The sequence below is a fragment of the Budorcas taxicolor genome, chromosome 23 (genome assembly GCF_023091745.1).
Source record: "Budorcas taxicolor isolate Tak-1 chromosome 23, Takin1.1, whole genome shotgun sequence".
Classification (NCBI taxonomy): domain Eukaryota; kingdom Metazoa; phylum Chordata; class Mammalia; order Artiodactyla; family Bovidae; genus Budorcas; species Budorcas taxicolor.
The window spans coordinates 41,722,159-41,864,471 of NC_068932.1; the positions used below are offsets into that span (position 1 = coordinate 41,722,159).

The 142,313-nt window shown below is 47.5% G+C and overlaps 5 protein-coding genes and 1 non-coding gene across 6 annotated transcripts; 4 read left to right on the forward strand and 2 right to left on the reverse strand.

Moving 5' to 3' along the window:
- Positions 1-6,117: 6,117 nt before the first annotated feature.
- On the forward strand, positions 6,118-58,595 carry DMBT1 (deleted in malignant brain tumors 1). The gene is given in 31 exon segments (XM_052660824.1): positions 6,118-6,151; positions 11,367-11,690; positions 12,460-12,489; positions 13,088-13,114; positions 16,733-17,056; positions 17,471-17,497; positions 23,444-23,767; positions 24,551-24,570; positions 25,239-25,262; positions 26,258-26,606; positions 29,111-29,434; positions 30,202-30,231; positions 31,790-31,819; positions 32,458-32,528; positions 33,487-33,847; positions 34,614-34,643; positions 36,449-36,462; positions 37,903-38,251; positions 38,662-38,688; positions 39,285-39,321; positions 40,760-40,900; positions 41,200-41,402; positions 41,801-42,121; positions 42,620-42,646; positions 45,658-45,687; positions 45,924-46,074; positions 47,693-47,901; positions 48,989-49,173; positions 55,317-55,705; positions 56,297-56,565; positions 58,340-58,595. Coding segments are annotated over 31 exon segments (4,848 nt in total). The 3' UTR covers positions 58,507-58,595.
- Positions 58,596-70,801: 12,206 nt separating this feature from the next.
- Positions 70,802-78,640, forward strand: LOC128067767 (major seminal plasma glycoprotein PSP-II-like). The gene is made up of 5 exons (XM_052660825.1): positions 70,802-70,844; positions 74,152-74,184; positions 75,224-75,359; positions 77,142-77,329; positions 78,537-78,640. Exons 1-5 carry the CDS (start codon positions 70,802-70,804, stop codon positions 78,638-78,640), a joined length of 504 nt encoding a protein of 167 aa, XP_052516785.1.
- A 6,198-nt stretch (positions 78,641-84,838) lies between these two features.
- On the forward strand, positions 84,839-90,294 carry LOC128067913 (spermadhesin Z13-like). Its single transcript, XM_052661034.1, has 4 exons — positions 84,839-84,884; positions 87,230-87,259; positions 88,127-88,268; positions 90,108-90,294. Exons 1-4 carry the CDS (start codon positions 84,839-84,841, stop codon positions 90,292-90,294), a joined length of 405 nt encoding a protein of 134 aa, XP_052516994.1.
- Positions 90,295-114,471: 24,177 nt separating this feature from the next.
- TRNAA-AGC (transfer RNA alanine (anticodon AGC)) lies at positions 114,472-114,543 on the reverse strand. The gene has a single exon. It is a non-coding gene; the product is annotated as a tRNA-Ala (tRNA).
- Positions 114,544-115,685: 1,142 nt separating this feature from the next.
- LOC128067768 (spermadhesin-1) lies at positions 115,686-121,617 on the forward strand. The gene is made up of 5 exons (XM_052660826.1): positions 115,686-115,731; positions 118,018-118,047; positions 119,167-119,302; positions 121,214-121,401; positions 121,595-121,617. Exons 1-5 carry the CDS (start codon positions 115,686-115,688, stop codon positions 121,615-121,617), a joined length of 423 nt encoding a protein of 140 aa, XP_052516786.1.
- A 4,761-nt stretch (positions 121,618-126,378) lies between these two features.
- C23H10orf120 (chromosome 23 C10orf120 homolog) lies at positions 126,379-129,435 on the reverse strand. The gene is made up of 3 exons (XM_052661033.1): positions 129,245-129,435; positions 128,960-129,035; positions 126,379-127,134 (listed from the first exon to the last, which is right to left on the reverse strand). The coding sequence occupies exons 1-3, from the start codon at positions 129,433-129,435 to the stop codon at positions 126,379-126,381; spliced, it is 1,023 nt and encodes a 340-aa protein (XP_052516993.1).
- Positions 129,436-142,313: the final 12,878 nt, after the last annotated feature.

Here is a 142,313-nt window from a genome sequence, read left to right on the forward strand (position 1 = left end):
TCTCAAGAGTCTTCTCCAGCACCACAATTCAAAAGCATCAGTTCTTCAGTGCTCAGTCTTCTTTATGATTCAACTGTTACATCTGTACACAACTACTGGAGAAACCATAGCTTTGACTCTACGGACCTTTGTCTGCAAAGTGATGTCACTGCTTTTTAACCTGCTGCCCAGGTTTGCCTTTCCTTCCAAGGAGCAAATGTCTTTCAGTTTCACGGCTGCAGTCACCATCTGCAGTGATTTTGGAGCCCAGGAAAATAAAATCTGTCTCTGCTTCCACTTTTGCCCCTTCTATTTGCCATGAAGTGATGGGACTGGATGCCTTGATCTTAGTTTTTTTAATGCAGAGTTTTTCAAGCCAGCTGTTTTACTCTTCTCTTTCACCCTCATCAACAGCCCATTGTTCCTCTTCACTTTCTGCAAGCAGCGTGATTGTTGAATACATTATTCCCTACCACTCTGTCAAAACACTTTTGCTGCAGGCTGTAGACAGTGGTTTTCAAACCTTAATGTGTGTCAGAATCACCTGGAATGGATACATATTGTTGGACATCACATCAAGGGTAAATTCTTAAGTCTGGGGGAGGCCTAAGAATTTGCATTTTTTTTTAAAACAAATTCCCAGGTGCTGGTTGGTGCTGAAGATGCATGGAACCATTTTAAGAACCATTGTTTTAAAAGAACCCTTTTCTAATGTAACTGGGTCAGGCAGTTGTTTTTTTCCTGCAAAAATATTGTTTAAAATCACAAAATATGATAGATACACATTTAAAATGTTTCCTTTTATCTTAAAACATATAAACACACTTTGACTCGCCAATCTGTTGCTGTAGGCTTCTCTCCCAGCAGAGGTCTTCAGCAGTTCTGCAGCACCTTTCTTGTATAAATTGCTCCCATTTGGCATATCTTTAACTTTTAACTTTTAGTCTCTTCAGAGTGTGAAATGAAAGACCTTTGCAAAGCAGCCTCCTAGGTGGCTCAGTGGTAGAGAATCTGCCTGGCAACATAGGAGTTGAGAGTTCCATCCCTGGCTCAGCAAGATCCCCTGGAGTAGGAAATGTCAACCCACTCCAGTATTCTTGCCTGGGAAATCCCACGGGCACAGGAGCTTGGCAAGGTACAGTCCATGAGGTCACAAAAGTGTGGGATATGACTGAGTGACTGAATGAACAAAGAGGGTATAAGTTCAATTGCTTTAAATATATATCTCCTTTTTGCTGCCTAACCCACTCAATTTCTTTTTAGCACCTTAATTTTATTTCCAAAGCATTCAGCCTTATTTTTTTGAAAGACATCTTTCTATTTATACCATATTTGATCAATTTACTTAATATTTATTTTAGTGTCAAGTACAATCAACATAAACAGGTTCAGGACTCATATCTGTCATTCACTGATCACACAACTCAGTTGGAATGCAAGTTGCTACGTGTACTAGAAATTAGCCCACCAGCGCTAGTGATCAGTAGGTTTAAAGAAAGGATGGAGAGCTCAGTGGATCTGGCTCGGGGGTTAGTTACCTAAAGGACAGTTAAGACAACTTTTTGTCTACTGCCCCTGCTGGAATGCCTTCCGTCTAGTGAGTGCTAAGTCACTTCAGTTATATCTGACTCTTCGGGATCTCCCATGGACCATAGCCCGCCAGGCTCGTCTGCCCATGGGATTTCCCTGGCAAGAATACTGGAGAGTAGCTAGATATCGTAAATAAAAATATAACACATCCAGTTAAAGTCAAATTTTAGATAAAAGTTTTAAGTATACATATATTCCAGGTACTATTTTGAACATACTTACATTAAAGAAGAATTCACTGTTTATCTGAAATTGAAATTTTACTGGGCATTCTGAGTTTCATCTGGCAACTCAACAACTTTCACCCTGTTCTTTCTTGACATATATCTATGCCTTCTTCTAAGCCTTGTTGAAAGATCCTGTCCTCTCTGGATTCCTCCTGCCCTTCTTCCAAGCTCAGGAATTGCTTCTTTTGAGATTTCCATTTCCCCTCCACTGTGTTCCTCATTTGCCAAAATGGAGAATTATACTGGTTAGCAAGTCTGGCTGCCAGGGGCTTCCCAGGTGGCTCGGTGGTAAAGAACCTGTCTACGTATGCAGGAGATGCAGGAGACACGTATGCAGGAGATGCAGGAGACACGGATTCAGTCCCTGGGTGGGGAAGATCCCCTGGAGGAGGGCATGGAAACCCACTCCAAGATTCTTTCCTGGGAAATCCCATGGACGGAGGAACCTGGTAGGCTGCAGTCCATGGGGTCGCTGAGGGTCGGACACGACTGAGTGACTTCACTTTCACTTTTCACTTGCATGCATTGGAGAAGGAAATGGCAACCCACTCCAGTGTTCTTGCCTGGAGAATCCCAGGGCCGGGGGAGCCTGGTGGGCTGCCGTCTATGGGGTCGCACAAAGTCGGACACGACTGAAGCGACTTAGCAGCAGCAGCAGCAGAGCGACTGAGCATGCGCACGAAGTCTGGCTGCCATTGGCCTCTGGGCTCCCGAGGACTACATCCTACCTACATCTCCCTCTCCTCTGTGCCCCTCGTGCGGTCAGAGACAGGTCCATATTGCCTGAGTGAATCAGTGAATTAATGAACGATGGGTCCAGCTACCCTCCGCAGCAAAGAGCAATGGCAACCCCGTCTGCTGCTCGAATTAGCTGATGGGAGGGAGTGTGGGTCTGGCTTTAACGCTTGTGTTTGGAAGAGCTCTCATCTGGCTGTTTTTCTTTGTATTTCCAGCAACATCAACAACGGGAGACACCACAGACACTCCTTTCTGGGAGTTACTCAGCTCTGGTAAGTCCATCTGAACTCCAGATAGGCGGGGCGGCTGTGGTGCCCAAGGCCACCCCCAAGGGCTCAGGAGGGACTGCCACAGAGAATTCTGCTGGGTTTTAGATGTGGGACAGGAAGGGTTTCCTCTGATGGGGTCCACCTAGACCCTTAGCTCCTTCCTTGTGAGGTTCCATACTGACCATGAGCTCGGCCCCCAGGCTCCATACCAGTGTCTGTCCAGTCACACTCCTTCTCTAAGGTCTCTGGCCCCCAGGCGGCCCCACTGGGTGTCCAGCAGGGTGGCAGGGGCAGTGGACAGCAGGGGGAGTGGGCGGCAGGGGCAGTGGGCGGCGGGGGCAGTGGGGGGTCAACATGTCTAGCTGAGCCTCTCCGGTGAGAATCACATTCCTCTTCTTCTCTAGAACTGCTAACAAGTCTTGGGGAAATAAGGAGCACCCTGGCCTCAGTCAGTGCTTTAAATGCTAACTGCTATGCGCCCTAATTCCTCTTTTATGGCAGTCCTGTGTGTGCATGAGCATACCTGCTTGTGCAAAAGCACAGACTATGATTTGAGCCAAATACAAATAATACAAATGGTAAATATATATGCACTGGAAGGTAGAACAGTGAAATGGTTAAGAGCAACCATCTGAGTATAGGTCCGGCTGTCACTTACTGGTCAGTTGATCTGGGTCACCTACTCAAGCCAGCTCCCCTATATGGGGTTGTATGAGGATAAGCTGAGACGACACTTGTAAAATTCTTGAGTATGATGTAGAACTCTGGAGCATGACCGCAGGTTCTCAGGCTAGAAAATGTTCAAAATCATCTGCCATGATTAAGCTTTTAAAAATGGGCCTGCTTGGGTGTGTGCAAGGAAGAAGAGATGGCATAAGTGCAGACTTCCTTTTTTAAAACAACAACAACAAAAAAAAACAAAAAACAAGTCTTTGTGGACTTTCACCCTGCAGGCATTTTGGAAGCAAGCTTAGATCTCTCATTGCACTAGATCTTTAATTCAGAGCCAACTATAAGAAAAGCAATGGCTCAAAGGTGGATTTCTTGGTTAGGGTCCTTATGCATGAAACATGCACATGTCTGATTTTTCTTTTATTCTTTTATAGTTTCTGAGTCAGATCCTCCCACAACACATGGTTAGTGTTTTGAAACGGTATGGTGTATTTGGTTTAAAGTTTATCATTCTATACAGCTATTTATATCTGAAGAATAAACACAGCCTCTCTGGAATTTAGTGAATGGTAATGAGGGTTGGGTAATAATGTGATTTGTGTCCTTTATGGAAATACAAAGGCAATAGAAACTTCTTTCAGCTACAGCACAAATGGACTGTGGTTATACAGTTAGTTTTTTCTTTGATTTTGTTTTGCCTTTGCCTCAAACTTCAGTGCACATCAGAATCAACTAGGGTATTTGGTTGAATGCAGATCCTTACAATTCACCTCCCCACCCCAGACACTTGGATTTGGGTGGTCTGGGGTGGGACTTAGGAATCTGAATTTTTATGTAACCGAAAATAAAGATGGTCTGCAGACCCCATTTTGAGCAAGCATGCTACATGGCCCAGGACTGAATTAAGCTTTCATGTTTGCAATGTGCTTACAAGATTTGACTAAGAATTTCCAAAGCAAGTGACAGAAGATCTAAGCATATATTTTAAGTGCTACCTTTTTAAACTTATTTTTTCTTAATGTCTACGTTTTGCTTAATGTCAAGTGAATGCGGCTTTTAAACATTTTCCCAAATGGTTATTGGCTACATCATAAGTCTGGCTTGTTGATGTAAAGACTTTTCCATAAGAGAGTTGCTAACATTGAACTTTCACACATCTTTCACAATGGGCTCAACATCTATGCCACCTCATCTGTCAAGAGCTAGTCCTACCAGGATCCTTCTAAACCGGACAGGCCCCTGTAGCGACTTAGGGTTTTATGGAAAGATATACAGTAATCTCTGAACACACAGTTACAAGTACAGCTATGATGGGTGCTGAGGAGAGATATCCCTGGCAAGAGGCATGTGCTCAAGCCATCAGAGAAAGCCACCCCGTGGAAGTCGCAGGTAAACAGAGGTATAGGGCTGGTGTAAGAGTTGGCCAGACAGAGGAGAAAGGAAGAGCATTTTTCTGTTATTCCTGGCACTGATGCTAGGAACTTGAGGGAACAGATATAGACTTCGGCTGACTTAGTCACCCTACCCTCACCCCCACCCTAATATTTTATCTAAGCATCATAGTGCCCTGATGGGGGCTTATCTCTAAGTTCCATTTCCCAAACTGTGCCTTTGACGTATTTTCTGAAGCTCTAGGGGAAAAAAAAGGACTTCCGATCAATGGAGTTCAGAAGTGTCAGCTGCCATTGGCAGCAGAACAGCATTTGTCTTTGGGGGCAAACGAGTGAAGAGCAGGCAGGTGGGTGGCTGCCACTCAAACGCAGTCCTTGTTTGCCTTCTAAGTCCTTGTCTAAATCTGCATGGAGGCGAATCCAGAAGAGGATCCATGAGCACATTTCCAGGATGCTAATCCTTGGTCACGTCTTGAATTGTTGTTACACCAAGCAACGAGCAGTCTGGCACAGGCTCCATTTTGTGCCATCCTGTCCCTCTCTAAGTCACTTCAGTCATGTCCGACTCTGTGTGACCCCATAGATGGCAGCCCAACAGGCCCCCCCGTCCCTGGGATTCTCCAGGCAAGAACACTGGAGTGGGTTGCCATTACCATCCCCTTAGGCTGGACATCCTCCACTTAGTCCATGGAGAGGGCTCAGACAAGGTTCCCATCCACAAAATCCTCAGACTTGGAGATCGATGCAGTCTGCTCAGCAGAAAAGATAGTATTCAGGAGAATGAAATAAGCTGGGTGATTTCTGAGCATAGATCGCACGGGACTGTTGACTAGTGTTAGGGGGCCTGGTAAACAGACATGTACTTTATTACGTCTAAAACTACTGAACGCCCCATAGCCAACCCATTTGTTTTGAAGTTCTATTACAAAACCCCAAATGCTTTTAGCAAGAATGCTGCAGGCTCACAAGCCCAAGACTGAATCACAGCGCCCCCTGGCGTGATTGTAAGGTGAACCTCAAGCCCTTTGCTGTGACCGTGTGTCATTTACAAGCAGCAGAACCGACTAAGATGAATCTGTATTTCTTTCTAGATCAGGAGAATTTCCAGACTATAAATGATGGTAAAACATTTTTTCTTTACTTGCCTTCCCCGGGGCTTTGCTCGCTGGCTGGGTCGGCCAGGGATGCGGTGAACTGAGGTTGAGTGCAGCCTTGGCCGCAGGACAAGGGCCTGCCCTTTAGAATGCAAGGATGGAGCAGGAGTCCAGGGGTGCCAAGACCCTTGGTGCGTCCTAGACACACACCCAACAAGTCCCCTGTGTCCTTCTTCTCCCTTCATCTCTCTCAGTCAGTCAGTCAGTCAGTCAGTTCAGTCACTTAGTTGTGTCTGACGCTTTGCAACCCCATGGACTGCAGCACGCCAGGCCTCCCTGTCCATCACCAACTCCCAGAATTTACTCAAACTCATGTCCGTGAGTCGGTGATGCCATCCAATCATCTTATCCTCTGTTGTCCCCTTCTCCTCCTGCCTTCTATCTTTCCCAGAATCAGGGTCTTTTCAAATGAGTCAGCTCTCTGCCTCAGGTGGCCAAAGTATTGGAGTTTCAGCTTCAGCATCAGTTCTTCCAATGAATATTCAGGACTGATTTTCTTTAGGATGGACTGGTTGGATTTCCTTGCAGTTCAAGGGGCTCTCAAGAGTCTTCTCCAACACCACAGTTCAAAAGCATCAATTCTTCGGCACTTAGCTTTCTTCTCTCTGCTGCTGCTGCTAAGTCGCTTCAGTCGTATCCGACCCTGTGTGACCTGATAGACGGTAGCCCACCTGGCTCCCCTGTCCCTGGGATTCTCCAGGCAAGAACACTAGAGTGGGTTGCCATTTCCTTCTCCAATGCATGAAAGTAAAAAGTGAAAGTGAAGTTGCTCAGTTGTGTTGGACTCTTAGCGACCCCATGGACTGCAGCCCACCAGGCTCCTCTGTCCATGGGATTTTCCAGGCAAGAGTACTGGAGTGGGGTGCCATTGCTTCTTCTCTCTACCTGTCAGTTATTCATTGCATGAGATTAGCTTCAGCTTGGAGTCAGGAGGTGGTGGGAAGGGGGTAGGATCAGTGCCTCTTCTTGCCATGAATGCCAGTTCTATCGAGCACAGTTAACATCTCCCAAGGACTTGCTTTGTACCCTGCACAAAATTATTTTCTTACAAAGAATGAGTTAAGATATATATATATTTAAAAAGCATTTGAAAGACTGGCTGGCACAGAATAAGTGCTCAACTAGTGCCGGGGTCCAGCCCCGGTGGATCCAGGGTAATTTGAAGCAGAGACGGAGTCGGTGTCTGGGAAAGGACTACTTAATTAGAAATATAAGATTAGGAAAGAATAGTATAGTAGGAAAATTAGTGTAGAAAAGATGGTGAATAACTTGGTTTACGTGGAAAGCTAATAAAGTCTCAAGACAAGAAACTTGCGCCACCTATGTAGGCCACTGGTGCCCGCTTGAATAGCAGAGGGTGCCCCACCTTGGGCTCCCTCTCTCGTGGGTCTTAGAAGCCAGGGCAAGTAAGTAGACATGGTGAGCCTCCACGCCCTAGATGGGAATTCAGCCAGAAAAGAAGAGAAGGAGAAAGACCACACAGGGGAAACCAGTCGTTCCAGTGACTGGCCCATCCTTTATTGTTCAGGAAAGTCTTTTATACTTTTGGTCATACATAGAGATCAATGGATAATAGAAAGTTATGCAGCGTCAGCAGCCCTGACTCTTATCAAGACCAGGCTTTCTCTCTGCATACCTAGCTGTATACACAAGTCTTAGGTGATTTACATCATCTTCTGGCCAAAAGGCCTATTAGCATTTTAGGGCCCTTTTCTGATAAGGGTCTGTCAACCAGAAAACTTATTTGCCTTAATAGTGTTGTTTTTTTCCAAAATCTGGTACCACTCTCAGAAAGCACTAATTAAGGTTACATTCTTACATAGCAAGAACACAACAATTTATAACAAAGAAACAGGAGTACAGTGATTTATAACAAAGAGAAAATTAATTAAGTCAAAAGTCTGGTGTTGCTAACATCAAAAACTCCTATATTCCTTTTTCTATATCCCAATTACATTGATTAATATCCTCCAGGTGCCTAAAAGATAAAGAATATGGAGGCCTGGCAGCAGTCATTGACTCAACAGTGAAACCCATCACCAATATAATTTTTAGCTTTTTAGAAAAGGCTCTATATCTTTAAGATGCTTTAAGCTTCATGCCTCTCGCTGTTGGGGGGCCGTAAACAATCACATGTATAGTTGTAAAAATCCAGACAGACCAGTCAGGTAAGTTAGAAAGCTATCAGAGGGGTTTAAGCCGAGGCATTCTTTTTATATGCAGGAGACTTATTGACTGGAGCTCTAAGTTAATTCCTTTTAGAGGAAGGTGGTGGGGGACAGCCCCCCTGTAATGTCAGAAGAATAGGTGGAAAGCATAATGCAGTAAGGCAGGCAGACTCTGGTTTTGGGGGTAGATGCTCGAGAAAATTCAGCGAGGCTCCCTTAAGGCCTGACTCGCCTTTGCCTGTCGGACCCCTTAACCTCATGACCTATGCCACGGGCGGGACTCCTGGTGCTGGCTCCCAGCAAACTAGTGCACACAGAAAGTGCTACTGCCATGAAATCTCCCCAACAGCACTTTGAGGTGAGCAGGATAATTAACTTGGTGCAGATGGGGGAACCAGGGCATCGTTGGGTAACTTGTCAAGTTCTGTGTCTCAGGTCACGTGGTGGGCCAGTGGCTGGGCAGGGATTTGAACCCAGAACAGGTCCCTTTGGCTCTGTCCACGATTCTTTCTAAATGGATCCTCTCTCATCCTTCTCCCCAGTGAGCATATACACCCTTTGTGCCAACTTTGGTACATTAGCATCTTTCATGCACTCACTTAGGGCAGCTGAGCCTGCTATTGGGTCCTGGCTGTGTTGAGGCCAATCCCTGCCCTTTCAGAGCATGCTCTGAGGGTCCAGGAATGGCCTGGGAGGGACTTGAGGAGCAGGTTTCTGGTGATTGACCTCCAGGAGAAAGGCACAGGTGAAAGCTGGATTTCTGCAGGGACCATTCACAGAAATGATCAGAAGGGGGCAGTGGCTGGAGCTAAAAATACCCCCAGAACGCACCTTGGGAAAAGCCTACAGGCCATCCAATTGGCTACTCCTGCTTCCCAGGTGGCACAGTGATAAAGAATCTGTCTGCTAATGCAGGAGACACGGGTTTGATCTCTAGGTTGGGAAGATCCCCTGGAGTAGGAAATGGTGACCCACTCCAGTATTCTTGCCTGGAAGATTCCATGGACAGAGGAGCCTGGTGGGCTACAGTCCATGGGGTTGCAAAGAGTCAGACACGACTGAGCACACACACACTCAGAGCAACCTCTGGCATTTACTGTGTGGGCTTCTGTGTGTACATACATGTCACTAAGCATAGGATGTGGCTGTGAAATCCAGTCATCACCTGAGAATGTGTCCCCCAGGAGAGCATTTCTGTCTAAGCAGTCATGTTGCAGCAGGTATCTTGGCTTTGGAGATGCATCTTGGGAACATTTTTCCTCCTAGTTGGGGCCACCCTTGGGAATATATCAGTGACAGTAGATGTCGTCATCTTGGAGTATGTTTGCACCATAGAAATAGGCAGCTGGTATTTGAAGTTTGCGTGCGTGTTGGGTTGCTTCAGTTGTATCTGACTCTTTGTGAGCCCAAGGACTGTAGCACGCCAGGCTCCTCTGTCCATGGGATTCTCCAGGCAAGAATACTGGAGTGAGTTGCCATGCCCTCCTCCAGGGAATCTTTGTGACCCAGGGATTAAACCCAGGTCTCCTGCATCTCCTGCATTGCAGGCACACTCTTTACTGCTGAGCCACCAGGGAAGCCCATTTCAAGTCTGGTCTTGTGAATAGATTTGGGCCATTCATTGATGGGGTGATTTTTTTGAATGGAGATTATGCTTTCACAATTGGTGAGGATAACATGGTGGGCATGGAGCACGAGGAACAGGACTTCCTTAGAGACAGAAAACCAAGCTCTACTGGATCTCCTTAGAGATGTCTCTGCAGGTTGATCCCTCCCCTATCTCAGAGTCAAGGTCCATGGAAGAGACACCCATTCAGAGAGGCCTTGTTCAGAAGCCCTCCCCTTTGAGAGCTGAGGTGGTAACAGGAACCAAGAATGTCCCTGGTGGCTTCCAACATTGAATGAGGGCTGGCAGAGAGACAGATTTGCCTTCTGCTTCAGCAGGAACACAGCCTTGGGGCAGTGGGCAGGGCTTCTGTATCTTTGCCTCCAGCCCCATTTCCGAGCCAAGCTTGAGGGCCAGTCCTCCCTGGAGGAGAGCCACAACCCAATGACCTTTCCTTCTCTCCACTCTGCAGTTATATTTGCCACGTAGGAACTCTCAACAGTGAGTGCAACAGAAGGTGATGTTTGTTATGTGGGATCCTTGTGGGCTGATTCCCCTGCTGCACCCAGAGGTCTATATCTGGTCCAGAAGAGGTGCAGAAGGCATAAGGGATGGGGGTGCTCAGCTCTCTAAGGGGAGGGCTTCTGAACAAGGCCTCTCTGAATGGGTGTCTCTTCCATGGACCTTGACCCTGAGATAGGGGAGGGATCAACCTGAAGAGACATCTCTAAGGAGATCCAGTGGAGCTTGGTTTTCTGTCTCTAAGGAAGTCCTGTTCCTCGTGCTCCATGCCCACCATGTTATCCTCACCAATGCATGCTGACCTCGGGTCAGGCTAGGATTCAAGGTCACTGGCTGCAGAGCCTGGAGAGGCAATTGAAATCTGTTGAGGGGGCCAGCTTGTCTGGGCTCTACCTGAGTCCATATGAGGCCTCATTGATTTTTGTTCACTCTACAGGAACCATGGTCCTTTAGCCTGGGGTGCAGAGGTCCTGTAACCCACCCTGGAGGCCCCTCCAGTAAGAGAGCTGAGAGTTACAGCCAGGAGAGCCTGAAGTCCTGGCAGCCTGGGCTGGGGGAAGAAAGTCTCTGTTTATTTCCCTGTGATGAAGGTTAACTCACAGCCATATTCAAAGGTGACCCCCAGCCCAGGGAACTGTGGCCACTTATTGCTGTTTAGTCACTTTGTTGTGTCTGACTCTTTGCAACCCAATGGACAGCAGCAAGCCAGGCTTCCCTGTCCTTCACCATCTCCCAGAGCTTGCTCAAACTCATGGTCATTGAGTTGGTGATGTCATCAAACCATCTCATCCTCGGTTGACCCCTTCTCGTCCCCTCCTCAATCTTTCCCAGCATCAGGGTCTTTTTCAATGAGGCAGCTCTTTCCATTAGGTGGCCAAAGTACTGGAGTTGCAGCTTCAGCATTTGTCCTTTCAGTCAATATTCAGGGTTGATTTCCTTTAGGATGGACTACTTCGCTCTAAAGCCATTAGAAGTCCCCTGAATCTGGAACCTGCCTTAGGCCTGTGACCTCAAGAGAAACATGAAGTGGTTCCCTGTGCTGCCCTCTAGGGATTGAATTGGGTTTGGCCCTGAGGCTGGTGAACGGAGAACACAGGTGTCAGGGCCGGGTGGAGGTCCTGTACTGAAGCTCCTGGGGCACCGTGTGTGATGACAGCTGGGACACCAACAACGCCAACATGGTCTGCAGGCAGCTGGGCTGTGGCTGGGCCATTTCAGCCCCAGGAGATGCCCGGTTCGGTCAGGGCTCTGGGCCCATTGTCCTGGACGAAGTGGGCTGCTCAGGGCATGAGACCTACCTGTGGAACTGCCCCCATAGCCCCTGGAACACACACAACTGTGGAAACAGCGAGGACGCCAGCATCATCTGCTCAGGCGGGTGTCAATAAGCTGGGTGTGCTTCTCTGGAGGTGGTTTCATGCTTACAATCTGATCCCCTCGAGAAGCAGTCTCTACATTTCCCTTTTCCTTGAAATCCTCCTAGTGCTTCGCTTATTTAGTATATTAGCTTTTGTCTGGCCTCTGGGTATGTAGATGGGAATTAGAACAAAAAAAGAAAAAGAAAGAAAAAAAAAAAGGAAAGTGATATTTCACTCCATGCCCTAGTGCAAACCAGAGGCAAAAGAGTGCAGGTCTGCCAGGAGGTCTCTGAGCAGAGATCGTGGGCTGGGGCTGCAGGTGGCCCCTGTTCTGCCTCCTGAGTCCTGGACCTTAAGAACTGGGAAGTATGGTTCTGCTGTGAGCAGGGCAGTGGCCCCTGTGTGACCGGCCAGGCACCGCCTTGTCTCCCTTAAAGTCAAGTCTGGCAGATCACACATGGGACTTGACCTGGAGCTGGAGCCCTGTCTCACTGCCTCAGTGGATCCATAAAAGCTGTGAGCCTGGCAATTGACTCTGGATCTACTGTGTCATCAAGACATAGAGTGAATTACCTCAATATTGCAAATAAGAGATGCTGGTCTGTTGGAACTTCTCAGGAGGAGCCTCTTGGGAGGGTTGAGGATGACAGAGGGCGCCCCATCCATCCCTGGCAGAGCAGATGCATGGACTGACACCTCAGCGGCTCTGCAACTTAGCATCACCCCTTTGCCCACGTGAAGCCCCTTCTGTGCACTGTTTCTGACCTGCGTTCTCTGTCCCCCAGGTGCGGAGACCCCGTCCACGGTTGTGCCAGGTGAGTCCTGCTGCCTCTTGACTCCAGGATGTCCCCTCCCCCACAGTCACCCCCAGAGCCCCCATCCAGTAGCCCCAGGAGGCGACTGTGGAGGTTTTCCACCTCTCCATACCTGCCCTGGTCACTCTGGACCACAAAGACAGTTCTGGATGAGCCGTAACACAGGCATCCTCTGGACTGGCTCAGTGATTTCAGGAGACTTCGTGGCTACACAGAGTCTCCCCAGAGCTTTGGGTGACAGGGTGGTCTGTCCTGGGGGTCATTTCTGCTTGAACATATTTTCTGGACCAAGAGCTATGTCTACGGAGAGGACAGAGCTTTTTCCTGTCTTCCACCCCAGATGGAGTCTAGGCGATGCTCTTACCAAGAAGTACCCAGTCAGCAGGGCATGCTGATGGCTCTGTGGGCTGTGCTGCCTCCTTAGATGAGTGTGTGCCTTTGATGACACGATCTGGGCTCACAGCAAACTCTCAGAAAAGGCTTCTTATCCTCGGACGGTAGAGCCCCTCAGATCCCACTGTCCTGTTCCCGGTCATAGGAAAAGACCAACCTTGATTCTCCTGACCTTCTTTGTAATCCTGCTCTGTTTCCCCTGCAGATTGGTGGAATCCAACAACTGGCTATGGTAAGTGTCATTCAGATCCTGCTAAAATACCATTCAATATCATGGTAATCCAAGTCTATGGCCCAGCCAGTAACGCTGAAGAAGCTGAAGTTGAATGGTTCTATGAAGACCTACAAGACCTTTTAGAACTAACACCCCAAAAAGATGTCCTTTTCATTATAGGGGACTGGAATGCAAAAGTAGGATGTCAAGAAACACCTGGAGTAACAGGCAAATTTGGCCTTGGAATGCAGAATGAAGCAGGGCAAAGACTAATAGAGTTTTGCCAAGAAAATGCACTGGTCATAGCAAACACCCTCTTCCAACAACACAAGAGAAGACTCTACACATGGACATCACCAGATGGTCAACACCGAAATCAGATTGATTATATTCTTTGCAGCCAAAGATGGAGAAGCTCTATATAGTCAACAAAAACAAGACTGGGAGCTGACTGTGGCTCAGATCATGAACTCCTTATTGCCGAATTCAGACTTAAATTGAAGAAAGTAGGGAAAACCGCTAGACCATTCAGGTATGACCTAAATCAAATCCCTTATGATTATACAGTGGAAGTGAGAAATAGATTTAAGGGTCTAGATCTGATAGATAGAGTGCCTGATGAACTATGGAATGAGGTTCGTGACATTGTACAGGAGACAGGGATCAAGACCATCCCCATGGAAAACAAATGCAAAAAAGCAAAATGGCTGTCTGGGGAGGCCTTACAAATAGCTGTGAAAAGAAGAGAAGTGAAAAGCAAAGGAGAAAAGAAAAGATACAAGCATCTGAATGCAGAGTCCCAAAGAATAGCAAGAAGAGATAGGAAGCCTTCTTCAGCGATCAAAGCAAAGAAATAGAGGGAAACAACAGAATGGGAAAGCCTAGAGATCTCTTCGAGAAAATTAGAGATACCAAGAAATATTTCATGCAAAGATGGGCTCGATAAGGTATGGACCTAACAGAAGCAGAAGATATTAAGACGAGGTGGCAAGAATACACAGAAGAACTGTACAGAAAAGATCTTCATGACCCAGATAATCACGATGGTGTGATCACTCATCTAGAGCCAGACATCCTGGAATGTGAAGTCAAGTGGGCCTTAGAAAGCATCACTATGAACAAAGCTAGTGGAGGTGATGGCATTCCAGTGAGCTATTTCAAATCCTGAAAGGTGATGCTATGAAAGTGCTGCACTCAATATGCCAGCAAATTTGGAAAACTCAGCAGTGGCCACAGGACTGGAAAAGATCGGTTTCATTCCAATCCCAAAGAAAGGCAATGCCAAACAATGCTCAAACTACCACACAATTGCACTCATCTCACATGTTAGTAAAGTAATGCTCAAAATTCTCCAAGCCAGGCTTCAACAATACGTGAACCGTGAACTCCCTGATGTTCAAGCTGGTTTTAGAAAAGGCAGAGGAACCAGAGATCAAATTGCCAACATCCGCTGGATCATGGAAAAAGCAAGAGAGTTCCAGAAAAACATCGATTTCTGCTTTATTGACTATGCCAAAGCATTTGACTGTGTGGATCACAAGAAACTGTGGAAAATTCTGAAAGAGATGGGAATACCAGACCACCTAACCTGCCTCTTGAGAAATCTGTATGCAGGTCAGAAAGCAACAGTTAGAACTGGACAAGGAACAACAGACTGGTTCCAAATAGGAAAAGGAGTACGTCAAAGCTGCATATTGTCACCCTGCTTATTTAACTTATATGAAGAGTACATCATGAGAAACGCTGGTCTGGAAGAAACACAAGCTGAAATCAAGATTGCCGAGAGAAATATCAATAACCTCAGATATGCAGATGAAACCACCCTTATGGCAGAAAGTGAAGAGGAACTAAAAAGCCTCTTGATGAAAGTGAAAGAGGAGAGTGAAAAAGTTGGCTTAAAGCTGAACATTCAGAAAGCGAAGATCATGGCATCCAGTCCCATCACTTCATGGGAAATAGATGGGGAAACAGTGGAAACAGTGTCAGACTTTATTTTTTTGGGCTCCAAAATCACTGCAGATGGTGATTGCAGCCATGAAATTAAAAGATGGTTACTCCTTAGAAGAAAAGTTATGACCAACGTAGATAGCATATTCAAAAGCAGAGACATTACTTTGCCAACTAAGGTCCGTCTAGTCAAGGCTATGGTTTTTCCTGTGGTCATGTATGGATGTGAGAGTGGGACTGTGAAGAAGGCTGAGCGCTGAAGAATTCATGCTTTTGAACTGTGGTGTTGGAGAAGACTCTTGAGAGTCCCTTGGACCGCAAGGAGATCCACCCAGTCCATTCTAAAGGAGACCAGCCCTGGGATTTCTTTGGAAGGAATGATGCTAAAGCTGAAGCTCCAGTACTTTGGCCACCTCATGTGAAGAGTTGACTCATTGGAAAAGACTCTGATGCTGGGAGGGATTGGGGGCAGGAGGAGAAGGGGACGACCCAGGATGAGATGGCTGGATGGCATCTTGACTCGATGGACGTGAGTCTGAATGAACTCCGTGAGTTGGTGATGGACAGGGAGGCCTGGCGTGCTGTGATTCATGGGGTCGCAAAGAGTCGGACACGACTGATTGACTGAACTGAACTGAAACTCCCAGCATGCCAAATTCCAGTCCACAGACATGGGTGCAATTCCTGCCTCGTGGTTCCAGGGTATGAGGACACCACCTCATCTACTCTGGATGGTTGCATTCGCTTGCCAGAGTTATGGATAAGCTTTACTACGAGTTGTGCCATATGTTACTCAGAATGCTTTGTTTGCAAGTATTAGGATGGCCACTCACACTCTCTTAATTGGGGCTGGTGCCACGGCCTACATATCGAGGGTATTGAGCCGTAGGGCCAATTTCAGGTGCAGCTTGATCCAAAGTTCCACTACTATTTTTCACCACGCACTTTTCTGACCTCTGCTTGGATTGTTCATGAGCTTCAGTGTCAGGTTGCTTCCTGCCCGGGGGCACTTGTCAGCCATAAGTTTCCTGCCACAGGAGGACAGAGTCTTGTTCTCGATGTTGAGCAGAAAGTCGTGGACGGATTGTGAAGAGTCTGCTGGTAATAGGAGCCTTCTCCCCAGTCATCTCCAAGTCCTCCAGTGATATCCAACAATTCCAAGGTTGTTTCAGGGTTCAAGCTTAAAAAAAAGATTCAAACTATACTTTTTGTGTGAAAGTACCTGAATACATACTGAGTGGAAAAGTGTTCCGAATAACCTTGGGCTGATGGAGTGGGTTCCCACGTAGGGTGAATGGCCAACTTGGTCCCTTGGTAGGAACTGGGAAGCTGTGTCAGTGGTCTTCTGTGGCAGAGGGTCATTCTACCCCAGAGGTCTGGGATGTAGGTTGCCCACACAGGCTGTGGGCTTCCCCTCCTCCCAGCTGCATCCTGAGACAGGATTCAGTCCCTGAATTGCTGAATGTGGGGAGGCCATCAGAGAACCTGCAGAGATAGTCCACAGTCCACAGTCAAGCTTTCTATCACACAGTCATCGGAGATAAACAGTGATGCACTCGCTCAGTCAAGTCCGTATGGACTCACTACCTAGACCTCAGCAGCCTTTCCCTGGAAGAATTCTGAATCTCAGTCCTCAGTGCCTTTTCCTTCAGGGGAAACAGGAGGGTGACTTTTCCTGTCTCCTTCCAGGAACTGAATCGGGTTTGGCCCTGAGGCTGGTGAATGGAGGTGACAGGTGTCAGGGCCGGGTGGAGGTCCTGTACCAAGGCTCCTGGGGCACCGTGTGTGATGACAGCTGGGACACCAACGACGCCAACGTGGTCTGCAGGCAGCTGGGCTGTGGCTGGGCCATTTCAGCCCCAAGAGATGCCCGGTTCGGTCAGGGCTCTGGGCCCATTGTCCTGGACGAAGTGGGCTGCTCAGGGCATGAGACCTACCTGTGGAGCTGCTCCCACAACCCCTGGAACACACACAACTGCAGACACAGCGAGGACGCCAGCGTCATCTGCTCAGGTTGGTTTCCATGACCTCCGTTTTAGTGAGTGATTTTCTCCCAACAAGAGCTCTTCTTTGCACTGGGCTCCAATCACACTGATCTGTCATGGAAGATGGGTGGTTTCACAGATTCCATCGTTGGTAGATATTGGTCCTGGATTTCATGGATCCACTGCAGCCCCTTCTGTATTGACCCCCAGAGCAGGGGGGTGATTATAGGTTGGAAGAGCAAATTCCCCTCAGTCTTTTTTATATTGTGAAGCCTGATGTCTGAGCTTGATGTTTCATATTCAGTTATCCTGAACAAAACCCAGGCCACCCTTTTCAGGCCATGGAGTGACCGGGCATCAGCATCTCTCTCTCAGGGACCTGATGGGTTTCTTGCATTGCAACCTGGGTGCTCAGCCTGATCATGCTTCCTCTTTCTTGCAGCTGCACAGATCACCTCCTCCTCTCCAGGTGAGTCCCTGCAGCCCCACCCAGCCACACCCTTCTCTGAGATTCCACCTTTCAGTTTTCCAGAAGGAGAAGAGCAGTTACCTGGGTAGTCATTTCCTTCTGAGGAATCTGGAGGCTGTCTTTCAGGGAATGTTTAACAGTAGGATTCCCGTTTCCTATCTCCCTTGCTGTTTCCTATCTCCCTTGAGCCCTCTGTTCCTTATCAGTTCCTGTCAGCAGCCAGAGGAGTGGTAAACCACTCCCAGGACTGAGATCATAGAGTTGGGATGCTTGCCTAGGATTTCCTTCATTAGCTTTTCTGTATGGTGAAAGGAATTATCTATGACCCTCTTTTGATATGGATTGCCTTTTGGCCTTATGGCCTCTATTGCTCCTTGTTTCCTTGGTAAATTGGAATGTCTGGAGTTTTTATCTTTATTTGAAGAAGCTACCTTGTAATACAGTATATAGACTCACACAGAATTCAATAAAGCACCCTTGTTCCACCAGAGACTTGGGTCCCCATGTCCTTCCTTCTCTCTCCCTCTCTCTCTCTATTTCTGACTGATTCCCTGGAGCACGAAGGCCGGCTGCATAACCCAGGGAATATTAGCCTCTTTCCTTCTGTCACTTTCTTATCATCGACTCGGACCACCAGGTTCCAGTCCATTAAAGGACCCCAACAAGTGGTGCCCCAAACAGGGGCCTGATATACGCGGCACTTCAGACAGAGTGACTCAGGGCCTATTGAGGGCCAAAAAGCTGGAAAGCCCCTTCACTTTTCTACTTTACTGCATCATTTATATAAAGTTCAGAGACTTTCAGTTCGCGCCAATGAGGAGACACTCGTCTTCAAACAATAGTTGAACAAAATCCCTGGTTCCTTATGAAGACAGTTTTGATTTAGAAATTTGGTACTGGGTAAAAGAGAATGTTGAATGAGCCGCCAGATGAGGAAAAATATTCCAATTGATTTCTGGCCCCTGTGGGCTCTCATTAAAACTTTAATTCTGCCATTTCAAGGCAATTCTAGCCTTCTTGATATTCGACAACAGACAGAACACTTATTACATAAATATGAATTAGATGATGAAACTTTACAAAAGGCCCAGTTAGAACAACATAAAATATTTCAGAATTTTCCTACAAGCTCTGCCCAGGCTACTCCAAATGCTCCTCCTCTGCCAACAGGCGCAAATCCAAAAGTCTCTCCTTTGCTGGAACCTAATGATTCTGATGACTCTTCTGAGACACTTTTTGACACCAAAACAGGCAATACTTTTCTGGATAATAATGATAAGGCCTTAGCACAAACTCATATTTGCAAAAAATTGCTACCTATTCACTCTCCTTTGCGACAGAGGCTCTCTGAATCGCTGTCTTTACAATCACAAGTCTCTGAAGCTGATGGTTTTTCCACCTTCCAAGTTTTAAGAAATGCTAATGCTCAAGGGCAAATAATACCTCAATATGAAGGTATTAACTTTTTTCACATGCAACAAATGAAAAAGGCTGTAACTATATATGGCCCACATTCGTCTTTTACTAGAGAAATTCTAAATGCTATGGTGTCTTCTATTGCAACATTTATTCCCTATAATTGGTGAACTTTAATAAAAGCTCTCCTTAAACCAGGAGAATATCTTCAATGGACAATGTGGTTTCAAGCTATAGCCAGAGATCATGCTATCAAAAACGCTCGAACTGGTGCTTCCCAAAATCAAATTACTTTTGAAATGTTAACTGGCACCGGACAGTTTGACGCTATAGAAGCTCAAATACAATGCCCTCCTTTGTTGCATGAACAATTAAAAACAGTGGTCCTTGAAGCTTGAGATAGAATTACTCCTCAAGGGGAGCCTACAGGTAGCTACACTAAAATATTGCAAGGACCTAATGAAACTTATGCTGATTTTTTAGCTAGATTAGAAACTACTATTTCCCATACTGTAATCGGAGAAGAAGCCAAAAGGCAACTAGAGAAATTACTTGCTTATGAAAATGCAAATCAGGAATGTCAAAAGGCTATAGCCCCAATTCGTGAGACAGGGACTATTATTGATTATTTGAAGGCATGTCGCAATCTAGGATCAAAAACTCAAAAAATGCAAATGCCAGCTGAAACAATGGTTGCTTCCTTTAAAAAGGGAAATGAGGGATATTTTATATGCGGGGATAAGAACCATTTAAAAAGGGATTGCCCTAAGAAAGCTGATAAACAACCTCCAAAAGTCTGCCCCCACAAACCTTCGGTCTTTTACTTGGCTGGTCTAGTTTGACTTCTAAAGGAATTACTGTTCACCCTGGAGTAATCGATTCAAGTTATTGTTATGCCCAAGTCGCGAAATCTCCCAATGACCAACAGGGAGCCGATATCCGATGCAAAAGCAAGAGAGTTTTTATTACCAAGCTCTAGCTGGGGCTCCCACCATTACCGACGCAGCGGCTATAGGGAGGAGCCCCGGGTTTTGGGTTACATTGCTTATATAGGGAGTGTTCATGAAAAAAAGAATTTCTAGGTAGGGGGACATCTGATTGGTCACTTTCTTTCAAAGGGTTGTGTGTTGATTTTTGATTGGTCCCTATTACCTAGGTAGACCACAAGTTCCTGAACATTAAGTCAGGAGATTCTGGTCTGGGGTCCGATTGGCTCATGGGTGGTGGGTTGAGGTCAGGGGATTTCCAAAGGCTCTTTTCCCAGAACCTTACAAAATGGAGTTTTTCTGTTAACAAAATGGAGTAGTTTAGATTCTTCAGTTATAAAGGAGAAATTCAAATTATGATGTCATCGAAGATTTTATGGCAATTCAAAAGGGGGGACAAAATTGCTCAATTACTTCTTTTACCCTATATTTCTATTAATTCCTCTAATGATGTGTGGACAGGCGGATTCGGCAGTACAGATAAAAAATACAATCATATTTCATACAAGCTTGTATTCCCCTTCCTTTTGTTTTAGCCATTGGAAACTTATAATTCAATAAGACTTTACATTCTGTAACTTGTGTAAATTGCAAATTGTATACCTGTCTTAACTCTTCTGTTTCCTTAAGAAGTGAATCCCTTTTGATTCTTCTATCTCAACGTAATTTGTGATTACCAGTAAATCTCCAATGGCCCTGGGAAGAAGGTCCCATGGCCGGGCTTGCTCCCCAGTTACAGACTAAATTACTCTGATGATCTAAATGATTCGTTGGATGGCTGATTCTTGGCATTTGGGGATTAATAGCTATTTGCACCATTGTTGCCATTGCTGGTGTTGCTTTACAAACCTCAATTCAAACACATAATTTTATCCAAGATTGGACTAAAGATGCTCATACTATGTGGGCCTCTCAGGCTCAGATAGATGAGGATATTCAGAATGAAATACAGGAACTAAAAACAGTCATCAGATGGGTTGGAGATCAATTAATAGATGTACAAAAACAAGTGATAAAATGTGATTGGAATTCTACTCAATTTTGTGCTACTCCTGTTCAATTCAATCATAGTACCTATAACTAGGAGCAAATCAAATTTCACTTACAAAATATACATGATAATGCCTCTCTGAATGTACAATTGTTGCCAAAAGAAATCTTTGAAACCTTCTCTAAAAGTCTGCCCTCATCCACCACTGGGAATTTTATCTGGGCTAGACCCACGAGGATGGTTCCAAAGCATCACCCACGGCATTGGGTCTGGAACTGTAACTCTGGCGATTGTCTTGGCAATTATATTTATTGTTTACCATTGCCTTTCTGAAAAAATTGCTAAAACTAAACAAACTCAAATGGTCAGGACCTTTTTTACAAATATAATAAAATAGGGGGAATTGTCAGGGAATGTTTAACAGTAGGGTTCTGTGTGCTGTTTCCTAGCTCGCTTGAGCCCTCTGTTCCTTATCAGTTCCTGTCAGGAGCCAGAGGAGGGGCAAGCCACTCCCAGGACTTAGATCATGGAGTTGGGATGCTTGCCTAGGATTTCTTTCATTAGCTTTTGCATGTGGTAAAAGGGATTATCTATGACCCTCTTCTGATACGGATTGCCTTTTGGCTTTATGGTCTCAGTTGCTCCTTGTTTCCTTGATAACTTGTAATGTCAGGTCTTTTGATCTTTATCTGAAGAAGTATTACCTTGTAATACAGTATATATACTCACACAGAATTCAATAAAGCACCCTTGTTCCACCAGAGACTTGGATCCCCATGTCCTTCTTTCTCTCTCTCTCTTTCTCTCTATTTCTGGCTGATTCCCTGAAGCACAAGGCCAGCTGCATAACCCAGGGAATTTTAGCTTTTTTCCTTTTTTCACTTTCTTATCATTGACTCCAGACCACCAGGTTCCAGTCAATTAAAGGACCCCAACAGCTGTCCAGTGACCAGTAGAATCCCCAGGACCAGGGTTGTCACTCAGCTGCCCCTGGAGGGACCTCTGGTCCCCTACCACCTCCTGCTGCCTGTGCCTCTTCAGAGCTGCTATGAGGGGAGACAGGATTAGGTCCTCTGATCATTTCTATGAAAATCAGTGTCCCAGTCATGCCATGCAGAGCTGTGACCATGTTAGAAGCATGACCGAGTAGCAGACTCACAAATGTCTGCCTATTAAAAAAATTCCTTCATGTTGAGAGCAATTCCCAAAATGATCCTTTGGCCTCAGTGATAATATCTGATGCTGAATAAGATGGGAACTTCTATGTACTGATTCCATATGGCCAGTTACACTGTTGGTGGGAATAGTCAAGGTTCTGAGATGACCTTATTAGGACAAGGATTAACTTTCTCCACCAAAGTGAGGACCTTGGAATTTAAAAATTTTTAGCAGCATCCTAAAATCACTTGTTTTCTCTTCTAGATTGGTGGACCCCAGAAACTACAACCACTCAGAGTAAGTAACACATTTTTCCACCTGACCTACAGGCCTTGGTATTCACTCCAGTCCACAGACATGGGTGCAGTTCCTGCCTCTTGGGTCCAGGTTCTGAGCTCACCTCCTCATCTACTCTGGACGGTTGCCTTCACTTTCCAGAGTTATGGATAAGCTTTGCCTACGAGTTGTGCCATAAGTTACCCAGAAAGCTTTTGTTTACAATTATTAGGATGGCCACTCACACTCTCTTAATTGGGGCTGGTGCCACGGCCTACATATCGAGGGTATTGAGCCGTAGGGCAAACTTCAGGTACAGCTGGATCCAGAAGCTGCAGTACTCTTTGTCTCCAGGCACTTTTCTGACCTCTGCTTGGTTTGTTTATGAGCTTCAGTGTCAGGTTGCTTCCTCCCCGGGGGCCCTTGTCAGCCACAAGTCTCCTGCCACAGGAGGAAAGAGTCTTGTTCTCGATGTTGAGCAGAAAGTCCTGGAGGGATTGTGAAGAGCCTGCTGGTAATAGGTGCCTTCTCCCCAGTCATCTCCAAGTCCTCCAGTGATATCCAACAATTCCAAGGTTGTTTCAGGGTTCAAGCTTAAAAAAAAAAAAAAAAAAAAAAAAGATTCAAGCTAGACTTTGTGTGTGAAAGTACTTGAATATATACTGAGTGGAAAAGTGTTCCGAATAACATTGGGCTGACGGAGTGGGTTCCCACATGGGGTGAATGGGCAAACTCGGCACCTTGGTGGGAACTGGGAAGCTGTGTCAGCGGTCTCCTGCTGCAGAAGGTCATTCTATCCCAGAGGTCTGGGATGTAGGTTGCCCACTCAGGCTGTGGGCTTCCCCTCCTCCCACCTGCATCCTGAGACAGGATTCAGTCTCTGAATTGCTGAATTTGGGGAGGATATCAGAGAACCCGCAGAGCGAGTCCACAGTCCACAGTCAAGCTTTCTATCACACAGTCATCGGAGATAGAGAGTGATGAACATGCTCAGTCACGTCCTTATGGACTCACTACCTAGACCTCAGCAGCCTTTCCCTGGAAGAATTCTGAATCTCAGTCCTCAGTGCCTTTTCCTTCAGGGGAAACAGGAGGGTGACTTTTCCTGTCTCCTTCCAGGAACCGAATCGGGTTTGGCCCTGAGGCTGGTGAACGGAGAACACAGGTGTCAGGGCCGGGTGGAGGTCCTGTACCAAGGCTCCTGGGGCACCGTGTGTGACGACAGCTGGGACACCAACGACGCCAACGTGGTCTGCAGGCAGCTGGGCTGTGGCTGGGCCATTTCAGCCCCAGGAAGTGCCCGGTTCGGTCAGGGCTCTGGGCCCATTGTCCTGGACAACGTGGGCTGTTCAGGGCATGAAACCTACCTGTGGAACTGCTCCCACAACCCCTGGAACACACACAACTGTGGACACAGTGAGGACGCCAGTGTCATCTGCTCAGGTGGGTGTCAAATAAGCTGGGTGTGCTTCTCTGGAGGTGCTTTCTTGCTCACATTTGGATCCTCTCGCAAAGCACTCTCTACATTTCCCTTTCCTTTGAAATCCTCCGAGTGTTTTTCTTATTTAGTATATTAGCTTTTATCTGGCCTCTGGATATGTAGTTTGAGAATTACAAAAAACAAAACAAAACAAAACGAAACAGAAAGTGCCGTTTCGCTCCATGCCCCAGTGCAAACCAGCGACAAAAGAGCGCAGGTCTGCCAGGAGGTCTCTGAGCAGAGGGCATGGGCTGGGGCTGCCAGTGGCCCCGGTTCTGCCTCCTGAGTCCTGGACCATGGCCCTGCCAAGGAACCGGGAAGCACGGTCTGGGCACCAGGACTGCTGTGAACAGGGCAGTGGCCCCTGTATGACCTGCCAGGCACCGCCTTGTCACCCCCTAAGGTCGAGCCTGACAGATCACACACGGTACATGACCTGGAGCTGGAGCCCTGTCTCACTGCCTCAGTGGATCCATAAAACGTGTGAGCCTGGCGATTGACTGGATGCACTGTGTCAGCAAGACACAAAGTCAATCACCTTGATTTTGGATATAAGGGGTGCTAGTCTGCCGGGATATCTCAGAAGGAGTATCTCTGAGGGTCGAGAACAGCAGAGGCCCCGCCCTCCATGGCAGAGCAGCTGCACGGACTGACCCCTCACCTGGTCTGCATCTTAGCATCACCCCCGTTATACCCTTGGAGCCCGTTCTGTACTATGTGTCTGACGTGCCTTCTCTCTCCCCCAGCTGCTCAGACCCAGTCCACAGTTGTGCCAGGTGAGTCCTGCTGCCTTTTGACCCCAGGATGTCCTCTCCCCAGCAGTCAGCCCCTTGGCCCCCAACCAGTAGCCCCAGGAGGGGACTGAGGAGGTTTTTCACGTCTCAGTACTGGCCCTGGGCACTCTAGAGCATGTAAATGGTTCCAGATGATCCATAACACAGGCGTCCTCTGGACTGGCTCAGTGATTTCAGGACTTCGTGGCTACACAGTGTCTCCCCAGAGCTTTGGGTGACAGGGTGGTCTGTCCTGGGGTCACTTCTGCTTGAATGTATTCTCTGGACCAACATTTATGTGTATGGAGAGGACAGAGCTTTTTCCTGTCCTCCACCCCAGATGGAGACTAGCCAATGATCTTACCAAGAAGTACCCAGTCAGCAGGACATGCTGATGGCTCGTGGGCTGTGCTGCCTCCTTAGATGAGTGTGTAACTTTGATGACAGGATCTGGGCTCACAGCAAACTCTCAGAAAAGGCCTCTTCTCCCCAGACGGTGGAGCCCCTGAGACCCCACTGTCCTGTTCCCGGTCATAGGTACAAGACCAGCCTTGATTCTCCCGACCTTCTTTGTAATCCTGCTCTGTTTCCCCTGCAGATTGGTGGTATCCGACAACTGACTATGGTGAGTGTCATTGAGATCCTGCTAAAGTCCCAGCAGCCACACTCCAGTCCACAGACATGGGTGCAGTTCCTGCCTCCTGGGTCCGGGTCTGAGGTCACCACCGGATCTAATCTGGATGGTTGCTTTTGCTTGCCAGAGTTATGGATAAGCTTTAATATAAGTTGAGCTATATGCTACTCAGAATGCTTTATTTTGCAAGTATTGGGATGGCCACTCACACTCTCTTAATTGGGGCTGGTGCCACGGCCTACATATCGAGGGTATTGAGCCGTAGGGCAAATGTCAGGTACACCTGGATCCAGAAGTTCCAATACTCTTTGTCCCCACGCACTTTTCTGAACTCTGCCTGGTTTGTTTATGAGCTTCAGTGTCAGGTTGCTTCCTGCCCGGGGGCATTTGTCAGCCACAAGTCTCCTGCCACAGGAGGACAGAGTCTTGTTCTCGATGTTGAGCAGAAAGTCCTGCAAGGATTGTGAAGAGCCTGCTGGTAATAGGTGCCTTCTCCCCAGTCATCTCCAAGTCCTCCAGTGATATCCAACAATTCCAAGGTTGTTTCAGGGTTCAAGCTTAAAAAAAAAGAAGATTCAAGCTAGACTTTGTGTGTGAAAGTACCTGAATATGTACTGAGTGGAAAAGAGTTTCAAATAACCCTGGGCTGATGGAGTGGGTTCCCACGTGGGGTGCATGACCGAACTCGGTCCCTTGGTGGGAACTGGGAAGCTGTGTCAGCGGTCTTCTGTGGCAGAGGCTCATTCTACCCCAGAGGTCTGGGATGTAGGTTGCCCACTCAGGCTGTGGGCTTCCCCTCCTTCCACCCGCATCCTGAGACAGGATTCAGGCTCTGAATTACTGAATGTGGGGAGGCCATCAGAGAACCTGCAGAGATAGTCCACAGTCCACAGGCCAGGATTCTATGACACAGCCATCGGAGATAAAGAGTGATGCACACGCTCGGTCACGTCCGTGTGCACTCACTACCTAGACCTCAGCAGCCTTTCCCTGGAAGAATTCTGAATCTCAGTCCTCAGTGCCTTTTCCTTCAGGGGAAATAGGAGGGTGACTTTTCCTGTCTCCTTCCAGGAACCGAATCGGGTTTGGCCCTGAGGCTGGTGAACGGGGGTGACAGGTGTCAGGGCCGGGTGGAGGTCCTGTATCGAGGCTCCTGGGGCACCGTGTGTGACGACAGCTGGGACACCAATGACGCCAACGTGGTCTGCAGGCAGCTGGGCTGTGGCTGGGCCATTTCAGCCCTAGGAAGTGCCCGTTTCGGTCAGGGCTCAGGGCCCATTGTCCTGGACGACGTGGGCTGTTCAGGGCATGAGACCTACCTGTGGAGCTGCTCCCACAACCCCTGGAACACACACAACTGCGGACACAGCGAGGACGCCAGCGTCATCTGCTCAGGTGGGTCTCAATAAGCTGGGTGTGCTTCTCTGGAGGTGCTTCTTGCTCACATTCTGATCCCCTCACGAAGCACTCTCTACATTTCCCTTTTCCTTGAAATCCTTCCAGTGCTTTGTTATTGAGCATATTAGGTTTCGTCTGGCCTCTGGGTATGTAGATGGGAATTAGAACAAAAACAGAAACTGAAAGTGACATTTCGCTCCATGCCCCAGTGTAAACCAGAGGCAAAAGAGTGCAGGTCTGCCAGGAGGTCTCTGAGCAGAGGGCATGGGCTGGGGCTGCCAGTGGCCCCAGTTCTGCCTCCTGAGTCCTGGACCGAGGCCCCAGCAAGGAACTGGGAAGCACAGTCTGTGCACCAGGATTGCTGTGAGCAAGGCAGTGGCCTCTGTGTGACCTGCCAGGCACCGCCTTGTCAATCCCTAAGGTTGAGCCTAACAGATCACACACGGGACTTGACCTGGAGCTGGAGCCCTGTCTCTGCCTCAGTGGATGTGTGAAAGCTGTGAGGCTGATGATTGGCTCCGGGTCCACTCTGTCATCAAGACATAGAGTCCATTACCTTGATACTGGAAATAATAGATCTTAGTCTGCTGGAACTTCTCAGGAGGAGCCTCTTGGGAGGGTAGAGGATGGCAGAGGGCGCCCCATCCCTCCCTGGCAGAGCAGATGCATGGACTGACACCTCAGAGGCTCTGCAACTTAGCATCACCCCTTTGCCCACGTGAAGCCCCTTATGTGCACTGTTTCTGACCTGCATTCTCTGTCCCCCAGCTACCCAGACCCTGACCACGGCTGTGCCAGGTGAGTCCTGCTGGCTCTTGACTCCGGGATGTCCCCTCCCCCACAGTCACCCCCAGAGCCCCCATCCAGTAGCCCCTGGAGGCGACTGTGGAGGTTTTCCACCTCTCAGTACCTGCCCTGGTCACTCTGGACCACAGAGACAGTTCCACATGATTCATAACACAGGCATCCTCTGGACTGGCTCAGTGATTTCAGGACTTTGTGGCTACACAGTGTCTCCCCAGAGCTTTGGGTGACAGGGTGGGGTGTCACTGGGGTCATTTCCTTTTGAACATATTCTCTCGACCAAGAGTTATGTGTATGGAGAGGACAGAGCTTTTCCCTGTCCTCCAGCCCAGATGGAGACTAGGCGATGCTCTTACCAAGAAATACCCAGTCAGCAGGACATGCTGATGGCTCTGTGGGCTCTGCCTCCTCCTTAGATGAGTGTGTACTTTTGATGACACAATCTGGGCTCACAGCAAACTCCCAGAAAAGGCTTCTTCTCCCCAGATGGTGGTACCCCTCTGACCCCACTGTCCTGTTCCCGGTGACAGGAAAGAGACCAGCCTTGATTCTCCCGACCTTCTTTGTAATCCTGCTCTGTTTCCCATACAGATTGGTGGAATCCGACAACTGACTATGGTGAGTGTCATTCAGGTCCTGCTAAAGTCCCAGCAGCCACACTCCAGTCCACAGACATGGTGCCGTTCCTGCCTCTTGGGTCCAGGTGCTGAGGTCACCACCGCATCTACTCTGGACGGTTGCCTTCACTTTCCAGAGTTGTACCTCAGCTTTACCTACATGTTGTGCCATATGTTACTCACAATGCTTTTGTTTGCAAGTATTACGATGGCCACTCACAATCTCTTAATTGGGATTGATGCCACGGCCTAGATATCGAGGGTATTGAGCCGTAGGGCAAATGTCAGGTACACCTGAATCCAGAAGTTCCAATACTCTTTGTCCCCACGCACTTTTCTGAACCCTGCCTGGTTTGTTTATGAGCTTCAGTGTCAGGTTGTATCCTGCCCGGGGGCCCTTGTCAGCCACAAGTCTCCTGCCACAGGAGGACAGAGTCTTGTTCTCGATGTTGAGCAGAAAGTCCTGCAAGGATTGTGAAGAGCCTGCTGGTAATAGGTGCCTTCTCCCCAGTCATCTCCAAGTCCTCCAGTGATATCCAGCAATTCCAAGGTAGTTTCAGTTTTCAAGCTTAAAAAAAAGAAGATTCAAGCTAGACTTTGTGTGTGAAAGTACCTGAATATGTACTGAGTGGAAAAGTGTTCCGAATAACCTTGGGCTGACGGAGTGGGTTCCCACGTGGGGTGCATGGCTGAACTCGGCACCTTGGTGGGAACTGGGAAGCTGTGTCAGCGGTCTTCTGTGGCAGAGGCTCATTCTACCCCAGAGGTCTGGGATGTAGGTTGCCCACTCAGGCTGTGGGCTTCCCCTCCTCCCACCCGCATCCTGAGACAGGATTCAGTCTCTGAATTGCTGAATGTGGGGAGGCCATCAGAGAACCTGCAGAGATAGTCCACAGTCCACAGGCCAGGATTCTATGACACGGCCATCGGAGATAAAGAGTGATGCACACGCTCGGTCACGTCCGTGTGCACTCACTACCTAGACCTCAGCAGCCTTTCCCAGAAGAATTCTGAGTCTCAGTCCTCAGTGCGTTTTCCTTCAGGGGAAACAGGAGGGTGACTTTTCCTGTCTCCTTTCAGGAACCGAATCGGGTTTGTCCCTGAGGCTGGTGAACGGGGGTGACAGGTGTCAGGGCCGGGTGGAGGTCCTGTATCGAGGCTCCTGGGGCACCGTGTGTGACGACAGCTGGGACACCAACGACGCCAACGTGGTCTGCAGGCAGCTGGGCTGTGGCTGGGCCATTTCAGCCCCAGGAAGTGCCCGTTTCGGTCAGGGCTCAGGGCCTATTGTCCTGGACGACGTGGGCTGTTCAGGGTATGAGACCTACCTGTGGAGCTGCTCCCACAACCCCTGGAACACACACAACTGCGGACACAGCGAGGACGCCAGCGTCATCTGCTCAGGTGGGTCTCAATAAGCTGGGTGTGCTTCTCTGGAGGTGCTTCTTGCTCACATTCTGATCCTCTCGAGAAGCACTCTCTACATTTCCCTTTTCCTTGAAATCCTTCCAGTGATTTGCTTATTTAGTATATTAGGTTTTGTCTGGCCTCTGGGTATGTAGATGGGAATTAGAACAAAAACAGAAACTGAAAGTGACATTTCGCTCCATGCCCCAGTGTAAACCAGAGGCAAAAGAGTGCAGGTCTGCCAGGAGGTCTCTGAGCAGAGGGTGTGGGCTGGGGCTGTTGGTGGCCCCAGTTCTGCCTCCTGAGTCCTGGACCGAGGCGCCGGCAAGGAACTGGGAAGCACGGTCTGTGCACCAGGATTGCTGTGAGCAAGGCAGTGGCCTCTGTGTGACCTGCCAGGCACCGCCTTGTCAACCCCTAAGGTTGAGCCTGACAGATTACACATGGGACGTGACCTGGAGCTGGAGCCCTGTCTCACTGCCTCAGTGGATCCATAAAACCTGTGAGGCTGACGATTGTCTCTGGGTCCACTCTGTCATCAAGAGACAGAATCAATCACCTTAACTTTGGAAATAATTGATGCTGGTCTGCCGGGACCTCTCAGGGGGAGCATTGGAGGGTTGAGGATGGCAGAGGCCCTGCCCTCCATGGCAGAGCAGGTGCACGGAAGGACCCCTCACCTGGTCTGCATCTTAGCATCACCCCTTTGCCCCCGTGGAGCCCATTCTGCACAATGTGTCTGACCTGCCTTCTTTCTCCCCTAGCTGCCCAGACCCAGTCCACGGCTGTGCCAGGTGAGTCCTTCTGCCTCTTCACTCTGGGTTGTCCCCTCCCCCCAGTAATGTCCTGGGCCCCCAACCAGTAGCCCCAGGAGGCGACTGTGGAGGTTTTCCACCTCTCAGTACCTGCCCTGGTCACTCTGGACCACAAAGACAGGTCCAAATGAGCCATAACACAGGCATCCTCTGGACTGGCTCAGTGATTTCAGGACTTTGTGGCTACACCGTGTCTCGCCAGAGCTTTGGGTGACAGGGTGGTCTGTCCTGGGGTCACTACTGCTTGAACATATTCTCTGGACCAAAAGCTATGTGTATGGAAAAGACAGAGCTCTTTCCTGTGCTCCACCCCAGGTGGAGTCTAGGCGATGCTCTTACCAAGAAGTACCCAGTCAGCAGGGCATGCTGATGGCTCTGTGGGCTGTGCCGCCTCCTTAGATGAGTGTGTGCCTTTGATGACAGGATCTGGGCTCACAGCAAACTCTCAGCAAAGGCTCTTCTCCGGAGAGTGTGAAGCCCCTTAGGTCCCACTGTCCTGTTCCCGGTCATAGGAACGAGACCAACCTTGATTCTACTGGCGTTCTTTGTAATCCTGCTCTGTCTCCCCTCCTGACTGGTGGGATCCGACAGCTGACTATGAGGAGCATCACTTGATGCTGCCGCACTATCAGGGTTCAATGTCTAAGTCTTGGCTTAAAGCTCTGTGTTCACCACCTCATTCAATGTCAGGGATTCCGTCTACTCATCTGAACTGTGGATAACCACGACCTATCCGTTAGAGAATGTATTCGTTAGGCTGTTTCAGTTTCCATGTGGCAGAATTTCAACTGACACTCAAGCTGGGCTAGGACCTAGCAACTTTCATGTCCAAGACATGTAGTCATAGTTCTGTCTTCAGGTAGAGCTGGGTCCAGAGGTTCGGGACCACCTGTCTTAACCACTTTTTATACCCCTGATTTTTATGTTTGGGCTTCATTCTAACTTTACTTCCTGTCATGGGGGCAGGGGTCAGCTCCAAGTCTCCATCCCAACGGGAAGAAAGATGGTCTTTGTTCTAGACCTTCAGCTGACAAGTTCTGGAGAGACTGGCTGGCTCAGGGTCTGCCTCCTGAGTCCTGGACCGTGACACGTCCAAGGGACGTAGAAGCACGGTCTAGGTACCAGGTCTGCTGTGAACAGGGCAGTGGCCCCTGTGTGACCTGCCAGGCACCAGCTCGTCACTGGCTAAGGTCGAGCCTGACAGATCACACACGGGACTTGACCTGGAGCTGGAGCCCTGTCTCTGCCTCAGTGGATGTGTAAAAGCTGTGAGGCTGACGATTGGCTCCGGGTCCACTCTGTCATCAAGACATAGAGTCCATTACCTTGATATTGGAAATAATAGGTCATAGTCTGCTGGAACTTCTCAGGAGGAGCCTCTTGGGAGGGTTGAGGATGGCAGAGGGTGGCCCATCCATCCCTGGCAGAGCAGATAAATGGACTGATACCTCAGCGGCTCTGCAACTTAGCATCACCCCTTTGCCCACGTGAAGCCCCTTCTGTGCACTGTTTCTGACCTGCATTTTCTGTCCGCCAGCTACCCAGACCCTGACCACGGCTGTGCCAGGTGAGTCCTGCTGGCTCTTGACTCCGGGATGTCCCCTCCCCCCAGTAACGTCCTGGGCCCCCATCCAGTAGCCCCAGGAAGCGACTGTGGAGGTTTTCCACCTCTCAGTACCTGCCCTGGTCACTCTGGACCACAGAGACAGTTGCAGATGATCCATAACACAGGCATCCTCTGGACTGGCTCAGTGATTTCAGGACTTTGTGGCTACACAGTGTCTCCCCAGAGCTTTGGGTGACAGGGTGGGTTGTCACTGGGGTCATTTCTGTTTGAACATATTCTCTGGACCAAGAGTTATGTGTATGGAGAGGACAGAGCTTTTCCCTGTCCTCCACCCCAGATGGAGACTAGGCGATGCTCTTACCAAGAAATACCCAGTCAGCAGGACATGCTGATGGCTCTGTGGGCTCTGCCGCCTCCTTAGATGAGTGTGTACTTTTGATGACACAATCTGGGCTCACAGCAAACTCCCAGAAAAGGCTTCTTCTCCCCAGATGGTGGAGCCCCTCCGACCCCACTGTCCTGTTCCTGGTGATAGGAAAGAGACCAGCCTTGATTCTCCCGCCCTTCTTTGTAATCCTGCTCTGTTTCCCATACAGATTGGTGGAATCCGACAACTGACTATGGTAAGTGTCTTTCAGGTCCTGCTAAAGTCCCAGCAGCCACACTCCAGTCCACAGACATGGGTGCGGTTCCTACCTCTTGGGTCCAGGTGCTGAGGTCACCACCGCATCTGCTCTGGACGGTTGCCTTCACTTTCCAGAGTTATACATCAGCTTTACCTACATGTTGTGCCATATGTTACTCACATGCTTTTGTTTGCAAGTATTAGGATGGCCACTCACACTCTCTTAATTGGGGCTGATGTTGCAGCCTACATATTGAGGGTATTGAGCCGCAGGGTAAATGTCAGGTACACCTGGATCCAGAAGTTGCAATACTCTATGTTCCCACGCACTTTTCTGACCTCTACTTGGTTCTGTTTATGAGCTTCAGTGTCAGGTTGCTTCCTGCCCGGGGGCGCTTGTCAGCCACAAGTCTCCTGCCACAGGAGGACAGAGTCTTGTTCTCGATGTTGAGCAGAAAGTCCTGCAAGGATTGTGAAGAGCCTGCTGGTAATAGGTGCCTTCTCCCCAGTCATCTCCAAGTCCTCCAGTGATATCCAACAATTCCAAGGTTGTTTCAGGGTTCAAGCTTAAAAAAAAAGAAGATTCATGCTAGACTTTGTGTGTGAAAGTACCTGAATACGTACTGAGTGGAAAAGTGTTCCGAATAACCTTGGGCTGACGGAGTCGGTTCCCACGAGTGGTGAATGGCGGAACTCGGCACCTTGGTGGGAACTGGGAAGCTGTGTCAGCGGTCTTCTGTGGCAGAGGCTCATTCTACCCCAGAGGTCTGGGATGTAGGTTGCCCACTCAGGCTGTGGGCTTCCCCTCCTCCCACCCGCATCCTGAGACAGGATTCAGTCTCTGAATTGCTGAATGTGGGGAGGCCATCAGAGAACCTGCAGAGATAGTCCACAGTCCACAGGCCAGGATTCTATGACACGGCCATCGGAGATAAAGAGTGATGCACTCGCTCAGTCACGTCCGTGTGCACTCACTACCTAGACCTCAGCAGCCTTTCCCAGAAGAATTCTGAATCTCAGTCCTCAGTGCCTTTTCCTTCAGGGGAAACAGGAGGGTGACTTAACCTCTCTCCTTCCAGGAACCGAATCGGGTTTGGCCCTGAGGCTGGTGAACGGGGGTGACAGGTGTCAGGGCCGGGTGGAGATCCTGTATCGAGGCTCCTGGGGCACCGTGTGTGACGACAGCTGGGACACCAACGACGCCAACGTGGTCTGCAGGCAGCTGGGCTGTGGCTGGGCCATTTCAGCCCCAGGAAGTGCCCATTTTGGTCAGGGCTCAGGGCCTATTGTCCTGGACGACGTGGGCTGTTCAGGGCATGAGACCTACCTGTGGAGCTGCTCCCACAACCCCTGGAACACACACAACTGCGGACACAGCGAGGACGCCAGCGTCATCTGCTCAGGTGGGTCTCAATAAGCTGGGTGTGCTTCTCTGGAGGTGCTTCTTGCTCACATTCTGATCCCCTCGAGAAGCACTCTCTACATTTCCCTTTTCCTTGAAATCCTTCCAGTGCTTTGTTATTGAGCATATTAGGTTTCGTCTGGCCTCTGGGTATGTAGATGGGAATTAGAACAAAAACAGAAACCGAAAGTGTCATTTTGCTCCATGCCCCAGTGTAAACCAGAGGCAAAAGAGTGCAGGTCTGCCAGGAGGTCTCTGAGCAGAGGGCATGGGCTGGGGCTGTTGGTGGCCCCAGTTCTGCCTCCTGAGTCCTGGACCGAGGCGCCGGCAAGGAACTGGGAAGCACGGTCTGTGCACCAGGATTGCTGTGAGCAAGGCAGTGGCCTCTGTGTGACCTGCCAGGCACCGCCTTGTCAACCCCTAAGGTCGAGCCTGACAGATCACACACGGGACGTGACCTGGTGCTGGAGCCCTGTCTCACTGCCTCAGTGGATCCATAAAAGCTGTGAGGCTGACGATTGTCTCTGGGTCCACTTTGTCATCAAGAGACAGAATCAATCACCTTAACTTTGGAAATAATAGATGCTGGTCTGCCGGGACCTCTCAGGAGGAGCATTGGAGGGTTGAGGATGGCAGAGGCCCTGCCCTCCATGGCAGAGCAGGTGCACGGATTGACCCCTCACCTGGTCTGCATCTTAGCATCACCCCTTTGCCCCCGTGGAGCCCATTCTGCACAATGTGTCTGACCTGCCTTCTTTCTCTCCTAGCTGCCCAGACCCAGTCCACGGCTGTGCCAGGTGAGTCCTGCTGCCTCTTCACTCTGGGTTGTCCCCTCCCCCCAGTAATGTCCTGGGCCCCCAACCAGTAGCCCCAGGAGAGGACTGTGGAGGTTTTCCACCTCTCAGTACCTGCCCTGGTCACTCTGGACCACAAAGACAGGTCCAAATGAGCCATAACACAGGCATCCTCTGGACTGGCTCAGTGATTTCAGGACTTTGTGGCTACACCGTGTCTCGCCAGAGCTTTGGGTGACAGGGTGGTCTGTCCTGGGGTCACTACTGCTTGAACATATTCTCTGGACCAAAAGCTATGTGTATGGAAAAGACAGAGCTCTTTCCTGTGCTCCACCCCAGGTGGAGTCTAGGCGATGCTCTTACCAAGAAGTACCCAGTCAGCAGGGCATGCTGATGGCTCTGTGGGCTGTGCCGCCTCCTTAGATGAGTGTGTGTCTTTGATAATAGGATCTGGGCTCACAGCAAACTCTCAGCAAAGGCTCTTCTCCGGAGAGTGTGAAGCCCCTTAGGTCCCACTGTCCTGTTCCCGGTCATAGGAACGAGACCAACCTTGATTCTACCGGCCTTCTTTGTAATCCTGCTCTGTCTCCCCTCCTGACTGGTGGGATCCGACAGCTGACTATGAGGAGCATCACTTGATGCTGCCGCACTATCAGGGTTCAATGTCTAAGTCTTGGCTTAAAGCTCTGTGTTCACCACCTCATTCAATGTCAGGGATTCCGTCTACTCATCTGAACTGTGGATAACCACGACCTATCCGTTAGAGAATGTATTCGTTAGGCTGTTTCAGTTTCCATGTGGCAGAATTTCAACTGACACTCAAGCTGGGCTAGGACCTAGCAACCTTCATGTCCAAGACATGTAGTCATAGTTCTGTCTTCAGGTAGAGCTGGGTCCAGAGGTTCGGGACCACCTGTCTTAACCACTTTTTATACCCCTGATTTTTATGTTTGGGCTTCATTCTAACTTTACTTCCTGTCATGGGGGCAGGGGTCAGCTCCAAGTCTCCATCCCAGTGGGGAGAAAGATGCTCTTTGTTCTAGACCTTCAGCTGACAAGTCCTGGAGAGACTGTCAGACTCAGGTTCTGCCTTCTGAGTCCTGGACCGTGGCCCATCCAAGGAGCCTGGAAGCACGGTCTAGGTACCAGGTGTGCAGTGAGCAGGGCAGTGGCCCCTGTGTGAACTGCCAGGCACCAGCTTGTCACTGGCTAATGTCGAGCCTGCAGATCACACACGGGACTGGAGTTGGAGCCCTGTCTCTGCCTCAGTGGATGTATAAAAGCTGTGAAGCTGACTATTGGCTCCAGGTCCACTCTGTCATCAAGACATAGAGTCCATTACCTTGATATTGGAAATAATAGATCTTAGTCTGCTGGAACTTCTCAGGAGGAGCCTCTTGGGAGGGTTGAGGATGACAGAGGGTGGCCCATCCATCCCTGGCAGAGCAGATGAATGGACTGACACCTCAGCGGCTCTGCAACTTAGCATCACCCCTTTGCCCACGTGAAGCCCCTTCTGTGCACTGTTTCTGACCTGCATTCTCTGTCCCCCAGCTACCCAGACCCTGTCCACGGCTGTGCCAGGTGAGTCCTGCTGCCTCTTGACTCTGGGATATCCCCTCCCCCACAGTCACCCCCAGAGCCCCCATCCAGTAGCCCCAGGAGGCGACTGTGGAGGTTTTCCATCTCTCAGTACCTGCCCTGGTCACTCTGGACCACAAAGACAGGTCCAAATGAGCCATAACACAGGCATCCTCTGGACTGGCTCAGTGATTTCAGGACTTTGTGGCTACACAGTGTCTCCCCAGAGCTTTGGGTGACAGCGTTGGGTGTCACTGGGGTCATTTCCTTTTGAACATATTCTCTGGACCAAGAGTTATGTGTACGGAGAGGACAGAGCTGTTTCCTGTCCTCCACCCCAGTTGGAGACTAGGCAATGCTCTTACCAAGAAATACCCAGTCAGCAGGGCATGCTGATGGCTCTGTGGGCTCTGCCGCCTCCTTAGATGAGTGTGTACTTTTGATGACACAATCTGGGCTCACAGCAAACTCCCAGAAAAGGCCTCTTCTCCCCAGGCGGTGGAGCCCCTCAGATCCCACTGTCCTGTTCCTGGTCATAGGTATGAGTCCAGCCTTGATTCTCCCGACCTTCTTTGTAATCCTGCTCTGTTTCCCCTGCAGATTGGTGGTATCCGACAACTGACTATGGTGAGTGTCATTCAGGTCCTGCTAAAGTCCCAGCAGCCACACTCCAGTCCACAGACATGGGTGTGTTCCTGCCTGTTGGGTCCAGGTGCTGAGGTCACCACCGCATCTACTCTGGACGGTTGCCTTCACTTTCCAGAGTTGTACCTCAGCTTTACCTACATGTTGTGCCATATGTTACTCACAGTGCTTTTGTTTGCAAGTATTAGGATGGCCACTCCCACCCTCTTAATTGGGGCTGGTGCCACGGCCTACATATTGAGGGTATTGAGCCGTAGGGTAAATGTCAGGTACACCTGGATCCAGAAGTTCCAATACTCTTTGTCCCCACGCACTTTTTGACCTCTGCTTGGTTTGTTTATGAGCTTCAGTGTCAGGTTGCTTCCTGCCCTGGGGCGCTTGTCAGCCATAAGTCTCCCGCCAAAGGAGGACAGAGTCTTGTTCTCGATGTTGAGCAGAAAGTCCTAGAAGGATTGTGAAGAGCCTGCTGGTAATAGGTGCCTTCTCCCCAGTCATCTCCAAGTCCTCCAGTGATATCCAGCAATTCCAAGGTAGTTTCAGTTTTCAAGCTTAAAAAAAAGAAGATTCAAGCTAGACTTTGTGTGTGAAAGTACCTGAATATGTACTGAGTGGAAAAGTGTTCCGAATAACCTTGGGCTGACGGAGTGGGTTCCCACGTGGGGTGCATGGCTGAACTCGGCACCTTGGTGGGAACTGGGAAGCTGTGTCAGCGGTCTTCTGTGGCAGAGGCTCATTCTACCCCAGAGGTCTGGGATGTAGGTTGCCCACTCAGGCTGTGGGCTTCCCCTCCTCCCACCTGCATCCTGAGACAGGATTCAGGCTCTGAATTGCTGAATGTGGGGGTGCCATCAGAGAACCTGCAGAGATAGTCCACAGTCCACAGGCCAGGATTCTATGACACGGCCATCGGAGATAAAGAGTGATGCACACGCTCGGTCACGTCCGTGTGCACTCACTACCTAGACCTCAGCAGCCTTTCCCTGGAAGAATTCTGAATCTCAGTCCTCAGTGCCTTTTCCTTCAGGGGAAACAGGAGGGTGACTTTTCCTGTCTCCTTCCAGGAACCGAATCGGGTTGGTCCCTGAGGCTGGTGAACGGGGGTGACAGGTGTCAAGGCCGGGTGGAGGTCCTGTACCGAGGCTCCTGGGGCACCGTGTGTGATGACTACTGGGACGTGAATGATGCCAACGTGGTCTGCAGGCAGCTGGGCTGTGGCTCGGCCATTTCAGCCCCAAGAAGTGCCTGGTTCGGTCAGGGCTCAGGGCCTATTGTCCTGGATGACGTGGGCTGCTCAGGGTATGAGACCTACCTGTGGAGCTGCTCCCACAACCCCTGGAACACACACAACTGCGGACACAGCGAGGACGCCAGCGTCATCTGCTCAGGTTGGTTTACATGACCTCCATTTTAGTCAGTGATTTTCTCCCAAGAAGAACTCTTCTTTGCATGGGCTCCCATCACACTGAGCTTCCATGGAAGATGGGCTATTTTCCTTCCTCCATCATTGATAGATCTCAGTCCTGGATTTCATGTATCCACTGCAGCCCCTTCTGTATTGGACCCCCAGAGCAGGGGTGTGATTACAGGTTGTAAGAGCAGATTCCTCTCAGACTTTTTCATTTGTGGAGATGATGTCTGAGCTTGATGTTTCATATTCAGTTCTCCTGGACAAATCCCAGGCTGCCCTTTTCAGGCCTTGGAGGGACTGGGCATTCAGCATCTCTATCTCAGGGACCTGATGGGTTTCTTGTATTGAGCCTGCATGATTAGGTTCATCATGCTTCCTTTCTTGCAGCTGCACAGATCAACTCCTCAACTCCAGGTGAGTTCCAGCAGCCCCACACAGTGAGGCTCCTCTCTGGGATTCCACTATTCATATTTATAGAAGAAGAACACCCTCTTCCTAGGGATTCATTTACCTCCGAGGACTCTGGAGGCTGTACAGAGACCAGTGGAATCCCCAGGACCAGGGATGTCACTCAGCTGTCCCTGGAGGGACCTCTGGCCCCCCGCCACCTCCTGCTGCCAGTGCCTGCTCACAGCTACTATGAGGGGAGACAGGATTAGGTTCTCTGATCATTTCTTTCAAAATAAGTGTTCCAGTCATGCCATGAAGACTGTGACCACTTAGAACCATGACCAAGTAGCAGACTCGCAAATATCTATCAGTTAAAAAATGTCTTCAGGTTGAAAGCAATTCCCCAAATGATCTTTTCCCACAGTGATAATATCTACTCCTGAATCAGGTGGGAACTTCTATGCACTTAACCCACGTGGCCAGTAACACTGTAGGTAGGAATAGTCAAGGTTCCGAGTCATCCTTATTAGGACAAGGATTTCCTTTCTCCACCAAAATGATGATGATGGAATTTAAAAATTTCCAGCAGCATCCTAAAGTCACTTTTTTTTTCACTCTAGGTTGGTGGCCCCCACATACCACAACCACTCAGAGTAAGTAACACATTTTCCCACCTGACCCACAGACCTTGGGTTTCCTCTCCCCAGGCTTGGCTGCTGGTCTCCAGGCTGCAGTCAGGGTGCTCATTCTCCAATGAGTCAACCTCTCCTGACTTTATGCCACGTGATGTCCCCCAGCTGATGTCCCAACCCCAGGAGTGCTGGGCCTCTCTCCAGGCTCTTCTTCGTCATTTACTAGTCTGACCAGGATGAGATTCCTACGTCTAGTCAGTCTCTAGATGATGCTGACCACCTGTTTATGTCCAACTCCTCGCCTGGGACACTAGTCAGGGGTCAGTACAAACTGGATGGACCTTGCTTCACTGCTGAGTTTGGTGTGTCACCAGCAAAGGCTCCCAACAGCCTGCTTCTGAGTTGCCACTGAATCACCCTTCACTACCCCACCCTGCTTCCAGATCTTTCTGCTGCATCCTCACCCTTCCCTCCTCACCACTGGGCTCCCTATAGCAGCAGCAGCTTCAGGCTGCCCCCTCCCCATGATCCATTCTCTCAGTGATGGTCGTCTTCAGCCAATGGCAAGGTCAATCCCTTACATTGAGGAGGGGATATCAAGTTTGTAAGAGTGAAATTGCCCAAATATTTGCTGTTGTTTGTGAAGAATGATGTGTGAGATGGATGTTTCCTATGCAGCTCCCTGGTGCAACTCCTAGGCCTCCCTTCTCTGGCCACAGAGGGGCTGGGCACTCAGCATCTCTCTCAGGAAACTGATGGGATCATTGCAGCCCATCGTGGATGCTGAGGCTGATCATGCTTCCTCTTTTCTTGCAGGACCAGGAATCAACTTCTCCACTCCAGGTAAGCCCCGGCAGCCCCACCCAGCCAGGTATGTCTCTGGGATTCCACCCTCTCAGGTTTCCAGAAGGAGAAGAGCAGACTCTACCTGGGGAGTCATTTCTCTCTGAGGACTCAAATCTGTTCAGTGACCAGCTGAGTCCCCAGGACCAGGACTGTCACTCAGCTGTCGCTGGAGAGACCTCTGGTCCCCTGCCACTTCCTGCTGCCTGTGCCTGTTCAGTGAGAGAGAAAGGATTAGGTCCTCTGATCATTTCTATGAAAATAAGTGTCCCACTCATGCCATGCAGAACTGTGACCATTTTCGAAACAGATGGAGTGGCAGCCTTACAGGGCTTTCTCTGTTAAATGCTCCTTCACATTGAGAGTGATCCCCAAATGATCTTTAGGGCCCCTTGAAAACATCTGGTGCCAAAAATGGAAAGGTGTGCTGCTGTGTACGCCAGTCCTTTGGACCAGTCTCCAAGTAGGTGGGAATGGTCAAGGCACTGAGAAGTCCTGCTGGAGGGAAAAGGACTTCCTGAGGACACTCACCCAGAAGATGACCGCTGGTCACAACACCCCCAGAGACCTGCCACAATGGGGGTGTTTCTCTCTCTCTGCTTTGCAGGTTCCTTTCCAAGTTGTGGCGGCTTCTTATTCAGTGCCAGTGGGAACTTTTCCAGCCCATTCTACCCAGGATACTACCCCAACAATGCCGACTGTGTCTGGGAAATACAAGTGAAACCCGGCTACCTCATAAACCTGGGCTTCGACAGTCTGCAGTAAGTAACCCCCAGGCCACCTGGAAAAGGAGGCGTCTTCTGTGGACTACCTTGTCATTTGGGTTGGGTTCTGGGCTGGGAGGCTTTCCCACCTCGGGTGCCATGGACTACATTTCAGGTTTCTCTGATTCCCTACCAGGAAGTATCAGTCTCAATATTGGGCAGTACATTGATCTGATTAAGGAAGAGCAAGAAGAAGATCTTAGACTCAAGGACATTTCTCATAAAGTCCAAAATATCTACAAAGTTTATGAGCAGCAGACATCCTGATGTTGACCTGAATCCCGTTTTCCATACAGGTTGGAGAAACACAGTAGCTGCAATTTTGACTATGTTGAAATCCTTAATGGCCCACTGAGTAGCAATGCTTCAGCGAGGAGAATCTGTCATTACACCAGGGAAATATTCACTTCTTATTCCAACCGATTGACTGTTCGATTTCGGAGTGATGGCAGTGTCCAAAACGCTGGTTTTTCTGCTTGGTATAACTCCTTTCCAAGAAGTGAGTACAAGACATAGAGAAAAGATCTGTGGTTACCAAGGGGATGGGGTTTTGGGGAAGGGATGGCTGCGGATTTGGGGATTAGCAGAAGCAAACTACTACATTCAAATGGATAAACATCAAGGTCCCACTGTAGAGAACAGGGAGCTATATTCTGTAACCTGTGATAAACCGTGTGGAAAGAATATGGAAGCGTATACAGAAAAGAATGTATCTAGAAGATGAGGGATCTGAACTCTGTGATGTCAAGGGCCCCTTCCAGGTGGATCATGTAGCTGATTATTCACTGATCAGTGTCATTGGGTGACTTTGGGGATGGGGAAAGAACCAGGGGTTAATTGGCTTTGGGTATTTGCTGGGGGATGGGGTCATCACCACTTACGGCGTGTGTCTTTCAGACGTCAGCTTGAGATTGGTGAATTGGAACTCCTCCCATCCCACATGTGCTGGGCGTGTGGAAATCTACCATGGTGGCCAGTGGGGAACAGTGTGCGATGACAGCTGGGACATTCAAGATGCCCAGGTGGTGTGCAGACAGCTGGGCTGTGGATATGCAGTCTCAGCCCCAGGAAATGCCTACTTTGGCTCTGGCTCTGGCCCCATCACCTTGGATGACGTGGTGTGCTCAGGGGCGGAGTCTAATCTCTGGCAGTGCCGGAACCGAGGCTGGTTCTTCCACAATTGTGGCCACCATGAAGATGCTGGAGTCATTTGCTCAGGTATTGGGTGATGTCATTTGCGGAAGGCCCCTTTCACCTCTGAGTTGCTGGAAACTGGAGTGGTGGAAACTGGAGGCCAGTGACTGATGGTGTCTGTGGCTAGTTCAGGGTGTGGGGGTGGGCAGGAGCTTGTCAGAGTACCCCTTGACTTGTGCACTCCAGGAGACCTTGCAGAGGCCTCTTCATCTCTGGTCCTTGTGCTGAACGCTCAGCTGCTATCCAGCTTACCATTACTCTCCCATTTGCTTTATGGGCTTACCCTGTGGCTTGGAGGGTAAAGAATTCACCTAAAAACAGAAGATGCTGGTTCGATCCCTGGTTTGGGAGGATCCCCTGGAGAAGGAAATGCAACCCACTCCAGTATTCTTGCCTGGAGAATCCCATGGTCAGAGAAGCCTGGCAGGCTACAGTTCATGGGGTCCTTAAAGTGCCCGAGAGGAGTTAGCAACTAAGTAACAACTTGGAGCTGAGGCTGATCACGCTTCCTCTTTCTTGCAGTTGCACCGACCAATTCCTCCACTCCGGGTGAGTCCCTGCAGTCCCACCCAACCAAATCCTCTCCGGGATTCCACCTCTCAGGTTTCCAATAGGAGAGCAGCCTCCTCCTGGGGAGTCATTTCCCTCCGTGTCAGGGTCCAGACCTAGTGGATCCAGGGAATTTGAAGTGGGGACGGAGTCAGCATCCTAGGAATTAATTGTTTAAGATATGGAGGGAGATTAGAAAGAAATAGTGTAGTAGGAAAATACTAGTGGAGAAAAAGAGGCTGAATAACTTGGTTTACGTGGAATACCAATAAAACTCCAAGACAAGGAATTTGCACCATCTACGTAGGCCACCGGTGCCCTCTTGAATAGCGGAGGGTGCCCCACCTTGGGCTCCCTCTCGCGTGGGTCTTAGAAGCCAGGGCAAGTAAGTAGACATGGCGAGCATCCACACTCCAGATGGGAATTCAGCCAGAAGGGGAAAGAAAGAACGACACGGGGAAATCAGTCTTTCCAGAAACTGATCCGTTTTATTTATTTTCAGGTTTGCTTATATACCTTTTGTTACACATAGAGACAAATGGAAATTTTAAAGTCACAAGGGGGTCAATAGTCCTGACCTTTATCAAAATCAGGTGCTTCATATAAATGTATACAGAAAGGTCTTAGGGGTTTTACATCATTTTCTGGCCAGGGGGCCTGCTAACATTTTATGATCCGTTCTTTTCTGATAACGGTCAGTCAACCAGAAACTTATTTTCCAGGGGTGATTTTTCTTAAACCAGGCACCACCCTCTGAAGGTACCAGATAAAGTTGCATTCCTATAAGGTGAGGGTGTAGTGTGTTACAATTAAGAAAGGAATTTACTTAGCCTAAGGTTAACATGATTAATCTTAAAGGTTAATACTTATTTCTCCTATATGCTAGTTATATTCATTATAAGGGCAGGGAATATGGAGATTTAGCAGCGAACATTGGCCCAATAAATGAAAAACTCTTCACCAACATGATTTTTATGTTTAGAAAAACCCAATGCTAAGACTTTCAAAATACTCCAAACTCTCTGTGCTATTTATGATTGAGAGGTTGTAAACAATCATGTACATAGTAGCAAGAGTGTGGATAATCCTGTCACACAAGCTAGTCTGCCACCAGAGAGGTTTGACCTGAGACACCCCTGTCACGCCCAGGAATTTTTATTAACTGGAGCTGTAGGTTAACTCCTTCTCCGATAGAGGTGGTGGGGGATAGCTCCCTGTAAAGTCAGAGGTATAGGTGGGAGCTTAAAGCAGTAAAGTAGGCAGACTCTGGTTTTGGGGGTAGATACTCGGGAACAGGGGATTTCCTGAGGCTCGGTCCCGCCTTTGCGTATGCCGAAGCCTCCTTCCTCATGACCTTTGCCACGGGCAGAGTTCCTCACGCTGGCTCCCGGCACCTCTGAGGACTCTGGAGGCTGTTCAGTGACCCACTGAGTCCCCAGGACCAGAGCTGTCACTCAGCTGTCCCTGGAGGAACCTCTGGTCCCCCGCCACCTCCTGCTGCCTGCGCCTGTTCAGAGCCGCTGTCAGGTGGAGAGGATTAGGTCCTCTGATCATTTCTATGAAAATAAGGGTCCCAGTCTTGCCATGCAGTACTGTCACCATCTTAGAACCATGACTGAATAGCAGCCCTACAGAGGTTTATCTCTTAAATAATCCTTCATGTTGAGAGCAATTCCCCAAATGATGTTTATGACACAAGGATAATGTCTGGTGCAAGTATGTTTGGATGTGGTGTGTTCTCTAACCCTTTTTGGCTGGTCATAGTGTAAATTGGTATAATCAAGTCTCTGAGAAGTCCTGAAGTAAGGAGAACAATTTACTTTCTCCATCAAACTCTTGAGTATGGAATTAAAACATGATCCAGCAATATCCTAAAATCACTTGGTTTGCTTTCTAGATTGGCTGCCCTCAACAACTACAACCACTCCGAGTAAGTATCACATTTTCCCACCTGGCCCGCAGGCCTTGGGTTTCCTCTCCCCAGGCTTGGCTGCTGGTCTCCGGGCTGCAGTCACGGCACTCACTCTCCAGTGAGTTCACCGCTCCTGACTTTCCTGCCACGTGGCGTCTCTGTAGCTGATGTCCCAACCCCAGGAGGGCTGCGCCTCTCTCCAGGCTCTTCTTTGTCCTTTAATCACCTGGCCATCCGGCGATTCGGGTCTCTGGTCAGTGTTTAGGTGAAGTCTCCCACTGTGTAGGTCCTGCCCCTTGTCTGGGACACTAGTCCCAGGTCAGTGCAGCCTGGATGGAACCTGGCATGTAATCAACAAAAGTTCCCAATAGCCTGCTTCTGAGTGGGTGCTGAACCGCCCCTCACTGCCCCCTCACCATGCCCCAGATTTCTCCTCTGCATCCCCAGCCTCCCCTCCTCACCACCTGGTCTCCTATAGCAGAGCAGCAGCTTCAGGCTGCCCCTCCCCCTGACCCATTCTCTGCAGTGCTCTAGGGTATCTTCCTCAAATGCCAAGGTCGGTCCCTGCCTCGAGGCCGGAATCCTCAGCACCATCTGGACACAGATCCTCAGTGCTCAGGGTAATCTCTAGGGCTTGCAAATTCTTTCCCATTGTGGAGTTGATTCCTGCCACCCTTCCCATCCCTGCTCCACCCACATCGGGGCTCCCCAGCTATGCCAGCTACTCTCATACCTACTCTCATACCAGCATGTTCCTTCGCACATGCTGTTCCCTCTGCCTGGAACACACTTCTGACCTTTTGGCCTCACCTCCCTGTGTACCCGTCCCCTTTCCTTCCTCAGTTTGGGTCAGGAGCCAAATCTCCCAGCTCCTAGCACCTCCTGGGCTCTGCTCCATCACAGTCCCATCCCTGGACGCTGGGATTCGCTCTTTTTCAGCCTCTTCTTTAGGCTGTGAGCTCCCAGAGGGCAAGTCCCGCATCTGGCATCTCGCTGGGAACCTGGGGTTGGCACATTTCCAGCGCAGAGCTGACAGGGACTCAGCAGCTGAGCCAAGGGTGCCAGGAAACTGATCATTATCTTTTCTGTTTGTCAACAGATCCTGTTTATGACGTCACCAGCCCAGCCAGTAAGTTCTGAGCCCCGTTGACCAGTCCCCCTTCCCTTCTCCTTGATGACAGTGACACTGGGGAGGGACGAGGAGAACCGTGAGGAGATGGCTTCCCTAAGTACAGCCACGCTGTAGGGGCACCGCCCTGACCCTCAGTAGGTAGTCCAGGTGTAGGCGCCTCCTGGTGGATTTCCCCCGTGTGACTGCACGGTGTACACTGCGGGTCATCGGCATTTCTCCCTTTGTCCCAACAGCAAATTATTCCTGCGGAGGCTTCCTGACCCAAGCTTCAGGGAACGTTTCCAGCCCGTTCTACCCTAGGAACTATCCGAACAACGCCAAGTGTGTGTGGGACATTGAAGTTCAAAACAACTACCGAGTGACTGTGACCTTCAGAGATGTCCAGTAAGTGCGTGTGACGGTGTGGTGAGCACCTTGCAGACAGTTTAGGAGGAGAGAAATGGCGCTTCAGAAGAGATATTTGCCCCACTGCCCTTTTTTTTCCTATGGGTTCCATTTTTGACCAAGCCTAGGAGCAGCTGCGGAGGGGACTCCAGGATCAGAGTCCTGGGTCAAGTTGCAGGCCTGTCACTACTTTGCTGCGTGACCTCAGGAAATCATTTAACTCTCCTGAGCCTCAAAAGAGGATAATAAAATACCCACTCCCCTCCCTTCCTGGTTCCTGGGAAAGTCACAGGAGAAATATATGAAAATACTTGGGCAAACCAATGGGAGGGATTATTGTTAGAAGTAGTAATAGCACAAAGAATCCTATTAACAACCTCACTAGTTTTTCTGAACTCTTTTCTCTCGGCTCCCTCTTTCTTGGGGGAGTGGTTTCGGGCAGAAGAGGAATAATTCCTGTGGCAGAGCATAGGTTATCTGTTGCTCATCCAATGAAGGGTGGGAATCCTTGTTTTAAGAAGAGGAGACAACATCAGAACCACTGGGATATATGATTGGCTCAAGGGGCTGGGGTGACCACACAGAGACACCAGTAGCTTGTAGAGTCCTGGAAAGCGGTACCATCATTTTTTCTCTAACAGTCACCACTGAACAAAGTAGTTTTTTCTCTAGATTTCTGGTTGCAGTGGCCTGGAAGTTTCTGCCTTGGAAATTCGTGTGGAGTTTTGCAAAAGATATGATGCTATTTTAATCTCTTCATCATTACTATTCATTTGGGGGATTGTACTTAAAGCTCATGAAATTCTACAGAGGAAGGTTGACCGTGACTAGTTCTGAGCCAGCATCTTAATAATAATGACCACCATTTGTGGCATTTTAGGAAGCACTTTTCCACTGTTAGAGCCTCATGATCGCTCTCTTTAGTATACTTGCATTGGGAGATTTCACCTTTATAAATAAGAAATCTGAGCTGCAGAGAGGTTATCTGACTTGCCCAGTATTTATTTGTTCAATTATTTGCTTCTGTCACTATGAATTCATGGATTTTAAGAAAAAAATTCTATGGGAAACTGGGGTCTTTTTGATCAAAGAAAAAGTTGAAGGTGGGATGTCATTCTTTCTTATGAACTGTGAAGGGCTGTCAAGAGAGCAGCTGTAGATTTCATATGCATGACCCCAAAAGGCAGGACTAAGAGCGATGTATGGAGGTCATGGGAGGATGAACCTCCACTGGATTTAAGAAAGTCTAACAAACTGGTGGTTACCAGTGGGGAGAGGGGTTGGGGAGGGGCACTTGGGGTAGGGGATGAAAAGGTACAAACCATGATGTAGAAAACAAACTACAAGGCTCTATGGTATCAATACAGCCCAGGGAGGAAAGCCAATATCTTTTAAATAAGTATATATGGAGTATAGCCTTTAAATATTGTAATCACTATATTTACACCCATAACTTGTGTAATATTATACACTGACTCTACTCCGGTAAAAAATGAAAGTCTATTCCTTTCGATTATTAATTTTGTTGGAGTTTCTGGCTTAGAGATGTAACACCTCTGACCGCCGGCATCAAATCCTGGCTGAAAGTGAAGCCAGACTGTGCCTTCCATCTCTGCAGGCTGGAAGGCGGCTGTAACTACGATTACATCGAAGTGTACGACGGCCCCCACCACAGTTCCCAGCTGCTCGCCCGGGTTTGTGACGGGGCAAGGGATTCCTTCACCTCATCGTCCAACTTCATTTCCATCCGCTTCGTCAGCGACACCTCCGTCACCAAGAGAGGGTTCTCAGCTGAATACTTCTCCATTCCTTCCAATGGGAACACAAGTAAGTCCTCGCCCATCCGGGGTGACGCCTCTGAGCGCCTTTGGTGGCTCAGCCATCCCAGGGCTGTGGAAGGAGAAAAGAGAGCCGCCCCGTCAGGTCATCAAGGCTTGGTGTGGGGCAGAAGGGGGCCAAGAGCAAGGGGTCCGGGGACTCCGGCTCCCCAGGACTGGCTGATGGGTGGTGGGTTGGCCTTTCTGTGGTCAGCAGAGACGAAGCAGAAGGGGCGAGAGGATGCTGTCATCAGACAGTGAGATGTCAGTGCCAAGGGCAGAGGGGACCACCTGGCTTGAGACCTTGTGGCCTTCCCAGAGTGTGGGACACTGTGGCCTTGTTCTGAGACCTAGCACATTTGGCTGATTCCTGAAAGTGGTCTGAGCTGCTCTCTCAGCCACGTCCAGCAGAGGCTGGTGGCCACGGTTGGATCTGTTAAATGGACTGATGTACAGATTGACCAGGGGCCAGCAAGGAGATGTGCTGGCTATCTTTGTGGTCAGGATTTTAAGCACTGACCTGCCCTTAGCTGCAGGACCTATGCTAAGTCCACAGCTAAGGATGTTGATTTCCCAACATCCCTGAAGGTTGCCCCAAGTGTTACTCTGTGTGTGTGTGTGTGTGTGTGAGTCACTTAGCTGTGTCTGACTCTTTGCAATGCCATGGACTGTAGCTCATCAGACTCCTCTGTCCATGGGATTCTCCAGGCAAGAATACTAGAGTGGGTTGCCATTCCCTTCTCCAGGGGATCTTCCCCACTCAGTCATCGAACCTGAGTCTTCCGCATTGTGGGGAGATTCTTCACCATCTGAGCCACCAGCGAGGCCCAAGTGTTATCCTACCAAAAGGATAAATGGCAACCTGGCAGAAACATTTTGTTGTTTTGCATCTTGCCTCCATTTCTCCATCAGAGGAATCCTTGTCCCTGTGCCCTTATAGGGGTCTCAGGAGAATGAAACTGACTTGAGCCCCAGGGCATCTGGGGGTGTGGTGAGCTGTGTCCACAGGAAGACCATGTGTCAGCCATCTCAGTCTTTTTCTGTGGGCTTAGCGGGAGGTGCACTGACTGACTGCACCATCTGCCTTTGGCCCCCAGAGCTGCTTTGCCTGCAAAATCACATGCAAGCCAATGTGAAGACGAGCTACCTCCACTCCCTGGGCTACTCTGCCAGGGACCTTGCCATTCCCGGCTCGGACACAAGCTACCAGTGTCAGCCCCAGATTACGTCGAGCCAGGTGACGTTCATGATTCCCTACTCTGGCTGCGGCACCACCCAGCAGGTAAGCCTGGAGCCTCCCCCCACCTCCTGCCAAGCAAGCTTTCTTAGCAATGGCTGCTATGCTTTGGAAATCCTGGGGACCCAGAAAACATGACTGTGGTATAACCAGAACATAATCTGGGTGAGGATATAAATGTGTTCCTTGGTGTCATGATGTGGCTGCAGCCACGTTCAAACAGAAAAAGAAGGTCAGTGGGGAGTTTTCTCCCACAGTGTCCAGCAGAGAGGGTGCCTGGTAGGCTGCCATCAGGTCAGCAAGAACAGTAGCAACTCCCAGAGGCAGTTCCAGGTTTTGAAGGTCCTAGAGCTTACATAGGTCGAGGTTGGGGTGGGTGAGAGGGACGGGTGCCTCCTTTGTGGAAAGAACGCAAGCATATCTTACTTTTAGAAATCTTACAGAAACGCATGGTGATGCCAGCGCATTGCTGACCCCTGGGAGGACCTGTGCATGGGGTTGGGGTGGGGATGGGGGTGCTGAAGCCTAAACTTAATTGTTTTTAGTCGCTAAGTCGTGTCCAGCTCTCATGAACTATAGCCCACCAGGCTCCTCTGTCCATGGGATTCTCCAGGCAAGAATATTAGAATGGGTTGCCATTTCCTTCTCCGGGGGATTTTCTTCATCCAAGCATCAAACCCAAACAGATGCTTTTTACAACTGAGCCGCCAGGGAAGCCCTTAAGCTTATTAGCTTCACAATACATCCGCCTCTGCAGGTGCCACTTGTTGGACTGTCACCACCTAGGGTGACCAGCTGTCTTGGCTGACCTGGGGCTTGGCCAATTTTAGCGAGGAGAAGTCCCATGTCCCGGGAAACTCCTCGATCCTGTCACCCTACAAGTGACAGACCCTGAGATTAGTCCTGGTAAAACTCCCGAAGTCCTCCAGCAACAAGATACAAGCAACAAGCCTCCCCTCATTGTCATCCCACTTGAAAAGCAGGGAAACTGGGCTTCCAGGAGTCAAGCAGGTTGCCCAAGGCTCCTTAGCCAGATAGGTAGTGGCAGGGCTGACGTCAGACTCCGAGAATCTCAAAAATGTGGCAATGGGTGAAAGAAGGCAGGCATGCCAGATCCCCTGCCCTGTGATTCCATTTCTGCAAAGCTTAGAAATGGAGAGTCAGTGTGTGATGGGCCAGCCTGGTGGGGGCGATGCCTGCAAAAGGCAGATGGAGCTCTGGGATTATGAGAATGTCGGGCCTCTTACTGCCAGCAGTATAGGGGGGATGATGAGAATGTCGGGGATGATGAGTATAGCCCTGCTGGCACTCTTGGAGTTGTTGCATTTAACTCCATGCAAATTTATTTCAAACTCTCCATTCTAGTTCTGAATTTTTGAGTGCCACCAAAGTAACCACTTCCAGATCTTGTCTTTCAGGGAACAGTTCAGTTCAGTTCAGTTCAGTCACTCAGTCGTGTCCGACTCTTTGCAACCCCATGAACCACAGCGCGCCAGGCTTCCCTGTCCATCACCAACTCCTGGAGTCCACCCAAACCCATGTCCATTGAGTCGGTGATGTCATCCAACCATCTCATCCTCTGTCATCCCCTTCTCCTCCTGCCTTCCAGCTTTCCCAGCATCAGGGTCTTTTCCAATGAGTCAGCTCTTTGCATCAGGTGGCCAAAGTATTGGAGGTTCAGCTTCAACATCAGTCCCTCCAATGAACACCCAGGACTGATCTCCTTTAGGATGGACTGGTTGGATCTCCTTGCAGTCCAAGGGACTCTCAAGAGTCTTCTTCAACACCACAGTTCAAAAGCATCAATTCTTTAGCACTCAGCTTTCTTCATAGTCCAACTCTCACATCCATACATGACAACTGGAAAAACCATAGCCTTGACTAGACGGACCTTTGTTGACAAGGTAATGTCTCTGCTTTTCAATATGCTGTCTAGGTTGGTCATAATTTTCCTTTCAAGGAGTAAATGTCCTTTAATTTCATGGCTGCAAGCACCATCTGCAGTGATTTTGGAGCCCCCAAAAATAAAGTCAGCCACTGTTCCCCCATCTATTTGCCATGAAGTGATGGGACCAGATGCCATGATCTTAGTTTTCTGAATGTTGAGCTTAAGCCAACTTTTTCACTGTCCTCTTTCACTTTCATCAAGAGGCTCTTTAGTTCTTCTTCACTTTCTGCCATAAGGGTGGTGTCATCCGCCTATCTGAGGTTATTGGTATTTCTCCCAGCAATCTTGATTCCAGCTTGTGCTGCACTCAGCCCAGCGTTTCTCATGATGTCAAGGAACAGACACAGAGCAAATGCTTTTATTAGGTTTGTTGTTGTTTAGTTACTGGATCATGTCCGATTCTTTGGGGACCCCAGGGACTGTAGCCCCGCAGGCTCCTCTGTCCATGGGATTTCCCAGGCAAGAGGAGTGGGTTGCCATTTCCTACTCTAGGGGATCTTTTTGACCCAGGGATCCAACCTGCGTCTCCAGCATTCACAGGTGAATTCTGTACCATGGAGCCACCTAGGAAGATTTTTATTAGGTTTAGTCTGCAGCGAACATACAGCATGAAATGCTCAAATGTGTACAGTGTGTGTGACACACACGATCAGAGGGTTTGTCAGTCACCAAAGACATTCTGCCTGTTTGCTGTGTGCCAGGCAAGGGGCCATGAGGGTGCTGTGCCTTGTCTGTTCCAGTCACAAGGAACAGTGACAGAGACAGGGGACTCTCAACTAGCTAACCAGATGAGCCTGTGGGCGGCAGACGGGTGCCTGGGCCCGAGGGTCTGCAGTTAACACTGCAGTCACCCAGCTCCCATCGGATCTCTTTCTGGGAGGACCTGAGTGGGTCATGGAGGCATAAGTGCAGAGAAGCGTACAGATGAGTCACGCCCTGCAAACACTCTAGTCCACCTGGCTTTTACATTTTGCAAATCAGTCATGTTGGATTCTGGTTAGTCCTGAGTTTAGTCAGTGGGAGTCGGTCTGCCACAGGCAACCACCCCTCCTGGCTCCAAATGTACAGCCTGGAGCCTCTGATGTCTGGGCTATTCCATCTGTGTTCCTTCATTTTCTGTTAGGAGATGCCAAAGCCACAGGGTAGCCCTGGTCTTCTAACCTGGATGGTCATGGGCCACATAGGTTAATTCTTATTCTTCTGCTTATTTAAATACCTGTATCCTCTACAAACCATGCCTCCAAGGCAGGCCCACATTTCCTTCATCTTTGCCACAGCCTATGCCCCTTGGTGCGGAGCCTAAGCCTTTATAATCAGATTACTAACGGCTAGTTTGTGTGCCAGACACCGAACTCTGAGTTTCAACGAGACTTTCAAAATTCTTGAGACAACCTTTATTCCCATTTAATCAAGAGGAAACAGAGGCTTACAGAGGTTAAGCCACTTGCTCAAGGCCACATGGTCACGAGCCGAGATTCAAAGACAGGATAGTGTGACCTGTAGCTGAAACTTTCTGCATCTCCTCCAGGTACCCTGTTTAGGCGGTGTCGGGCAAATGTAGAGGCCAGGACAGCCTGCCCTCCCCATCCATCCCATGCCTTGCACAGTGTGGGCGTGCGTGCTTAGTCACTTCAGTAGTGTTCGGCTCTTTGTGACCCCTTGGACTGCAGCCCACCAGGCTCTTCTGTCCATGGGATTTCTCGGGTGAAAATACTGGAGTACGTTGCCATGCTGTCATCCAGGGGATCTCCCCAACCCAGGGATCGAACCCACCTCTCTTGCATCTCCTGCATTGGCAGGCGGGTTCCTTACCCCTAGTGCCACCTGGGCAGATGTCTAATAATGAATTTTAGTTTTAAGTCAGAACTGCTTCTTATGATCATGAACTAAACCCGCATGCCACGTGGCTTGGTGTGCATTCAGAATCTAGCTTGAGCATGGAAACCAGAGACAAATATGGATTCAAAAACACTCCCATGTGTATGTCCAAACTGAAGACACTTCAGTTCAGCTTTGAAGGAGTAACAGGATGACAACATTTATGTGGTTTATTGTGCTAATCACTGGCACGCCAATAAAAAGTTCCCCATTTTTTAAAAGAAAATGTAAATACAGCGTACTTCCCATAGGAGCTTCCCTGGTAGCTCAGGTGGTAAAGAATCTGCCTGGAATGTAGGAGACTGGGGTTTAATCCCTGGGTCCAGAAGATCCCCTGGAGAAGGGAATGGTTACCCGCTCCAGTATTCTTGCCCGGAGAATCCCATGGACAAGAGAAGCCTGGTGAACTATAGTCCACATGGTTGCAATGAGTCAGACACAACTGAGCGAGTAACAGTTCCCATGGAGGCCTGGAAGGCATAGAGCCCCTTCTAGGTTCTCCTCCAGACCTGAGGCCAAAGTGCAGGCTCTGGCATCCCCTGCAGCCCAGAGACTCGTTCTGACAGAAAAAAAGGGAAACCAAGGTGAGAGAAGAGGCAAGGTTCCCCCAGCAGCGAAACCACTTTGAAAGTGAAAGTGACATTGCTCAGTCGTGTCCGACTTTTTGTGACCCCATGGACTGTAGCCTACCAGGCTCCTCTGTCCATGGGCTTTTCCAGGCAAGAGTACTGGAGTGGGCTGCCATTTCCTTCTCCACTAAAACCACTTTAGTTACCTGTTAAACTTTTCTCTTTTCACAAGTCTTTCTGGAAGGGACTAACTCAGAGCTGAGCTCTACAACTTCAGATATGGAGTGAAAGCCTCTGCAACACATGCTGTTCTAAAGAATAATTATATTTAGGTTGTACAAGTGCTGGCTTCAGAAGGGAACTTGTCTAATCTCCCAAATGGCCAGAAATGCACTTTTGTTCCTCACGGTGTACATGACTGTGACTCAATGACTCACTTTTTTTGTTGTTGTTGACTCAGCCACAGGGCATGTGGGACCACAGTTCCCTGACTAGGCATTGAACCTTCGCCCCCTGCATCGGAAGCACAGTCTTAACCACTGGACCACCAGGGAAGTCCTTCTTCCATTTTTTTTTTAAGAGTAAGGTTATCTTACATTTTACAAGGGCTTCTATCTAGGCCACTATTTTTGTGTCCATTCCTGCAAAGGCGCCCACAGCTGGTGGGAACTCGTACCAGGCAAGGTTCTGACCATCACAGCATTTGGGAGGGAGTCCTCCCCACTCCCCTGTCTCCACTGGAAATGCTGCTCTTGTGCTCAGCTCACCTGCGGCCAGATGATCATGACCGTGGGGCTTCCAGGGGCACTTGTTCACTTGTGACCTTTTGGCCATTTGGGCTTGCTACTGCCAGCTCCATCCTTCTTTCATCACAGTACTTTTGCTGGGCTTCTATGCCCCAGGTCTTTCCTCCATTCCATGAATTTTTATTGATGCTAATAATGCTATCATCAACACTACCAAGCTCTGGGAAAAGAGAGATGCTTAGACATCACCCTTTCCTTGAGTTGCTCACAGAGCATCAGGTTGCGAGACTCTTTTCCCTGGAGAGGTTGTTCTTACAAGATGTAAGCCCATCAAGCAGCATGAGACACCAACAATCATGAGTTTGCTGCTTCCTGAAAGGTGCAGTAGGAAATGGTGTTGTGGTTTGGGGAGCAGAGAGGCAAAGCATGATGGAAATGCTCCTGTGTTGCCATGGCGCCCACCCCGTGCTCCATAAGAGCCTCTGGGGAGGTTCCTGCCCAGAGGTCAGAGAGCTGCCACGGCTGTAAGTCTGGATCTCTGTTGCTTTGGGCTCCAGCAGCTTCAGACACCAAGCTGCAACAGCTACACGCATCCCCACAGCACAGTGAAATCGAATCCTGCCAGCCGCCCCTCCCTCACAACTGCCTCCCTTTATTTCTCCCAGCAAGAGTGAGACTGAAAGAGAACAGCCCAAAGGGCCCCGAGCCAGGAAGACCAAACTCAACTTAGTCATACAGTCAGGGTAGGGGTCATCCAGACACACCCATCCTTCCATGAGCAGCAGCTCCCGGGAGGACCACCAACCTTGTGGTCTGTATCATGAGGCAAAGGAAAGGGGAGGTGTGAAAGGAGGGAACCTTGCTGGGAAGTGTGTCTACCCCAGGTAACAGTAGCCATAGTGACAGATACCTCCCATCTCTCTGAGGCTTTGGGAGCATTTTGTAGTCTTGCAGCATCACTTCAATCTCCTCCTAACCCAAACCAGCAATGAGATGCCCTCAGTGGATGACATTTGCCTGAGTCTGCTCTCCTTCCTGCCCCTCCAGGTGGATAATGACACCATTACCTACTCCAACTTCCTCAAAGTGACTGCTTCAAGCGGCATCATCAATAGGAAGAGGGACCTCCAAATTCACGTCAGCTGCAAGATGCTCCAGAACACCTGGGTTAACACGATCTATGTTACTAATGACACCATCGAGGTTGAGAACATACAATATGGCAATTTTGACGTGAACATTTCCTTTTATACGTCCTCTTCGTTCCTGTATCCGGTGACCAGCAGCCCATACTATGTGGACCTAAACCAGAATTTGTACCTTCAGGCTGAAATCCTCCGTTCTAGAGCCTCCCTAGCCTTATTTGTGGACACCTGTGTGGCATCACCGAATCCCAATGACTTTACATCTTTGACCTACGATCTCATCCGGAGCGGGTAAGTTGCATCTTCTGGGAGTGGACTTCGGCCTATACCTGATAAACTCATGCCCAGCTAGCCCAGAGCGCAAGGAAGGCAGACTGGGCTCCAGCAGCTCAGGCTTCAGCAGCCAGGCTATCATTTCTGGGTATCTGGAGAACTCAGGGAGTTGTCAGTTGCCATCCAGCAGGTTAGCTGTAAAGTAAAATTAGACCAAGTGACTAAACTCCAGGCGAGCCTTAAGGTTCCAAAGATATGCACATAGCAGGAGCAACACTGATTTTGAAGCAGACTGCGGTTGAGAAACCAGCTCAGCGCCATGCTAGCTGCATCACCCTGGATGGAAAATCGCACCTCTCTGAGCCAGTTTCTTCAGCCATCAGATGAGCGTAGTGAAGCCCTTATCCCAGTCTGTTGGGAAGGTTAAACAGGGGTAGATGGGGCAGTGGACAAAGAGCCTGCCCAGCAGGTGGCCCACAGGAGGGTTGTGAAGGCAGCAAGTGGCCTGGTGACCGCCATCTTCCCCGGAGGACGTGCCGTGCATGGTTGGGTGGCATGAGGAGCGCAGTGCCTTGCTGAGAGCTCACGGCGACTTCTCTGCTCCTCCAGGTGTGTGAAGGATGAGACCTACCGACCCTACCACCAGCCCTCGTCCAACATCGTCCGCTTCAAGTTCAGTTCCTTCCACTTCCTGAACCGCTTCCCCTCCGTGTACCTGAAGTGCAAGATGGTCGTGTGCAGGGCGTATGACCCCTTCTCCCGCTGCAAAAGAGGCTGCATTGTGAGGGGTAAGAGGGACGTGAGCTCCTACCAGGAGAAGGTGGACGTCGTCCTGGGACCCATCCAGCTGCAGGCCTCGCCCCAGAAGAGGAAGCTGGGTAGGTGGCCCCCCTCCCACCCCACCATCTGCCTGGGCCCTGGACCGTGAACCACAGGGACTCAGGCTGCTTCTGTGGGTGTCCTATTTCCCCTTGAATAGGGCACCTGTGCTATATGACACAGAGTCGATACAGAGTTGAACTAGACCTGGTTCCCATGTTCTTGTAAGGGCTTCTGGTCTGTGGGGGGATGCATGTGAGGGGTTTGGTCAAGACAGTTCTAACCTGGGACACAGCACACCTGACACCTTTATCCTGCGGGTTCTGAATACAAATCTCACACTCATCCATGAAACAAAAACATTAATACTCTTAGGACTGCAGAGAGGGTTACATAAAACACCATTAGTTACACTGCTTTGGCCTCTGCCTGGTACAAGTCATTGGCTGCAAAGAGCAGTGATTTTGTTCCTATCATATTGTCATCAATGTTAACATTAATGATCACGTTATTACCTATGATGAGGACAAACTTTCTCCTCAGGGTCGTGACCTCAGGGTCTGTGCAGGGCCGTGTAGATGCAGGCAGGACTGATTTATTCTGACAGCTCCCAGTGGTTGACCCTGGAAAAGCCATTTCATTTTCTGCACCTGGAATGGGGAGCAGAGTTCCCCTGCTGTGCTGTTCTGTTGTGGGTGTGGATGAGGTTATGTTTGCAGAGGGATTCCCATCATTTCTGGTCCAGGCTGGGCCAGGTCAACAAATGTGGTGGCGTTAGTGATGGGGCAGCAGTAGCTGCCACAAACCCCCCTGAAGGCACAGGCTTCTCCTCACAGAGGTTCTTTGACAGTTCCCTCCCTCCCAAGGCCCAGACCCAGGCCCTGCCCTAGTCTGGCTGCTTCCAGGCTCTTCCCTCACATTTTCAGCATTCCAGGCATCTTTGTTGTTCAGTCGCTCAGTCGGGCACTGTCCTTCACTATCTCCCAGAGCTTGCTCAAACTCATGTCTGCTGGGTCGGTGAGGCCATCTGACCATCTCGTCTTCTCTCCTCCTGCATCCAATCTTTCCCAGCATCAGGGTCTTTTCCAATGAGTTGACTCTTTGTATCAGGTGGCCAAAGTATCGGAGCTTCAGTTTCAGCATCAGTCCTTCCAGTGAATACTCAGGGTTGATTTCCTTTAGGGTGGACTGGTGTGATCTTTGGAAGATCATCTCTGGAAGATCTATTGTGTGCCAGGAGATAGAACTAAATAAATCAAAACCCCTGCAGCTCCAGCAGGAGGAGACACAGCTCCATCATATGTCACCCGCCTTGAGGGGTGGAGCTACAGAGAGAAGGAAGTTGGGGCAGGGACCAGGCAAAGGGTGCCAATGGGGACCAATCTTATCTCTCCCCTCTCTCTATTACCACAGGCAGGGCAGTAACTTAAGTCCTGTGTCTCTCCCTCTTGCTGGGACTTTGTAGCCATTCCCAGATGGGGTCAAATGCCCCAACTCCCTCCCTTCACATCCATTAGGAGCCTTCAGCCAGAAAGACTATCCCAAAGCCCATCTCTGCCCTTCTGCTTAGAATCCTTCATTGCTCCTGAGAGCTGACAAGACACTGTGAAATCTCCCAGGGCTGATACTCAGCTGCCTTGAGGTGGGGGCAATCTGGCCTCACTTTCCTGAAAAGCACACCTCTCTCCCTTTATTTTTCTTCCCTCCCACCAAACGGTTCTGATTGCCATCACCGTGCCCTGGGACACCCCCTCCCCCACCTAGCCCTTACTTGTCTCCCCTTCTCCTTCCCTGCTGGGCTCATCCTGACCCCGAGTCTCCTTTCCTTCCCAGACCGGCAGGTGGTGGACACGGAGGAGGAGACCAGCACCCACGGGAGCTACCACAGTGCCACCATTTTTGCCGGGGTGCTCGTGGTCATGGTCGTGGCCGTGGCAGCCTTCGCACTGGGGCGGAGAGTGTGGGCAGCCCGTGCCCAGCCTCCAAGCACTAAGATGTGAAGCAGGAGGACGCGGTGCTCAGACCCAAGTCCCTGTGCTCTGGAGCACGTGAGGAGGGAAGAAACCAGTGTCCAGAGCTTGGTACCCAGAGCACATAACAGTGTTAAACTCTGGCCTGGTGCATGGTGGGGGTGGATGGAGGAGGGGGGTGAGAAAGATGAGCACAGATTTCCTCCGAAACACAGGCTCGGCGCAGGGACAAAATGTCAGGCAAGCAGGTCGGGGACCTAAAAATCCCGCCTGCAGCTGGGAGCTTACACACTAGGAGCACTCGTTGTGGATAGAATTTCTTTTCTGACCTTTTAGGAACCAGATTCTTTGGCCCGTGGTGTATATATCTTAGCCTTTCCTTGTTATAGGGCAAGCTGAATAAAGAACTTTTTTCAAAGCAGCTGCCAGATTGGTCACTTGTTTCCGGGGCTGCACCCAGCATGGGCCTCTTCGTGTTCGGTGGACGGCTAGAGGGGCTCCCGCAGGAATGGAAATGGCCTTGGGGCCCTGCTCTGTAGTGACCCCAAGACTGAGGAGACTGTGGACTGAGCAGTGGACAGACAGGACCAGCACAGCTTCCCAGCCTTTTCCACTCACAGCCCTTGGCGGTCTTCATAGGCAAGGTGATCGTGGGTGGGCAGACTGCCACCCACCCCCACATCTGCCTGCCTCCCCTCCCAGGACACATTACAGCCTCTGTAGAAGAGCCTTGGGGACATTTCCTTCTTGCTACGAGTCCTTGATGGAGCAGGTAGTTTCAGGAGGCCGAGGCTGGCCTGAGGGTCAAGCTGGGACTGTGGGTTGAGAGGGTAAAATGTCAGGAGCTTACAAGGGGTCACAGGAGAGAAACCAGCAGTGACCCTGGACACATCTCCTTCCTCCCATATGGTCTCCTGGGAGGTGTGAGGAGGAGAGTGGATTTGGTGGAGAGTCAGGGAATACAGGAAGTGGGAACCTTTGAAGTCTTTGTGAAGGCATCTCCCACCAGGCTGACAGGGGCCAGGCTGATGCTGCGGCAGAGGGTTGGCCATGTGGCCAATAAAACCTCTGTCCTCTGTCCTTTGGCCAGTGGATCCTCATTTAAATCACTCTTGTTTGGGAGAAGGCCACTCACCTCTGCTTTCCTGGGACCTTCTTGGTTTAGCACAGCTCTCCTGTGTCCTGAGAACACTCTCTGTCCCCAACAAACTGGGAGGGTTAGTCAACCTAGACTTCTGGAGGCAGGGCTGCAGGGGAGCTGGTGTCTAGCTTCCCATGACAACCACCAAAAGCAGACAGGAAGGAGATGGAGGCAGGAGACCAGGTCACAGTGCAGGGTTTAAGGTGGCTGCTACCTGCCTTGGTCCCAGCACAGAGTTTGGGAGACCACCCGTGGCTCAGGTCATTGGTCATTTTTGTGATTTTGATCTCTAGGAGCCAAGAACAGATGGGTGAGAAAACTTGAGGTTTTGCTGTGGACAAGATCAAGACCCCGAGTTACAAAAGCATGTGGGCCTTCGCGGTATGTGTGTCTGTGTGTCTGTGCGTGCCTGTGTGTGTATGTGTGTCAGTGTGGATCTGGAGTGGTCTGGACACTGTCTTCCAGCACCATTTGAGGATGTTGAGTCATCACTCATGTTCAGTCTCTGCCTGCAGAAGAAATGGAAAAAAAGAGTCTCTAATCGAGAAGGGTCCCTGGTGGCTGGAGTCTCAGGACCCAGTTCTAACAGGAAGCCCGTTTCAGGAGGAGATTCCTGGAAGGGAGGCTAGTCTTGCTCTGACTTCCCTGGAGGGAAGAAGGCGTTTGGGAGTTGTCTGCCTTTTCAGAAGGACCAGCTGGCATTTGCTAACAGGCTGTGTCCACAAAGCCCCTGGCGCTGAGCTCACCCTGGGCTGAGCTTTGCAGGGATGGAGAGCAGTCAGATAAGGCCCAGGGCTCATCCCTGGACTTGTTCTCAGCTTGTAACTGTGTCAGTAATGTGTCTGACTCTGTTCTCTAACACGGGAAAGCAGATGGACACCATTCCTGGAGATAAGGCTGTTGAACTGGAGTCCAGTTTAGCTTGAAGGGGAGGCAAAAGTTTACCTTTACCCTATTAGGATTTTATGTGTCAGGGCCTGTGACTTCAGCTGACAGCAGACAATTCAACAGGAGAAAAGCAGACAAGCTTATTTAGTGCAAGTTGAACATAATGTGAGGGGAGACTTCGTAAGAAATGAAAAATCCCCAAATTGGGAAATTTACTTGCTTCTATATGTGTTTCAACAAAGAGAAGCAACTGTGGAAAAGTAACTACATCATGTGGGGAGGATAAAATAGGATGATTTTATCAAGATCTCTGTGTGTAAAATTCTCTGGACTCAACTTTATGTCCTGATGATAAGAATGTTATTTCCTTCTGGCATAAAGGGGATGCATTTCAATGGCAACTTATTTCCTGCTTATAAGAAAAACAAAGAAGGTCAGAGTGTGCATGTGTGTACATTGTTATTTTTCTGGATTTGCCTTTTTTCAAGTGTCTTTAAATCAAAATAGTCAATAGGCCATATCAACATATTTTACAGTGGGAAGTTCTGAATTCCTTTGGGGGTAAACATAAAAACATGTTCAAGACTTTAAATAGGCTCAGTTGTTTTAAAACTAAGTCATTTCACACTTTAGAGTCACTCTGGAGCCTCTTTGGCTGACCTGGTCCAGGCCAGCGGTTTGCCGTCTTCACTGCTCCCAACTTCAGCTCTTACAAAGGCGAGTTTCCAGTCACTTTGAGAAACATTCCTTGGCCTTTGGGTAAAAACCTCCCTGCAATTCAATGCATGACAATATGGATAACATAGGGGAGAAAAATCAAAAGCTCAAGTGGCTCCAAATAGAAGAGCAACGTTTCTAAGACCTGGAAACGTTGATGAAATGCTAATGGCTGGTGGAGTGAAGCTCAGGGGTTACATGGGAGCTGGGACCCCCCTGTCTCTCTCACAGGCAGGACCTACTGGAAGGACCAGGTGCAGGCCAACCTCATGGGGACTGATGAGCATCAACCCAACCAATGACCATCAGCCAAGAGAGGCTGATGAAAATCTGCTGGGTCTGGGGCCCCACTGTGGGAGGCACAAGACAGACCCAGCTGGTACTCTTGGATCTCTGATCGGATCTCCTACTAGAGCTGCCCTTTCCCAGTCTCTCTGCAGGAGGTTCAGTTGATTCTGGGCTCATGGCCCAGGAAAGAGTCACATGGAGGTCACTGCAAAACTGCTAAGACAGGAGAGGAGAGTGTGGGGATGGAGGATGGGGACAGGGCAGAGGAAGAAAGACACGGAGATTCACAAAAACGTCCCACTCCAAATGGACCTGTGAAACCAAACGACAACACATAAAGTAGATGAAATGCTAAACATGTCGGCCAACGAAGTCAACAACTGGAACAGATATTCACTCTAGATTAGCTTGTTTGCGTGAATGTTTTAACAAGGTGGATTTTATATAACATAGGATGAACCATTTTAAAGTGTACTTCAGTGGAATTTGGTATAATCACCATGTTGCTGCTGCTGCTAAGTCGCTTCAGTCATGTCCGACTCTGTGCGACCCCATAGACGGCAGCCCACCAGGCTCCTCTGTCCATGGGATTTTCCAGACAAGAGTACTGGAGTGGGTTGCCATTGCCTTCTCTGAATCACCATGTTGGGGAGCCACCATCTTTGTCAACTTGCAATGAATTTTCAGCAGCCCTAAATGAAGCCACGTGCCCATATATGGTCATCCCTCTCCCCCTCCATCCAATTGGAAGGTTAACACTACCTCGCAACCATGAATCTTTTATGTCTTTATGGATTTACCTAGCATTCTAGATTAATTTTTTTAAGATTAATTTTTAAGAACACTCCTGCAAAGACTGTAATTGGAATCTTAAAGTGACCAATGGTATCATTGAAAGCATAACTTCTGATATTTCTAAAAAAATTATTTTGAAATAACTTAAAACTTATACAGGTACAAATTCTCAACAAAATCCTAGTATACTGAATCCAGCAATGTATAAAAAGAATTATGTTCACAGTCATGTGGGATCTATTATGAGTACATAAGTCTGGTTCAACATTCAAAAATCAATTATTGTAATCTAGGACATCAAAAAGGCAAAAAAGAAAAATCACATGATCAGAACAATATATGCATGAAAACACTTGAAAGAATTTAGCTCATTCATCAGAAGTATTCAGAGTGAAATAGGAACAGAGGGAAACTTCCTCAGCTTGTTAAAGAATATGTATAAAAACCCCATAGCTGACATCATACTTACTGAGAGACAATGCTTTCCCACAGATATCTGGGTCAGGGCAAGTATATCCTCTCTTACTACTCATTTTCAGTATCATACTGACTACCGAAAAGTTTTGCTTCTAGTATGCAATAGGCAAAGAAAGTAAGTAAAAAACATTCAGATTGGTAAGGAAGATATAAACTTTGTTCACAGGTAACATGATCATTTCTTAGATAATATGAAAGAATTGTTTAAAAAAAAAACAACTGGAAGTAATACATGATCATAGTAAGGCTGCAGAATGAAAAAGTTAATACACAAAAGTCAATTGCTTGCCTATATATTAGCAATGAATAAGCAAAAATTTGAAATAAAACCTATATAATTTACTTTAGAACCCCAAAATGAAATGCTTAGGGTTTAATCAAACAAAATTTTTTCATGATTTCTATGAGAAAAACTACAAAACTCCATTGAAAGAAATCAAAGGCCAGCTAAGTGAATGGAGCAGCAATCCATGTTCACGGCCAGGAAGACTCAGTATTGTCAAGATCCCAAATTGAGCTACGAATTCAATGCAACTCCTTTTGATATCCCAGCATGTTATTTTGTGGGTATTGACAAGCTGATTGAAAGCTTTATTTGCGGAGGGAAATGATTCAAATAGATGAGAAATTATTGAAGGAGAAGAACAAAACTGGGAGACTGACACTATCTGACTTCAAAATTTACTACAATGCTACAGTTACCAAGAGAGTATGATCAGCTCACACAGCTTAATTAAAACAAAACAAAATGAAAAATCACTCAAAAAAATGCGGAAGTCCTAAATAGACAGTTCTCCAAAGAAGACACACAGAGGGCCAATAGACACATGAATCAATACCACTAATTATTAGAGAAATACAAGTCAAAACCACAATGAATTATCACCTCATACAGATCAAAATTGCCATGATTAAGATATCTACAAATAGCAAACGTTGGAGCATGTGGAGAAAAGGGAACACTCCTACACTGTTGGTGGGAATGTAAATTGGTGATGCCAATATGGAGAACAGTACAAATGTTCCTTAAAAACTAAAAATAGAGTTAACATATGAGCCAGAAATCCCACTCCTAGGCATATATCCAGAGAAAGCTCTAAATGAAAAAGATATATGTACTTCCCCTGGTAGGACAGTGGTTAAGAATCTGCCTGCCAATGCAGGGGCCACGAGTTCGATCCCTGGTCTGGGAAGATCCCACATGCCACCACAGAGCAGCTAAGCCTGTGTGCCACAGCTACTGAAGCCTGTGCCCCACAAGAGAAGCCACTGCAACAAGAAGCCTGTTCACCACAACGAAGAGTAGCCCCGATGTCCACAACTAAAGAAAGCCCGCAGCAATGAAGACTCAGTGCAGTCAAAAATGAATACAGAAAAATAATTTTAAAAGATACATGCACTCTAATTAAAAAATATACATCATTGCAGCAGTTTACAGTAGACATGACATGGAAGCAATTTAAAAGCCCATTGACAGGTGAAAGAATAAAGAAGATGTGGTGTATATATACATATGTAGAGAGATATATACATACCATGGAATACTACTCAGCCATAAAAGAATGAAATAATGTTATTTGCAGCAACACAGATGGACCTAGAGGTTGTCGTATGAAGTGAAGTAAGTCAGAGAGAGAGACAAATGTCATATGATACCAGTTACATGTGGTATCTAATCATATATCTTGGTTCTTACACACAAGAGTTGAAAACATGTTCACACGAAAGTCTGCACTCAGATATTATGCAGCTTTATTAATAATTGTCATAACTCAGGAGTAACCAAGATGTCCTTTGGATGGTGAATGGGTCAGTAAAGTGGAGTACGTCCAGAAACGGAACATTTTGTAGCACTAAAGAGAAATGAGCTATCAAACCACAAAAAGACACGTGGAAGAAACTGAAAGGCCTATTGATAAGTGAAAGACGCCAATCTGATAAAGCTATACACTGTGCCATTATAGCTACTTGACATTCTAGAAAAGGTAAAGCTATGAAGACAATAAAAAGGTCAATGGTTTGTAGGGCTTAAGGGAGAATGATGACAATGTGGAGCACAGAGGATTTTGAAAACTGTGATAATTCTCTGTGTGCTCTTATAACGATGGATCCATGTTATTATATTTTGTCCAAACCCATGGATGTTCAACACCAAGAGTGAACCCTCATGTAAACTATGAACCTCAGATGACTCAAATCTGATTCATCAGTTATGACAAATGCTGCACTCTGATGAGTTTTGATGATAGTAGAGGAGGCTGTGCATGTGTGGAGCATGGGTTTTGTGGGGAACCTCTGTTCCTGTCTCACAACTGTGCTCTGAATCTAAAACTGCTTAAAAAAATAGTCTCATGATGGGACTTCCCTGGTGGTTCAGTGGTTAGGACCCCACCCTTCCACTGTGGGGGCCCATGTTTGATCCCTGGTCAGGAAACAAAGATCTCACAAGTGGTATGGCATGGTCAAAAAATGGTTTTATGAAAACAAGCATAATGAGACAGATTTTAAAAATAAGTATTTTACCCATTCATCCATTCATTACTTCTTTGATTCAATAAATATCTTTGTCAAAAAAAGAACTAGCAATTCAAAGTTTTCTGCTTCAAAAAACCATGCTTCCTAAGAGTTTTTTCTAATAGTACAAAGTGAGTTTTATTTAGCACCTAACATATGAGATAATTTCACATAAATTATAAGAAAGACTTGACAGAGAAATGAAGGGTACTTGGTGCATATTTTGTCACAGGATGTAATGGATTACAATTTCCTGAGAGTTTTTTAAAAAAGAAATATAACTCTCAACAAAGTGTATATAGAGGGAACACAACTCAACATAATAAAAGCCATATATGACAAGTCCACAGCTCATATCATAGTCAGTGGTAAAAAGTTGAAAGCATTTCCATCCAAGATGAGGAACAAGTCAAGGATGCTCACTCTTGCCACTTTTATTCAACGTGGTATTGGAATTCCTAGTTACAGCAAGCCGAACAGAAAAAGAAATAAAAGGAATCCAAACTGGAAAGGCAGAAGCTAAATGTCACTGCTTACAGATGTCATCATAGAATACGTGTGTTCAGTCACTCAGTCGTGCCCGACTCTGCAACCCCATGGACTGCAACTCACCAGGCTCCTCTGTCCATAGAACTTTCCAGGCAGGATTAGTGGATCAGGTTGCCATTTCCTACTCCAAGAGATCTTCCTGACCCAGGGATTGAACCCACTTCTCCTGCATTGGCAGGAATTTTGTCAAATGTGTTGCACTGAACTTTGACTGTGTGGATCACAACAAACTGGAAAATTCTTTAAGAGATGGGAATACCATACCACTTTACCTGCCTCCTGAGAAATCTGTATGCACATCAAGAAGCAACAGTTAGAACCAGACATGGAACAACAGGCTGGTTCCAAATTGAGAAAGGAGTACATCACGGCTGTATACTGTCACCTTGCTTATTTAACTTATATGCAGAGTACATTATGCAAAACGCCAGACTGGATGAAACACAAGCTGGAATCAAGAGTGGCGGGAGAAATATCAATAACCTCAGATATGCAGATCACAGGCAGAAAGTGAAGAGGAACTGAAGAGTCTCTTGATGAAAGTGAGAGAGTGAAAAAGTTGGCTTAAAGCTCAACATTCAAAAAATTAAGATCATGGCATCCAGTCTCATCACTTCGTGGCAAATAGATGGGGAAACAATGGGAACAGTCATAGAGTTTATTTTCCTGGGCTCCAAAATCACTGCAGATGTTGACTGCAGCCATGAAATTAAAAAATGCTTACTCCTTGGAAGAAAAGCTATGACAAACCTAGATAGCGTATTAAAAAGCCAGAGACATTACTTTGCTGACAAAGGTCCATCTAGTCAAAGCTATGGTTTTTCCAGTACTCAGGTATGAATGTGAGAGTTGGACTGTAAAGAAAGCTGAGCGCCAAAGAATTGATGTTTTTGAACATTGGTGTTGGAGAAGACTCTTGAGAGTCCCTTGCACTGCAAGGAAATCAAACCAGTCCATCCTAAAGGAAATCAGTCCTGAGTATTTGTTGGAAGGATTGATGCTGAAGCTGAAGCTCCAATACTTTGGCCACCTGATGTGAAAAACTGACTCATTGGAAAAGACGGTGATACTGAGAAAGATTGAAGTCAGGAGGAGAAGGGGTTGAGGGATGGTTGGATGGCATCACTGACTCAATGGACATGAATTTGAATAAGTTCCAGGAGCTGGTAATGGACAGGGAAACCTGGTGTGCCATGGGGTCGCAAAGAGTCAGATACAACTGAGCTGAAGTGAACTCGTACATTGGCAGGCTGATTCTTTACCACTGGCACTACCTGGGAAGCCCCATAGTACAGATGCCACCCAAGAACTACTGGAACTCATTGATAAACTTGGTAAATTTGCAGGATACAAAACTAATATATAGAAATCTATTGCACTTCTACACACTAATAACAAACTATCAGAAAAAGAAATTAAGAAAACAATCCATTTGTAATCACATCAGAGATTACTTAATAAAATGTGATGACTGATGCCCTGAAACTGTCTACAGAGCGAAAGAAAGTTTTGTGCTCAAAGGCCATACTTTCAGGCAGTTTTACAAGGAAATATTGCTGTTTTCAATTATCTTTATCTTATTCAAAATATCTTAGAGAACTCAAAAAGGCTACCCAAATCATTTTAAATAAATCTGTGAAAGTAACTTCTCATATTAATAGAATAAACACTAAAATCCATATTAACACCTCAATGGATACAGAAACAAACTCAAAAAAATTGAATAACTGTTAATGTTGTAACAAAGCTATTAGAAATTAGTCATTGAAGGAAACAAGTTTGCTTTCATAAATCATGACTAGAAAGAACATACAGCAAAACATACAGTTTATGATTGAGACATAAAGAGCATTCCTAGGAGTGTCAGCCCACTCCAGTGTTCTTGCCCACAGAGTCCTGTGGACAGAGGCGCCTGGTGGGCTGCCGTCTATGGGGTCGCACAGAGTCGGACACGACTAAAGCGACTTAGCATGCATGCATGCATTGGAGAAGGAAACGGCAGCCCCCTCCAGTGTTCTTGCCTGGAGAATCCCAGGGACGGCGGAGCCTGGTGGGCTGCGTCTGTGGGGTCGCCCAGAGTCGGACACGACTGAAGCGACTTAGCAGCAGCAGCAGTAGAGTGAAAAATACCGCAAGACGGCTGTCAGCACGTTTCATCAATAATGTGCTGGAAGGTTTAGGAATGATGGCCTTTCCTCCAAAAAAAGCAGAGCTACAGCAGGCCTGCTTAGCTTGGGGGCTCAAGCAAAAGAGAGTTGTTGTTCTTCTAAGACTCTCCAGGGAATCTTGGAAAACCTTTGCGTCCCTCGCATCCTGGGAACCTGAAGGGGTAAGGTTGTCTTTTCTGCACCTGTCAGTCAGGTTCCTTCTGACTGGGACCCCCATCTCAAACGCCGTCAACCGCAACGACGGGCAGTGCCTCCTGGAGCTGGAAGGGAGGGGGCTTTGGGGGGAGCTTGCCCAGTGGCTCTGGACTGGCGGCCCCACCAGCCTCTTGCTCTGCCTCCCTCAAGACTTGGCTTCACCCTCAGTTGGGAGGACATGGAGCAGACCTTTCCCGCCTCCCCTGCAGCCAGACCTCCCCTGTCCCTTCACCTGGGGACATGCTCATTCCTGCACCATCGCCAGGACAGGGACTCCCTATTGACCTCCTCTCAGAGCTCGATCTGGGGTCAGCTTTTCCCGTGGTCCATGGCACACACAAGGGGAACAGAAACGGAATGAAATTGCAGTTCTCTGTCAATGAGGAGGGAATCCGGGCTAGGAAGGCAGCTTACAAAATGCCCAACAGACCCTTCAGAGCCTCCCTGGGAATAAAAGCATGGTCACTGAGAAGGAGGCGATGCTTATCCATGGGATGGTCTAGAAAGAGAGCAGCTGGGAAGATTTGATGAGGTGGGAGACACTTAGGGAGGGTCTGGGAACCGGGTGCAGACACCCAGCGCATCTCAAGGAGAGGAGAGGAGAGGTGTGCCGGGGAGCAGGCCACAGGGAAGGGGCTGGAAGCAAGGCGACCAGGCTTGTCTAGGAACCTCAGAAACCAGGCGTGAGCTTTGGGACAAACATCTGAGGGACGGAAGTCCTCAAAAACTATTACGTCATAAATTTCCTCCAGGGGGCACAGACACTTCAGGAACCTAAGACTGATTCCTGAGGGTCCCTGGGAAAGGGACTGTAGTTTCTTTTCTCCCCAGGCAGTCACAGCCCTGCTTGCACGCTGCTGGGGAGGACAGCGGGCCTGACACATGGGGACTGAAGGTAGGATGCTTGGGCTGGGATGGAAGACAAGCAACTGCCTTCCCCCCACGGCTCCTGCAATCCCTCCATCCAGGCGTTTAAGCCATGGGGTGCTCCTTGTTCTGTCCACAGACCGGAGCCAGGGAGTATTCTGTGTGTAGGGAACTGCAAGGGACAACAGAGAATGGAAAGGGAAGGGAGATTCTAGATGGAAGGAGAACTGTGAGGAATGATTATATTTTATACAAATAGCAACCAGGGAGCCTAACCAACTGGAGCAGAATCAGCACTGTTTTCTGAGAGGGAGACCCTGTCCACTAAACTTTCTCCTCCATTCATCAGTCGGAAGAGCCTGAGTGAGCAGATGGCTCAGACAGCTTCCCTGTGTTCTGCTGGAGGTGGAATGTCCCTCCCACTGGGAGCCCATTAGGGCTCCTGTAAAGAAAGGTATGAGTTAGAAAGAGCAGGAAGTTTCTGCAGCTCATGAGGAAGAATGAATGATGCGACAGTAATAAAAGCTTGGCTCAAACATATGTATGAACAGACATTTCTCACAAGAAGTGGGGCTGGACTGGAAATACTGGAGAAGTGGCCGAATGCCCTGGAGTTGGAGAAATGCACATTTTAATAGAGGACATTATTTCAAACAATTGTAATCACCAAGATGCTTTGAAAGCCTTGGTAAAATTCAGAGCTGTTTAATCAGGAAACTGGACAACGGCTTCTCCTTGTTGGTGTGTATGTAGCTGGTAATGGTCCTTGGAAGGCAAGTGGGCTGCCATTCCTTTTGATGGCTGAATGGTTATCATTTTAGGGATGGACCATGTTTTATTTATTTATCAGATGATGGAAATTTGGATTTTTTTCACTCTGTCTCTTATGAATAATGCTGCTATGAATATTCATTTACATTTCTCTGTCTGGACGCACGTTTCATTTCCTTGGTAAATACCTAGTAGAAACCTGGGCCATATAGAAACTAGTGTGGAACATTCAAGAACCTGCTGCACTGTTTTCCATAGGGGCTTCTGGTGGGTTCTCACAACTGTGACAATCATCGGACTGAGCCACGTGGTCTCCATATAACAAATATAGAAAGAATTCCGACATGTGCGCCCAGGTCACCCTTGTGGACACACCACACACAGGCTATGTACTTCAGCTTCCCCATCAATCGTGACCTGCACCTGGAGCAGACAGGGGCTGTTTACCTGCCTTTGCCCTGAGTGACACAGAAGGGCTCTTAAGACCAGGCAGCCGGGACGTCAGACTGGTCCTGCGTCTGCCACTGGCGCCCTGGGATGTGGGCGAGTCCCTTGGCCTCTCTGGGTCTCAGTTCCTCTCCATCCAAGTCGTATTGAGGTTTATGAAGTAACTAGAGGTGGACATGCTGCAGCTGAGCCCCAGGGAAGACGGCCCTGCAAACAGGGCACCCTGGTGGTCTGTGGCTGATTTGCCAGCCTTCATTGAGGACCACAAAACAGGAGAGGGAGAGACCAGGCCATCACTCCCCAGTCTGGGTGGGAAAGGACACAGAAAGTCTCTGACAAAGACAGGGGTTAAGCAGCAGGTGCCTCCCTTCTGGAGAACCCGGGGCTCCCACAGCCCTGCGGGGCTGGGCTCCAGGGGAGGAGGAGGTCAGGTGTCAGCTGCTGTGTGTATATAGCCCCAGGCCTCCGGGGCCAGGCTCAGTGCTGAGGCTGGTGCCAGGCTGCGAAGATGAAGCTGTCTAGCATCATCCCTTGGGCCCTGCTGCTCAGTACAGATAAAGCCTGGCCCCCAGCCCCTTGGCCCCAGGCCTCTCTGCTTCCTGTTCAACCTAGAGAGTCTGTGCAGTTTCGCTTGTTGCCATGGAAGAGGGTCTGCAAGCTGCCCTCCTCCAAGGAGATGCCTCCCTCAGCCTAGCCTGGAGGAGGAGGGTCGAGCAGCATGGCCGTGACCCAGGGCTGCGCGTATAATGATTTTTAAGCATTTCCTGGGCTGTCTGTCCTTGTTCTGGCATGCATTCCCTGGGCCCCCTCTGCCTTAACCAGTGTCCCCTGGGATGCTTCCCTGGTGGCTCAGCTGGTAAAAATCTGCCTGCAATGCGGGAGACCTGAGTTCAGTCCCTGGGTTGGGAAGATCCTCTGGAGAAGGGAAAGGCTACCCACTCCAGTATTCTGGCCCAGAGAACTCCATGGACCGTATAGTCCGTGGGGTCGCAAATAGTCGGACACGACTGAACGACTTTCACTCACCTGGGATGCCCTGCAGAACAGCCAGCCCTCACCCACACCTGGATGAAGTGAACCAGTCATGGTCAGCTTTTCAGGGGTCTTGGTGGTGTGACAGCGTGGGTGCTGTATGTGGGACCCTGGCTGGACCTGATTGGAGGGCGGCATCCAAGGGGAAGCGGGGGCCCCTGGAGAAGCCCCTGGACAGGTGGGAGTGCTCTGCCTCTGCCCCCGGGATGGAGATGGGGCAGCAACATGAGCTCAGGAATGACCCACAGGAGCAGCAGCTCCCAGCAGGGCTGAGGACATCCTGACAGGTAGTCATAGTCCTTCATGGGACTTGGTGTCGGGCCTGCACTGAACACAGAGGGCCCCATGCCGGCTTGGGCTCCCCAGGTGGTGCTAATGGTAAAGAATCTGCCTGCCAATGCATTCAACTCAAAGGAGATGCAGGTTCGATCCCTGGGTTGAGAAGATCCCTTGGAGAAGGCAACGGCAACCTGCTCCAGTATTCTTGCCTGGAAAATTCCTTGGACACAGGTGGCGGGCTACAGCCCATGGCGTCTCAAAGAGTCTGACACGACTGAGGGACTCGCTACTCATGCTGGTTCCCAGTGCTGGTGGGAAAGAATCGGGAGGCAGCCATTTCTTCAGGGAAACCTCTGTCTCCTCCTTCCTGGTTCTCTCTGTCTGTCTCCTTTTGTCCTTCCTCCTCTGCCCTTTTCAGCTCCGTCTCCTCTTTTCCTCTCTCCTCACTCAGCTTCCCTCCCCTTCTCCCTGCTCACCTTTGCCCCTCACACTTCCGGTCAGGGACTGTCCCCATGACTAGGCTCTTTCTTCCCTCCCCCCTTTTCTCCCTACAGTCAGGGGTGGGTCACGACTAGGAGCTGAGTGGGGGCTGAGTTGAAGGAGAGGGTCATGCAGCCAGTGTGTGCGCCCAGATCCTTCTCAGGGTCCCTCCCAGGCTCCTGTGATGAGGCCCTTCCTGTCTCCCTGGCCCGGGGTGGGGGTGTGGAGGGGCAGCCCTTCTCCTGGGACACTTCGTGGGTGCCTTGTAGGTAGAAACAGGTCCATCAGAGCCCCTCCTGCTTCTGCTCTTTCTCAAGTGCCTTCAGTTCAAATCGTCAGTAGGTCAAGATGGCATGTTTTGGGGTGATGTGTCTTGAACTCCTACAAGGGGCTGTTTGTCCCCCTGCTTCAAAGTCAGGACCTCAGACTCTAGATCAGAAGAGGTCACTGTCCGTGTGGGTCCAGGACAGATACGTCACCTGAAGGGACAGGAATGATTTCTGCTTCTGTCCTTGAGGCCTGCTTTCAGGCAAACCTTCGTTTGTGTCTTCCTAAGCAGACAGTGATGGATGCCCCAGGGTGGGGAGGATTTTTTTAAAATATATTTTAATTTTTATTCTTTTCATTATGAAAGTATGATAATGCATTTACAGGAGGCTTGGAAAATACAGAACAAAGTTACATATAGTTCCGCTGTCTATTATAGTTATTTTTTTAATAGATAAATTAAGATGTTTCATTGGAGCTTTAATATCAAACTCTCAAAATTAATAGAATGAATACACAGAGAAGTAAAAGGATAGAAACAGACCCGAGAAGCCCTGTGAACCAATTCAACATAATTAAGAGTTATAGATTTTTCACACAACAGCAAGATACCATTCTATTCAAGTTCCTATGGACTGTAAACTAGGAGACACTGGAACCTATCCAGGGACATAAGACAAGGTGCGAAACTTTCATGGTGTAAAGGTATTGAAATCATAGTCTCTTTTCTTATCACCGTGGAATTATGTTAGAAATCAATATCAAAAGAAATTTGAAACTAACTGTGCCCCCAAACCAATGAGACTTCAGGACTCAGGAAGGGTAGGTGGAGATGGACCCCAGTGTCCTGGTTGACATTTATGGTCAAATAGTTTCGAGAGGGCTTGTTGATCTCTATTGACTAAGGAAAGCAGTTTCTATGGGCAAGGAAATGAATGAGTGTCAGGTTACCTAGTAGGGAGCATCCCTGGGCCGGGCACTGAGCTATGCATGTGTGGACTGTTCTCTGGAACCGAGGAGGCTCTTACTGTTCAGTCTCCATTTTAGAGATGAATGGATTGAGGCTTAAGGAGAGGAAACAACTTGTCCAAAGCCATGCATCCCTCGTCCCCACAGGGCTATGACCCAGGGCCAAGAATCAGATATTCTTAAGCTTTGCTTCGCCTGATTGTGGTATCATGAAGGTAAGCCACAGTGCAAGTGCACCCTGGGAGACCATGTGATTGAAATCAGGGCCCTTGATCCATGCACCTAACTCAGGTCCCTGATACAGTGAAACTGCTACAAATTAAGACGGCTCACTTCTCCTCAACTGAAAGTTTACTCAATGTGTTCACTCCAACATCAACTTCACCACCAAAGGATTAACAAGAAACATTCATGTCCTAGTTGGGTGAACTACTCTCTTAGTTTGGCTGGGACTGAGACATTTTCTGGGAGAAGGTAGTTCAGTGCTGAGATCTGGACAGTCCTAGGCTAAAGGGACAAGGTGGTCACCGTCCTGGGGGCTGACTCTTCCAACTCTGGCTGCAGAGAGGGAACATTGGCCCTAAACTGAGTAGATCTGGGGAAAACAAAGACATCAAGATGAATGGGCTAGCTTTCGAAGGCCCTCCTTCTGCCCTTCCCCTGTGTGACCAGGACGGTCCCCAGGGTGGAGAACAGTAAAGCATTTCTCTCATCTCACTGCCATCCCTTGGCACACAGCTCCTCCTCACAGGGTTGTGAGTTTTCCATTCTCTTACCCTGACCCCTCTGTAACCTCTCATTTTCACGATGTTTTCCTGTTTTGCTACCTTTCAGCCACACTGGTTTCAACTGAATCGGATGAAGGTAAGTGTAGACGACGTGATTTCACCACTTCCCCTCATCACGTAGAGATGAGCCTTAAAGTGTCAGTGCAAGAGGCTTCTCTACAAGGGAAACGTACGTACCCATTACCAAAAGAACGTAGCTCTCTGTGCTTCACAGCCTGGTTCCATCATCACAGTCCCTAACTCCAGTCTCTCCAGACCTCTGAGGACTCCCCCTTCTGCCTCATTCCTTCTCTCCACCCCACCACATCTTCCAAACTCGGGAGAGGCCTCACGGTGGGGGAGGAGGAAGGGGCCGCCTCTCCACGCAGCAGGTGGCCAAGGTGGATGGAGCTGCCTCCTAATGGCTGGGGGACATCACCGTCTTCAGGGTCAGAGATGAGAGTTTCTCAGGGAGAGGGAGTGAGGACATCATGATGCACCGGGTCAGAGGGTGCAGCTGACCAGAAATGGGTTGTGTGCTCGAGAGGTTTCCAGGCCCAGGCACTGGCTGAGCACCTTCCAACCAGGAGCTCATTAGGTCCAAATGCCCGAAGGAAAGTGCTCCTTTTATCCTCACGTACAAATGCGGAACCTGGGCGCCACTGAGTGGGTCCCGGTGCTCCCTGCACGTCTGCACAGTGAGTGGGTTTTCTTGCCTGGGAGGGGTCTGGCTCCTCAGGCTGTTCCTCTGCTGTTTCTCAGGCTTCACGGGGAAGAGACACGCAGGACACAGAAGGAGGGTTTGTGTGCACCTTCTGACTTCCAGTCTGGCCATGCAGTTGATGATAAAGATTTATTTGCTGAAGAGGGATTCAATATATCTGTTTTCAGGGGTCAAAACAAATTTCAGTGATGGGTATGGTTCCCTTTAAAATGTTTCGAAGAGTAAAACATTAAAATCACTTTTTTGGAGGTCATTAGACTTGGATCATTGATGTTGATTTGTGATTTCTGGAATCTGGAAATCACAAGGTTTAATGATGGTGTGGAGCCCAAGGATGGTAGAGCAACCCCCGCCCCCCAGCCCAGGGGTTGTCACAGCCTCTGGGTACCAAGAAACCTGCCTTCTGTTGTAGACACCAGAAAATGTGGGGGCGTCCACAGAAACTTCTCTGGGAGGATCTCCAGCAGTTTCTCATGGGGGCCGAAGTGTACCTGGACCATCCTCTTGAAGAGCGGTTATACAGTTGTACTGACAATTCCATTTCTCAGGTCAGTGCTCAGCTGAGTGCTCTTTGCTGATGCTGTGGTTTTATGGGAAGGTGTCCCTCTTTGCCCCTTCCCGTTCCCCCTGCACCACCCAGCACACACATCCGGACACATCCTGACCCCAGCTCACTCCTGCTGACGACCTGCATGGCCCCCTGCCCTCTGCATCAAGCTGACCCTCCTTGCACGGCTTTCAGATCCCTCCAGGGGACCCCGGTCTCCCCTCCCTTCTAACCTCTCCTCCCCTCTGCACCCTCTCTGAGCTGAGCCAGCACACACTGAGCTGTGGACCCACCGGACTGTTGGGCAGCTCTGAGCCTTTGCTCACACTGTCCCCTCTGCCTGGAAGGCACCTTCCACCTCTCCCAGACTCACCACCTGCTGCGTAGGGTCCTCATTTCCTAGTTCACGAGTTCACTGGAGGAAGAACTTTTCCATCACACCTGAAACCCCTGCTCTGACTCTGTCCACAGCTGGGCAGATCTTTCTCAGATTTGTGCCCCATCCATTAATCCGTGCAAAACGCTGGAGGAATTGACAGCATCACATCACTCTTGCTGATGTCCGAGTGTGTCTCTCCTAGGATGCGTGTCTACTTCTTGTTTGCTTGTTTTACCTAGGAGTGAATAAGTGAATGAAAGATCTAATGAATGTTTGAAAGTATGAAGGAAGTTAGAACGCTCCAGAAGGTATTTCCAAAGTAGCAATAGTTACAGCATTTCTGTAGCAGGGTATTCTTCATATATTTTAACCTGGAAGTGACATTTTCATTATGTGTGGAATCAAGGTCACTGTCAGCGGAGGCTGAGATTAGTTCTATCATCTTATAACTGAGGGCCGTGTCCTTCTATGAAGTCAGGTCTCCCACGAAGCGGAGGAGCTGCTCCGTGTGAGGAGGACAACCTGGAAATGCCTGCCTCACAGCAGGGCTCAGACCATCCATCAAAACCACATGCCGGGGCTGAAGGAGGCAGGCATTTTCTACATCCCCATTTCTGTTAGGATCAAAGGGATAGATTATTCTAAAAGCTTTCATTAGTGTCCCTTTGACCCTCTCCAAGACCAGTTTTGGATATGGGACTAGGAAGGAATCAGTCCGTCCAAGAGTGAGCTAGTATAGAAGGAGCTGAGTGTGTGTCCTGGTGAGATGTCCCTTCCGTGTCTCGTTTTAGCCCAGAGAGGCTCCGATCTCCCTCCTGGGTGGGACACACGCTGGTGGCTGAGAGAGGAAGACAGGGCGGGGTCAGGTCTGATGGGCAGGAGGAGGAGACGGAGACCTCGGCAGGAGTGTCTCAACCCGTGTGTGCACTTTGCCTGCAGCAGCGAGAGCTGGACGCCCCTCTCGCCTTTGCAGGTCCTGGAGGCCAAGAGGGGGTCCTGGGCTCCTTGTGCCAGGGGTGCAGAGGGTGAAGCAGGAGTGGAGTCACACACGCATGTCTGGGCCTCACCTGACTCCGTGCTTGTTGCCCAAGCAAACAGTCCTCAGGGTTGGCTATACTGTGCCCTCGGGTGGCTCCTGATCCCAGAGTCCTGGGTGGGCTTCCCTGAGCCCCATCAGTGGGGTTGCCCAGGAGGCAAGGAGTCACCTGCAGCCCCTGTAGGGGGAAGGGTCCTGGGGGACCACCACCCCCTCCTGAAGGATGAGTCTCCTTCCCCGTGGGCACCAGCCTGGGAAGTCTGGTGCACAAAGCTCTGTGATTGCATTGGGTCTGGACAGGGGAGGCTGCCTGCCGGAGGGACCACGATTCCCAAGGCTGACGCCTGCCCTTCCCTCTGCTCCAACAGCCTCAACTGTGATGAAGAGGATGTGGAAATCATAGACGGGCTGCCAGACAGTACTACATTTGGGAAGTTCTGCTCCGGGGGACCCCTGGTGTTTATATCTTCTTCCAATGTCATGACCGTGAAATACTACCGAAGCTCCAACCAGCCAGTATCTCCTTTTGATATATTTTACTACGAGCGTCCATCAGGTAGGTGAGATGGACAGGGGTCTGCTGACGTGCCCTCTCCTGTCCGTGCGTGGTTCTGAGGGCATGTGGCTGTTACGTGACTGCTGGAATAAGGTGGAATCTAAGTTCTGCATGATCATCACTGGGTGAGCCAGAGTCAGCATGACCCAGTCAGTCTCTCCAGAGACACCCACCCGCTCCTTCCCAACATTTTGCATCTGAGATACTGGAATTGGAAAGACCCATATGAAAGTTCTTTTCAAATTTTACTCTTTCCTTTGATTATGTCCCATATTCTTCCCAAATAGAAAATGTCCCTTTCTGGATCTTATAATACAATCTTAAGCATTTCTAGTGTGTACATTGAAAATGTGTACTACACATAGTATACTATATCAAATGTATACATTTACCAGATATATAGATATAACGCACATATATTTCTTTGTATATAGATATAGCAGGATGTATATTCGCCATTTACTACACAAAATGTATATTACGGTCACCAAATATTTATGCATACAAATATATACATGTGTCACTTCGGGCAAGTCAGACACAGTTTCTCAAAACTGTTTCTTTTTTCTCATTAATGATCAGTTAAACTTTTCCCCCACTTATCCATGGGAAAAAAATGCTCGTTTAATTGAAGTGAAGTGAAAGTTGCTCAGTCGTGTCCAACTCTTTGCAACCCCATGGACTATACAGTCCATGGAATTCTCCAGGCCAGAATACTGGAGTGGGTAGCCTTTCCCTTCTCCAGGGGATCTTCCCAACCCAGGGCTCGAACCCAGGTCCCCCGCATTGCAGGCAGATTCTTTACCAGCTGAGCCACAAGGGCAAGAAAGTGAAAGTGAAATCACTCAGTCGTGTCTGACTCTTTGCGACCCCGTGGATTGTAGCCTGTGAGATTCCTCCATCCATGGAATTTCCCAGGCAAGAATACTGGGTGTGTTGTCATTTCCTTCTCCAGGGGATCTTCCTGACTCAGGAATCAAACCCGGGTTTCCTGCATTGCAAGCAGATACTTTTACCCTCTGAGCCACCAGCAAAGTTCCCCAAGCCACAAGGGAAGCCCATGAATACTGGAGTGGGTAGCCTATCCCTTCTCCAGCATATCTTCCCAACCCAGAAATCGAATCAGGGTTTCCTGCATTGCATGCAGATTCTTTACCAACTGAGCTATGAGGGAAGCCCCTGTGTAACTGACTTAACCAAACTCTAGTTAAGTTCTCCATCCACAGCTTAGTGATCATGCTCACACCCAAGAGTGGACAAGTGTTGCCGATGAAAACAACCTTCCTGGAAGACTCTTCTGGAATCAGCTGACCACGAGGAGAGACACATCCTGGTCACCTGTCTGATCACACCTGCTCATCCCATCCCGTCTCCTCCATTCTTTCCAGCCTTCTGTCTCTTCCCTGCAAAGAAAGATTCCTTACTCCTGAGTTTTCGATACTTGCCGGTCTTGTGGTTCGGTCATTCCACTTGTCTTTATAATCATTTTGAATAAAGTCTCTTTACCTGAGTCTGGATTTGTTCTTTTACTCTAAATGTCCTCATGTCACAGGTTAGAGAATCAGACATCAGTGAGAATGAGAGGAACCTCTTCTGAAGTTCTTTAAAATCATAGGGTTTTTTTTAATTTTATTTTTTGAGGACTGTCTTCAGATAGTTACTTTGCCTATTTACTATTTCCCTCTCATGCCCAAGATAAACCTCTCAGACAGAGTAGAGACATTGGAGCATCTTTCTGCTAAACTTTCTGATGATGTGGTTGGTGATAAAGAATATTTCATGGTGATGCATTAAATTTCTTCTAATGCCCATTGGCCAACCAGAACTACGTTCGGGTGTCTTAAAAAGATCTGCAAACAGTAAAACATGTTTTGTTTGTGGGATCATCAGATTCAGGGTTTTTTTTTGGTTGGTTGGTTTTTTGGTTTCTAATTTTTACAATGTTGTGCTGGTTTCTGCCATACAACAACATGAATCAGCCATAATTTCACATATATCTCGTCCTTCAGGAGCCTCCCTCCCCTCCTCCATCCTACCCCTCTAGGTCATCACAGAGCACCAGACTGGGCTCCGTGTGTTACAGAGCAACTTCTCTCCAGCTGCCCGTTTCACACACGATATGCTGATGCTGCTTTCTCCATTCATCCCACTCTCCCCTGTCCACAGGTCCAGTCTCTATATCTGCATCTCCATTCGCTTCGATGGCAGCCCACTCCAGTGTTCTTGCCTGGAGAATCCCAGGGACAGGGGAGCCTGGTGGGCTGCTGTCTATGGGGTCGCACAGAGTTGGACACGACTGAAGCGACTTAGCAGTAGCATACCATTTTTCTAGATCCCATAAGTAAAGTAAAGTATTAGTCGCTGCGTCATGTCCAGCTCTTTGCAAACCCGTGGACTGTAGCCTGCCAGACTCCTCTGTCCATGGCATTTTTCAGGCAAGAATACTAGAGTGGGTTGCCATTCCCTTCTCCAGGGGATCTTCCAGATCCAGGGATCAAACCCAGGTCTCCTGCATTAGCAGGAAGATTCTTTACCATGTGAACCCAAGCCCCAAATCCCATCCATTTCAATTCAGTCACTCAGTCATATCCAGTTCTGCGACACCATGGACTGCAGCACGCCAGGCTTCCCTGTCTATCACCAACTCCCAGAGCTTGCTCAAACTCGTATCCATTGAGTCAGTGATGCCATCCAACCATCTCATCCTCGGTTGTTCCCTTCTCCTGCCTTCAATCTTTCCCAGCATCAGAGTCCTTTCCAACTAGTCAGCTCTTCACATCTGGTGGCCAAAGGATTGGAGCTTCAGCTTCAGCATCAGTCCTTCCAATGGACATCCAGGACTGATTTTCTTTAGGATTGATGTGTTTGATATGGCCTTGCCATCCTGAACATGGCCAATCTCATCTGACCTTGGAAGCTAAATCCCATACATATGTGCTAATATACAATATTTATTTTTCTGACTTTTTCACTGTCCTTGACAGGCTCCAGGGTCATCCACCTCACTAGAACTGACTCAAATTTGTGCTTTGATATGGCTTAGTAATATTCTCAGATTCAGGTTTTGCTGTTGCATTTTACCAGAGGCCAGGATGTTAGGAGGACCAAGAAGCATAATGTCTGCCTGAGTGACACAAACCCCACACATGAGGGCACACTCGTATCCTGCTCTGTGTTATTTTGTTCTCTTTGAAGAGTTGGAGGATGTAGTCTCTTCCCAGACTTGGGCAGAGTCATCAAGTCCCCTGAAAGCACCCTAGTCTATCGGACCATCCTGATGAGACCAGCTCAGAAAGTCAGGTTGGGGTCTCCCTTCCTCAAGTGAGTTCCCTGGAGGTGGGGTTTCTCTGCTGATGTTGTCGATTTTAGGAAAGATCCCACCCGGGCCTCTTCCAGTTCACCATCCTGCACACACATCTAAACACAGCTGATTCCATTTGCACTTCCTGTTGAAAACCCTTCTATGGATCTCCGTCTTCAGGATAAAGTTTACCCACCTTAGCCTAGTTTTCCAAAATCTCTCCTTTTCTGACCTTCCCTCCCTTCTAGCCTCTTCTCCCCTCTGCTCCTCTCAATGCCGGACCATCACACACTGAGTTTCGGAGACTGAAGAATCTGGGGCAACTCCATGCCTTCATCACACGTCTTGTCTGCCAGGATCGTATCTGTCCAACCCTTTCGACTCACACGCTCCCTGCCAGAACCCCCCCCATATAGGATAACATGGTTTGGATTGAGGGCTAACGTTACCTTGTCATCTTCCTGACACCTCTTAGGTGCAGGGACCTGGATCCTTCCCCCTCCTCCCCCCACTTACCTTGTGTAAGTTCCTGGGTCATTTAACTTATTTAACTTGTTTATTAGCTGTGTGGCTGTACCATTGTGGGACTCCAAGGTCCAAGTTGCAATTCTTAAACGAATGAATGAGTGAATGAATATAGGTTCACACATGCACTTTCAATGATCCTGTAAAGTACTGCGTTTCTTTCCAGCCAGTCTTCACACAGGTTAACTTGGGAATCATATTTCCTTCCATTCTAGGCTGAGCTGAATATAACCTATACAAAACTTTGTTTATGTTTTCCAAATCTCTTCTAAATATGTTATCATACTTTCATAATTTAAAAAACAAAAAATGGAATTAATAGTGAGAAGATTTCTTTTCAGAAAGTTGATAGTTCCAGAGAGTTTAACAATGAAGATCACTGTTTCAATGACCTTTAACTTCTCCAAAATATGTTGAGGAAGTGAAAAGGGTACCCAGCTCATTTTATAAATTTAGAATAAGCTGATGTAAGTATAATCTGATACGAGTAATGGGAAAGAACAGTACAGGAAAGAAAACTTCATGCAATCTAATTCGAGAACATAGATGTCGATATAAGAGCAAAAAATGAAATAGAATACAGTTTTAGAAACTGAACTTAGTAGTGTAATAATATTTGTAAAACATAAGGATTTATTCTAAGAGTACAACGGTACACCAAAAAACTATTTAGAGGAACTTGTCATGTTAACAGAATAAACATAAAATCTATAATACACATCAATAGATTCAAAACAAATGAAACAAAATTCTGTAACTATTAACGATGTCAAATACAACTCTTAGAAACCACTCACTGATGGACACAAGCTTAACATCATAAAGTGCAGCTATGAAGAACATCCAGCAAGATGGCTTCTTCACTGATGAGTCTTTGGAAGGAATTCCATTACATTACCAGCAATAGAGAATGGCTGGCATCACCCTTGGTCAATTTTCTGCTGCAGAATTTTTGCTTTTACTCCACACACACATGCACACACACACAAACAGAGCTGGAGCAGGTTTGCCAGCTTGGGGATTCAAAAAGGGGATAGAACATTTTTCTTTTTTTTAAGACTCTCTAAGAAATTTTGGGAACACTTTTTTGTTCTGCGATTCATGGCACCTTGAAGGGGTGAGGATATTTCCTCCTTCAAGAGACTGACACACCATCCCAAACACCTTCGACCACAAGTACAGTGCCTCCTGGAGCTGGAAGAGAGGGGGCTTTGGGGGGAGCTTGCCCAGTGGCTCTGGACTGGTGGCCCCACCACCATCTTGCTCTGCCTCCCTCGTGACTTGGCTTCACCTTCAGTTGGGAGGACATAGAGCAGACCTTTCTCGCCTCCCCTGCAGCCAGACCTCCCCTGTCCCTTCGCCTGGGGACATGCTCATTCCTGCACCATCGCCAGGACGGGGAGCTTCCTGGGGACACTCACACCACCTCCTTCACCACTGAGGCCAGTTCTTGGAGCTGTGTCTGGGGTCAGCTTCTCCCAAAGCCTGTGGCACATACAAGGGGACCAGACACTGAATAAACCTGTGGTTCCAGGGAGGCAGCTTACAAAATGCCCAGCAGACCCTTCAGCTCCTCCCTGAGAATAAAATCGTGGTCACTGAGAAGGAGACAATGCCTACCCATGGGACGGTCTAGAAAGAGAGTACTGGGAAGCTCTGACAGAGCGGGAGGTACTTAGGGGGTCTTTGAGCCAAGTGCAGACACCCAGTGCATCTCATGGAGAGGAGAGGAGAGGTGTGCTGGGGAGCAGTCCATAGGGAAGGGGCTGGAAGCAAGGCAACCAGGCTTCTTTAGGAACCTCAGAAACCGGGTATGAGCTTTGGGACAAACATCTGAGGGACAGAAGTCCTGAACAGCTGCTGTTACCCCAGAAATTTTCTCCAGAGAGTGTTGTGAATTTAGGAATCTAAGACTTTGATTCCTGAGTGCCCCTAGAAAAGAGACTGTTTGGTTTTTCTTTCCCCCTCTAGGCAGCCACAGCGCTGCATGGACACTGCAGGGGAGGACAGCGGGCCTGATGTGGGATGACGTAGGATGAAGACAGGCTGCTTGGGCTGGGATGTAAGATGAGGAACTGGCCTTCCTCCCATGGTTCCTGCATTCCCTCCATCCAGGCACTTCCATCCATGGGCAGCTCCTTGACATCTCCACAGACCAGGGCCAGGAAGCATTCTGTGTGCTGTGGACTGTGACAGGAATCTGGAAATGATGAGGAAAGAGAGATTCTAGATGGAAGGGGAACTGGGAGGAAATATTGCATGTTATCAGGGTCCCAACCAGGGAGCTTAACCACTGGCGCAGAACCAGCGTTGTTTTCTGAGAGGGAGACCCTGTCTAATCAGCCTCCTCCTCAGGAGAGCTTGAGTGATCAGATGGCTCAGCCAGCTTTCCTGGGTGGAATGCTTGAGGTGGAATGTTTCCCCCACTGTGAACCCATTAGGGCTTCTGTAAAGAAAGATATGACTTAGAACAGGAAGTTTCTACAACCCATAAGGAAAAGTGAGTGATGCAATAGTAATAGAAACTGGCCCAAAGATACGCATGAACAGGCATTTCACCAAAGGCCTACAGTTGAGCTAAAGACATATGGAAAAGAGACCAAACTTACTGAAATTTGGAGAAATGCACATTTTAAAAGATGGTTTACGAGCATTTCTAATCTGCAAGGAATTCTGAAAAATTTAATATAATTCAGAGTTGCTAACCTTCAGGAATATGGACATCGTGTTCTCCTGATCGGTGTGTAATTGTAATGGTCCTTGAAAGGCGATTGGCCTGCTGTTCCTTTAAATGGAAGAATGACTTCCATTGTATAGACAGACCATGTTTAATTTATCCACTCGACGATGGATGGATGGACATTTGGGTTTTGACCACTCTTCGATAGAATAAGGCAACTATGAATATTCATACACAAAATACCTGGTAGAAAGTTGGCTTATATATCCTCCATGTGTTGAGATTCTGATGCATGTTTTCAACACGGACCTCTTCTGGTTTCTCATAACTGTAATACTCTCACTAGTCTGAACCATGTGGGTCTTGGTATAAGTATAGCATAAATGCCAGCATGTGTACACCTTTCTCCCTTGTGGACACACCACACACAGGCTGACATGTGCTCCAGCTGCCCCACCAATCGTGACCCACACCTGAAGCAAAGGGGGACCTTTACCTGCCTTTGCCCTGAGTGACACAGGAGGGCTCTTAAGACCAGGCAGCCGGGACGTCAGACTGGTCCTGTGTCTGCCACTGGCACCCTGGGATGTGGGCGAGTCCCTTGGCCTCTCTGGGTCTCAGTTCCTCTCCATCCAAGTCGTATTGAGGTTTATGAAGTAACTAGAGGTGGACACGCTGCAGCTGAGCCCCAGGGAAGACGGCCCTGCAAACCAGGGCACCCTGGTGGTCTGTGGCTGATTTGCCAGCCTTCATCGAAGACCACACAACAGGAGAGGGAGAGACCAGGCCATCACTCCCCAGTCTGGGTGGGAAAGGACACAGACAGTTTCTGACAAAGAGGGGGGAAGCAGCAGGTGCCTCCCTTCTGGAGAACCTGGGGCTCCCGCAGCCCTGCGGGGCTGGGCTCCAGGGGAGGAGGAGGTAAGGTGTCAGCTGCTGTGTGTATATAGCCCCAGGCCTCCGGGGCCAGGCTCAGTGCTGAGGCTGGTGCCAGGCTGCGAAGATGAAGCTGTCCAGCGTCATCCCTTGGGCCCTGCTGCTCAGTACAGGTAAAGCCTGGCTCCCAGCCCCTTGCCCCAGGCCTCTCTGCTTCCTGTTCAACCTAGAGAGTCTGTGCAGTTTTGCTTGTTGCCTAAGAAGAGGGTCTGCAAGCTGCCCTCCTCCAAGGAGATGCCTCCCTCAGCCTGGCCTGGAGGAGGAGGGCCCAGAAGCATGGCCATGACCCAGGGCTGCACGTATAATGACCCTTAAACACTGACTGGGCTCTCCCTCCTTGTTCTGACATGTCTTTTCTGGCCCCCCTGCCTAACCCCTACCTCAGCCTTATGCCAATATCCCCTGTGATGCCTGGTGGGACAGCCAGTCCTCAGTCCAGACCTGGAGGAGGTGAGCCAGTCGTGGGCAGCTTTTCACGGGTTTTGGAAGTGTGATGGTGTGGCTGTGGGAGGCGGGACTCGGGCTGGACCTGACTGGAGGGTGGCATCCAAGGGGAATAGAGGGCCCTGGAGAAGTCCCAGGACAGATGGGGTGCTCAGCATCTGCCTCCCAGGGAGGGAGATGGGGCAGCAACATGAGCTCAGGAATGACCCGCAGGAGCAGCAGCTCCCAGCGGGGCTGAGGATGTCCTGTGGGGGGTCTTAGCCCTGCAGGGGGCTGGGCGCTGGGCCTGCGCTGAACATGGAGGGACCCATGAGGATTCTCGATGCTGGCGGGAAAGAAGAGACGGCCGTGCCTTCAGGGAAGCCTGTCTCTTCCTCCTTGCTCTCTCTGTGGGTCTTACTCTGTCCCGTCCCCTTCTCTGTGCTTTTCTGCTCCAGCTCCTCTTTTCATCGACCCACACTCTGCTTCCCTCCCCATCCCCTGCTCCCCTGCAGGCAACTGTGGTCATGACTAGGAGCTGTGTGGGAGGCGGGTGGGGAGGACCGGCTTGTGCTGTCAGTGTGTGAGCACAGATCCCTCTCAGCATTTATCCCAGTCTCCTGTGATCAGGACCTTCCCATCTCCCTGGTCTTGGGTGGAGTGGGTCGTGGTTCTCTCCTGGGACACTCTGTGGGCAGCTTATAGGTAGAAACAGGTCCATCAGAGCCTTCCTGCCTCTGATGTTTCTCAAGCACCATCAGTTCAAATCAACAGATCAAGGCAGCATGTTTTGGGGGTGAACTCCTACATGGGGCTCCTTGATCCTCTGCTTCAAAGCTGGGACCTCAGGTTCAAATCAGAGGAGGTCACTGGATGTATGGGTCCATGATGGGAAGATGTGTGATTCTGCCCTTGAGATCTGCTTTCAGAGAAACCTCGATTTGTTATTTTCCAGAGCTGATGTGATGGATGCCCCATCCATCCATGGAGGGTGGGGAGGTTTCCTCTGTGGCCCCCAATCCTGTGCCACTTCAGTACTTAGGATGGGCAGCTGGAGACGGACCCCCATGTCCTGGTTGACATCTATGGTCACATAGCTCCCAGAGCGCTTGTTGATTTCGATTTACTGAGGAAAGCAGTGTCTATGGAAAAGGAAATGAATGTGGTGGGAGGTTGACAGTGGCAGGGAGCGTGGTGGACAGCCTCTCTGGGCAGGGCACTGAGCTGTGTATGCGTGGACTGTCCTCTGGAACCAAGGACAGTCTATTATTAAATTTCCAGTTTACAGGTGCATGGACTGAGGTTTGTGAGAATAAATGCCTTGTCAAAAGCAATCCAGCTCTTGCCCGAGCCACTCTGAGCCCCAGGGCCCATCTGATTCCTGCACTGTCTGTGCCCATTGGTCACATCATGAGGACAAGCCAGGGTCTCATCAATGGTGGAGCCTGAGGGGCTGAATCAGCACCCTTGACCCAAGCCCTGGACTCGCTTCCCTGATACTGTGAAACTTCATAAATTCAGATGGTTCACTTCTCTCCAGTGGAAAATCGACTTCATTTTGTTCAACCTCAGATTGGTCACTGACCTCAGTGAAGAATTTTTCAAACAGTTCACATTCATTGGAGTGATGAAATGTCTCGTTGTGACCAGGTTGGAGAGGTTTCTTGGGAGAGGGTCTTACAATGCTCAGACTGGGAAATTCTTGGGGAAATCAGGACAGGTGGGTCAGCATCCCGAGTGCTGACCTCTAATTGGCTCCAGAGTAGGGGCATCACAGAAGACATGTGGAATTGGAGAGACGAGGAGAAAGCAGCTGGATAAAGGAGTCTTGAAGGAGGAGGGCCAGACCTCCATGCTGCCCTGCCCCTATGAGACCAGGTTCGTCCTGGGGACAAGGACAGCCAGGCTTTTCTGTCTGTGCTCGACTGCATCTTCCTTGAGACTCAGCCCTTCTCCACATTGTCTATGAGAAAGGCTTGACTCTTCTGTAACTTCCACCTTGTCATCCTGACTTTCTGTTTGTTTTTTCTTTCAGCCACATCGGATTCAACTGACAGGCTTCCCTGTAAGTGCACAGATATTATTTCATTCTTTCCTGCTCATCACACAGAGAAGTGCTTGGGGGTTGCAGTTTCAATAGCTCTCTTGGAAATAGTAGTACCGGTTTACCATTTTGGTCAAAGGAACTTGGCATTTCCGGAGCTGACTGTCGGCCTCGGTTTTAACAGTCCTTAGGGCCTCATACCCCCTGACCTCTCATGACTCCCACCGGGCTCCTCCTCCCCTCCCCACCTTTCCTCCTCCACAGCCCAAAAGCCTCCCCTGCCCTGCTGCCTGCACAACCTCACTAGGCAGGAGTGGGACCACCGCTCCACAGCACAGGTGTCCCAGGACGACGAAGCTGCCTCCAATGGCCGGAGCCTGGAGGGCTGAGGGGCATCACTGCGTCTAGGCAGAGGGTGTGCTGGCAGCAGGAGGGGTGCTGGGCAGAGGGACAGGCTTCCTCCTGACGAGAGGGCTGATTGGTGATTGATAATTGATCGATTGATGATCAATTGGTTTCCCTGGTGACTTCTGGCCCAGGTACTCGAGGAGCATTTTTTATAAATAGGAAGTCTTTTGATGATAAACACCCCCGAGGAAAGTACTGTCTTTATCCTCACTTGATGAAAAATGTTTCATCATGCAAGGTTGAAGTCCTTCTATTTTCAGGTGTCAGAACAAATTGCAGTAACGTGTGTGTGGGTTTGCTATGTTCTGCAGAGTACAAGATAAGATTCACTTTTGGGGGACTCCAGACTTAGACCCTGGAGGTTCCTTTGTGATTGGCAGAAGGGGAAGTTAGGACCACGTACGGTGGTGTGGTGCCCAGGGGTGGTACCCTCCCCGCTGCTCTGGTGTTGCTCCTGGGCACCTGTAATTCTCTCTTCAGTTAAAGATAAAAATTTGTGTGGGGACCTTTATGAAGAGGAATATGGCGTGATCTACCCCGATCTGGGACTGCATACGGAATGCCTCTGGACCATCAAGATGGACCCAGGTTACAAAATTGTTTTGGCAGTACATGATCTCGAGTAAGTGCTCTTTGCTGATGTTGTGGTTTTATGGGAGGTGTCTTTCTTGGCCTCTCCCCGTTCCCCCGCACCACCCAGCACACACATCCGGACACATCCTGACCCCAGCTCAGCTCACTCCTGCTGACGACCTGCATGGCCCCCTGCTCTCTGCATAAAGCTGACCCTCCTTGCACGGCTTTCAGATCCCTCCAGGGGACCCCGATCTCCCCTCCCTTCTAACCTCTCCTCCCCTCTGCACCCTCTCTGAGCTGAGCCAGCACACACTGAGCTGTGGACCCACCGGACTGTTGGGCAGCTCTGAGCCTTTGCTCACACTGTCCCCTCTGCCTGGAAGGCATCTTCCACCTCTCCCAGACTCACCACCTGCTGCCTAGGGTTCTCATTTCCTAGTTCACGAGTTCACTGGAGGAAGAACTTTTCCATCACACCGGAAACCCCTGCTCTGACTCTGTCCACAGCTGGGCAGATCTTACTTTGGATTTGTGCCCCATCCATTAATCTGTGCAAAACTCTGGGGGAATTGACAGCATCACTCCTGCTTATGTCTAAATTTGCTCTAGAGAAAGCAGCCTAATCTCTGGGGGATCAGGGAATGATTTTTTAACTAATGACTGAATAAACGAATGAATGAACCGTTGAAAGAAAGAAAGAGTAAATGAATGATAATATGAAAAGTGAACAAAATGATGTGGCAACAGAAAGCATGTGAATGTAGCAATAAATTACAGCACTGCTATAGCAGGTTAGTCTTCACAGATACAAACGCAGGAGCCACATGTCCATGGCTGGCCAGATGCGGTCCAGGGTGGTGGTTGAGACAGGTGATGTTCTCTAGTGACTGAGGGCCCTGTCCCTCCAGACCTTCTATGAGGTCAGTTCTCCCAAGTGGAGGAGCTGCTCCGTGTGAGGCCAACCTAGGGATGCCTGCCCCACAGCAGGGTTCAGACCATCTACCCAAAGCACACTCCAGGGCTGAAGGAGGCAGGCATTTCCTGCATCATATTTCTATTATGGTCAGAGGGATAGATTATATGGAAAACTTCCCCTGATTGACCTTTCCACTTTTGCAGAGATTTTTTGTTTGTTTGTTTTCACTGTCCTTGGCACCAAGGAAGGGATCAGTCTAAGAGGAAACTAACTAAACAGGGGAGGGCACAGCTAACTAACTAAAAGTCAGCTCAGCTAACTTAGAGGGTGTCAAGTGTGTGTCCTGGTGAGATGTCCCTTCCGCGTCTCATTTTAGCCCAGAGAGGCTCCAGCCTCGCTCCTGGGTGGAACACATGCTGGTGGCTGAGAGGGGAAGACAGGGCGGGTTCAGGTCTGATGGGCAGGAGGAGGAGACAGAAACCTCAGCGGGAGTGTGACAACCTGTGTGTGCACTTTGCCCACAGCAGGGAGAGCTGGACGCCCCTCTCGCCTCTGCAGGTCCTGGAGGCCAAGAGGGGGTCCTGGGCCCCCTGTGCTAGGGGTGCAGAGGGTAAACCAGGAGTGGTGTCACACACTCATATCTGAGCCTCACCTGACTCTTTGCTTGTCCAAGGAAACGGTCCTCAGGGTTGGCCACACTGTGCCCTCCAGTGGGTCCTGATCCCAAAGGCCTGGGTGGGCTTCCCTGAGCCATCAGTGGGGCTTCCCAGGAGATGTGGAGTCATGTGAGGGGAGGGTCCTGGGTGACGCCCTGCTCCAGAAGGGTGAGTCTCCTTCCCTGTGGGCATCAAGCCTGAGAAGTCTGGTGAGCAAAGCTATGTGATTGGGTCGGGTCCAGGTGGGGAGGTTGCCTACCGGAGGGACCACGATTCCAAAGGCTGATGCCTGCTTTTTCCTTTGCTCCAACAGCCTCAACTGTGATAAAGAGTCTTTCGAGATTATAGATGGGCCACCAGAATCTTCTAGCTCACGGAAGTTTTGTGACAAGCCATATTTGGAATACGCATCTTGTACCAATACCATGATCGTCAAGTACACAAGAATGCCCAACCACCCAGTCCCTAACTTCGTATTAACTTTCCGTCGCGTGTTGTAAGGTAGGTTTTAGAGAGCAGAGACCTGCTGCCGTGCCCTCCCCTGTCTGTGCATGGCTCCGCGGGAGCTAGGTGTGTGGTATTTACGTGATTGTTGAAACAAACTTGACTGTCACTGGGTGAGTGACAGGCAGGGTGACCCATTGAGGCTCTCCAGAATCATCCACCAGTTCTGTCCCAGCCTTTCTGCAAACCCCGGATTTTTGAGTTGGAAAGTCCTGATATGAAAATTTTTTGACAAATTTTATTTTTCATCTTGATGATGTGAAAATTTCCTCCCAAATGTAAAATTTCCCTGCTCGATCTTTTAAAAATCCCTTTGGCATTTTCCAATAAATGTAGTTTAACTTTGAGGTACAGATAGTATCGCATGTTTGTGCTCAGTCGTGTCCGACTGTTTGCGACCCCATGGACTGTTGACCACCAGGCTCCTCTGTCCATGGAGTCTTACAGGCAAAAATACTGAAGTGGGTTGCCATTTCTTCCTCCAGGGGATCTTCCTGACCAGAGATTAAACTCACATCTCCTGCGTCTTTGTCATTATAGGTGGATTCTTTACCATTGAGCCATCAGGGAATATACAATACATATATGTAAGGTCTATAGGTGTATAGTAAATATGTAGATATATAGCAGCCATATATATCATATATATACATATACGTACATGTACATGTATACTAGTATACTAATGGAATTTTATGTTCATTATATAGGTGTTATACAGGTATATAGATACACATGTAACCCACAGGAAACAAGACACAGTCCTCAAAATTGCTTTTTTCCTTATTAATGTTTTGCTGAAAGTTTCCCCCACTTATCAGTTGGAAGAAAATGCTTATTGATTTGAATACCCAAAGCCTATTTAAGCTGCTCTCCATCCCAGAGATTAGTGACATTTGCCTTGTGCCTAAGGGTGGGCAAGCATTACAAATGAAAACAACGGTCCTTGCAGATTTCAGGAATCAGCTGAACAAGAGGAGAGATGTCCACTGCTCACCTGTCTGATTACATATTGACCCCATCCCTCCCTCTGTGTCTGTCCCAGTCGTCTGTCTCCTCCATGGAAGGAAAGACTTACTCCTGAGCTTTAAAAACTTGTCAGTCTAGAGGCTGGCTCACTCTACTAATTGCTGCAATCATTTTGAATAAAGTCTCTTTACCTGAGTCTGGAATTGTTTTTTTGTTTTGTTTTGTTTGTGAGTCCTCATTTCACAGTGTTGGAGCCTCAGGCATCACTGAGAGTGACTGAAATCCTCTCTGAAGGTCTTTAAACCCAGAGGAATTCTCCTTTGTCTGAGGCCTGTCTGGAGACAGGAGTTGTGCCTATTGACTGTTTCTCTCACCTTCACAACAAACACCTCCCCAGAAAGAGAAACGAGATGCTGGCCCAAATCTCTGCTAAACTTTCTGGCAACGTGGTTGATGGTAAAGAATATTTGATGAGAATGGGTTGAATCTCTTTGATTTCCCCCTAGTACTGCATCAGGGTTACTTTAGAAGTTCTGAAAAGAGTAAAACATAAAGCCAGCATTGTTTGTCAGTTCATCAAAGTTGGGTGATACTGCGTCTTATCAGATCAGATGTTAGGAGAATCAAAAAGCACAGTGGTGCCTGAATGGCACAGCCTCTTGTAGGCCTGGAACTGACCAAATTGCCTTCAAGTCTTTTACTTCTGCTCAGAGCGGAGGGGGTGGTGTGGGGGCCTCTTCATGGACCTTGAACTGGGTCATCAGCTCCCTCAGGAACAACAATGCCTGAAGAGGCCGGCTCAGAGGCATGCTGGGATCTCCCTCCCTCAGGTGAGTTTCCTGGGGGTGGGTTTTCTTTGCTGATGTTTTAGATATTAGGAAAGCTTTCATCCTGATCTCCTCCAGTTCACACGCCACTATTCAGCACATGTATCCAAACAGGATCTGATTCCATTTTCACTTCCTGTCGAAAGCCCTTCTGTGAATCCCTGCCGTTAAGATTAAATTTACCCATCTTAGCAGAGTTTGCGGCTTCCCTGGTAGCTCAGTCAGTAAAGAATCCACCTGCCATGTTGCAGGGACAGGGTTCAATCCCTGGGTCAAGAAGATCCCCTGGAGAAGGAAATGGCAACCCACTCCAGTATGCTTGCCTGGAAAAATTCCATGGACGGAGAAGCCTGGTTAGAGTTTACAAAATCCTTTCCATCTGACCTTCCCTCCCTCTTAATGTCTTCTTCCTTATATGCTTTCTTAGGGCTGAGCCATCACACACTGAGTATTGGGCCCAGCAGAACTTTGGGCATCTTCCTGCCATTGTTCACACTGTCCCCTGGGCCAGAAGTGCATCCTTAGAACACTTCCAGTTTCACCTGCCCGCTTCTGAGGGTCCCCAATTAGTACATCATGATTCAGCTGAATGGAAAACTCTACAATTGATAGCTTACAGTGAACAGTGCTGAATTCTTGATCTCCGAAGAAGAAGATTTAGCTTCATGACCAAGGACCAGGCTAGATCACTCAAGAGGTTTTGTGTAGCAGAGTTTTATTAAAGTATGAAAAGGGATAGGGAAATTTTCTGACGTAGACATCAGAGGGGGGATGCAGAGCGCCCCACTCGGTAGTTTTTAGGAAGGGAATTGCATACTTTTAAAATTAGCTATTACAATAAATCAAAAGAATGTCTCAAGGTTGTAAAAAGTTTACCAGACCCACTCCCACAATTTACATTTTAGGGTAACAGGATTAGAACTTAACAATAGAAAGATCCTACCAGACCCACTTCCATAATATACATTTGATATCAAGATTAGTCATAAGGTTTTCAGGAAGGAGAAACTGTCCTCAAGCAGGATCAGTTCGATCAGTCGTGTCTGACTCTGTGCAACCCCATGCTCACCAGGCCTCCCTGTCCATCACCAACTCCCGGAGTTTACTCAGACTCATGTCCATTGAGTTAGTGATGCCATCCAACCATCTCATCCTCTGTCATCCCCTTTTCCTCCCGCCTTCAATCTTTCCCAGCATCAGGGTCCTTTCAAATGAGTCAGTTCATCACATCAGGTAGCCAAAGTATTGGAGTTTCAGCTTCAGCATCAGTCCTTCCAATGAATATTCAGGACTGATTTCCTTTAGGATGGACTGGTTGGACTTCATTGCAGTCCAAGTTCAACACCACAGTTCAAAAGCATCAATTCTTCTGCACTCAGCTTTCTTTATTGTCCAACTCTCACATCCACACATGACTACTGGAAAAACCATAGCTTTGACTAGACACATCTATTTGACATGAAGCAATGGGACCAGATGCCATGATCTTAGTTTTCTGAATGTTGAATTTTAAGTCAACTTTTTCACTCTCTTCTTTCACTTTCATCAAGAGGCTTTTTAGTTCTTCTTTGCTTTCTGCCATAAGGATGCATATCTAAAGTTACTGCTATTTCTCCCAGCAATCTTGATTCCAGCTTGTGCTTCATCCAGTCCAGAGTTTCTCATGATGTACTCTGCATATAAGTTAAATAAGCAGAGTGACAATATACACCTTGATGTACTCCTTTTCCTGTTTAGAACCAGTCCATTGTTCCATGTCCAGTTCGAACTGTTGCTTCCTGACCTGCATACAGATTTCTCAAACAGGATACATTGTTGTTATATAATCCGTAGTACAGAGTTTAAACTGAGTTGTTTGTTGTGTAATCATCAGTTCCTGGCTTAAAGAAAAAAAAACATTTTATGTGACTAAGACTAAGGAATGTAGAGGGAAAAAAGAAGAGAGACATTTGTCCTTTCCTCTGCCTTGAGAATTCCAGACCCCTCTCTCCTCCTTGGGGTCCCCAGACGTCTTAGCAACCTGCCTAAGAATTGACTGTCTTATTCCCCTCTTTTCTTTCAGGAGAATTATGTTGCCAAGGGAAAGAGGCATCGTTTTCATTACATAACTATTTCCTGCTGTTGAAAGGTATTGTCTCTAAACTCATATTGAGGGTCTCTGATCCAGGGACCCCAAATAATAGTTGGAGGAGTCTGTACAACCATTTAGGAGGCTATACAACCATTCCTAAAGCTTTCAAACGGGTAGAAGCAGAATCAGTTACACGGTTACAAGTGCAGGGAGCAAACAGTTCAAGCAGAACAATTAGAATTATCTCAATTAAGATAGTTTTCCACCATGGGGAGGTAGTTAGCATTTCCAAAAGTGAGATGACGGAGACTTCAGGAGAATCCATAGCCTGAATCATCTTGTTCATGTGTTTAGTAAAGTGAGCAACATTAGTACTCATATCTGGTGTTATGTACAACATTGGGTGTGAGCAATAGCACAAGTTCCTCCTTGTACAGCTGTTAGAATATCTAAAGCCAATCTGTTTTGTAAAACCACCTTTCTAATTTGTATTTGTTTAATATAATGATTTGTACTAAAGGCTGAAATAGCTTTTTGAGACTCTTTTAAAGCCTGTTGAGTAAACTTAGTCACAGCATCAACTTGTAGCATAACATCTGTAGTTCTCAGAGAGGGAATGAATATTGCAGCCAGATAATCACACCAGTGAAATACAAACCTTGCCCAGTGAGTTTTAAGGTGTGGTAGATTGGCAGGATTCTCTGGAAGGTCTGAAAATACAAAGCCATGAGTAAGAGGTAAACCTTGGGTGCATCTCCCTATCCAGCCAGGGGGAAGTCATGCCCATAGGTAAGAGCCATATGTCCAGTAAGTCCCATTTGGAGCAAACCAGCATGACTGAGGGATCCAGTCCCAATCAGTTCCTGGCCAGGCAAAGGGAGGACCTGAACTGGGATTGGAAAACACAGGAATGATTACATTGCATATTTCTTGAGGCAAAAATCCCTTTCCAATCATTATAGTTAAGTTGTCAGCTAACTTCTCGGGATGGCTCTATTTGTTCCAAGCATATACGAGTGTTAGATAGTAGGCATCCCTTTTCAGGAGTTAGCCATACGATCTTATCCCATATTTGATAACCATCAGGTAGGAAACCACCAGATCTAGATGCGTTTACCTACTTACGTACAGCAAAATAGTCATTAAACCAAGGTAATGTATAATCAAAGTTGAAAGTCACATTATATCCATAGTTAAGGTACAAAATGTTACACCAGTCCATCTTAGGATTGCTAGATATCATTAGACTAAAGAGAGACATCACACGTGATTGCTGATGGTGAAGATATTCACAGAGTTGAAGAAAGTCTTCAACCAGAGAAACCCACCATGGGAAGCCTTCAATTGATGAGGAGGTTGAAAAGGTGAAAGCTGAGTCAAATAGTTAGTTCTAAGGCTTTAGGGTCTATGACAATATCTGTGTGCAAAAAATGGTCTGCCATACAGACAGTACTTTCTTGTTAGGGGCAGTTCAAGCCCTCATTAAAGCTACAGGTAAAACTTTAAACCAACTGTCTGTGTTTCCTGAGTTCGCTTACACGGATGTCTTTTAATAATGTCATTAGCCTTTTCAACCTTTTCTGAAGATTGGGGTCTCCAGAACAGTGTAAGTGAGATTCTATTCCTAGAGCTTTTGACACCCTTTGAATTAAAGCAGCTTTAAAGGTGGAGTATTTTTGCTCTGGAGGCTCTGTGGTGGCCCAAACCTGGGAATAATTTCATGGATTAAAAATTTTATAACTTCCTTAGCCTGTTCACCATGGCAGGGAAAGGCCTCAGTCCATTCAGTACAAGTGTCTACTCAGACCTGTAAGGAAGAAAATCCGTTCGTTTTTGGCATATGAGCAAAAGGAACCACAGCCTCATTTTATATTCATAAATCTTAAACTAGTCTCCATTCATCATGTGACTTTTTCACACCCAAAATAGGAGTGTTGCATAGGCTATTACAGGGAATGAATAGCCCCTGCTCCTTTAACTTTTCAATGATGGGTTTTAACTCTTCCTTAACCTGGGGCTTTAGTGGGTACTGCTTTTGATGTGGAAATAGGTTAGTGTCTTTGAGCTTGATAATGACAGGAACAGCATTTTGTGTTCAACCCAGTTTTTCCATTAGCCCACACTTCAGGATTTACGCTTTGTTCAATTAATTGGAGAGAAAGAGAAGTCTCCATATTCGTGAAAATAGAGGCCTGGACCTTGCTCAGTATAATTCCTCCCCAGAATGGGTGAGGGAGACTCTGGCACAATCAGAAACTTGTGAGAAAACAGCGCAGAGTCCCAGCTGCAGCTTAGATGACTGAAATAACAGCATTGGGCTCTGACTGTCCCATTACAGTACTGGATCGGGGGGGGGGAAAGTGGACCAGGGGCTTCGATTGATTGGCTGCCCGCAGTTACTGATAAGCAGGGTTCCTCACGTGTTATTAGGACGGGAGTTTGTGTGGGGACCCCTGGGCACCTTCAGTCCTGATTGTCTTGAGAGCCCGACCCCTGGGGTCTATACCTCTGGGGGCAGTCTCTCCTCCAGTGTGGTACTTTACAGACTGGACAGAGAGCTGGGGGCAGCTCAGACGCCTGAGAGCAACTTAGCTTGAGATACCCCTCCTCTCCATAGTAATTCCCCTTCCGGGTTCCTTTGGGCATTTTTCCTCAATGGGTCTTAAGTCTTTTGTCTGCTTCTTTCTTCCTCCTTGTATTCTCTCTATCATAATATACTGTCTGAGCCAACTGTAACAGTTTTTTAGACTGATTTGGTCCAAACATCTGTTTTTATAACTTGTGGCAGAAATCTGGAGCTGACTGAGTAAGAAATCTATCTTTTAAGATTATTTCTCCTCTGCACTTTCAGGATCAACATCAGGAAACTTGTGGAGAGCCTCCTGTAGTCTCTCTGGGAATTTACCAGGCATTTCCTTCTCTCCCCGTTCTATGTCACCCAACTTAGCATAAAGTCTCAGCATGCACGCTCGCTTGAGTCCTTCAAGACTACATATGACAAAGTGGCTCTGTTATTGGAACTGCTTGGCTCCCAGTAGGAAGGAGGACTATTTCATGTTCCCTCTTTCCCCTTACCTTTAAGTCATTCATCTCCAAAAGTAATTTAGTTCAGTTCAGTCTCTCAATTGTGTCCAACTCTTTGTGACCCTGTGGACTGCAGCATGCCAGGCTTCCCTGTTGATCACCAACTCCCAGAGTTTACTCAAACTCATGTCCATTGAGTCAGTGATGCCATCCAACCATCTCATCCTCTGTTGTTCCCTTCTCCTCCTGCCTTCAATCTTTCCCAGCATCGGGGTCTTTTCCAATGAGTCAGTTCTTTGCATCAGGTGGCCAAAGTATTGGAGTTTCAGCTTCAGCATCAGTCCTTCCAATGAACACTCAGGACTGATCTCCTTTAGGATGGACTGTTGGATCTCCTTTCTGTCCAAGGGACTCTTGAGAGTCTTCATCAACACTACAGTTCAAAAGCATCTGTTCTTCTGCACTCAGCTTTCTTTATAGTCCAACTCTCACATCCATACATGACCACTGGAAAAACCATAGCCTTGACTAGACAGACCTTTGTTGGCAAAGTAATGTCTCTGCTTTTTAATATGCTGTCTAGGTTGGTCATAACTTTCCTTCCAAGGAGCAAGCGTCTTTTAATTTCATGGCTGCAGTCACCATCTGCAGTGATTTTGGAGCCCAAGAAAATAAAGTCTGTCACTGTTTCCACTGTTTCCCAATCTATTTCCAATAAAGTGATGGGACTGGATGCCATGATCTTAGTTTTCTGAATGTTGAGATTTAAATCAACTTTTTCACTCTCCTCTTTCAAAAGTAGTTGCTTCCCTGCAAACTCCAGTTTTCAAATCACTAGTCAGTGTCTGTCCCAAGACATGCATTACCTCTCTCAGGTAAGCTCATAAAGTAAAGTCAGTCCTATAAAGGCTTCTGTGTACTTTCCTGGGCCCTCCAGATAGTCTCCCAGATCTCTCTTTACCTGTTATACCTCTGGGTAAGAAAAGGACTTATGGATTTTTATGGATTGGTTATTTTTCCCAGTGGGAGCCCCCTGAAGAGGCAGTAAGTTGTGTGGCTGTTCCTCAGCCCCTCTAGCTACCCTTTGCATATGTTCCCAGGGATAAATGAGAGAAACCTGCTTTTTCTCATCCTCACCCTCTTTCTCATCCTTAGTTTTGGTTGTCTGAGCCTCCTCTACTTTGATTGTCTGAGTTCCTACTGAAACGAAAGTAATCTGAGGCTGCATTGGAACTGGGGTTGTTTTTACTTCTATAGAGACTGAGGCAACCCTTCCTGGAGGGATTCCTTGACCCTCAGGTCACTCCGTTGTGAGCCCCGGATACAGAGTCAGAGGCAGAGTTAGAGGCCAGGAGGGAGCTGAAGGCTTTACACCCAAATCTGTACCCTTAGGACATAAGTCTAGCATGTCTCAGAGAGAGATTAAGAGCAACACATATGTCACTTCTACCCATTTTTCTTGTTTTCTACAGAACCTATCTAGCTATAAAACAGTAATAATTGAGATCCTTCAACTGGCCATTGTCTGCCAACCTCCAGTGGATATTGTGGCCATGGAGATTTGCAAAAGAAAGTCAGGCATGTCTTCTTTAAACTCTGGGAGTCAAACTTATCGCAGTTTTTCAGGACACAATCCAAGGGTGTGACTCTGGATTGAGTAGCTCCCATTTTTAAGAGGAAAAAAAAGTGGCAACCAGCGCCTTTGCTTCCTTCCATCGGAGGCGTCCCTCCCTGCTGTAGATGGGGATGTAGACAGACTTTCCACTGAAGCTTCCCTTTCCCTGGCTGGACTTAGTCTGTCCCTTACAGATGCGGGTGCCTTACTCAACCCTCCTGGTTCTACCACCGAGGCGGGCTGGAGATGCATCGGGGATAGACCTGATGGCACCATCCCGAATTGATTCTCACTTCCTTACCACCAAGATCTTTGTTTGATTTGCCCTTTTCTCTGACGTCACCCAGAGTGTAACAGAGTAGCTTTTCTGGAATGTTCCCCAAGCTAACACTATTAGGGGAAGCATCCTAGTACACATTCCTGAGTACAGTCCTGACCGCAGGAGAAGTGGTGAGTCATAAAGGGATGAACAGCAACCAAGGTGTCCCTTCTGAGTGTCACCACACCAGTATAGCGAAAGAGGTGGTGGAGGGTTGGTCATCGAAGTAAAAGTGATTTTTGTCCTTGAGCTACCAGGCCAATCCTTCCAATTCATTTCCACAGATTCCACAAAAGGAATATCTAAGGAGTTGAGACAAAAGCCATGGGAGAGTTTCCTCTGGTCGACTAGCAGCTAGCACTACCAAAAGAAGAACCCCATCATACCCCCAAACTGGGATTCCTGACCTAAGTTCTTAGAAACCTCATGCTCCCTACCAGCACTTCCATCCACATAGTTTGGAGACACAGCTATAACAAGGACTCACTAGTTTGACTCAGATCCTAAACACACTCCTAGCAAGTCTGGGTTCCCATGACTACCAAGCTTGGAGTCTTTAGTAAAAATCTGAAACGAGACCAGGAGCTGACTGTGTGTGGCTCAGATCATGAACTCCTTATTGCCAAATTCAGACTTCAATTGAAGAAAGTAGGGAAAACCACTAGACCATTCAGGTTTGACCTAAATCAAATCCCTTACGATTATACAGTGGAAGTGAGAAATAGATTCAAGGGCCTGGATCTGATAGACAGAGTGCCGGATTATCTAGTACGGAGGTTCGTGACATTGTGCAGGAGACAGGGAGCAAGACCATCCCCAAGAGAAAGAAGTGAAAAAAAGCAAGATGGCTGTCTGAGGAGGCCTTGCAAATCGCTGTGAAAAGAAGAGAAGTGAAAAGCAAAGGGGAAAAGGAAAGATATACTCATTTGAATGCAGAGTTCCAAAGAAGAGCAGGAGAGATAAGAAAGCCTTCCTCAGTGATCAGTGCAAAGAAATAGAGGAAAACAATAGAATGGGAAAGACTAGAGATCTCTTCAAGAAAATTAGAGATACCAAGGGAACTTTTCACACAAAGATTGGCACAATAAAGGACAGAAATACTATTTACCTAACAGAAGAAGATATTAAGAAGAGGTGGCAAGAATACATAGAAGAACTGTACAAAAGAGATCTTTATGACCCAGATAATCATGATGGTGTGATCACTCACCTAGAGCCAGACATCTTGGAATGCAAAGTCAAGTGGGCCTTAGGAAGCATTACTACAAACAAAGCTAGTGAAAGTGATGGAATTCCAGTTGAGCTATTTCAAATCCTAAAAGATGATGCTGTGAAAGTGTTTCACTCAATATGCCAGCAAATTTGGAAAACTCAGCAGTGGCCACAGGACTGGAAAAGATCAGTTTTCATTCTAATCTCAAAGAAAGGAAATGTCAAAGCATGCTCAAACTACCACACAATTGCACTCATCTCACCCATTAGCAAAGTAATGCTCAAATTCTCCAAGCCAGGCTTCAACAGTATGTGAACCATGAACTTCCAGATGTTCAAACTGGTTTAGAAAACGCAGAGGAATTAGAGATCAAAACACCAATATCCACTGGGTCATCAAAAAAAGCAAGAGAGTCCCAGAAAAACATCTACTTCTGCTTTACTGACTATGCCAAAGCCTTTGACTGTGTGGATCACAAAAAAACTGTGGAAATTTTTCAAGAAATGGGACTTGCCTCCTGAGAAATCTGTATGCAGGTCAAGAAGCAACTGTTAGAACTGGTCATGGAAAATAGACTGCTTCCAAATTGAGAAAAGAGTACATCAAGGCTGTATATTGTCATCCTGCTTCTTTAACTTATATACAGAGTACATCATGTGAAATGCCAGACTGGATGAAGCACAAGCTGGAATCAAGATTGCCAGGAGAAATATCAATAACCTCAGATATGCAGATGATACCACCCTTATGGCAGAAAGCAAACAAGAACTAAAGAGTCTCTTGATTAAAGTGAAAGAAGAGAGTGAAAAAGTTGCATTCAAGCTCAACATTCAGAAAACTAAGATCATGGCATCTGGCCCCATCACTTCATAGCAAATAGATTGGGAAACAGTGGAAACAGTGATAGACTTTATTTTCTTGGGCTCCAAAATCACTGCAGATGGTGACTGCAGCCATGAAATTAAAAGATGCTTGCTCCTTGCAAGGAAGTTATGACCAACCTGGACAACATATTAAAAAGCAGAGACAATACTTTGCCAACAAAGGTCTGTCTAGTCAAGGCTATGGTTTTTCCAGTGGTCATGTATGGATGTGAGAGTTGGACTATAAAGAAAGCTGAGCACCGAAGAATTGATGCTTTTGAATTGTGGTGTTGGAGAAGACTCTTGAGAGTCCCTTGGACAGAAAGGAGATTCAACCAGTTCATCCTAAAGGAGATCAGTCCTGAGTGTTCATTGGAAGGATTGATGTTGAAGCCGAAATTCCAATACTTTGACCACCTGATGTGAAGAACTGACTCATTGAAAAGACCCTGATGCTGGGAAAGATTGAAGGCAGGAGGAGAAGGGGACAACCAAGGATGAATTGGTTGGATGTCATCACTAACTCAATGGACATGAGTTTGGGTAAACTCCGGAAGTTGGTGATGGACAGGGAGGCCTGGCGTGCTGCAGCCCATGGGGTCACAAAGAGTTGGACATGACTGAGTGACTGAACTGAACTGACTGGCATGAATCGCAAGTCCATTAAAAGTCTATGATCCATCAGATTAGATTGCTGCTGCTGCTAGGTCGCTTCAGTCATGTCCAACTCTGTGCGATCACATAGACGGTAGCCCACCAGGCTCCCCTCTCCCTGGGATTCTCCAGGAAAGAACACTGCAGTGGGTTGCCATTTCCTTCTCCAATGCATGAAAGTGAAAAGTGAAAGTGAATTCGCTCAGTCGTGTCCAACTCTTTGCAACCCCATGGACTGCAGCCTACCAGGCTCCTCCATCCATGGGATTTTCCAGGCAAGAGTACTGGAGTGGGGTGCCATTGCCTTCTCCATCAGATTAGGTTAGTAGTTCTAATTTCCCATGCAATTATGAAACGGTCAAAGAGACCAGGAAAAGCTGACTGAGAAAGGAAAGTTCAGCCCACAAGCTTTGCCCATTTCTGGTCGCTCCCCTCTCAGGGACCTTGGGTGCCTTTTGGCAGTGGCAGGTCAGTATAAACCCCCAACAAGGCTCCCCTTTTAGGGGCTGCCTTCAAGTCATTACAAGGCACTTTGAAACCACAGAGCAGGGCTCATCACTTGCTTTGTGCAGGGCATGTCATTCATTCACACTGCACCCTGAAGAGTTAGTAAAGCAGAAAACATGTATACTGAGAAAGCAGAGAGGCTAGAGCTCTGAGTGTTCTTACCTTGTCCTGAACATCCCAGACGAGCCCCAAAGATGATAACTTACAGTAAATGATGTCGGTCTTGACCTCCAAAGAAGATTTAGACCAGGGACCAGGCTTAATCATTCAGAACCTTTTCTGTAGCAGAGTTTTATCAAAGTAAGAAAAGGAACAGAGAAAGTTTCTGACATAGACATTAGAAGGGGGACAGAGTGTCCCCCTTGCTAGTCTTTAGCAAAGGAATTATATACTTTAAAATTAGTTATTACAATAAATCAAAAGAATGTCTCAAGTTGTAAAAATTTTACAGACCCACTCCCACAATTTACATTTTAGGATAACAGGGTTAGAATTTAACAACGGAAAGATCCTACCAGACCCACTCCCATAACACACATTCTAAGATATCAGGATTAGTCAGAAGGTTTTCAGGAAGGAGAAACTGTCCTCAAACAGGATACATTGTTGTTATATAATCCCTTGTACAGAGTTTAAACTGAGTTGTTTGTTGTGTAATCATCGGTTCCAGGCTTAAATTAAAAAGTGTTTTATGTGACTAAGACTAAGGAATGTAGCGGGGGAAAAAAAGGCATTTGTCCTTTCCTTCTCCTTGAAAATTCCAGACCCTTCTCCTCCTTGGGGACCCTGGACTTCTTATCAACCTGCCCAGGAATTGACTCTCTCACCATCACATCTTCCTGACCCTCTCAAGGGAACCAGTCTCTCTCCTTTTTCCCCTTCACTTTCTTCCTGTAAATTTCTATGTAATGTAAGTATACAGATTATTTCCTTATTTATAATTCAGTACCACTGTGGACCTTCACTTTAGGGTCATTTGGAATTCTTAAGTGAATGAATGAGTGGTAGATTCACAGATGGATTTTCAATGTCCATTTTCAATGGACAATATGAATAGATCCATTGAAGACATTGAATCCATAATTGGTAATCTTCCAAGCAGGCCTGCAGGAATTCACCAGTGAATTCTACCAAACATTTAAGGATAAAACTATATTATTTTCTGAATAGCTTTCAGAGGATAGAGGCACAGAGAATATGTTCTAATGAAGAATCTAAGCTACTCCATTTTGTTAACAGAAAAACTCCATTTTGTAAGGTTCTGGGAAAAGAGCCTTTGGAAATCCCCTGACCTCACTCCATCACCCACGAGCCAATCGGACCCCAGATCAGAATCTCCTGACTTAATGTTCAGGAACTTGTGGTCTACCTAGGTAATAGGGACCAATCAAAAACCAACACACAACTCTTCGAAAGAAAGTGACCAATCAGATGTCCCCCTACCTAGAAATTCTTTTTTCCATGTATACTCCCTATATAAGCAACGTAACCCAAAACCCGGGGCTCCTCCCTATAGCCGCTGCATCGGTAATGGTGCGAGCCCCAGCTAGAGCTTGGTAATAAAAATTCTCTTGATTTTGCATCAGATATCGGCTACCTGGTGGTCATTGGGAGATTTCATGACTTGGGCATAACACTAAATCATTCTATGAGGCCAGCATCACCTTAATATCAAAACTAAACAAAAACAAACTATGGACCAAATCTCTCAGAAACATAGAGGCAAGCATTCTCAACAAACTGTTAGTGTATTGAATCCAACAGTGTATAAAAAGAATTATAAACCTCAAGCATTTGACATTTATTATGAGTATGCAAGGCTAAACATTTAAAAATCAATTTCTGTTATTGATTTCTGTAATTCATTGCATCAATATGATGACAAAGAAAAGTCACATGGTTGTAACAAAGGTGTTTGTTTTTTCCTCAAAAAAGCCTTTGAGAAAATTCAACACTTACTCATCATAAAAACTTCCAGAAATATAGGGAAACTTTCTCAACTTGCTCAATAATATCTAGCAAACAAACAAACAAACAAAAAAAACTGTAGCTAGCATCTTACTTGGGGCTCCCTTGATGGCTCAAGCAGTAAAGAATCTGCCTTCAGTTCAGGAGCTGCAGGAGGCGCAGGTTTGATACCTGGGTTGGGAAGATCCCCTGGAGAAGGAAATACCTGGGAAATTCTTGCCTGGAAAATATCATGGACAGAGGAGCCTGGCAGGCTACAGTCCATAGCGTCCCAAGATTTGGACATGACTACACATGCACACACCATGTCTTACTTAATGATGAGAACCTTGAAGATTTTCCACTAGTATCAGGTATCAGGCAAGGCTGTCCCCACTCACCACTCCTCTTCAACATCACACTGAAAGGTTTTGCTTCCAATATACAATAAGACAAGAAATGTAAATAAAAATATTCACATTGGTAAGGAAGACAGAAATTATTTTTGCATACAGACTATACTATCATCCCTTAGAAAATTTGAAAGAATCATCAAAAAAAGGAAAAAACCTGAAAGTAATTCATGATTATAGCAAGGTTTCAGGATATAAAGATTAATATACAAAATCTAATATATCAAAATGAACAAGCAGAATTTGAAATGAAAAACACAATGTAATTTACCTTAGCATCGCCCAAAATGAAATATTATAGTTAAGTAAAACAAAAAGTTTACATGTCCTATATGAAAAAAACTACAAAATTCTGATGAATAAAATCTAAATGAAACTAAACAAATGGAGGGATATATTATTTTCATGGATAAGAAGACTCAATATTGTCAAGATTTCAATTCTTTCTAACTTGATCTATATATTCAGTGCAATTCCATTCAGAATTCCCAGCAAGTTATTTTGTGAACATGGACAAGCTAATTCTAAAATTTAGGTGGAGAGGCAAACGATTCAATCTGTAGGAAAAATATGGAAGAAGAAGTACAAAACTGGAAGACTGATGCTACTTGACTGCAGGACCTACCATAATGCCACAGTAAACAAGACAGTGTGGTACCGATGAAAGAATAGACCACTGGAACAGAATAAGAAGCGCAGAAATAGACCCCCCATAAATACAGCCAACTGATTTTTGACAATGGACAAAACCAATACAATGGAGCAAATACAGTCTTTTAAACAAATGGTATTGGAGTAGTCAATGTCCATATGCAAAAATAATTAGTCTAAACTCAGAGCTTCACAAAGGTCTTCATAAAAATCATCCCCAAATGAACCATTCACCCAGATGTAAAATAAAAGACTACAGAACTTCTAAAAGAGGCATAGGAGAAAATCTAGATGACTTTGGGTATAGTGATGATACTGATGGCATGATCCATGGAAGAAATAATTGATAAGCTGGACTTCACTAAATGTACTCACTTAGCTCTGTGAAAACAGCATCAGGATAATGAGATGACAAGCCACAGACTGAAAGAAAACGTGTGGAAAAGACATATTTGATTAAGGACTGTTCTCCAAACATACAAAGTGAAAGTGAAAGTCACTCAGTCGTGTCTGACTCTTTGTGATCCCATAAGTCCATGGAGGGCTTCCCTTGTGGCTCAGCTGGTAAAGAATCTGCCTGCAATGCTGGAGAATTGTCCATGGAATTCTCCAGGTCAGAATACTAGAGTGGGTAGCCTATCCCTTCTCCAGCGGATCTTTCGGCCCCAGAATTGAACTGGGGTCTCCTGCATTGCAGGCAAAAATGTACAAAGGTCTGTTAAAATTCAAAGATAAGGAAACAGTTCATTTTTTAAAGGGCCAAATTTTAACAGACACTTCAACAAAAAGAAAAGTATATAAATGGCAATAAACATGTAAAGATGCACCCCATCATGTGTCACCAGAGGATGGCAAATTAAGATGACAGTGAGATACAGCTTCAGATGACCACATCTGGAATCCTGACAGCACTGTATGCTGATGAGGATATAAAGCAATGGGAACTCCCATACATTGGTGGTCAGGATGAAAAACGGAAAAGCTAAAGAGGAGCGTGAAAAAGTTGGCTTAAAGCTCAACATTCAGAAAATGAAGATCATGGCATCTGGTCCCATCACTTCTTGGGAAATAGATGGGGAAACAGTGGAAACAGTGCCAGACTTTATTTTTTTGGGCTCCAGAATCACTGCAGATGGTGACTGCAGCCATGAAATTAAAAGACGCTTACTCCTTGGAAGAAAAGTTATGACCAACCTAGATAGTATATTCAAAAGCAGAGATATTACTTTGCCGACTAAGGTTCATCTAGTCAAGGCTATGGTTTTTCCTGTGGTCATGTATGGATGTGAGAGTTGGACTGTGAAGAAGGCTGAGTGCCGAAGAATTGATGCTTTTAAACTGTGGTGTTGCAAAAGACTCTTGAGAGTCCCTTTGACTTCAAGAAGATCCAACCAGTCCATTCTGAAGGAGATCAGCCCTGGGATTTCCTTGGAAAGAATGATGCTGAAGCTGAAACTCCAGTACTTTGGCCACCTCATGCGAAGAGTTGACTCATTGGAAAAGACTCTGATGGTGGGAGGGATTGGGGGCAGGAGGAGAAGGGGACGGCAGAGGATGAGATGGCTGGATGGCATCATGGACTCGATGGACGTGAGTCTGAGTGAACTCCGGAAGTTGGTGATGGACTGGGAGGCCTGGCATGCTGCAATTTATGGAGTTGCAAAGAGTCGGACATGACTGAGTGACTGAACTGAACTGAACTGAACTGAACTATTTAAGAATGAGAGAGTCAATTCCTAGGCAGGTTGATAAGAAGTCCAGGGTCCCCAAGGAGGAGATAGGGGTTCTTAAGGAGGAGGAAAGGCCAAACTTTTTTTTTCTCTATATTCCTCAGTCTTAGTCACATAAAACTTTTTTTTTTCTTTAAGCCCGGAACTGATGATTACACAACAAACAACTCAGTTTAAACTCTGTACTAGGGATTATATAACAACAATGTCGAATCTGACACCATTCATGGTAAGCTATCAGGAAGGCAGTTTAGCAATTTCTTATGAAAATAAACATAGTCTTGGTATTCACCCAGAAATCCTGCTTCTTGGTATTTATCCAAAGGAATTGAAAACTTATATTCACATGAAATCCCACATAAGGCCATTATAGCAGTTTTATTCACAGTTGCCAAAACTCAAAAAGCAACCAAGAAGTCCATTGGAAGGTAAATGGATAAGTAAACTGTGATACTTTTCGAATGATATTTTGTACTAGAAAGAAATGAACCAACAAACCATCAAAAGACATGTGAAAGAAACTTCAATACAAATTGCTAAACTAAAGATGCCAATCTGAAAAACTTACACACCGCATGATTCCAACTATTTGACGTTGTAGAAAATGTCAAACTATGGCGACAGTAATAAGATCAGCCAGTGCCCAGGTTTGGGAGGAGAGATGACTATATGGAGCACAGAGGAATTTTAGGGCACTGAAAATATCCTAGGAGATATTTTAATGATGGGAACATGTTCTTGTACTTTTGTCCAAACCCATATAATGAGTCGCACTAACAGTGACCACTATGCACTTTAGGCTGTTATTACTGTTTCGATGTAGGTTCATCAACTATGGCCAGCATGGCACTCTGGGAGGAGTGATGGGAACAGGGGCTTGGTGATGCTCACTTGGACTTGGGCTACATGGGAAATCTCTGTTCCTCCCTCTCTAAAACTAGGAAAGAAAGAGTCCTAAGAAGGAGGAGCACTCAAAAGGGAGGGGATATAGATACACGTACAGCTGCAGCTGATTCACTTTGTTGCACAGCAGAAACCAACCCAACACTGTAAATCAATTCTACTCCAATAATAATATGAAGAATCAATTCATTGATTCATTAAACGTTTTTGCCCAGGGGAAAAAAAATCAAAGATAGTGAGCAAAAGTTTTCTTCTTTGAAGACTACAGTTCTAGACAGTTTAACAATGAAATATCACTGCCTTTAATTACTTTTGTTGTCATTGTTGTTTAGTCGCTAAGTTGTGTCCAACTGTTTAGCGACCCCGTAGACTGTCCATTCTGAAGGAGATCAGCCCTGGGATTTCTTTGCAGGGAATGATGCTGAAGCTGAAACTCCAGTACTTTGGCCACCTCATGCGAAGATTTGACTCACTGGAAAAGACTCTGATGCTGGGAGGGATTGAGGGCAGGAGGATAAGGGGATGACAGAGGATGAGATGGCTGGATGGCATCACTGACTCGATGGACGTGAATCTGAGTGAACTCCGGGAGTTGGTGATGGACAGGGAGGCCTGGCATGCTGCGATTCATGGGGTTGCAAAGAGTCGGACATGACTGAGAGACTGAACTGAACTGAACTGAGACTATAGCCCACCAGGCTTCTCTGTCCATGGAATTTCTCAGGCAAGAATACTGGAGTGGGTTGACATTTCCTTCTCCAGGGGATCTCCCTGATCCAGGTATCAAACCCGAGTCTCCTGCTTTGTAGGTGAATTCTTTAACACTGTGAAGCTCAGTAACTTTTAATTCATTCAAAATATTTTCTAGGAAGTGAAAATATTACCCAACTCATTCTACAAATTTATAATAATCTGATATAACTATGGATGGAGGTTCGTGACATTGTACAGGAGACAGGGAGCAAGACCATCCCCAAGAAAAAGAAATGCAAAAAGGCAAAATGGCTGTCTGGGCAGGCCTTACAAACAGCTGTGAAAAGAAGAGAAGTGAAAAGCAAAGGAGAAAAGGAAAGATATATCCATTTGAATGCAGAGTTCCAAAGAATAGCAAGGAGAGATAAGAAAGCCTTCCTCAGCGATCAATGCAAAGAAATAGAGGAAAACAATAGAATGGGAAAGACTAGAGATCTCTTCAAGAAAATTAGAGACACCAAGGGAACATTTCACACAAAGATTGGCTCAAGAAAGGACAGAAATGGTATGGACCTAACAGAAGCAGAAGATATTAAGAAGAGGTGGCAAGAATGCACTTCACGACCCAGATAATCACAAAGGCAAGATCACTCTCACTCACCTAGAGCTGACATCCTGGAATGTGAAGTCAGGTGAGCCTTAGGAAGCATCACTACGAACAAAGTTAGTGGAGGGGATGGAATTCCAGTTGAAAGATTTCAAATTCTAAAAGATCATGCTGTGAAAGTGCTGCACTCAATATGTCAGCAAATCTGGAAAACTCATCAGTGCCCACAGGGCTGGAAAAGCTCAGTTTTCATTCCAATCCCAAAGAAAAGCAATGCCAAAGAATGCTCAAACTACCGCACAATTGCACTCATCTCACACGCTAGTAAAGTAATGCTCAAAACTCTCCAAGCCAGGTTTCAGCAATATGTGAACCATGAACTTCCAGATGTTCAAGCTGGTTTTAGAAAAGGCAGAGGAACCAGAGACCAAATTGCCAACATCCTCTGGATCATTCATGGATAAAGCAAGAGAGTTCCAGAAAAACATCTATTTCTGCTTTATTGACTATGCCAAAGCATTTGACTGTGTGGATCACAATGAACTGTGGAAAATTCTGAAAGAGATGGGAATACAAGACCACCTGACCTGCCTCTTGAGAAATCTATATGCAGGTCAGGAAGCAACAGTTAGAACTGGACATGGAACAACAGACTGGTTCCAAATAGGAAAAGGAGTATGTCAAGGGTGCATATTGTCATCCTGCTTATTTAACTTCTATGCAGAGTACATCATGAGAAACACTGGGCTGGAAGAAGCACAAGCTAGAATCAAGATTGCTTGGGAGATAGATCAATAACCTCACACATGCAGATGATACCATCCTTATGGCAGAAAGCAGAGAAGAACTAAAGAGTCTCTTGATGAAAGTGAAAGAAGAGAGTGAAAAAGTTGGCTTAAGCTCAACATTCAGAAAACTAAGATCATGGCATCTGGTCCCATCACTTCATGGCAAATAGATGGGGAAATAGTGGAAACAGTGGCCAACTTTATTTTTCTGAGCTCCAAAATCACTGCAGATGGTGACTGCAGCCATGAAATTAAAAGATGCTTGCTCCTTGCAAGGAAAGTTATGACCAACCTAGACAGCATATTAAAAAGCAGAGACAATACTTTGCCAACAAAGGTCCATCTAGTCAAGACTATGGTTTTTCCAGTGGTCATGTATAGATGTGAGAGTTGGACTATAAAGAAATCTGAGGGCAGAAGAATTGATGCTTTTGAACTGTGGTGTTGGAGAAGACTCTTGAGAGTCCCTTGGACTGCAAGGAGATCCAAACAGTCCATCCTAAGGGAGATCAGTCCTGTGTGTTCATTGGAGGGACTGATGTTGAAGCTGAAACTCCAATACTTTGGCCACCTGATGCAAAGAGCTGACTCACTGGAAAAGACCCTGATGCTGGGAAAGATTGAGGGCAGGAGGAGAAGGGGATGACAGAGGATGAGATGATTGGATGGCATCACCAACACAATGGACATGGGTTTGGGTGGACTCCGGGAGTTGGTGATGGACAGGGAGGCCTGGCATGCTGTGGTTCATGGGGTCGCAAACAGTCGGACATGACTGAGTGACTGAACTGAAGTGATATAACTATAATCTGATATGAGTTATGGGCAAGGACAGACAGTAAAAGAAATTTTAGTTAATGTAATTTAAGAATACAGATGGAAACAAGATTAAATGAAATAGAATAAGATATAATTTTAGGGAAATGAATTGAGTATTGTTAAAAAATATTTTAAAAAATAAGAATTTATCTCAAAGATGCAAGTTCAGTTCAGTTCAGTTGCTCAGTCGTGTCCGACTCTTTGCGACCCCATGAATTGCAGCACGCCAGGCCTCCCTGTCCATCACCAACTCCCAGAGTACACTCAGACTCACGTCCATCGAGTCTGTGATGCCATCCAGCCATCTCATCCTCTGTCGTCCCCTTCTCCTCCTGCCCCCAATCCCTCCCAGCACCAGAGTCTTTTCCAATGAGTCAACTCTTCGCATGAGGTAGCCAAAGTACTGGAGCTTCAGCTTTACCATCATTCCTTCCAAAGAAATCCCAGGGTTGATCTCCTTCAGAAAGGACTGGCTGAATCTCCTTGCAGTCCAAGGGACTCTCAAGAGCCTTCTCCAACACCACAGTTCAAAAGCATCAATTCTTCGGTGCTCAGCCTTCTTCGCAGTCCAACTCTCACATCTATACATGACCACAGGAAAAACCATAGCCTTGACTAGACGGACCTTAGTTGGCAAAGTATTGTCTCTGCTTATTAATATGCTGTCTAGGTTGGTCATAACTTTTCTTCCAAGGAGTAAGCATCTTTTAATTTCATGGCTGCAGTCACCATCTGCAGTGATTTGGGAGCCCAAAAAAATAAAGTCTGACACTGTTTCTACTGTTTCCCCATCTATTTCCCATGAAGTGATGGGACCGGACGCCATGATCTTAGTTTTCTGAATGTTGAGCTTTAAGCCAACTTTTTTGCTCTCGTCTTTCACTTTCATCAAGAAGCTTTTTAGCTCTTCTTCACTTTCTGCCATAAGAGTGGTGTCATCTGCATATCTGAGGTTATTGATATTTCTCTCGGCAATCTTGATTCCAGCTTGTGTTTCTTCTAGTACAGCGTTTCTCATGATGTACTTTGCATAGAAGTTAAATAAGCAGGATGACAATATACAGCCTTGACGTACTCCTTTTCCTATTTGGAACCAGTCTGTTGTTCCATGTCCAGTTCTAACTGTTGCTTCCTGACCTGCATACAGATTTCTCAAGAGGCAGGTTAGGCGATCTTGTATTCCCATCTCTTTCAGAATTTTCCACAGTTTATTGTGATCCACACAGTCAAATGCTTTGGCATAGTTAATAAAGCAGAAATAGATGTTTTTCTGGAACTCTCTTGCTTTTTCCAAAGATAATTCAAAATCAGAAAATCTACCCATGCAATTTTTGAGTTTAACAGAATAAGCACTAAAGTCTGTATTACTGCTTCATGGATTCAGAAACAAATTCAGCAAAATTCAATAAGCACTAATGATGTAAAAGAGCTCTTAGAATCTTATTGAAAGGAACAAGCTAAATGCCTTAAAGCGTAAGTATAAAAAAATGTCCAGCCAACTTCTAATTTACGGTGACACTTCAGAAGTAATTCCATTAAAGTTAAGAGTAAGACAGAATGATAACCATCACATTTAATCAGCATTGTTTAGGAGACTCTGGTCATTTTAGCATTTTTCTCTGTAAGAAAAAGGAGTTAACATTGCAATAATTGGCAAAAAAAAAGTAATAAAACTAATCTTATTTTCAGCCTATATGATACACATAGAAAATTTTAAAAAATTATCTAAAGTCAATTGATTGAAACTAATGCTAAGATTAAGATTGCTGGATCAATATGTGAAAAATAGTAATGTTTCCAACTGTAATAACCGATTAGGTGTATCAGGTTTCTATGGGAAAAACTTTTAAATGATACTGAAAGACTAGAAAATGTGATGAAACGGAAGTGTTACAGGTTCAAAAGCCTCAGATCATAAAAATGCCAATTCTGCCCAACAAATCTATTAATTTAAAGCACTTTAAATTAAAATCCACTTTCCTAGAATTTGATAAAGTGAAAGAAAGTGAAATCGCTCAGTCGTGTCTGACTCTTTGCGACCCCATGGTCTGTAGCCCACCAGGCTCCTCCATCCGTGGGATTTTCCAGGCAAGGGTACTGGAGTGGGTTGCCACTAAGACAATCCAAAACTCATATAGAAGAATGAAAGTTCCAAAATAGGGCCATTTTGAAAAGGAACTGAAATCACACATACAAAGGGGAAAGAGCAGCTATTACCCATGAAGGATTATTATAAAGCTTTGGTCATTAACTTCTCATGTAATTGACATAAGGGTTTCCCTGGTGGCTCAGTGATAAAGAATCCACCTGCAATATGGGAGTCGCGGGAGAAGCGGGTGCTATCCTTGGGTCGGGAAGCTCCCCTGGAGCAGGGCATGTAACCCACTACAGTGTTCTTGCCTGGAGAATCCCATGGACAGAGGAGCCTGGCAGGCTGCAGAGTAGGACTTGACTGAAGGGACTTAGCACGCATGCACCCATTATCGGCACAGTGGGAGACAACTGGACACATGGCGGAAGGACAGTTGGCTATCCAAACAGAGCTCAGACTTTGATTCCTGAGTGTCCCTGGAAATGGGACTGTGTTTTCCTTTTCTCCCCAAGCAGTCACAAACCTGCATGGATGCTGAGGGAGGACAGCGAACTTGACATGCAGGGACTGAAGGCAGGATGCTTGGGCTGGAATGGGCAACTGCCTGCCTCCCACGGCTCCTGCATTCCCTCCATCCAGGCATTTACAGCCATGGGGTGCTCCTTGTTCTGTCCACAGATCATGGCCAGGGAGTATTCTATACTTAAGGGACTGCCAGGGGTAACAGGGAACGACAAGGCAAGGGAGATTCTAGATGGAAGGAGAACTGTGAGGAATTACTGCATTTTATAGAAATAACAACCAGGGCACTTAACCACTGGAGCAGAACCAGCGTTGTTTTCTGAGAGGGAGACCCTGTCCAGTGAGCCTCCTCCTCCTCCATTCGTTAGCCAGAAGAGCTTGAGTGACCAGATAGCTCAGGCAATTCTCTGTGCTCTGCTTGAGGTAGAAGGTCCCTCCCACTGGGAACCCATTAGGGTTTCTGTAAAGAAAGAAATGACTTAAAAAGAATAGGAAGTTTCTACCACCCATAAAGAGAAACGAGTAACGCAACAATAACAGAAAACTGGCCCAAAGATATGCTGCTGCTGCTACTGCACAAACAGGCAATTCTCAAAAGAACTGGGATTGGACTAGAAACATTGGAAAGTGAAAGTAAAGTCACTCAGTCATATCCAACTCTTTTTGATCCAATGGACTGTAGCCTACAAGGTTTCTTCATCCATGGAATTTTCCAGGCAAGAGTACTGGAGTGGGTTGCCATTTCCTTCTCCAGGGGATCTTCCTGACCAAGGGATAGAACCTGGATCTCCCACATTGCGAGCAGACTCTTTTACTATCTGAGCCACCAGTGAAGCTCAAAATGAACCAAGAAAGTGGGCAAGCAGTGGGTGTTCTTAGCAAAAGAGGATGTGTCTAGTACTGATTTAGAACCCAAAACAAATTCCACAGCACCCCCCAAGAAAACTGGAGATGCTGGGGATTGAACCCAGGACCTCATGCATGCTAAGCACACACTCTGCCACTAAGCTACATCCCTGTTGGAGAAGCAGCCAAGCCCACTGGCGGTTGGAGAAATGCACATTTTTAAAAAGCTATTATTTTAAGCATTTCTAATCAACATGGAATTTTGAAAGATTTAGTAAAATGCAGAGTTTTTAAGGTCAGGAAAATGGACATAGCATTCTCCTGGTTAGTGTGTAGTTGCTAATGCTCCTTGAAAGACAATTGGGCTGGTGTTCCTTTAAATGGTCAAATGACTTCCATTGCACAAACAGACTGTGTTTTATTTATGCATTCAACGATGAATGGACATTTGGGTTTTTAACCACTCTCCATTACAAATAATGCAGCTGGAATATTCATGAGTAACGTTCTGTGTGGCCATGTTTTCATTTCCTTGGATAAATAAGTAGTAGAAAGTTGACTTATATAGAAACTCGGATGGAACATGTTAGGCATCTGCTACATGTTTTTAACAAGGAGCTCTTCTGGGTTCTCATAACTGTAACACCTCATTATCAGAGCCATGTGGGTGTTGGTATAAATATAGAATAAATGCCAACACGTGCACACCTTTCTCCCTTGTGGACACACCACACACAGGCTGACATGTATTCTGACTCCCCCACCAATCGTGACCCGCACCTGGAGCAGATGGGGGGCTGTTTGCCTGCCTTTGCCCTGAGTGACACAGGAGGGTTCTTAAGACCAGGCAGCCGGGACATCAGACTGGTCCTGCGTCTGCCACTGGCGCCCTGGGATGTGGACGAGTCCCTTGGCCTCTCTGGGTGTCAGGTCCTCTCCTGTCCAAGGTGTTGTGAGGCTTATGCAAGTCACTGGAGGTGAATATGCTGAAGCTTAACCTCAGACAAGAGAGCTCTCAAATAAGAGTTCTGTGTGGCCAGTGGTCCATGTCACCTATTATCCAGGACCACAGGAAGAGGAGAGGAATAAAAGAAATTGGTCATTATTTCCCAGGGGGAAAGGGCACAGAAAGTGTGTGACGAAGACATAGAGAAAACAGCAGGCAGCCTGCTTCTCCTAGAGAACCCGGGGCTCCCGCAGCCCTGCGGGGCTGGGCTCCAGGGGAGGAGGAGGTCAGGCGTCAGCTGCTGTGTGTATATAGCCCCAGGCCTCCGGGGCCAGGCTCAGTGCTGAGGCTGGTGCCAGGCTGCGAAGATGAAGCTGTCCAGCGTCATCCCTTGGGCCTTGCTGCTCAGCACAGGTAAAGCCTGGCCCCCAGCCCCTTGCCTCCCGGCCTCTCTGCTTCCTGTTCAACCTAGAGAGTCTGTGCAGTTCGCTTGTTGCCCAAGAGGGTCTGCAAACTACTCTCCTCCGAGGAGATGCCTCCCTCAGCCTGGCCTGGAGGAGGAGGGTCCAGCAGCATGGCCGTGACCCAGGGCTGAGTATACAATGATTTTTAAACATTTTCTGGGCTGTCCGTCCTTGTTCTGGCATGCATTCCCTGGGCCCCCTCTGCTTTAGCTAGTGTCCCCTGGGATGCCCTGCGGGACAGCCAGCCTTCAGCCCAGACCTGGAGGAGGTGAACCAGACGTGGTCAGCTTTGCAGGGGTCTTGGAAGTGTGATGGTGTGAGTGTTGTAGGTGGGACCCTGGCTGGACCTGATTGGAGGGTGGCATCCAGGGGGAAGCGGGGGCCCCTGCAGAAGCCCCAGGACAGGTGGATGCTCTGCCTCTGTCGCTGGGATGGGGACACAGCAGCAACACGAGCTCTGAGATGACCCGCAGGAGCAGCAGCTCCCAGCGGGGCTGAGGATGTCCTACGAGGGCAGGGGTGGTGTCTTAGCCCTGCAGGGGGCTGGGCGCTGGGCCTGCACTGAACATGGAGGGACCCATGAGGATTCTCGGTGCTGGAGGGAAAGAAGAGACAGCCGTGCCTTCAGGGAAGCCTCTGTCTCCTTTCTCCTTGCTCTCTCTGTGGGTCTTACTCTGTCCCGTCCCCTTCTCTGTGCTTTTCTGCTCCAGCTCCTCTTTTCATCGACCCACACTCTCCTCCCCTGCTCCCCTGCAGGCAACTGTGCTCATGACCAGGAGCCGAGAGGACGGAAGGACAGGCTTGTGCTGTCAGTGTGTGAACACAGATCCTTCTCAGCATTTATCCCAGTCTCCTGTGATCAGGACCTTCCCGTCTCCCTGGTCTGGGGCTGTGGGGATGGGGAAGGGGAGCTCTGCTCCTGGGACACTTTGTGGGCAGCTTATAGGTAGAAACAGGTCCATCAGAGCCCTTCCTGCCTCTGCTGTTTCTCAAGCACCATCAGTTCAAATCAACAGATCAAGGCAGCATGCTTTGGGGTGACGTGTGCTGAACTCCTCCAAGGGGCTGCTTGCTCCCCTGCTTCAAAGCTGGGACCTTAGATTCTAGATCAGAGGAGGTCACTGTACATGCAGGTCCATGATGGGAAGATGTGTGATTCTGCCCTTGAGATCTGCTTTCAAAGAAACCTCGATTTGTATTTTCCAGAGCAGACGAGATGGATGCTCTGGGGTGGGGAGGTTTCCTTTGTGGCCCCCAATCCTGTGCCACTCAGGACGGGCAGCTGGAGACAGACCCCCATGTCCTGGTTGACATCTATGGTCACAGCTCCCAGAGCGCTTGTTGATTTCCATTTACTGAGGAAAGCAGTGTCTATGGAAAAGGAAATGAATGCGGTGGGAGGTTGACAGTGGCAGGGAGCGTAGTGGACAGCCTCTCTGGGCTGGTCACTGAGCTGTGTATGCGTGAACTGTCCTCTGGAACCAAGGAGGCTGTTACTATTAAATTTCCAGTTTACAGGTGCATGGACTGAGGTTTGTGAGAATAAATATCTTGTCTAAAGCCATCCAGCACTCAACCAAGCCGCACTGGGCCCCAGTTTGTTTCCTGAACTGTGCTGTGCCCACTTGTCAAGCCCTGAGGATAAACTACAAGCCACAACAACAAAGAAAACAGTGATTGCTGTCAGGCCCCTGACTCAGTTCCCTGACATGGTGAAACTTTCATAAATTAAGAATGCTCATTCTTCTCAGCTGAGATTTTTATTCCATGTATTTACACCAAAAGCAAATTCATCGTTGGCCTCATTGAAGCATTGCAAGAAATACTCAAGTTATTTTTGAGTGCCCCTCTGTTCTGATTGGCCCGGGACTGAGAGGTTTCCTAGGAAATGGCAGGTTCAACCTGCTGAGCAGAAACTCCCAGGTTAACTGGAGAAGCCACTCAGCCTCCTGAGAGCTGACTTGTCTGATTGTGGCTCCAGAGCCAGAACATTCATTTTCACTGAGTGGGCCTGAGAAACAAACGGTCACAGCTGAATGAGCAAGTCTTGAAGGCCGAGCACCAGACTTCTGCTCCGTCCCTGCAGGACCCAGCTCTTCCCAGGACAAGGGCAGCCAAGTATTGTGCGCCCAGCACGATCCCTGGAAACACAGGGTGGGCACTCTGTGTGCCATAGCCTTGACACTTCAGGAACTTCCGGCTTTTCATTTGTTGTTCTCTTTTGATGTCTTTCCAGCCACAGTGGATTCAATGGACTGGCTCCCCCGTAAGTACAGTCTTAATGCTTTTACCATTTTGTGCTCCTCACAGGGAGAAGTGCTTTAGGGCTTCAGTTCAGATGCCTCTCCTGGAAACACTGGTGTCAGTTTACCTTTTGGTTAAAGGAACTTGGCATTTCCAAAGCTGACCGTCACCTTGGTCTTAACAATCCCTAGGGTCCCATACCCTGACCTCCTACGACTCCCACCCTATTCCTTCTCCCCTCCCCTCCTCACCTCCACAACTCAGGAGCTTCCCCTGCCCTCCTGTCTGCACAACCTCATGAGGCAGGAATGGGACCACCTCTCCACAGCATACGTGGCCCAGGACAACGGAGCCACCTTTAATGGCTGGAGCCTGGAGGGCTGAGGGGCTTCACTGTGTCCAGTGTCAGATATGAGAGCCCCCAGGCAGAGGGTGTGTCGGCATCAGAGGGGTGCTGGGCAAAGAGAAAAGTTTCCCCCTGATGCGGGGGCTGATAGATGATTGAGTGATGGATGATTGATTGAGTGATGGATGATTGATTGAGTGACTGATGATTATCAATCGATGATTGATTGATTTCCCTAGGATTTTCAGGTCCAGGTAAAACTTGAACTCATTTGATCAAAACACCAATGATGAAAGTGCTGTTTTATCTTCACTTGACAAACAATGGGCTTCTCTGGCGGTTCAGCTGGTAAAGAATATGCCTGTAATGTGAGATACCTGGGTCGATCCCTAGGTTGGGAAGATCCCCTGGAGAAGGGAACAGCTACCCACCCAGTATTCTGGCCTGGAGAATTCCATGGACTGTATAGTCCATGGGGTCACAAAGAGTCGGACACATCTGAGCGACTTTCACTTTCACTTGACAAACAATACTTTGTCGACAAGGTGTTAAACTCTTATATTTTTCAGGGATCAAAACAAACTGCAGTAAAGGGTATGGATCTCTTTAAAATTCTGAAAAGAGTAAAACCTTGAAAACCACATTTTCCTGGGTTCTCAGACTGGATTGTGGATGTCTGTTTGTGGTTGGGGAGTGGGAGTTAGGACCACTTGCAGTGGGGAAGTCGAGGGGCGGCACAGAGCCCAGCGGCGTGGTGCAGCTTCTGGGAGACTGGAATCCTTTCTTCTGTTACAGGAAATACTAACTGCGGGGGAATCCTCAAAGAGGAGTCTGGAGTGATCGCCACCTATTATGGACAGAAAACTAACTGTGTCTGGACTATCCAGATGCCACCACAGTACCAAGCTAGGGTGTCTATCCAGCATCTCCAGTAAGTGCTCAGCTGAGTGCTCTTTGCTGATGTTGTGGTTTTATGGGAAGGTGTCCCTCTTTGCCCCTTCCCGTTCCCCCTGCACCACCCAGCACACACATCCAGACACATCCTGACCCCAGCTCAGCTCACTCCTGCTGACGACCTGCATGGCCCCCGGCCCTCTGCATCAAGCTGACCCTCCTTGCACGGCTTTCAGATCCCTCCAGGGGACCCCGATCTCCCCTCCCTTCTAACCTCTCCTCCCCTCTGCGCCCTCTCTGAGCTGAGCCAGCACACACTGAGCTGTGGACCCACCGGACTGTTGGGCAGCTCTGAGCCTTTGCTCACACTGTCTCCTCTGCCTGGAAGGCACCTTCCACCTCTCCCAGACTCACCACCTGCTGCGTAGGGTCCTCATTTCCTAGTTCACGAGTTCACTGGAGGAAGAACTTTTCCATCACACCTGAAACCCCTGCTCTGACTCTGTCCACAGCTGGGCAGATCTTTCTCATATTTGTGCCCCATATATTACCTGCTTTGGGAAGATCCCCTGGAGAAGGGAATGGCATCCCATTTCAATATTCTTGCCTGAAGAATCCCACGGATAGAGGAGCCTGGGGGGCCATAGGGTCTCAAAGAGTTGGACATGACTGAGCGACGATGCACGCACCATTCCTGCCCATGTCTGAGTTTGTGCCTACAAGAAAGGGAGTCTTATTTTTGGCAGCCAAGAAATATTTTTCAACTAGTGGGTGCATGGATGAATGAAAGACTGAATGAACAATTAAAAGACAGAATGAATAATACTGCAACAGAAAGCACTGTCAACGCAGCAATAAGTTGTAGCATTTCCGTAGTAGGTTACTCTTCACAGATATTAACACAGGAGCCGCATTTCCACCAATTGCAGTCCAAGTGATATATAATCCACAGTGGTGGTTGAGACAGGTGATGTTGTCTTGTGACTGACACAGCCCTGTCCCTCCAGACCTTCCACAGGGTCAGGTCTCCACTAGGCGGAGGAGCTGCTCCGTGTGAGGAGGACAACCTGCAAATGCCTGCCTCACAGCAGGGTCCAGACCATTTATCGAAACCACACGCCAGGGCTGAAGGAGGCAGGCATTTCCTACATCACCATTTCTATTAGGATCAGAGGGATAGCTTATTCTTAAAATTTTCATTATTGTCCCTTTGACCCTCTCCAAGACCAGTTTTGGATATGGGACTAGGAAGGAATCAGTCCGTCCAAGAGTGAGCTAGTATAGAAGGAGCTGAGTGTGTGTCCTGGTGAGATGTCCCTTCTGTGTCTCGTTTTAGCCCAGAGAGGCTCCAGTCTCCCTCCTGGGTGGGACACACGCTGGTGGCTGAGAGAGGAAGACAGGGCGGGGTCAGGTCTGATGGGCAGGAGGAGGAGACGGAGACCTCGGCAGGAGTGTGACAACCCGTGTGTGCACTTTGCCCACAGCAGCGAGAGCTGGACGCCCCTCTCGCCTCTGCAGATCCTGGAGGCCAAGAGGGGGTCCTGAGCTCCTTGTGCCACGGGTGCAGAGGGTGAAGCAGGAGTGGAGTCACACACGCGTGTCTGGGCCTCACCTGACTCCGTGCTTGTTGCCCAAGGAAACAGTCCCCAGGGTTGGCTATACTGTGCCTTCCGGCGGCTCCTGATCCCAGAGTCCTGGGTGGGCTTCCCTGAGCCCCATCAGTGGGGTTGCCCAGGAGGCAAGGAGTCACCTGCAGCCCTGGTGTGGGGAGGGTCCTGAGGGACCACCAGCCCCTCCTGAAGGATGAGTCTCCTTCCCCGTGGGCACCAGCCTGGGAAGTCTGGTGCACAAAGCTCTGTGATTGCATTGGGTCTGGACAGGGGAGGCTGCCTGCCGGAGGGACCACGATTCCCAAGGCTGACGCCTGCCCTTCCCTCTGCTCCAACAGCCTCAACTGTGCTAAAGAGTCCCTGGAGATTATAGATGGGCTGCCAGGATCTTCTGTCTTAGGGAGGGTTTGTGAAGGTTCATTCCTGGAATATAGATCTTCTGGCAATACCATGACTGTCAAGTACATCAGAAAGCCTGAGCACCCGACTTCTTCCTATGAAGTGTTGTACTTTCAGGATCCGCAAGGTAGGTAAAAGAGGGCAGGCACCTGCTGACAAGTCCTCCTTCTCTGTGCGCGGTACAGGGAAGTTGGGCGTCTGATGTTTGTATGACTGTTGAAATAAACCTGATTGTCAGCAGATGAGCCAGAGGCAGTGTGACCTAGTGAGCCTCTCCAGAAACAGCCACCAGTTCAATGACAGCCTTTCTGCATCCCCAGATCTTGCAGTTGTGAAGATCTGACATGAAAATTCATTTACAAGTTTTACTTTACATCTAGACAAGATGATCATTTCCTCTCAAATATAAAATTTCCCTTCCTGATCATATTAAAATCCCTTAGGCATATATCAGTTCAGTCACTCAGTCGTGTCCAACTCTTTGCGACCCCATGGACTGCAGCACACCAGGCCTCCTTGTCCATCACCACTGCCTGGAATTTACTCAAACTCATGTCCATTGAGTCGGTGATGCCATCCAGCCATCCCATCCTCTATCATCCCCTTCTCCTCCCACCTTCAATCTTTCCCAGCATCAGTCAGTTATTCGCATCAGGTGGCCTAAGTAGTGGAGTTTCAGCTTCAGTATCAGTCCTTCCAATGAACATTCAGAACGGATTTTCTTTAGGATGGACTGGTTGGATCTCCTTGCAGTCCAAGGGACTCTCAAGTCTTCTCCAACACCACAGTTCAAAAGCATTAATTTTTTGGCACTCAGCTTTCTTTATGGTCCAACTCTCACATCCATACATGACTACTGGAAAAACCATAGCCTTGACTAGACAGACCTTTATTGGCAAAGTAATGTCTCTGCTTTTTAATATGCTGTCTAGGTTGGTCATAACTTTTCTTTCAAGGAGTTAGCATCTTTTAATTTCATGGCTGCAGTCACCATCTGCAGTGATTTTGGAGCCCCCCCCCCCCCGCCAATAAAGTCTGTTTCACTGTTTCCACCATTTTCCCATTTCTCATGAAGTGATGGGACCAGATGTATATGTAACCTAAAACAAACCAAGCACAGTCCTCAAGAGTGTATTTTTTCCTCGTTAATGATTGACTGCAATTTCACCCACATGCCAATTGGAAGAAAATGCTTCTTAAACTCTACTTAACCTGTTCTCCATCCCACAGCTTAGTGATCTCTGCTCAGGCCTGAGTGGACAAGCATTGCAAAAGAGAACAACATTCCTTGAAGACCCTCCGGAATCAGCTGCCCACAAGGAGAGGCATCTTCTGTCTAATCACACCTGCTGCTCTCAGCCTGTCACCTCCATCCTTTCCAGCCCCCGGTCGCCTAACTGCAGAAAGATTCCTTACTACTGGGCTTTAGATTGTTGCCAGTCTTGTGGTTAGTTTCTTCTATTTATCATTATAATCATTTTGAATAAAGTCTCTTTACCTGAGTCTGGATTTTTTTTTTTTTTTTTAGTTTGTGAGTCCTGGTGTTACAGGGTTGGAACCCCAGGCATCGCTGAGAGTAGTTGAAACCCCTCCTGAAGGTCTTCATGCCCAGAGGGTGCTCATTGGTCTGAGGTCTATCTCAGGACAAGAGTGCTGTCTATTTATAATTTTCCTCGCCTGCACAAGGAAACCCTCTACAGACATAGCAATGAGACGCTGGCCCGGCTCTCTGCCAAGTTTCAAGCAATGAGCTTGAGGATAAAGGATCTTTGGTGAGGATATGTTGAATGTCTTCTGATTCCCACCATCCAACTATCAATTATATTTGCATCATAGTCCCTTTTAAAGGTCTGCAGAGAGTCACACACAAAGTTCACATTGTTTGTGGGCTCATCAAATCGGGTGATGTTGCATTTTATCAGACCAGGAGTTAGCACGGTCAGAAACACAGTGGCCTCTGGATGGCACAGCCCCTTATAAGCCTGGAACTGCTTCCGTATCCTTTTCTTCTGTCCAGAGAGGAGGGGGAGTGTGGGGGTCTTTTCATGAACTTGTGGGGAGAACCATCAACTCCTTCAGGCACAATAATCCATAAGTGTGGACCATCCTGTTGAGGTCAACCCAGAAGGTCACGCTGGAATCTCCCTTCCTCAAGTGAGTTCTCTGAAGGTGATTTTTCTCTGTTGATATTGTAGCTTTCCGGATCTTTTCCAGTTTACCCCCCACCATCCAGCATAGGCATCTAACCACAATCCGGTTCCATTTTTCACTTCCTGTTGAAAACCAGTCCATAGAGTTAGCCGCCTTAGCAGAGTTTTATCAAACCCTTCTTCACCTGACTTTCCCTTCCTGCTAATGTCTTCTTCCCTCTGGTCCCTCTCAGGGCTGAGCCATCACGCACTGAGCTTTGGACACTGCACACCTTTGAGCAACTCTGAGCCTTTGCTCACATTGTCCCCTCGGCCAGGAGTCCCTCCTTCCAACCTTCCAGATGCATCTGCCTGCTGCTTGGGGTCCTCCATGAAGCACATCCTGGCTCAGCTGAAGGGCTGACTCTACCGTTGCATCCTTGTGCCTCTCTCACTTGCCTCATACAGATCTCTATGAGAGTTAAGTATACAGCTGCTGTTAGTCACTTGGTCACATTCGACGCTTGGCGATCCCACGAATGGAGCCTGGGTCGCCTCCATTGCAGGCAGATTCTTTACCATCTGAGCCACCAGGAAAGTCAAGTATACAGTACCAGTTGCTCATTTATTCAGTGGGTACCACTGCGGCACTCGAACTTTAGGGTCCTGCTAGTAATTCTTAAATGAATGAATGAGCGATAAGGTCAGAGTTGTGTTTTCAATGTTCCAATGAGGCTCTGCATTTCTCTCCAGGCAGTCTTCAGTGTTAACATGGGAGTCGCGTTTCCCTCAACTGTAGGCTAAGCCAAACACAGACCAGAAAAGATGCTGAGACAGAAGATGTCATCTGTGTGAGGAAGGGTCTCTGTCCTTCCAGACTTGACGTGAGGTCTGGACCTACACTAAGTTACTCTTGTGTGCCCAAGGATGAAACACCTTGCAGATGGCTGCAAAACGGGGCTTAGATTCTATTTAAACATTGCTTCTGTAAACTTGAAAGAGTGTGGTCAAGAATCAAGACTGGGGTGCAAACTCAAGGAGTTGGGGTTGACAACACACACATTTCCCAGGGCTTATATAATTTCTCGAGGGTTCCGATGGTCAGATGGCTCTGAAAATTTCCCTGCATTGGCCCTTTGCCATTTTCAGAGATTTCAGGCTCTTCCTGTCCTTATGTCTGGGAAGGCTCTGTTTGGTCAAGGGTGAAACCTGTACAGAAGGTCCTGGTTCTTTCTGGACATGTCCCCTGCCTCCTGCTGGATCCCTTAGAGCCTCCAACCTGTCTCTTGTGAGCAGGGCACGTGCCTGTGGCTGAGGATGAAGGAAGGGATCAGGAGTTAAGAGCAGAGAGGGCTTTGAAGGCCAGAGAGAGAAGCAGAAGGACCTACTCAAGGTGCTCCACAAGAATATGGACACAACTTGTGCCTCTGATCCTGCTCTTGGACCCAAGCTTGGCTGCTGGGGCCCGCAGCCCTACCCCCAACCACATCCGCCAGAGGAGGGGTGGTCAGAAACCAAGGAGTGGCGTCTGCACATTCAGGTCAGAAGGAAAGCTCTGCTTCTGAGGACAGAACAATGAAAGGTTTTATTTTCTGCGGAAGCATTCATCCATCTCTGCGAGGCACTCATCAATTGCTTCCTGAGCTTTCCTTCTCCTGGGCAGCACTGTTTAATCTCAGTTGGTGTATTATGTTGCTTTTCCCTAGCATCTACTTAGAGGAAAGAATTCCTGGGTAAACAGCTCATCATGAAGCCCCTTGATGATTCAAGGGTGTGGGGATGGCAGGCAGGTGACAAATGGAATGCTAGTGACTGGCTAGGGCATGGCTGTCTGCAGCAGAGCCCCACGGAGACTCTCCAGGCACTCGCTCACAGCCCAGAGTCCTAACACCTCCACGGTGACCATGGGGTTGTCATAGACCTGAGGGAGACTGACTGATAGTCCTGGGCAATGTTGCTGTAATGACCTCCAGCTGTCACAGGAGAGGCTGTGGCTTTCAAACATGTGGACAGAAAGCCTTTGGCCACACTGATGTGGGCAATGGCCTGGCATCTGGGTGTTCCCAAAATGACATGGGTCCGAAAGATCATGATGACATTGACAGTGACTCCTCAGTGGAATCACGAGAAACATCAGCCCAGAGTCTATTTCTCAGAGTTGCTTCAGCTTTGATTCCAGCTGGACACATCTGTGCTTTAGATCTAACCTTCCTTGCCTCTCACACAGATGCCCAGCCCCAGACCACACACTGGCCAGGTGAGAACCCAGCACCCCATCTCAGAATGTCCCTTCTCTCCCTGCCCATCCCCCCATAATATAAACCAGTCCATGTGGCCCTTCTGGACATGTGGCTTATTCTACCACTGGTGATATCCGTGCTCAGTAGGGGCTTCTTTTTAAGGACTCACAAGGCCTTGCAGAGTTTACACTTGCTTTCTGTGTGTGTGTGTGTGTGTGTGTGTGCTCAGTTGCTTCAGAAGTGTCTGACTTAGTGTAATCCATGGACTGTCTCTGCACTGGCAGGTGGATTCTTTCCCACTGTACCACCTGGGAAGCGAAAAAGAACGTGGCAGTGAAAGTCTCTCAGTCCTGTCTGGCTCTTCTGCAACCCCTTGGACTAGACAGTCCATGGAATTCTCCAGGCCAGAATACTGGAGTGGGTAGCCTTTCCTTTCTCCAGGGAATCTTCCCAACCCAGGGATCGAACCCAGGTCTCCCTCATTGCAGGCAGATTCTTAAGCAGCTGAGCCACCAGGGAACCTCGAAAAAATATTAATATATATAACTGAATCACTCTGCTGTACACCTGAAATATTGTTAATCAACCCCATTCCAATATAAAATAAAAACTTTTAAAAATGAAAAGTTTTTTTAAAGTAAAAAAAAAAAAAGAGAGAGAGAGAAGCCACCTGGGGCAGAGCTGCAGGAATAAGAAGGACCAGGAGGCTGGGTTACCATGGAGATAAATAACATTTTAATAATGATGGGAAGCAACTTTGCACATGTACCCTTTCCAGGCATTCTCTTCTTCCAGACGGGTGGCCTGTGCTGCATAACTGGGGTAGATCCCCCGAGACAGAAAATCCTGATTCATTAGCATGAGGTCGCCAGGAAATTCTGACACGTGCAAAAGACTTCTGTTTGTTAAGCCAGTGATGGACCTCTCCACTTTCTTTGCGGGGAGGAATGGCTTTAGATCATTTGGATGGTACGTTATGCTATTTTTGGGTTCTTCTGACTTGAAAATGACGTTCATTTTTATTTCCTGTCTTTTGGAGGTTTTGCTCTCCGCCTCTCCTCTCCCCTTTTGATGGGCATCATTGCCATCATCGGTGTTGCCGTCATCCTGGCCTTCCCCAGCCCTGGCCCTTGCCATGGGGCCCAGGCCCCCTGCAGGCAGAAGCGACGAGTCCCTAAACCTTTCGACATAGGGTAGGAGCTGCTTGCTCCGCAGGGCTCTCGCCAGCTGCATACGCTCTATGTGCTTGCTGACATTCAGCCTCTCCCGCCGGGGTATCCTGAACTCCTCCGGGGACACGATCACCTTGGCCGTCCACATTTTCCCCAGGGGCCCACAGGTGGCACAAGGAGGGGTGTGTTGCCTTCTATAGTCCACCGCCCGTTTGTAGTCTGAAGACAATGTCTGTAGTTCCTTGAGCATTTCCCGTTCTTCCTCTTGCTTGTAAGTCAGAAACCTCCGGGCTGCCACGGTGTGAACGCCACCTAGACGCTGACAAGTGGGAAAAGGTGTGTGAGTCGATCGGTCGTGTCCGACTCTTTGCGAGCCCATGGACTAGAGCCTGTTAGGCTCTGCTCCAGGCAAGAATATTGGAGTAGGTTGCCATCCCCTTCTCCAGGGCCAATGGGCAGGGGGCTGGGGGATGAGTGGGGAGAGGCGGTGGTTAAAATCAAGGGGACTGATGTGTTCATTTGTTTGTTGGTTAGTTTTTTATAATCCATGTGTGGGTGAATTTCTACAGTATTTCTATTTCTCAATCTGATTTATTTCACTTAGTATAGGTTTCCCTGGTGGCTCAGAGGATAAAGCATCTGCCTGCAATGCGGGAGACCCAGGTTTGATCTCTGGGTCAGGAAGATCCCCTGGAGAAGGAAATGGCAATCCACCCCAGTATTCTTGCCTGCAGAATCCCATGTACAGAGGAGCCCACTGGGTTGCAAAGAGTCAGACATGACCGAGCGACTTCACTTCACTTACCATCAAGGATTAGTAAAGGGGAGAAAACAAGAGTAGTGGTTACCAGAGAAGGAAGAGTGGGGAGGGGAAGGGAAAAAAGAGTAAAGGAGATGGGCTGCAAGGTTATGGAGAAAACTAAATTTTGGTGGGGAGCACATGTAACACTTAGAGAAATATGAAACTCAACGTTGTACACATGATGCTGATGTAATTGCTGAGTCCTGCTGCAGGCCACAGGTGTGAGGCCTTGCACCAAGGCCACAGAAGCAGAGCCCAGAACCAAAGCTAACTGGGCCCCTTTACAACCTTACCAAAGCCAACCGGGCGCCTTTATAACCTTACCAAAGCCAACCGGGTGCCTTTATAACCTTACCAAAGCCAACCAGGCCCCTTTATAATCTTACCAAAGCCAACCGGGCCCCTTTGTAACCTTACCAAAGCCAACTGGGCCCCTTTGTAACCTTACCAAAAGTCCCCTTGATCATCACTAACAAGCTTCCTGATTCCCAGTTAGGCAAAGATGCCCACTCCAGGAAACACCCTGTCATGCCCCAATCACCTAACACCAACCTTCCAGCAGGAACTGTCTTTGTCTTGAGGCTATACAAATCAGCTATTAACTCACAAAAGCGGTCAACTCTCCCTGGCTTGTCAGGAGTTGTCAGCCTGTTGCACTCGAAGTGCCCACTTTATCTCTGCTCTTTTTTTTAAATAAACACACTCCTTTCTGCAGTTTGTGCCTGGAAATTCTTTTCCCACCTGCTCTCAGACTGCCTCAACAATAATGTTCTAAATCAATCTTACCTCAACAACAAAAAAATAAAAATATAGCATTTAGGATGGAAAATTTTTTAAAAGTTCTCAATTTGACAGGAACAAAGGACACCCACAGAAAGAATTATCTAGTGGCTCCCTTGCCCTCTATCCGTGAGGGTGCCCGAGACCCTGTATAGTGAGAATGAGGATAGATCGTTGGGAACAGATGAGCCTGGGTTCAAATCTGACTTTCCATCTCACCTACTATGAATCTGAGAGAATTGTATTGCTCTTACAGGCCCCTGTGAGGTCTCCATAAGATAACATATATGAAAGCAACTAGTGCAAGATAAGGGCTCGAGAAAAGGCCGCTTCCGTGATTTGTTATCACTTGTAGTTACAGTCCTGCTTGGGACTTTGTAATAAGAGAGTATTTTGCTTTTGCTAGGCAAATATGGAAGCCACTAGTTAACTCAGCCAACCTTCCTCCACTGCTTGGGAGACTCACACCTGTGTTGCTGGTGGTTTTTGAAACTCTGACTCTCCTAGCCTAACTGCCTGGATTCCATGGGGCCTCCCTGTGTATAAATTTCACAGCACTTACTAGGATCTCTTTCTCCAAGGGGGAGTATTTCCCGAGGGCAATGCGTGGGTCTGACTTGTAGAATTTGGTCCAAATCCTGGAAGGCAGAAAGGTGTATTAGAACTTGGGAATGGTCTTCCTAGTTTTGCCTTTTGGAGTGGGAAATCTCACAAAGGATGATGCCACGTTGATCAGGATAAGGCCTCTGTGATCACGGTTTCTACAGCCACAGGGTAGGCTCTTCCATTTGGCCTCAAATCTGACATGGGTGGGAGGAAATGGACCAGAAGCACAGGTTACACTCACCCCAGTGGTGAAGCAGGGCATAGATCCCCTTGGGACTCTTTATTCAGGAAGGAATCACTTATATTAAATACTCGCATCGGTATTCCATTCTTATTTAACTTTCCCTCTGTAGTCATCCTTTCTTGGACCCTTGAATCTCTAGCCCTCTGTTTTCCAATCTTCGGACAGCCATTCTCCCATTCTCTGATCATACTCTGGCTCCAGGCTAGGATGGGAGGTGTCAGTGCCTGGATTTTCTTTCTAAGACAGCTTTAATGTGAACCCAGAGGACAGTCACAAACATCTTGCATCATAACTGGCTTATGTGGCAGCTATTGTGAGGTCTGAGTTTAGGCATCAAATGATCCCTTGGGGTGAAATGGATACACACCACCATGGTCTTGGTATGTTGGAGTCCAGGGGAATAGAGTGGGCAGAGAAGTGTAGCTGGGAGATGATCTGACCACATCAATGCCACTTATTAGCCAATAAAGACTGCTCAATTCTTCCTGGATGGACACTCATCACCTGAAGTCTCTCCCTGGTATTGGCTTGCCTCTCCAATCTTAGTTCCTCATGCTCCATTCATGAACTCTATTCACGGTTCTTGGAATCAGCTTCTAGACATGCTCCCCTCATGTCTCAAATACCCCTCTCTGCCTTAACAACTTGCTTATCTTTTAGGTAAGCCAGGCTTGGCTTACCTGGAAATATCTCTGAGAAATACTGTTAGTGCAAAAATCAAGGCACAGAAGTATATAAATTGTAGACAACCTTTTTGTATTGGAAAGGAAAAAATAAGCATGTATACTTGCATTTGGATAAAGAAACACTAGAATAATACATGCAAAAAATGTCATAAATGGTTATCAGAAGTGGGTGCCTGGCAGATATGGATAAGGTGGTAATGAGTCTTTTCATTGTGTACATTATTGTTTTGTACAGTATTGTTTAGAACCATGTGAGCCTATTACCTTTTGAAAAAAATGAGTTTAAAAAGTAACGAAGCAGCTCATGGAAGACGATGTCTCTGACAAGTACTGGTCCTGAAGCTTTCCTTTGCTTCTACCAAAAAACACCCGTAAGTGGGGATATGTCCAGGCCTCATGCTCATAACAGCCATCTAAAACACACCAATGCTCCTCTCCCATATCGGGGCAATTTCAGTTCCCCTAGGACAGCCGTGAACCTGGAAATCAGCAGCCAGTGCCGCGGAGCAGTATAGACAGTGTCTCTTGCCCTGTATGCATTGACTCACACATTTGTCCTACACAGAGCTGTTTGCACAACCCACACAACACCTGGCATATAGGATGCACTCCACAAATATTTGTGGAACAACCAATGAATGGTGCATGATAGAATATTAAGGACTGGGGCTTTCCTGGTGGTCCAGAGGCCAAGACCGCACTCCCAGGGCAGGTGGGCTGGCCTGGCTTCAATCCCTCGTCAGGGAACTAGATCCCACACTCTTCAGCTAAGAATTTGCATGCCTCAACTAAAGATCCCACCGGCCACGGTGAAGACTGAAGATTGTGCCACATCTAAGACTTGACACAGCCAAAAAATACATATTAAAAAAAAAAGATTATTATGGATCTTGGTTCAGATGGTAAAAATATCCGCCTGCAATGCAGGAGGCCTGGGTTCAACCTCTGGGTTGAGAAGATCCCCTAGAGGAGGGCATGGCAACCCACTCCAGTATTCTTACCTGGAGAATCCCTATGAGAAGAAGAGCCTGGTGGGCTACAGTCCAGAGGGTTGCAAAGGGTTGGACACGACTGAGCGACTAAGCATGGCACACATCAAAAAAATCAAATCTTCGTCAAATTTCCAATAATACGCTCGGGATGTAATGTGATATTTTTTAAAAGACCATACAAAACTTATATAGGGTATGATCTCGGTGTGTCAATACAACAGTATTCAAGAAGAAAAAGGACTAGAAGGAAAAACACAGAGATATGAGCAGTGGACTGTGGGCTAGTGGGAGATGTTCTAGGACTAGCCATGGACCCGCAGCCTGGTCCCATCCAGGTATTGAGATGGAGTAGCTACAGCCTTGGCTCAGCAGGTTCAGGTAGAAAAAGGTGGCACAGCTGCTCCAGACATCAGAGAGACAGTGATATAACACACCAATGCCTTGCTGGCCAGAAGTGATGTCACCACGACTATGGTGGGTTTGGGGTGGGAACTGGAAAAAGAGAGAAATTTATTTTAAGAAATTAGCTTACATGATTGTAGAGGCTGGAAGGTCCAAAATCTGCCGGCGTGGTCCAGCAGGCTGAAGACTCTGGGAGAGCCCATGTTGAGGTTCAAGACCACTGGGAGAATTGCCTCTTGTTCAAGGGACACAAGTCTTCAGTCTATTCACGCCTTCAGCTGATTGGATGAGGCCCACCCACATTATGGAGCACCAGGCAATCTGCTTTACTCAAAGTCTGCCAATTTAAATACCAGTCTCATCCAAAAACACCCTCACATAAATATCCAGAATAATGGATCAGACCAAAGCATGACTGGGCATTCATGTGTGCTAAGTTGCTTTGGTCATGTCTGAATCTTTGCAACCCTATGGACTGTAGGCTCCTCTGTCCATGGGATTTTCCAGGCAAGAATACTGGAGTGGGTAGCCAGGCCCTCCTCCAGGGGATCTTTCTGACCCAGGGATCTAACCATGGTCTCCTGCATTGGCTGGCAGGCAGATTCTTTACCACTAGCGCCACCTGGGAAGCCCTGGCTGGCACTAGGACCCAGCCGAGTCAACACATGAAAAAGTAACCCTCAAATCTACTTCTAAGTATTAGGTTTTAAAGATTTGCTTAATTTTTGAATAGCTTTTTAATATCAGAGTTTTCATTTTTGTACATAGTTTTGCCCATTTTTGGACTTCGTATTAACAGATTCATGCAGTATGAATTCTTTCACACCTGCATTTCCCCTCAATGTATTTTCCAGAGTCTGCTGTTGTTATGCTTGTAGTTCAATCATTTTCATTGTCATTTAGCATGATCGTCTTATTTATTAAACAGTCTTCTGTTGCTTACATTTGGATTTTTTAATCTGGGGAGCATGATTATACAGGTTTCCTTGCAGTTACTGTGTTGGATGCGTACCTAAGAGTGAAATTGGTAAGCTACCGTCTATGGGGCCACACAGAGTCGGACACGACTGAAGCGATTTAGCCCCAGCAGCAGCAGCAGGATACGTGTAACGTCAGTTTCCTAGAGAATTCTCAGCTCTGTTCAAAAATGTCTTTATAGTTCACCATCCCACCAATAGTGTATGAGAATTCCTTCTTGCTAACACTAGTGGGTAGGTTGTGATATGTCATTGTGGGTTTAATTTACACTTTTCTGATTACAAATGAAGTCAAATATTTTTTCTATTGCCCATAAGAGATTACCCTTAGTGAAATGTCTATTCGGGACTTTTGTCCATTTTTTTTTCTAGTAATTGCTTTTCTTATTGATATGTACAACTTCTTTACATATTCTTTGTATAAGCCCATTGCCAGTAAAATATATTACAAATATCTGCTCCTACTGTTGACTAGCCTCATCCCTTTCTTAAAAATGCCTTTTGGGGGTGCGAAGAGTTGGGAGATTGGGGCTGACATATATACACTCTTCATACTATGTGTAAAATAGATAACTAGTGAGAATCTAGTGTATAGCACAGGGAAGTCTACTCAAAGCTCTATGGCAACCTGAATGGGAAGGAAATCCAAAAAAGAGTGGATACATGTTCATGTATAACTGACTCATTTCTCTGTACAGCAGAAACTAACACAACATTGTAAAGCAACTATACTCCACTGAAAATTAATTTTAAAAATATATACACTATGATATATAATGGATATATGTATATGGATAACTGAACCATTTTGCTGTGCATCTGAAACTAATTCAGCATTCTAAACCAACTCTAATATAAAATTAAGTTTAAAAAGATGTCCTTTATTCCAGCTGCACTCCAACTTATGAGCCTTTTCCTGAATGGTTATTGCTTTTCATGACTTGTTTAAGAAAGCATTTCCTGTTGTAGGTAGGAATGGTAATCTATATACGTATTGCATATATATTTATGATTTCTCATATCATTCTCTAAAAATTTCTTTTCTTTTGAACTTCTTAACTTTCTATCTCTTTTTCTTTAAGTATATTTTCCAACTTAATATTATAATGACTATCAAGGAGTGCTCGTACATGTGTGTGTTTGCATGTGTGTGTACACAGGTCATACACAAAAAGTCCAGGATTCTCTTCCTCCGCTAGCCACACCTGTCCCTGCAGTCACCTCCTGGGCTCTGGCACCCTCTGGTGGATTTTGCCACTCAGTGAAAGCTGGCTCTGCAAAGACCCACCAGACATCCCTGCTCTCCAGGGCTAAGAGTCCCTACAGACATAGCCCCTTTGATTTATAAGAATGATGCTCTTTTCTAACATTGTGCTATATTCAGAATTTATATGAGAGGCTGTGTGCTTTAGAATCATAGTTCCCTTTACAAAGCCATTGGCTCTAGGCAGACCAGTTCAGTTCAGTCGCGCAGCCGTGTCCGACTCTTTGCGATCCCATGAATTGCACCACGCCAGGCCTCCCTGTCCATCACTAACTCCCGGAGTTCACTCAAACTCATGTCCATCGAGTCAGTGATGCCATCCAGCCATTTCATCCTCTGTCATCCCCTTCTCCTCCTGCCCCCAACTCCTCCCAGCATCAGGATTGTTTCCAATGAGTCAATTCTTCACTTGAGGTGGCCAAAGTATAGGAGTTTCAGCTTCAGCATCAATCCTTCCAATGAACACCCAGGACTGATCTCCTTTAGGATGGACTGTTTGGATCTCCTTGCAGCCCAAGGGACTCTCAAGAGTCTTCTCCAACACCACAGATCAAAAGCATCAATTCTTCATTGTTCAGCTTTCTTTACAGTCCAACTCTCACATCCATACATGACCACTGGAAAAACCATAGCCTTGACTAGACGGACCTTTGCTGGCAAAGTAATGTCTCTGCTTTTGAATATGCTATCTAGGTTGCTCATAACTTTCCTTCCAAGGAGTAAGCGTCTTTTAATTTCATGGCTGCAATCACCATCTGCAGTGATTTGGGAGCCCCCAAAAATAAAGTATGTCATTGTTTCCACTGTTTCCCCATCTATTTCCCAAGAAGTGATGGGACCAGATGCCATGATCTTCATTTTCTGAATGTTGAGCATTAAGCCAACATTTTCGCTCTCCTCTTGCACTTTCATCAAGAGGCTTTTTAGTTCCTCTTAGCTTTCTGCCATAAGGGTGGTGTCATCTGCATATCTGAGGTTATTGATCTATCTCCCAAGCAATCTTGATTCTAGCTTGTGCTTCTTCCAGCCCAGTGTTTCTCATGATGTACTCTGCATAGAAGTTAAATAAGCAGGGTGACAATATACAGCCTCGATGTACTCCTTTTCTTATTTGGAACCAGTCTGTTGTTCTATGTACAGTTCTGACTGTTGCTTCCTGACCTGCCTATAGATTTCTCAAGAGGCAGGTCAGGTGGTCTAGTATTCCCATCTCTTTCAGAATTTTCCACAGTTTATTGTGATCCACACAGTGAAAGGCTTTGGCATAGTCAATAAAGCAGAAATAGACTTTTTTTTCTGGAACTCTCTCGCTTTTTCCATGATCCAGCAGATGTTGGCAATTTGATCTCTGGTTCCTCTGCCTTTTCTAAAACCAGCTTGAACATCTGGAAGTTCATGGTTCACGTATTGCTGAAGCCTGGCTTGGAGAATTTTGAGCATTACTTTACTAGTGTATGAGATAAGTGAAATTGTGAGATAGTTTGAGCATTCTTTGGCATTGCCTTTCTTAGGGATTGGAATGAAAACTGAGCTTTTCCAGTCCTGTGGCCACTGCTGAGTTTTCCAAATTTGTTGTCATATTGAGTGCAGCACTTTCTCAGCATCATCTTTCAGGATTTGAAATAGCTCAACTGGAATTCCATCGCCTCCACTAGCTTTGTTCACAGTGATGCTTTCTAAGGCCCACTTGACTTCACATTCCAGGATGTCTGGCTCTAGGTGAGTGATCACACCATCGTGGTCATCTGGGTCATGAAGATCTTTTTTGTACAGTTCTTCTTAGTATTCTTGCCACCTCTTCTTAATATCTTCTGCTTCTGTTAGGTCCATACCATTTCTGTTCTTTATGGAGCCCATCTTTGCATGAAATATTCCCTTGATATCTCTGATTTTCTTGAAGAGATCTCTAGTTTTTCCCATTCTGTTGTTTTCCTCTATTTCTTTGCATTGATCACTGAGGAAGGCTTTCTTATCTCTCCTTGTTATTCTTTGGAACTCTGCATTCAGATGCTTATATCTTTCCTTTTCTCCTTTGTTTTTTGCTTCTCTTCTTTTCACAGCTATTTGTAAGGCCTCCTCAGACAGCCATTTTGCTTTTTTGCATTTCTTTTCCATTGGGATGGTCTTGATCCCTGTCTCCTGTACAATGTCATGAACCTCTGTCCATACAGGCACTCTGTCTATCAGATCTAGTCCCCTAAATCTATTTCTCACTTCCACTGTATAATCATAAAGGATTTGATTTAGGTCATACCTGAATGGTCTAGTGGTTTTCCCCACTTTCTTCAATTTAAGTCTGAATTTGGCAATAAGGAGTTCATGATCTGAGCCACAGTCAGCTCCTGGTCTTGTTTTTGCTGACTGTATAGAGTTTCTCCATTTTTGGCTGCAAAGAATATAATGAACCTGATTTTGGTGTTGACCATCTGGTGATGTCCATGTGTAGAGTCTTCTCTTGTGTTGTTGGAAGAGGGTGTTTGCTATGACCAGTGCATTCTCTTGGCAAAACTTTAGTAGCCTTTGCCCTGCTTCATTCCGTACTCCAAGGCCAAATTTGCCTATTACTCCAGGTATCTCTTGACTTCCTACTTTTGCATTCCAGTCCCCTATAATGAAAAGGACATCTTTTGGGGGTGTTAGTTCTAAAAGGTCTTGTAGGTCTTCATAGAACCATTCAATTTCAGCTTCTTCAGTGTTACTGGTCGGGGCATAGGCTTGGATTACTGTGATATTGAATGGTTTGCCTTGGAAACAAAGAGAGATCATTCCGTCATTTTTGAGACTGCATCCAAGTACTGTATTTCAGACTCTTTTGTTGACCATGATGGCTACTCCATTTCTTCTAAGGGATTCCTGCCCACAGTAGTAGATATAATGGTCGTCTGAGTTAAATTCACCCATTCCAGTCCATTTTAGTTTGCTGATTCTTAAAATGTCAATGTTCACTCTTGCCATCTCCCATTTGACCACTTCCAATTTGCCTTGATTCATGGACCTGACATTCCAGGTTCCTATGCAATATTGCTCTTTACAGCATCGGGCCTTGCTTCTATCACCAGTCACATCCACAACTGGGTATTGTTTTTGCTTTGGCTCCAACCCTTCATTCTTTCTGGAGTTATTTCTCCACTGATCTCCAATAGCATATTGGGCACCTACCAACCTGGGGAGTTCCCCTTTCAGTATCCTACCATTTTGCCTTTTCATACTGTTCATGGCGTTCTCAAGGCAAGAATACTGAAGTGGTTTGCCATTCCCTTCTCCAGTGGACCACATTCTGTCAGACCTCTCCACCATGACCCGTCCATCTTGGGTGGCCCCACATGGCATGGCTTAGTTTCACTGAGTTAGACAAGGCTGTGGTCCATGTGATTAGATTGACTAGTTTCCTGTGATTATGGTTTCAGTGTGTCTGCCATCTGACGCACTCTCGCAACACCTACCCCCTTACTTGGGTTTCTCTTACCTTGGATGTGGGGTATCTCTTCACGGGTGCTCCAGCCTCCTAGAAAGGTCTTCTAGGCCAGTGATTCTCCAAAATTTATGTGTATATAAACCCCCTGGCAAGTGTTACTCGCTCAGTTGTGTCTAACACTATGGACTGTAGCTCACCGGGCTCCTCTGTCCATGGGATTCTCCAGGCAAGAATCCTGGAGCGGGTTGCCATGTCCTTCTCCAGTGGATCTTCCCAACCCAGGGATCGAACCCAGGTCTCCCACATTGCAGGCAGATTCGTTACCATTTGAGCTACCTGGGAAGCCCATATGAACCTCCTAAAGATCTTATTAAAATGAAGTCACTGACACATCAGTTCAGTTCAGTTCAGTCGCTCAGTCATGTCTGACTCTTTGTGACCCCATGAATCGCAGCACGCCAGGCCTCCCTGTCCATCACCAACTTCCGGAATTCACTCAAACTCAAGTCCATCAAGTCAGTGATGCCATCCAGCCATCTCATCCTCTGTCGTCCCCTTCTCCTCCTGCCCCCAATCCCTCCCAGCATCAGAGTCTTTTCCAATGAGTCAACTCTTCGCGTGAGGTGGCCAAAGTCCTGGAGTTTCAGGTTTAGCATCATTCCTTCCAAGGAAATCCCAGGCACTGACACATAGAAGACACTTAATAAATATCTATGGAATGAGAACAAAAAGCTTAGCTAAGATAGCACTGTAAAGTGAAGCAGGGAGCTCTGGGCCATTGAGTGGCATGATGTCCTTCTGTGGGCTGGGGTGTAAAGGGAGGGGCCACAGGTTGAGTGAAAACACCCCTCAGCTCCTGACAGTATGCATCTCCAGGGCTCGTTTCTGGTTGCCTGCTTAAATCACTTAGGTGAGGCCACTTCATTGTGTATAGGAGGTGGAGGCATCTTCCTGAAAGCATCAGGGGTGAGCCCAGTCCTCTGGCAAGAAAAACCGGTACATGGAAGAAGGGCTTTAGACTAAAAGAATTACTGCCACTCTCCAGCTCTTACTCTCCTGCATCTAGATCTTTGAAAGGTCTAACCACTCTTGCCGGTGGCCCTGGTGATAAGGGAAAGATGGCCTCTACCGCAGGGAGCCAGCTCGGAGCAAAGTCAGGAGCCAGACTGGGAGCCCCATCATGGCGGCCAGAGATAAGCTGAACCTCGTGGTTCCACGTGCTTTCCTGATTATGTCTGCTTCCCTGAAGGGCGAGCCAGAGCTCCAATTGCTCCAGTCTGGTCTCGGTCTAGGGTTACACTGAGGCTGCGGGGAAGGGTGGTGGGGCAGGAATGTGGACTGTGACTTGGAGGCCAGGACCCTGGGGTCAGCAGTGGTTAGTGAGACTCCTCTCAAGGGGAAGCGGAGATCCAGGGAAGAGCGCTTGGGGGCAGTCCTTGAGATCCACACTCTCCATCCTGGCCAGTCTCTTCCCTGCCCACCTTGGGGAAATCTGGGCTGGATCTGATCTGTCTGTAGGTAAAGTGACACCTGCCCTAAGGACCCATCAGGAGGGCAGGAGGGGTGGGCACTCTACACAGGGAAAGAGCAAAGCCTGAGAGAGCCTGTGAGTTCACGGAACTGTTGGCAGAAAAGGGTGTGTGGGGACAGGACAAGGGGCCAGGAAAGGATGCAGGCAGAGACTAGAAGAGCCTGTCAGGGGGTGCAGACAAGCTGGCACTTCCTGAAGAGTGAGACTAGCATTGCAGCTTCCTTCGAAGGAGGCGGCATGCTTAACAGCTTAGTTCTTTAAAAACAACTTTATCAGGATAAACTTTTGTTTTTGTTTAGTAGCTGTTATGTCCAACTCTTTTGCAATGCTATGGATGGTAGCCCGCCAGATTCCTCTGTCTATGGCATTCTCCAGGCGAGAATACTGGAGTGGGTTGCCATTCCCTTCTCCAGGGGATCTTGCAGACCCAGGGACTGAACCTGTGTCTCCTGCTTAGCAGGCAGATTCTTTATCAGTGAGCCATCAGTGGGAAGCCCCAGAGCAAACTTTATCCACCACAAAATCTGCCTGTTTTAGACATGTCATTCACTGATTTTTAATAAGTTTACTGAATTGTATGATTGCCTTCACAATTCAGTTTTGGAATGTCTCCCCCAAAAGATCTCTTCTGCCCATTTACAGTTAATCCCCTGGAAGCCAGTAGTCTGCTGGTCTACATTCTGTCTCTACAAATTTGCATTCAAGTGCTTTCTTTTTGAAGTGATCCCTTTCCAGTATTCTGGCCTGGAGAATTCCATGGACTGTATAGTCTGTGGGGTCGCAGAGTCAGACATGACTGAGCGACTTTCAGTTCACTTGACTTCACTTTCTGGCTTTCAGCTGCAGAGTGTGTTGGATGTTTTGTTGCCCCTCCGTCAACACTGGAGGCACTGCTAAATCCTGGCTCATGAAACCGGAAATACCAGCCTGGGATAATGTCTGAGCTCACTCTGAGAGCCAGGCTGGGGATAGTCCTACCTTACCCTAACTCCAGCTTAGCAGTTCCGAGACTCCATCGGATTACAGGGGAGGGTGTGAACTGTGGTTTCTCTTATCTTTAAATAACAACTTCCTCTGTTAGCCTGGCATGAAGATGGCGCCAGACAAACCAGACGTTGATTCTGCTGGTCCCACTGCAACCAGACAAGGCAGGAGGCGGGGGGATGGGCAGCCTTCCTGTATTTAGAATGCTCCTTCTTGCCTGTCACTCCTTGTGAAATCTGGACATAGATAAAATAGGAGAAAAGACCCTCCTTGCTGGGCCACACCAAGTCCAGTCCGTAGGCTGTGATGTTCCTTTCTCCCCCATGAAGGTGGGGAATGGGAAGAGGATGGGGAAGGGTACGATTAAGCAGGGTCCAGGCTCCATTCCTGTCTTGCGTCCCAGCCCCGCTGACATCTGATTCAACTCTGTCCCCCATCTGGGTTGCTACATACCCCACCTGAGAGGTAAACAGCCAAAAAGAGGATGCCAGAGGAAAAGAGCTGGCCATGTCTGGAAGGTACGTCCCAGCTGGCTCACCAGATGCAAGGCTCACAGGGTGCTCACCTGACCTGGGGAGACTTAGAGAAAAAGAGAGAAAGAGGAGTCACTTAAGACCATGTGGTCTAATGGCAGATCTGAGGCCCCAGGGCAATGAGAATAGGTTTTAAAAAGAGAGAGACGAATAACTCTTAAGTGCAAATGAGAAAAACAAATCATTTTCGTCCTCTAACTAAGGCACTGTGCACCCCAGCAGTGGAAACCCAGGGCTGCTGATATGACCAAAGCCCTTAAGTCAGTTCAAGGCTCTGCTTACACCAAGAGTGCCCCGTACAGATGAGCCAAGAAGGAAAAGAGCCCCGTCTTCTTCATCATTTTGAGAGGGAAACTATAGCTTCTGGTGAAGGGATTTGTCCCAGGTTCAGGTCTCAGCTCTGCCCCTCCCGTTCTGTGGGTGCTTGACCTATAACGGGAAAAGGATCTGAAAAAGAGGGGGTATAACAATCTATGGATGTGTAACTGATTTACTTTGCTGTGCAACAGAGAGTAACACAACATTGTAAATCAACTATACTCCAATAAAAAAATTTTTTTTCTAAGTGAGATGTGGCTAAGATGCAGCAGGGAAGGAATGATGGGGAAACTGGGAATCAACTTACAAGGGAGCTCAGCCCAGTGCTCTGTGCTGACCTAGAGGAGTGGGATGATGGGCGTGGGAGAGGAGCTCAAGAGAGAGGGGATATATGTCTAAATATGGCCAATTCACATTGCCATACAGCAGAAACTAACACTAGATTATGAAGCAATTATAATCCAGTTAAAAAAAATTTTTTTTTAATTTTGAGAAGGCAGCCATGTTATGCCCAAGTCGCGAAATCTCCCAATGACCACCAGGGAGCCAATATCCGATGCAAAAGCAAGAGAGTTTTTATTACCAAGCTCGAGCTGGGGCTCCCACCGTTACCGACGCAGCAGCTAAGGAGAGGAGCCCCGAACGCTGGGTTACATTGCTTATATAGGGTATTCTCACGCGAAAAATTAGAAAAACAGGAGTTTCTGGGTTGGGAGACGTCTAATTGGTTACCTTCTGTGGAAAGGTTAGGTGTTGGATTCTGATTGGCTTTCTTATTTCCACAGTAAATCATTTCTTCCAAGGTAAATCACAAATGCAACTCATTACTTCCAAGGTAAATCACAAATGCAACTCATTACTTCCAAGGTAAATCACAAATGTAACTCATTACTTCCAAGGTAAATCACAAAGGTAAATCATTACTTCCAAGGCAAATCACAAATTCTTGAACTTAAAGTCAGGAGGTTTAACCTAAGGGCTGATTGGCTCACGCACAGTGGGGCAAATTTAGGCAATATCCAAAGTCTAAGTCTGTTTGCCCGGAACCTTTACAAAATGGAGTTCTTTTACAAGATGGAATAGCTTAGGCTCTTCAGCCATGGCCCCAAAAAGAGAGCAGCTCTCCCCACACAGAGAGAAGTCACAAATACGAATGATTTTGCGTTTTGGGGTCTTGACTTCCAGGAAGTCCCATTTGTGAATCTGGAAAAGAAGACAACAGGAAAGGACTCACAGAAGTTGTCTCTACTGTCAACATAGTAAACAGGGCTCTCAGCGCTGATGCGCTGGGGTCTCTGGGCGGCCCCCTACTCATTCTTCCTCAGGAGGTCCTTTGATGGAGTTTTACAGACAAAGAAGTTGGCTACTTTGGGGGAAAGTTTCAATGATTTGCCCAAGGTCACACTATTTAAAACTAGAAAAACAAAACCCCCAATCTCAGTATAATCTGAGGTTAGAGTCCCTCCAGGAAATGATGAAGTGCTGAATGGATACAAATCAGTCTGATAAAGAGATTAAATCTGAACAGGAAGCTAATGAAATTCACACAGGAAAATGGTGAGAGGCAAGGGTTTAGCTGCCCCAAAGTCACCACCCCTAAACCACAGGTCTTGTCTTAAATAAGGAATGCCACCAAGATTAGCAATAATAATTAACACCCACAGAGCATTCACGGATAAGCAAGTCTATGAACTATACATGCCTTAAAATATTTAAATACTTTAAATATGCATATTTATTTAAAACAATATTAATGAGAGTTCTAGAAGGCATTTGCTTCCAAAACAAAGCATATTAAGAGCTTTAGTAATCTGCTATGATGGTGTGTGTGTGTGTGTGCCTGTGTGTGTGTGTGCATGTATGTGTGTGCTCAGTCATGTCCGACTCTTTGCAACCCCATGGACTGTAAGCCACCAGGTCCTCTGTCCATGGAATTTTCCAGGCAAGAATACTGGAGTGGGTTG

Bases quoted from the DNA above. Each gene is read 5' to 3' on its own strand.
- LOC128067767 (XM_052660825.1), top strand. From the start codon at position 70,802: ATGAAGCTGTCTAGCATCATCCCTTGGGCCCTGCTGCTCAGTA. The intron at 70,845-74,151 runs CAGATAAAGCCT...TTTGCTACCTTT, and splicing joins TTGGGCCCTGCTGCTCAGTA to CAGCCACACTGGTTTCAACT. The intron at 75,360-77,141 runs GTCAGTGCTCAG...CTGCTCCAACAG, and splicing joins CTGACAATTCCATTTCTCAG to CCTCAACTGTGATGAAGAGG.
- LOC128067913 (XM_052661034.1), top strand. From the start codon at position 84,839: ATGAAGCTGTCCAGCGTCATCCCTTGGGCCCTGCTGCTCAGTACAG. The intron at 84,885-87,229 runs GTAAAGCCTGGC...TTTTTCTTTCAG, and splicing joins GGCCCTGCTGCTCAGTACAG to CCACATCGGATTCAACTGAC. The intron at 87,260-88,126 runs GTAAGTGCACAG...TTCTCTCTTCAG, and splicing joins TTCAACTGACAGGCTTCCCT to TTAAAGATAAAAATTTGTGT.
- LOC128067768 (XM_052660826.1), top strand. From the start codon at position 115,686: ATGAAGCTGTCCAGCGTCATCCCTTGGGCCTTGCTGCTCAGCACAG. The intron at 115,732-118,017 runs GTAAAGCCTGGC...ATGTCTTTCCAG, and splicing joins GGCCTTGCTGCTCAGCACAG to CCACAGTGGATTCAATGGAC. The intron at 118,048-119,166 runs GTAAGTACAGTC...CTTCTGTTACAG, and splicing joins TTCAATGGACTGGCTCCCCC to GAAATACTAACTGCGGGGGA.
- C23H10orf120 (XM_052661033.1), bottom strand. From the start codon at position 129,435: ATGATCAGAGAATGGGAGAATGGCTGTCCGAAGATTGGAAAACAGAGG. The intron at 129,036-129,244 runs GTGAGTGTAACC...TCTGCCTTCCAG, and splicing joins TGCCCTGCTTCACCACTGGG to GATTTGGACCAAATTCTACA. The intron at 127,135-128,959 runs GTAAGTGCTGTG...CCCACTTGTCAG, and splicing joins CCTTGGAGAAAGAGATCCTA to CGTCTAGGTGGCGTTCACAC.